This window comes from Jaculus jaculus, chromosome 9 (assembly GCF_020740685.1).
Source record: "Jaculus jaculus isolate mJacJac1 chromosome 9, mJacJac1.mat.Y.cur, whole genome shotgun sequence".
NCBI lineage: Eukaryota > Metazoa > Chordata > Mammalia > Rodentia > Dipodidae > Jaculus > Jaculus jaculus.
The window spans coordinates 134,975,404-135,119,582 of record NC_059110.1 but is presented as its reverse complement, the minus strand read 5'-3'; the positions used below and the strand labels follow the sequence as shown (position 1 = coordinate 135,119,582).

Genomic DNA, 144,179 nt, shown 5'->3' with positions numbered 1-144,179 from the left:
ATAATTTAAATTTCAAATGTAGGAAATTAAGCACAACTTCTTGAACATAATGGTAACAAATTATTCATTGAGCTTTTTTGTCATGCTGGAACTCAAAGCCAGTATCTCAGTCATACTGGGCATGCGCTCTGCCACTGATCCCCTAGCCCCACTGAATTTCTTACTAACCTAAAACTTCTTTGACAGAATCAATCAAATTTCCAAGTGTCCCCTTTCCATTATCTGTATTTAAAAAAAAAAAAAAAAAAAAAAAGAGGAGAGGGAGGGAAAGAGAGAGAGAACTGCCACTTGGTCATAACAATGAAAACAGACAAAAAATTAGGTAACTAAATTGAGAAGTAAAGACTAGACTGCTCAATAATATTAAGAATAAGTCTTAAGCCGGGCGTGGTGGTGCACGCCTTTAATCCCAGCACTCGGGAGGCAGAGATAGGAGGATCACCGTGAGTTCAAGGCCACCCTGAGACTACAGAGTTAATTCCAGGACAGCCTGGACCAGAGTGAGACCCTACCTCGAAAAACCAAAAAAAAAAAAAAAAGAATAAGTCTTATGTTAGGTAAGGAGCTTTTGTTCTTCAGGACAACAGATGGTTGACAGTGGAAGATGTTTATGTGCTCAGGCCACCTCTCTGTAAGCTTGGCTGTAGTGCCTGTGACACTCTTCAGCTCTTTATCAACCTTCAGCTCTAAAAAGTTATGTATTCCAGACAAGAGTCTATAGTGTGAAGAAATGATGCCATGTTTCTTAAGTTCCCGCTTGGACGTAATGACGCTTCTCTGTAGTTAAACTTTATCTGAGAACTGCCACACCCATAAATGTGTGCAAATAGGAAATATATGTCTATAAATTTCTATGGAACTGTTCATGTAGAAAATGAAGGATTTAAGAAACTTCTCACTCTTTTCTTTCTCGTTATCATCCATGTAAATGGATGGGATAGATAGGAGGATGGTATTTTTAATAATTTCTTGTTGCTCTTGGGAATATTTTCTTTTCTCTCCTTAAATTTTTCCGGTTTAAGGTGTTTATACTTTATGTCCTTCCCATGAAACATCCCCACAAGTATTCTTTTCCCCTAGATCTTCAGTCTAGTAGTAGATGCAATCATATTCTCAATATCGATATGTGACATTCCTGAAATGCAATTTTTTAAGTACTGAGAGGACTTAATTCTTAGCACATACTCTTCTAAGTAATACTACTGGTGCAAAATGAGTAATTTTAGGGATTCTTACACAGAAGCTCATGTTATCAGACTATCATGAGCAATCTAAATATACCTTCACTGCTTACCATCGACCTGTAGGTTTTGCTTAAGGTCATTAATTTGATTTTCTGTAAGATTTGCAAAACAGTGGCCATCGTATTAACATCAATAACTTCTACTATAGAAAAAGATAAAAGTGAGTACACCCTAAGTACTGTGTATAATTTGAGGGCATTATTTTCCTGGCACTGATGATGATCATAGCACACAAAAACAAAGGCCCAGGGCTGGGGCAATGGCCAATGAGTAAAATCATTTGCTATACAAACATGAGAACCTGAGTTGGATCCCCAGTATAGCCTAGCATGGCCACACATGCCTGTAAAAAAACTTCAGGGCTGGAAGGGCAGGAGGTAGTAAAGTCAAAAGAATTTCTGGAGTCATCTAGTCTGACCAAAATGATAATAATAATAATAACAACAACAACAAGTTCAATGAGGTCTATTCTAAGTGTAGCAGAGATATCAGCATAACAGCAAGGAGTATCTTCCTTTGATCTGGTTTTTGTTACCTGTCTAGGAATCTGTAAAGAGAAAACAAATCTAAGATTTTTGCACAAGAAGTAGGTTTGCCTTTATATTCTCAACTTCCAGGTTGTATGTATGAACTCTTATTAAAATGTATGCAATTTTTATTTTGCTTATTTACTTTTTAAATAGCCAACATAAATATCTATTCTTTCTAGCCAAAAATTGGAGAACCTAAAAGTACAGGATTACCTTCTACAATAGAACATATGAGACTTCTGCAAAAAATACATACAGATTTACAAAAGTATGCAGGGCATCAGAATATAGACAAGGATGGGTGAAACTACAATTTAATTTTAGAAAATTTCACAAATAAAAAATATGAAGATCTCTCATTCATCTGACTTTCTTTATGAATTTCACTAACCTTTAAGGTGTTCCACACTATCAGTCATTCTCTTCAGAGAGACTTTTCCTCCATCTGTAAGCAAAGTACAAATTATTTTGGAAGAGATTCAATAAGTCATTTTTTTCAAAAAAAGTATTCAGAATGACAAACTTATGATTTGTCATCAATAGTTCATGATAATGTAAGATAAACAAAATTATAGAGTGAAAAATAAAGGATTTCAGCATAATATACTCATGATATTAAGGATGAATGTAATGATAAATGTTAACTTAGTGCTTTGAATATCTCAGTATTGATGGGTTTAGGCAGTAATAGGTTTAAAATGTCAACTTATTGAATAATAGTTTTTGCTATTGTACAAATACTATGTGTTAAAGGGGATATGTTTTGCAAATTTTCAAATAAATGGACTGAATCATAATTTTTTTTAAAGCATCCTTTTATGGGGAGAGAATTGGTGCAACAGGGCCTCCAGCCACTGCAATAGAATCTGTGTGCCACTTTGTGTGCATGTGTAACCTTGTGCTCTTGTGTGTCTGGCTTATGTGGGACATGGAGAGTCGAACATGAGTCCTTAGGATTAGTGCCTTAACTGTTAAGCCATCTCTCCAGCCATGGAAAGCCTTTTATTTTTTTTAGCAAGAACAAGCGAGCATGCTCATGAGAGAGAGAAAATTGGCGCACTAGGGCCTCAGTCACTGAAATTGAACTCCAGACACTTGCACTACCTAGTGTGCATGTGCAACCTTGCACTTGCCTCACCTTTGTGTGTCTGGCTTATGTGGGATCTGGAGAGTCAAACATAGGTCTTTAGGCTTCACAGGCAAGCACCTTAACTGCTAAGCCATCTTTCCAATCCCTGAAAAGTATTTTTTAAAGACACTACCATTTATTGATTTATTTGTTTATTTATTTATTTATGAGTCACAGAGAGAGAGAGAGAGAATGGGAATGACAGGTCCTCTAACCACTGCAAACGAATTCCAGATGCATGCACACCTTGTGCATCTGGCTTACATGGGTAGTGGGGAATCAAACCTGAGTCCTTTGGCTTTTTAGTCAAGCACATGAACTGCTAAACCATCTCTCCATCCCTGAAAAGCATTTTTAATAGAGACTATGTACCTATTCACATGTCTTACCCTTCTTAATTTTTCCTTTCTTTTCTCTAATTTCTTTCTTTTTCCCTTTTAATTTACCTCCGTTCCATTTTTTTTCTCATCCCTTTGAGCTAAATCTTGTGAATGCTTTATCACAGGTTTCTAAAGAAAGAATAGACTTCTTTGATGGATGGCAAGATAAGTGATTGGCAAAGTAGAGTATTTATAAATATCTGTATAGAGCAGGTAGGCTTTCTTCTTAAAGTGAACTTTTAGAAATTTATTCTAAACTTTTGGAAACTATTATTATTGTCAAAGGTTATTTTATGTGAAAACAGGACAACTCTCACAATCATGTATAATTATATATTATTTTAAATGCCACAAGTTATTTGAAATGCTTACTATCAATGGGCAAATTGTTCACTAGCTTCAGGCTTATTTTTGGATGGCATTTTATGGCTAAGACACTTTACATCACTAACATCAACCCCCTCTCCTTTCAAAACCCAGAAAGATGAAAAACATATGGATGAGAGTTCTAGGAAAGTTCTAAAAACTCCAAATGCATATATTTGTGAGTGTATATATATATATATATATATATATATATATATATATATATATATATATATATATATACAAACTTTTATGCCTGCCCATTATTAGCTGCCATGTGAGTAACAGCATTAACAATAGCAGCATAAAGAGTCTATTCATTCATCTGTATCAGCAGCAATTATAGAAATGTGATTTGTTTTCAGATTTCTAGTAAAATATCATCATCACAATGGTAGAAATAAGCCATGCATACATATGTATATATGCAGACATGTACATGATAAAGTCTTACACAGGTCCAATTATTTCCTTTGCATAATGGGATATTCTATAATTTATATTTATTGACCATTTATTACTTTATCCCAGATTATACTCTTTTTTTGTTGTTTTGTTTTGTTTTTTGAGGTAGAGTCTCACTGTAGCCCAGGCTGACGTGGAATTCACTGTATAGTCTCAGGGTGGCCTTAAACTCAGCCATCCTCCTATCTCTTCCTCCCAAGTGCTGGGATTAAAGGCCTGCGCCACCACGCCTTGCTCTGGATGATACTTTTGTGGAGTTATGCACAAGGAAGGGCACCACTACTAAATCACCACAGAAGAAAGAAAATGCAATCATGATACTGTTCTACTGCTCAATGCAGATAATGCAGAGCCAAGCCTTAGAGTATTAGATATAACCGTCCACAATACAATGCTCAAGAGAATAATACAATGATAGGAATGACTCACTACATTAAAATTACGGTAAAGAATTGGATCTTCAATTTACAGAATTTTTTCACTAACCTGTTTCAGCATTCACTGCATCCATTATTTTATGGAGGTCAATCTTCTTTTCATCTACAAGAAAAGTCATATTTCAAAACTAGGCACTGACAAATATGTAAAACTTAAAGTCAATCATGGGACTATAATTTAAGTAAAGACATGAACATATATATATAATAAAGATATAGATCCAGGGGTGGAGAGATGGCTTAGCAGTTACGGAGCTTCCTTGTGAAGCCTAAGGACCCAGGTTTGACTCCCTAGTACCCATGTAAGCCAAATGCACAAAGTGGCACATGTGTCTAGAGTCTGTTTGCAGTGGCTAGAGGCTCTGATGCACCCATTCTCTTTTTCTCTGTCTCTCTCTCTCTGTGTCTCTCTCTGTGTGTCTGTCTTTCCCTCTCTCTCCCATTCTCTCTCCTGTCTCTCTCAAATAAATAAATAAAGTTAAACTAAAAATTAAAAGATATACAGCTGAACATTTTCATGATATGAGATAGGGAAGGTTTTGCTGACGAAAGTGGTAAGCAACAACAAACTCAAGATGAAATATTATTCTTCCCAAGATACTCTTGAGAATGTTTTTTTTAATACTTGCTTTTTGAGAGAGATAGAAAGTATGGGGGAGGTAGAGAGAGAGAATGGGCACACCAATGCCTCTAGCTACTGAAAAAAAAATCCAGATGCATGTGCCACTTTGTACATCTGGCTTATGTAGGTCCTGGGGAATTGAAACTGGGTCCTTTGACTTTTCAGGCAAGTGCCTTAACTGCTAAGCCATCTCTCCAGATCTCATTTTTTAAAATTTTTTATTTTTATTTGAGAATATTTTTAAATGAAAAGAAGGCTTTTATAGGAACAAATTCTTCCCTAAGATCTGAAAAATACTTTCTGTGCTGAAGAACACTATTTTAGAAGTTCACATACTAATGTGCACAGGGACAACTTTCTTCAAAGACAATCATTTCTATAATAGTCACCTTTCAGGTTTTCTGTCACCTTTTCTAGTTCCTCTTCTGACAGCTTAATCCCCATTTTCCCTAGAATGCCGTCCAAATTATCCACATTAATCCTTTCTCCTTAGGAAAGAAATGAGAATGTAAAGTGAGAAAAACAGAATGCTTCCAAAATGGTTAAAAACAATTTCTATTTTGTTCCTCTGTATTACTAACTTAATTAGAAGGTGCTATTGATGATATATCTATACATATATAAAATGAAATATATATTTCACATCTTTTATTATCATTTAACATTTTTTAATTTTCTGCATTTTTATGAGAGATATATATAGAGTGAATAGGCATGCCCAGGCCTCCAGCCACTGTAATCAAACTCCAGACATATATATCACTTTGTATGCATATGTGATCTTGCACATTTATGTAACCTTGTATGTCTAACTTAGGTGGGACCCGGAACAGGACTTTAACTTTTCTAATTATCCAGAAAAAAAATCAGTAAGAGGGTCAAACTAAAAATCACTTCCTTTTCTCTTATTTTGGAACATCCTGAGATAGCAAAATAGGACAGGGATAGTTTATGGTTTAGAGATTAAGGCACAGATTTTATGCTTCTAAACAAAACACAAACCTGTTCTCACTGCCTGAATCCCTTGAATTGTTTCTGAAGGGCAATTTCTAACCCTTGGCTTCAGTATCTACAGTTTATGCTTTAATTTGTTTTTTTTTAAAAAAAATATTTTATTGGGGGCTGAAGAGATGGCTTAGTGGTTAAACGCTTGCCTGTGAAGCCTAAGGACCCAAGTTTGAGGCTCCATTCCCCAGGACCCAAGTAAGCCAGATGCACAAGGTAGCACATGTATCTGGAGTTCGTTTGCAGTGGCTGGAGGCCCTGGTATACACACTCTCTCTTTCTCTTTCTCTCTCTCTCTCTCTCCTGCCTCTTTCTCTGTCTGTCTGTTGCTCTCAAAAAAATTAAATAAATAAGCAAAAAAATTAAAAAATATAGTTTATTGGGCTGGAGGGATGGCTTAGCAATTAAGGCCTTTGCCTGTAAAGCCAAAGGATCCCGGTTCTATTCTCCAGGACCCATGAAAGCCAGATGCACAAGGGGGCACATGCATCTGGAGTTTGTTTGCAGTGGATGGAGGCCCTAGTGTGCCCATGCGCTCCCTCTCTCTCTCTCTCTCTCTCTTTCTCATTCACTCTGCCCCTTTCTCTCTCCGCCTTTTTCTCTCAAATAAATAAAATATATTTCTTTAAAAGAAAAGGTGTGTGTCACCATGTCAGGCTTTAAAATATATTTTTTTTATTTATTTGAGAGAGAGAGAGATGGAGAGAGAGAGAAAGAGAGAAAGAATGGGCATACCAGGGCTTCTGACCACTGCAAACTCCAGATGCATGTACCTCCTTGTGCATCTGGCTTACATGGGTTCTGGGGAATTGAACTTGGGTTCTTAGGGCTTCATAGGCAAGGAACTTAACCTCTAAGCTATCTCTCCAGCCCTTGATTTTTTTCAATTTAATTTTTTCAACATATCTATATTAGCCTTATCTTCAATTTGGTTTCCCCTACCTCTTCTCTGGCCTGTGGTGTTTGAGAACTGATGGCTCAAAGTGAAGGAAGATGTTAATGAAATAAGCAACCAAGTTTTTAAGATAGCATTTATCTGTATCTAGGGGTGAGTTCTGTGAGAATTTTGTGTGTATTGTTAAAGTGACAAATTAGTAGCTTTATATATCCTTTTTGTGATTTCATAAGCTCAGATCTTCCTGAGTGGTTCATTTCTATATTAAATGCTTATTACAGAAGGTTGTGCTCAAATCTTTAAATAAATTTCCCATGAGATGTGAAAGCATGGTTGCCAGAATCATATCATTTACTTATATTAATTAGAAACTGAGAGGAATAAGATAAAAAATGAGTTACTCTTACATGACCCAGTTTTAGCACAAAGAACATGGCTAACTAAGCTCCATTCAAAAGCTTAAGAGATTCAACAAGAGACTAAAACTCCTCTTGAGGGCTGGGGAGATGGCTTAGCAGCTAAGGCAATGGCTTGCAAAGCCAAAGGACCCAGGTTCAATTCCCCAGGACCCAGGTAAGCCAGATGTACAATGTGGCTCAAATTAAAAGTAAGATGAAACCTGGGCATGGTGGCGCATGCCTTTAATCCCAGCACTTGGGAGGCAGAGGTAGGAGGATCACTGTGAGTTCAAGGCCATCCTGAGACTCCATAGTGAATTCCAGGTCAGCCTGGGCTAGAGTGAGACCCTACACCTCGAAAAGCCAAAAAAAAAAAAGTGAGATGACATAGTTGGTGTTTATTTTCAAGATAAAATAACAATGCATATTAAAAGGTCTTCTTAAGTTGGAAAGCATTCTTACACAGGAAATAGAATTGAGTTATAGGCATTCTCATAAATGAACATGCAAGTTTCTTCTTCTGACCATGATTTGATAGGTATTTTGTCATTTGGTGTTCTCACCATCAATTGGCATGCCTGTCTCCAACTCCAAGTGTCCGATACTTTCAGGTTCTACCTCTCTGCTTTCTGGAGCCTCTTTGCTTTCTGGAGCCTCTCTGCTTTCTGGAGCCTCTTTGCTTTCTGGAGCCTCTCTGCTTTCTGGAGACTCTTTGCTTTCTGGAGCCTCTTTGCTGTCATCAACATCAGCCACTCCTCCTTCAAAGGAAAAGAAATGAACTGTTATAAATATCTTATTTGCCCCATAGTTCCCATAAAATCCATACATACAATGCTACATTTAATAACTAAATGAACAGGCACTTGGCCATTGGACCATTGGGTTTTCAAACAGACATTCTCCTTATTCTACTATAATTTGTGAATTAAGGACAAAGCGAAAGGTTTATATGATTACAGGTGTAGTATATTTTTATCTCATACACTTTAGTAATATAATTCCACTTCTTTTTTTTAATGATTGTCTCCACTTCAAAATAAAGATTTTTATATTAGGAACAAATTCTTACCTCAGATCTGAAAAATACTTTTTGGTGCCAAGGACACTAGTTTTAGATTGCACGAGCACAACTCTTTTCAAAGACACAGTTATTGCTATAATTCTCACCTTGCAGGTATTCTGTCTGCTTTTCTAACTCTTGTTCTGAGAGTTTCATCCCCATTTTTCCCAGAATGCTATCCAAATTATCCACATTAATTCTTCCTCCTTAGAAAAGAAATGGGAATGGAAAGTAAAAAAGATGGAATGCTTTTAAGATATTTTAAAAATACATTCATTTTTGCATATTATTAACTTGATTGGCAAGTGTTACTGATATAAAAACATAATTCATGCCTTTATATTATCATTTAATATTTTATTTCATTATTTTCAAGGAGAGAGGGAGAGAGAGAGAGAGAAAGACAGGGCACCAGGGCCTCCAGCTGCTGCAAACAAAATACAGATGTAAGCCGGGCATGGTGGTGCACGCCTTTAATCCCAGTAATCGGGAGGCAGAGGTAGGAGGATCAAGGAAGGCCACCCTGAGATGACTGCATAGTGAATTCCAGGTCAGCCAGAGCTAGAGTGAGACACTACCTTGAAAAACCAAAAACAAACAAAATATAGATGCATGTACCATTCTGTGCATCCAGCTTAACTTGGGTACTAAGGAATTGGACCCATGTCGTTAGGCTTTGTAGGCAAGTATCTTAACAGTTGAGCCATCTCTCCAGCCCTTGTATAACATTTTATGGGCCTTTCATGACTTTATCTTTTCTAGTTGTTCAGAAAAAATTAGTAGGACAGATAACCAAACATTTCTTTTTGCTTTATTTTGGGGCTAAACTGAGATAGCAAAATACAACAAGAATAATTTATGGCCCATAAAACCAGCTTTTTTCTTGCTCTTTTTAGTTCCTTTAAGTCCATCTCTTGATTGGTCTTTAGATATTCTTCAATGAGTAAGATAATTAATACATAAAGGGAGATAGATAAAAATCCTTCATAATAAAATGAAAGACTATTTTATAAAGAACAGGAAGGGGCTAGGGAGATGGCTCAGTTGATAAAACGCCTTTTAGACACGTGTGAGTGCTTGACTTCAGATCCCGTGTCCATGTAAACATGGACGCGGTGATGTGCTACTGCAACCCCAGCCCTGGGGAGGGAGAGATGGGAGAAGAATCCCTGGGGCCTGCTGGTCAAATAGTCTAGCCAAATCAACGAGCTCCAGCGTCACTGAGAGTCCTGCTCAACAAAGGTGGAGAGCGACTGAGGAGAACACCAACAATGATCATTGGTCCCTACACACACATGCATATGCACACATGTGCATGTCCACCTGCACACATACACACAAAAATATGAATAAAGAGGGATGGAGAAGATGGCTTAGTGGTTAAGGTGTTTGCCTGCAAAGCCAAAGGACCCTGGTTCAATTCCCCAGAACTCAGGTAAGCCAGATACACAGGTGGCGCATGCATCTGGAGTTCATTTGCAGTGGCTGGAGGCCCTGGCACACCCATTCTTTCTCTGTCTCTTTCTCTCTCTCTCTCTCAAATAAATAAATAAGGAATATTTTTTAAAATATATAAAAAATATGAATAAAGAGATTTAAGTAATGCTAGCTAACTGAAAAGGACAGCATATTCCCTAGGGCTCACTGGCTAGCAATTTTAAGCATGGGAAAGGTCACATGTTTCTGTGAACTATTATGCCATTAATAAATCATTTTACATATGCATAAATACATGGTGTGTATGCATGTTTGTGTGTGGGGGGGTACATGTGTATATTTGGGCACCCATGCATGTGCACATGTGGCGACCAGAGGTCAACCTCAGGTGTCGACCTCAGCAATGCCATCCACCTCCTGTGAAGCAGGGTATCTCATTGGCCTGGAGCACAAAGCTAGACAGTGAGCTCCAGGGATCCACCTGTCTCTGCCATCCCCCACCCCCTGGGATTACAAACACACATAACAATGAGGTTTTCATGTGTATACTGAGGATTGTACTCCGACTCTCCTGTTTGCCGAGCAGCATGTTACCAACTGAGCTATCTCCTCAGCCCCTTCTATCTATGTTAATAGGGATACTGGCTTGTAAATTTCTTTCTTGTGATATCTTTTCTTGGTTTTGCATTAGAGTAAGCCTTGTAGAATGACTTAAAAAGTGTTTCCTTCTCTCTAATTGTGCTGGTTTGGGTGTAAAGTGTCCCCCATAGGCTAGTATGTTTGAACATTGGTTCCCAGATATTTGGAAAGTTATGGAACCCTTGGGAGTTGAAGCCTTGCTGAAGGAAATGGGTCACTGGGCCTTGAAGTGTCACTGGATGTTATCCTCTTTCCCCTCCCTGCTTACAGGACCATGTGGCTCTGGCTTCCTTGTCTGCCATGCTTTTCCAACCAGGATGGACTCCATCCTCTGGAACTGTAAGCTGAAACAAAGTCTGTATCCTAAATTGCTTCTAATCAGGTATTTTGTCTCAGCAATGAGAAGGTAGCTAACACAGAACATTTTTAGAAGGTTTTGATAAGATTAGCAACTGCTTTTTAAATGTTTGGTAGAATTCAGTCAGAATTTTGTAGAATTCTGGTCATAAACTTCTAAAAATGTGATTGAGTTTTTTAATTAGTGATTCAAGTTCCTTAAATGGTAGTTTAGTTAATTTGTACTTTTATTCATTTTGATTATTACATTGTTGGCATATAGTTGTTCACAGTGGCCCCTCATGATCCTTATTGTGCCAGTAAGTTGAGTAACAATGCCCCCACTTTCGTTTCTGATTTTAGTTATTTATACCTTTTCTCGTTTTTTCCTTATCAATCTAGGCTGTTTTGTTCTTTTTTTTAATCTTTCAACAAACTCAGTTCTGATTAATTGATTCTTTCTTTAAAGATGGATATTCTGGCATGCTGTTAAGTCTTACTGGTTTGTCGATTGTTGAACTACAGGCACATTCCTGGGTGGTTTGAAACATGCTGGTGGTGTCAGGAGTTGTTTCTTCTGGAGCAGAAGCACTACTCAACAAAAGATGAGTTGAAAATGTTGTTCTTTTATTTTCCTTGAAGTTCTTGAGCAAAATTATAATTGCTGCTTGAAGTTTTTCATGTATAAGACCAACATGTGAGCCATATTCTATTATGAATCTAATCTACTAATGAATAAGTTTTTATGATAATACATACTTTACTGCTTTTTTTTTTTTGCAAGGTAAGGTCTCTCTCTGGTCCAGACTATGTAGTCTCAGGGTGGCCTCAAACTCATGGAGATCCACTTACCTCTGCCAAGTGCTGGGATTAAAGGGGTGTGCCACCACACCTGGCTCTTTACTGCTTATTTTATCTAATAATATTTTTGTTGTTAATTCCAAAGGATGTTGTTATTAAATTTATCAGAAGACCTTCAATTTTTCCCCACTTCTTTGAAACAGTTATTTTTATTCTTGATGACTTTAAACTAATCTAGTCTATATTTTATTCTCACACTGTAATGATTGAAATAAAGAAATGGTGTCAAATAGACCTTTCTGTGGTGATGAAAATATCTTTGCACTAATACAAGTAGCCATTAGCCATAGTTATTAAATGTTCAGCAAAATTTTTTTGGATGAATGAATGGTGGAAAAAATAGAATGACCTCATATTACTATATTAAGAAAAATTATTCTTTAAATAAATGCCATCAGAAACATGATCCTCAAATTCTCTTGAGGGTACAATGCTACTAAGTCACTTACCATCAGTAACTGGTAAACTTGGGGTTAATTCATTAAGGTCCTCTGGTATAAGTTTGAATGTCATATTTTCAAGCATACTGTCAAGGTCATGGACACCAACTTGCAACCCTACCCAAGAGAAAGACATGAAGAAATTGAAATAAGTTCAAAGTATAATAAATGCTAAATCATATGCACCATTGCTATTGATTTCATCATAAAGGAGCCTAATGACCTTAACTATTTAAGGAGCTCCATTAATGAACTAAAACCAAGCTATTCACTTACCCAATATTAAAAATAACCTCATGTTGAAAGAGTTAAGAAACCACTGTAATTTATAGCAGCCAAATAGAAAATCTAACAATTTTAACACAAATATTTAAATGATTAGTAGGATTCATTTAGTCACTGAATTTCAAGTTATACTAGCTTCTTTCAACTTTTCTTTTGTACTACTCTCATTTTTAATGCAAGGCCTCATTTCAACCCAGGATGATCTGGAACTTACTTTGTAGCCCAGGTTGGTCTCAAATTCAAGGTGCTCCTCCTACCTCAGCCTCCCAAGTGCTGGTATTAAAGGTGTGTCCCACCACACCTGGCTGCTTCTCTGAAATGTTGATACTTACACCTATTTTATTATTTCCACTGTCAAAATTGAAATAAACCTAAGATAACTAGAACATCTTTTAAAAATAAAATACAGGGGCTGGAGGGATGGTTTAGCAGTTAAGACACTTGCCTGAAAAGCCAAAGGACCCAGGTTTGAATCCCCAGGACCCATGTAAGCCACATGCACAAAGTGGCACATGCATGCCAAGGTTGTTTGCAGTGCTGGAGGCCCTAGTGCACCCATTCTCTCTCCCTCCCTCTCTCCCTCTCTCTCTCTTTCTCTCTACCTCTTTCTCTCTAGAAAATAAGTAAATAAGTAAAAATAAAATACAGGCAACTACTTAGTCAACACAAACATATATGTATGGTTATGAATATCTACAGGAGATTGACAGGAAGTAAAATTTAATGAGAAGGAAATAACAAAGTCAAAACACAAGTCCCTCCATTACTCTGGTTTCTTGATTTGTATTCTGCTCACCTTGTATAGCTTTCACACAATTCTGCAACCTGTTCTTATATATTTTCCCATTAGCTGTAAGAAAATACATATTTTAAGTTATAGATAAAAGAGCTATTATGCTAATGAAAATAAAATGTCTTAAGGTCATAAGTGTAAACTGCAAAGTAATTTACTCCTAAAACATACCTACCTCTCAAAGAAAAACTATACAGGAAAAAATATTACCTTGGTGAATATGTCAGTTCTTTACCACCTGGGACAATTATTAAAACAAATTACACTAGAGCAAAAACAATTCCTTTCCTTGTATTTTTCTTCTACAACAATCTCTTTTCCTCCACTAGCATGCTTATACAATTCTCGTTCTACTCCCCATAGGTCTTGCACCTCAATGGAAAGAACTATAACCATCAGCATTTCTTATTTCTTATGAAAAGATTTATCACTATCAAGCTTGTGTGTATTTTATTGTCAATTTATATATTCCTAAATACTAAAATTGTTTATAACTGAGAATACATTTACTGTTATTTCTAATTTATAAAATATATATCTAATAAACATGGTATTGAATAATACAGAGTTTAAGAAAATAAGCATAACTCCTTCATGATTCCTTTCTTTGTAATACTGAATAACAACCCTTTGATGACTAAGCTAACTCTCTTGAAGGCAATACCAACTATTTTGGAAGCTAATTTAATATTTTAGATGTTCACCATTAATTGGAAGCATCTTCTCTAGCTGCAGTTTTTCACTAGATGTGAGCTTTATCCCCATATTGTCCATTACATTATCCAGGTCACTGAAGTCTAGTTCTCCTCCTTCAAAGTAAAAACAGAAAGAGGTGAAATTGTTTTTAAAATAATATAATTCCAAATTATGAAAGATGAATTAAGACATATTTGTGAAACAATAAGCAATCAGTTGCTTTCATGGGGAACTGATAATATTCCACTAATTATAGAAAAAGCTTTACACCATAATAATGGTTATGAAGTAAAATTGTACACAGTCAAATAAGGTTCATGTCATTTGCTATGTTTTATAAAGACAAAAATAGTTGGCACAAATAAATACACAATTTGAGGTATACAGCAAAGCTAGAAAGCAATAACAACAGATTATTAAGAAAATGCCCATATGTTGTTTGTTTTTTTTAAAAAAAAAGAGTGTGTTCTAGATAAACCCATGTCTCAAAAATAAGCATGTTTTAAGTGGAAGCTATAATATTCTGCTAATTTAGTGACAATGATAATATTACATGTTAAGGCTTTTGGAATAAAGATATGCTAGAAAAGATAAGACCAATAACATAGATTCTATCTTAAACAACATTAGAAAACTACAGCAAATTACCTACCAACCCACCCAAAAAGACATGAATAATGGCAAGCATGTCGGATTGACAAACTTCTGTAAAGGAAACAACAGTTAAGAAATGACCTACAAAATGAGAGAGAATATTTACAAACTATCTACCAAGGGATTAACATCTAAAATATACAAAAACTTCAAAGAATTGTTTAGCCACACCATCCCAAATAACCCACTTTGAAAATGGGCTGAAGATCTGAATATAAACTTCTCAATTTGAGAAATGTTCAATTTTGCAAATCATGGAACTATAAATCAAAACTACAATGAGATATCCCCTCAACCCAGTTAAAATGGCTATGATCAGAAGATTTAAACTAGCAAGTGCAGGTGAGGATGCAGATGTGGGGAAATCTTACAAATTCTAGTAGGAGTAAGCTTTAGTACATCCATTATGTAAATGAGAATATTCTTTTAAAAACTACAATAGAACTACTATATGATGTAAGAATTCCACTACCAACTATATATATATGTATGTATAAAAATATATCAGAAAAGAAATTAAACATCATATCACTAAACACAAACATAGCACTATTTCATAAAAGCCAACAAACATATGAAATGAACCTAGATAGATTGAGACCCTACTATGAAAAACCGAAACAATAAAATAAAGTAAAATTGTCTTTGGGCTGGAGGGATGGCTTAGTGGTTAAGGCATTTGCCTGCAAAGCCAAAGAACCCAGGTTCTATTCCCCAGGACCCACGTTGGCCAGATGCACAAGGGGGTACATGCGGCTGGAGTTCATTTGCAGCAGCTGGAGCCCCTGGCACACCCATTGTCTCTGTGTCTGTCAAATAAATAAATAAAAATGAAAAAAGAAGTTGGCTTGAATATAGACCAGTGATGACGACAGGTTAGGAAGCAGTGGGGAGGGAAAATAAAATAAAAAGAGGTTTAATCATACCAAAACATAGATAAAATTAATTAATTCCAGTGTTCCACAGTCCAGAAGGCTGACTAGTTCATAATAACCTATTGTGTATTTTATGAAGAACTGAAAGAGAGGCTGGAATGCTTCAAGTATAAAGAAATGTTAGAGATGGAAGTTTTAGTTAGCTCGATTTGATCAGTATGCTCTCTGCATAGTTATGTCAATAAAAAATATATAATTAGGTTTTTAAATTTTACTGAAAAAAACCTAAATGCCTAAGTCCTTTATATAAGATGGTGTAGCATTTTCACATAACCTATACATATCTTCCCTTATCCTTCAAAACATCTTTACATTATTTATAATACCTATCACAATGTAAGTGCTATATAGATAGTTGTTACAGTATGTTGTTAAAAGTCTGTACTTGTCCATCAGTGGTGCAATTTTTTCCAAACAGTTATAATCAAATAAAGTTGAACTTGTGAATGTGGAGACCATGGGTATGGAGAGACAACTGTAATCAGTTCTAAAGGGTAAAGGGCAAGTGACCATTGACATGATATCAGAGAATCTTCTAGATTGCTGGTAATTTACTTCATGATTCAAGTAGTAAATGAGGTGGAAATGTGCATATTGTTATTTTTCGATAGTTTTCACATGAGTTTATATAATATGATAATAACAATTCTTATCAGTAAAATACTTATCATGGAAACATATTGCTTAGTATAAAGAATTGAGATGTTAAATTTGCAGTAACTTCTTACTAACCTGTAATAACATGTACTGCATCCAACAATGAGCCCAGATCAGTCTTATCATTAGCTGTAAGATATACAATATGAAGAAAAATGCTTTCAATAGACCCAGAAACTAGCTAGTTTTAATCACTTTAAACATCATTGTTTAGGTTCACCTTAACTGAGTAATTCATTTTCAAGGATTGATTCTATATTGCTAAACTGGGCTTTGGCTAATGAAAAAGGGAAAAGCATGTTTTTTCTAGAACATGGCATTTCCTTGGAAACATAATATAAAATACCATCCATATAGCTGAATTCTCTGAAGACCTTCAAGTTTGGTAATTCCATCAGTCTTACAGAGTTCTTAGTGGAGAATAAAAAACAACCTTATGTTCATTTCTAGTCATGCCTGAAATAGACTTTGGTTTTCTTTGTCACTTAGAATTGCTGCAAATGAATAGTTATAATATCTCAGAAGTAAATATTAGTGCCCTGGCCATAAGAATGTGTTTATTTTCTCTAGGAATCATTTTTATAATATCTATCTCCTCCATCATTCATTTACTCAATCATTTGTCCATATCTTATTCAACATTTTTGAACTGTACAAATTATATGTCAGAAAATTTTCTAAGTACTAGAAATAGAACGATGGATAATATACCTTTCCCGAATCTAAGATATGAGAATGACAAGATAGGCAAACACACAATTACAATACAAATAAAAATCAAATACAATACAATGAGAAATAAATACACAATTATTGAAGAAATACAGAGAAAAGGTATCCAATATTGCTTGGGGTAGTAGCTAGAGGAAATATGGAAAAGGTGGGTCTAACCTCTGGTAAACATTGAGGAGATGAAAGAGGAGAAGAAACATCAATAACTAAGGTAGGAACTTATTTAAAGCATGGTGTAAAATAAGTGATTTTATTCCATCATGTTAAGTGGGATTAAAGCTCAGTATTCTCAGAGGACAAGATACTACATTGAATGGATTCATAGAGTGCAAGCCATGAAGGAATTTCATTGCTAAGACACTTAGGAAAAATTTCAGCACATGACTGAGAGCCATTAAATGGTTTTAAATTGAAGCATGATGTGCTCAGATTTGCACTTTGTATGGCTCATTCTGCTGGCTGTCTTCTAGAAGCCATTGCAGCCAAAACCTCAAGTGAAGGACTTGAGATGACAAGGATAGCAGGGGCAGGAACGCCCTGCAGATGCTTATTTAGAATGAAAAGAAAACATTTTACTTTGAAATTTTACAAACAGTAAAGTTGTAAAGGTTTCATAATGAACACCCTATGCCCATTACCTAGATTCTACTACTAACACTTTGCTCTTGCCATTTTTCTACCTATCCACCCACCCATCCACCCATTACATATGTGGTAATGTGAGATAGTACTGGCTTAGTGGATTAACCAGGTAGTTGGTGATGCAAAACATCAGGGAATCAAAAATGAATGTGATATTCTTAGCTTAGAGAATGGATAGTAACAGCCCAGATGTGACAGAGAATGGAGGACCAGGAGACTGGGCACGGAAATAACTGAGGTTTATTTTAAATATGTTCAAAAGTCCATCCAGTGGAATATCCAAATGAAAATGTCTAACAAGCATTTGGATATACCAGCCCGGAGTCTAGGACAGAGGTGTAGATAAGCAAAAGGGTGATTTGAAAGTTATCTGACTAGAGGCAATTGGTAAAATCAAAAATATCAATGAGATTTTTCTATAAAGAACATACAAATGAAAATCAGAAAAATGAAAAGGTTAAAATTAGGCTAAGGATACAGAAACCAAGGAAACAAAATTTCAATGTCAGAGTTATCACCAATGTCAAAGACAGGAGATATACCATCTAATGATATAGACAAATGGCCAGTTACTGGGGTTCTTGGAGAAAATTAGTCATATGACAGGGCTGAATCAGAATACATGAGTGTATGAGAATATGGAAAGGATGATCATTCTCTTCCTTTCATTTTCTTTCATCTTTTTTGGGGGGGCTAGGGTTTCACTCTAGTCCACATTGACCTGGAATTCACTATGTAGTCTTAGACTGGCCTTGAACCCATGGTGATCCTCCTACCTATGCCTCCCAAGTGCTGGGATTAAAGGGATGCACCACCACACATGGCATTCTTTTATCTTCTTATTTGGCTTCCTAAAGATGCACTGGCATAAAAGATGATCTTAGAATCAACTTCAACCAACATTTTATAGTCAATATGGATTGAAACTATGAAGATCAGCTGAACCTATACCTGAAGTTTTCTGAGATTATGCATTTTTATCATTACAAAAAATGGTTATAGAAATAATTTTATGTAAACCCTTAAGAAGCCTTGAAGGATTTTTTATATCTAAATTAGTTACCATTAACTGGTAGATATCTTCTCAGCTCTTCAAATTCTTCTTTGTTGAGTTCAATCCCCATATTTTTTAGTACATTGTCCAAGTCTCTTATATCTATGATCTCTCCTTAATAAGAAAGAAAGATGAAAATTCTTACTAGTACTAAAATATTACTTATTTCACATATGAATTATAGACTTTTGGCAAAAAGACAATATTTCAATATGGTTAGAATTAAACTTACTTCCCTCAATTCTTATTTGGGAAAAATAAACATACCACAAATTTCTAAGGGGAACAGAATTACTTTGCAGTGTATTATTCTTATGGTAAAAAACAGAAAGTGCTAGCAAGATGAAAACATTATTTTTGCTGGCATAAGAAGACATTGGTTTGAATATTTTTCTCTCGTATGCATTACTTAAGTAATATGGCTTCTTCATTTCCAGTTTTCTATTGTATGAACTGAAGATAACTCTACCTATTTAATGTAGTATCTGTGAGAATAAAATCACATGTGTAAAAAGCCCTATGGGCTGGAGAGATGGCTTAGCGGTTAAGCACTTGCCTGTGAAGCCTAAGGACCCTGGTTTGAGGCTCGGCTCCCCAGGTCCCACGTTAGCCAGATGCACAAGGGGGCGCACGCGTCTGGAGTTCATTTGCAGAGGCTGGAAGCCCTGGCGCGCCCATTCTCTCTCTCTCCCTCTATCTGTCTTTCTCTCTGTGTCTGTCGCTCTCAAATACATAAATAAAAAATTTTAAAAAAAAAAAGCCCTAGAACTTTGTCAGGTGGATAGCAGGTGCCTGGTGCAACTTATTAACTACTTCTGAGTCCAAATAAGGTGGACTTTCTTTCTTAACCAAAACTAGAGTTATTGCCTATATTAACACAAAAACTGATTATTTCTCTAGTTCTATGTTTCACAATTAACCTGCAACAAAAGCTTCTGTCTTTCTCTACAACAAATTATTAAAACACATCTTGGCATCACCAGTATAAGTAGATATCTAAATATGAGACATTCTGCTAAGATAAAATAATTTAAATCATATAATACCTATATATCATACAGCAGTAGTGTTCTTTACCAAGTTATTAGGAAATAAGAGGTAAATTGAGAATTATTTCCTAGTCACTATGTATTTATTTTTAAAAGCTTTCAAGCCAGATAAGATTTCATCTTCTGGAGCTGGAGAGATGGCTTAGTGGTTAAGGTGCTTGCCTGAGAAGCCTAAAGACCCATGTTTGACTCGCCAGGTCCAATGTAAGCCAGAAGCACAAAATAATGCAAGCTCCCAAGGTTGCACATACATGCGGAGTTCAACTGCAGTGGCTTGAAGACCTGGCATGCTGATTCTCTCTCTCTCTCTCTCTCTTTATATCTCTCATTTTAAAAAAGGCCAGTCTGCTGGGCTTGCCTCAAAAAAAAAAAAAAAAAAAGATTTCATTTTTGGGCTGGAGAGATGGCTTAGTGGTTTAGGCCTACAAAGCCAAAGGACTCAGGTTTGATTCCCCAGTACACATATAAAACCACATGGTACATGCATCTGGAATTTGTTTGCAGTGGCTAGAGGTCCTAGAATGCCCATTCTCTCTCTATTTGCCCCCTCTATATAATAAATAAATAAAATATCTTTAAAAAGATTTCATCTTCATTTCCATCTTCCTAATAGCTCAAGATAAAATAAAATTCAACCCAAGGAAAAAGAGTCATATAATTCACAAACAGCTTGGGTTTCATAAAGAGGATCTTTTCTAACTTGCCTTAGAACTAATGAAAAACAGGAAAGCCATATCAAATTCTTGTTGTTCTTGAAGAAATTTTGAGTGATACCCTATCATGCTGAAATATATTTGCTGTTACATTTTTTTCATTCTATTGATGATTTTTTTTCACATTTTATGTATTCTTTGAAATATTCCCTATTCAGCCATAGAATTTATATTACCTTAGAAGAAAAAAAATTTTTTTAGAGAGAGACAGAGACAGACAGAGAGAGAACTGGCACACCAGGGCCTTGGCCACTGATTTCAAACTCCAGATGCATGTGTGACCTTATGCTTGCCTTACCTTTGACCATCTGGCTTACATGGGATGTGGAGAATTGAATATGAGTCTGTAGGACTTTACAGGCAAGTGTCTTTACTGCTAAGCTATTTCTCCAGCCCCCCAAAAATATTTTTAATACTTAGAAGCTAAATCTTATGAAGCAAAACTTGAAGATCTCACATTTAGTTTTATGGTAAACTGGAAGGATAGGAAGCCAAACATCACAAAAGAAGTTCCTGTCCTCCTCCTTCATTGAACTTGATAAGAGGATGAAGGAAAAAGCCAACATTATGACTCAAGAAAGCATAACCTGGAAGATAAGTCTTACAGGCATCATTTCATCCATTTCTCAAGAAAAAGGTTTAAATTTTCTTGCTACCTGCTACTTACTCACCTCCCTTTTCCACCATTAGCGCCCATCCTCCTCAACAGAAGTAAGATAGAAGAAAAATCTACAGGTCTGCTGGCAGCATGGGGATCCTTAATCCCATGATAAGACTCAAGGACTTGTGCCATGCTTTCTATTTGAAATCTTGTGAAGCCATCACCTCACTGAATGTCCAGACATCAGCATGACATGCTGTATATACAAAATCTACATTGTGCCTTTGCGTGGAGACAAAGACCGAGTTAGAGCTAGAAATAGGCCACCCTTGAACTCCTATGGTTGTCATGCAATAAGGAAAAGACTGTTGTTCCCATGTACCCCAGTGAGGAAAGTGGAAAACATTTCAGACACACAGCCTAGCAGATCTGCCATAGGACACCAAGGAGAGGGACAATATGGTCCCCAATAGAGGCAATGGGATAGACAGCCAGCCTGGGGACTTCCAGGATAATTGAATGAATCTAAAGGGACCTCATCAACAGCGAGTTTAAGGCTACACATTAATGAAGGAAGGACAACAACTTTGCCATTTCTGAGAAAACAGACCAGAAGGTCTGAAACAGTAGAGTTCAGTAGACAAGATGAACAGGACCCCTGGCAACTGCTGGAGGCAGGAGAAATTGCCAAAAAGAATTCCAAGAGCCCCGATGACAGTACAAGATCTGCCCACCCTTTCAGCGACCAGAACACCCAAGCTTTTCCTCACACACATTGCTCTTCTTAAATTAATCAGTTAATTGTGTGTGTGTGTGTGTGTGTGTGTGTGTGTGTGTGTGTGTTTGTGCACGTGTGCCTGGGCCTCTGGCCACTATAAACATTTAGGTCACTTTATGAATCTGTCCTATTTGGATGGCTTGAGAATTGAACTTGGCCCAGTGGGCTTTGCAAGCAAGCGCCTTTAACTGCTAAGCCGTCTTCTCAGCTCTAAGAGGCTCCTCTTTTAAACCAAACAAAATGTGAATAACTTTCAATGGACCAAGTTGTGTCTTCAGCAGTATGTATATTCATAGCCAGAGTGATATGGAAGACTTGATAACTGAACTGAGAAGAAAATTAAAAAGAATATAGCATATTTATTGTGTTCCTTAGTCTGTAGAATGATAAATTTATTCATGCTCTCTACCCACATATCTAATGTTTCTCCTCTTCATCACAATTTCCTGACATTTCCTTCTGTTACCCTCTGGCTGAATTTCCTCTTTTCTATACTTAAGCTTTAGATCTATCAGTAATTCTATTACATATTCTTCTAGATATTAATTTTGATGGCCTCAATCATGACTGACTTGTTAGTAACAATTTACTAAATATTTTCTTCACACATAAACCTCACAGCCAAGCTCCCCTGAAGGGAAAATCAGCATTCAACATTTCCTTATCTGTGAATTTAATTGACATATTCCCTAGAAGATTTTGAACTTCATTGGAATCAGCTTTCTTTCATTTGAAAGGTTAGGAAAAAAGCCCAGAAAGACAGTTAAGGGTTATTTATCAGAGAGCAGAGCAAGAAGACAGCAGAATAACACTCTCCATCAATCATCTCCCTGCAGAATGACCAAGTTGAACAGTCATCCACACATGAAACTACCTGCACAAGAGCTGAGGAAGTGACGTGAGAGAAGACAGAAAGGAAGGAGTTGTCCACATCACCTCTTCCTTAACTCCAAGAAGCACAGCACGGAGAGAGACTCCTCATCCTTGGGAACTAAGTCCAGTCCAAAGACTTGGAATCTAGTACTAGGCGAAGCCTCACAGCTTAAGCCCCCAGGCCAGTGCTCATGGGCAGAACTTTGAACCTGCCCTAGCAAGGAAGCCCGGGGAATGCCTCTACCAATCCTTCCCAACCCTTTGGTATCATAGCCTGAAGAGAACCCATCTGCTGTGGTTAGGATAAGACAACAAGCAAAAGGACTTTGCTTTGGACTTCAATGCTGGGTCAGTAAAACCCAACACTTGGCAGACTCACCAGCCACTATCCCTGACCTGTGGATAAGCCTCTGAACTTGGCCCTGTGTCAGGCAGAAACCTATAGCTTCAGCAGGACAGACTTCTATTCTGCATAGCATCTTCTGGCTAGCTGTGGCAATTTCAGGTCATGCATGTACCAAAGCAGCAGGCAAGTGGTAACAGAACAGACCTTGGGATAGCTGACTCCCTGGCAGGAGATGAAACACCCCTCCCACATCAGCTGAGGCCCGGGCGAGACCACAGAGGAACTAGCAAGATGAGCAAGAGTGCCACTCAAAATGCACCAAAGCAGAAATCCAGAAACTGTTGTGAACTCACCACCAGGGTAGACTTAAAACACACCCAACCAAGGCTCAGGGAATTTTGTGGAGGAGGAGGCAGAAATAATGTCAGAGCCACTCAGGTCGGAGGAGAGGAGATACCCAGAGGCATTGCCGTGGGCACAGTGACTGACTGCTCTACACCGTCTAACTCACAACGCCATGGTGAATACAGCAACCCCACTAAGGAGTGAGGCCAGGGAGGAGGGGAATGATGCCGCCAACATATGATGTGTCCACGCAAAGTTTCTACTTAAAATTGACAAAAGTAGACCTTAGTCCCTCCTCTGTGGAGCTCTGCTGTGGCCCGGTGCCCGCCTCCTCCTCGCCCATCGTTAGACTGGACCATGCAGAGAGGCATCCTCTGCTTGGATAAGAATCGGGAGGGAGGTGTGACTTGCTGCTCCAGTGCCTAGAGCTGGACCCTCACCAGGAAGCCCAGAGCTTGGGGTGAGGGCTGGAATCTCTGGTATGCGAACACAAGCCAGTGGCTATATGTGAGGCATCTGGCCCTTCCTGGCCCCATGGAATGTGCTGAGCTTCTCCAGCCCACCTAGAAAAGCAATTTAACATTTGCGATAAGCAGACTTCGGTCACCCTCTAGTGCTGAAGTGGTGACAGCGCACCAAGTGGAACTGAAGGAATTTGGATTTAGGACGCAGCTGGCCCTGAAATGGAGGTCGTGGGCTCAGGGAAGACAAATAGCTTCCTCGAAGGTCGAGAAGGTCAGGCACAAAGTCAAGTAATGAAGATCTGAGTAAGCACACAATCTTCCAGTGTGCACATGTGTTGTATGCCAACAAGCATCAAGAACATACTTCCAGAAAATATATAATCGTGACTAATAGGTAAAATAAGGTGTCAAACACTGAGGGTAAAACAATGTAGGTACAATCTATTAGGGAATTTAAATCAACTGTTTTGAAGAAATTCAAATAAGTTTCAAGAAAATAGAGAATCAATTTCGAAAACTTGGCACTGATGAAATCATTTTTAAAAATTTTTTATATTTTTGGCTTTTTTGAGGTAGGTTCTCACTGTAGCTCAGGCTGACCTGGAATTCAGTATATAGTCTCAGGGTGGCCTTGAACTCATGGTAATCTTCCTACCTCGGCCTCCCAAGTGCTGGGATTAAAGTCATGAACAACCATGCCCAGCTTGAAATTATTTTTAAAACAAACAAATCCTGGCACTGGAAAACATGTTAAAATGAATTGAAGCATGCAACAAAATGAATGTGGAGGAAAACACATCATACAGAAAAATCCATAGGCTCAAAGACGGGATATTCTACAGCACACAGTTGAGGCCATCATAGTGGGCGCAGGCCTGTAATCCCAGGCCACTCAGAACACCAAGGCAGGAGGAGGACCATAGGTTCAAGGCTAGAATGGGCTATAAAGTGAATTCAAAGAGAGCCTGAGCAATTCAGTGAGACTGTTCTTCACAATGAAAACTAAAAAGAGGGCTAGAGCTACAGCTTGATGGTGGAGAGCTTGCCTAGCGAAGTCTGAGGTCCCAGGTTCAGTTTCTAATTTCTCTCATACAAATATGTTCTCTGTCTCTCTCTCTCTCTCTCTCTCTTACACACACATACACACACACACATACACACACACACACACACAGAGAGAGAGAGAGAGAGAGAGAGACAAATACACAGTTGGAGGAGATAAAATGAAAATTAATAAGAAACAGCTTATGAAACTGTGAAATGCCATTAAAAAGAAGAAATATTAAAGTTAGTGAGGTTCAAGAGGGACTTTATAGTGTCAAAAGAATAAAAAACTTATCCAAAGAAACAACATAAAACTGCCCAAATTTAGGAAAGAATATAAATATCCAAATACAGGAATGTCAAAAATCACCAGTTAGATTTAGTTCAAATAATTTTAGTGCAACACATATAACCAAACTCTTAATGGTTAAAAAAAACAAAAAAGAGGATTCTCAAGGTGGCAAGAGAAAACATACAAATAACACATAAAGGTATTCCATGTAAGAAAAACTTTATCAATAGGTACTGGGTCATAGCTAGAGAGCAGAAAAAGTTCTGATATTCTATTGCACAGTAGGGTGACTATAGATAAGTGAGATACTGTGTATTTCACAAAACTAGGAGATATGAAGGAAATGCTCTCTGGTGCACACTAAAAAGAAAAAGAAAAAAATCTTGGAGAAATGTTTTGTTAAAAGTCTTCATGGCAAAAATGGTAGATAATTGTATAGACTTGATTTCACTGCTAAGTTCTACTGAACATTTAAAGAACCAAATCAAATTCTTCCTAAATTATTTAAAATACAGAAGATGAGGAAAATCTCCAAAAAGCATTCTACAAGAACATATTACTAATATGAATCCATGTAATCTAAAATATTGATCTTATAGAAGTTGAAAGTAGAAGACCAATTACCAAAGGATGGAGAGCATCAGCACAGAGAACAGAGGGAAGGATGAGAACCGCAGATCAAGATGTACTAACGTAAGGTAAGAGAAGAGAAACAATTCTGGTATTTTATTGCACAGTAGGGAGACTATAGATAACAAAAAGGAATTGTGTGTTTTCCAAAAAACACCCAGAAGTATATTTAAATGTTTTCACCATGAAAAATTATAAACCTTTAAATAGACATTTAAACCTATAACTCTTTAAGTACCCAGAGTTGAATGTGAAACAAAGTGTCTGGGTACCGAGTCATCACAATTTTATGTGCGAAAGAACATGAAAACAAACTCTTAAGTAAGTAAACCTAAAATAGTTTACTGACCACTTGAAGTTACTTAACAACTTTAACATAATCAAAACATCACCAAATACCTATATCAGTCTCATCCAAATATAGAGAGCAAAGATATGAGACATTTTTGATCAATTATATAATCTAGTATCTCATTTTATAACCTTGTTATAAATTCAGCTCAGAAGTTACATATCTAAGACTTTTATGATCTACTGATGTAGCATAGTTATTTTCTCTTGAATTATGAGGCTGATTGTCCACAAATGGATGAAAGTATAGATTTTATCCTCTTGTTTATTCTGTAAGCCAATATTCCCTCACATATAAGATTATTATACTACTCACAGCATAGATATAATAGTAATGAATGAATTAATGTATGTAAAACATAGTACCTATCTTATACATAAAAAGTGCCCACCACAGAGTAGACAACATCATCATCATCATCATCATCTGACCTAGGTGTCCTTTTTTTTTTTTTTTTTTTTTTGGTTTTTTGAGGTAGGGTCTCACTCTAGCCCAGGCTGACCTGGAATTCATTATGGAGTCTCAGGGTGGCCTCGAACTCATGGTGATCCTCCTACCTCTGCCTCCTGAGTGCTGGGATTAAAGGCATGCACCACGATGCCCGGCAAGGTGTCCTATTTCTAAAGTGTGGACAGTGAAACATACTACTGAAAACCACAGAGGGCTTCTGTCAAGAAACAGGCATGCCATTTTATTTTCAAAACACTAAAGTTCAAAGTAACTCATTAGAAAAAATACATGTTGTTGTTAATAACATTACAGGATATACACATTGTTTGTTTGTAAGAGTCTTACTATGTAGCTGAGCCTGGCCTTGAATTCTCAATCCTCTAGTCTCTGCCTCCTAAGGACCACTATAACTGGACAAAAAATATTTTTAAAGCACTGTATTTCAGCTTCATATGAAGATCTTACCTGAAACATATATGGTTTCATATGATGGTGCTCTAAATTGCATTTGGCTGTCAACTGTAAGGCAAAGCACATGTTACAGAGACCACAATGAGATATCAGCAATACCATAATTCATTCATTCTTTATTTATTTATTTATTTATTTATTTGAGAGTGACAGACAGAGGGAGAAAGAGGCAGAGAGATAGAGAGAATGGGCATGCCAAGGCCTTCAGCCACTGTAAACGAACTCCAGATGCATGCGCCCCCTTGTGCATCGGGATAACATGGATCCTGGGGAATCAAGCCTCAAACCAGGGTTCTTAGGCTTCACTGGCAAGCGCTTAACCACTAAGCCATCTCTTCAGCCCTAATACCACAATTCTTAACTGTGAAACATAGCATAATAAGTCAGCATGATTTTCATGCTAGTCATATTTCTATGTTCCTTCCCATGCTAAGACATGAGACGTCTTAAAATGAGGTCTCTTAAAATAATGCACATATGCTTTTGGTTAAAGTACAACAATGTTAATGTCAATGACAGCATTAGAACAATAACAATTTAAGGGTTTCAAAGTATTCTCTTCCAAACCCATCATTTATACTAATCTGGTCTATTTCACTAAAAGAAGGAAAGAAAACTAAATGTAACAAATGTCTACCAAAGCCAGGTGTGGTGGCACATGCCTTTAATCCCAGCACTCGGGAGACAGAGGTAAGAGGATCACGGTGAGTTTGAGGCCACCCTGAGACTACATAGTGAATTCCAGGTTGGCCTGGGCTACATTGAGACCCTACCTTGAAAAAACAAAACAAAACAAAAAAGTCTACTAAACTGTTTATTTGTTAAATGCATGAGCAACAGAAACTATTTGGGGGGGGGGTTGAAACTACTTTTTAAAAAACATTTATTCATTTATTTATTAGAGAGAAAGATGGAGAGAGATAGAAAAAAAAATGGGTGTGCCAGACCCTCTAGCCACTGCAAACAAACTCCAGATGCATGTGCCACCTTGTGCATCTGGCTCATGTGGGCACTGGGGAATTGAACTTGGGTCCTAAGCCATCTCTACAGCCCCAGAAACTGCTATTTTTAACAAGGATTCAGTTCCAGAGGTGGGAAGATGGGCAGCTTCAGTGACTGGTGCTAAGGCCATGTGCTGAAATGGGAACTTTTGTACAATGTTATCTCAAACTTTTGTGAAGTTATAAATTTTAACATATAAACAAGTTGAACCTCAGGAAAGTTAAAACCTTTGCCTGAAATACCAAAGTTGGCAGAAGATTGGGAACTGTGCCTTTCAAATTCCTAAATCAGCACTTAGCTCTAATCCAGCAAATCAGTTGGGATTGTAGCACAGTGCTTAAAATCAGCCCCGTCATGCTCGCCAGTATCTTGAACTGACTCTGGCCACACTTGGTCCCAGTGAGCACCTTCACGAATCTGGTGCTCACCACACCACAGTCAGCTACACATGTTTTTCCTCTACGTTTACCCCTTATTCTAATGCATCTTTTAGGAAAAATACCCCTTGTTACACATCTTGTAATTATCTCCCCCAGAATGCAGCTTGGGCTTTTCTGTAGATTTTGTGTCTTTGATTTTGTTCAAGAAACTTGGATGACTCTAAAATACCATGAAAGTAAGGCTTATTTCAGTAAGATGAAATTCCTCACTTTTGGACCAGAATACCCTAAGATATGTTCAACTGTCACTGAGAAGTTAAAAACAATAAAGTTTTGAGAAATTTGAAGTTAGAAACCCATCATTCCAAGTTCCCCCTGAAGTGGCAGAGTGGTGTTTAAAATGCTCACAGTTACCTGGAACGGTGTCCAACAAACCTTCAGATTTCTTGTCAGAGAAATCCTTTCCCATTTTCTCCAGAATGGTGTCAATGTCATTGACATCAACCTTCTTCCCCTCTTAAAAAACAAAACAAAGGTATGAAAAATATATTATGATTCAACAACACATAAACAATATCTACATTTTATAGTTACTGTGTTCCAAGTCTATCCAAATTAAAACTATATTTAATATCAGAGTGAGAGAAAACTTTATTTTATTTCACTTATATTGAAAAGCCTACTCAGTGAATGTTCTAAAAGGAAGCAGGCTCCAAATCTCAGCTCAAACATGACTCTCTTCTGTGAGGTGTTCCCTACCATATCTGCTGTAATTCCGCCACTCGGCTGCTGTGGGTCAAATCATCTTCCTTTTCTTTAATAATCCTTACTGCTTTCTAAAATTGTCTCTTGCACCTACAGAAGTACTTACAAAAGAGCTCAGTAAATGTTAATTAACTGATTAGATGATTAACTGAAAGTAGGTAATCTAATACCAAAGCTTTAGAAAACAAAATAAGGTCTTATTTATTTATTTACTATCCAAGCTATCTGGAATGTGTCTCCCTTGATGATAAAAGTCTGAATTCTGTACTTCACTTGTCTCCTGTCAAAAGCCACAGGTTGATTTTTTTCCTCTTATTTATCAAATTGGATTGGTTGAAAATATCAGATCACTGGTGCTATAGAGGCTCCCATGCTCTCAACTTTGATGATTACATCCCCACGGCATAATTTAACATGATCCTTGAGCTCGTATATTTTCTATAAACTGATATTTAGTTAGAAAAGCTTGACATGATAGAATCAATCAACTTTTAGAAGAAATAACTAACCCCATGTTCTATATTTTCCTCAGAAACAAAATCTCTCATCTTTCTCTTCTCTCTCTCTCATTAGATTATCTGGAATTTTAACCTAATATTCAATTTCAGTCATCCCTTCTACATGTATTTCCCTTATTTAACTATTTGAGTACTATAAGTTATGTTCTGCATAGAGACTGCTTACTTATATCTCTTTGTTTAAAAGTTCAAAATAACTTGTTTCCCAGAATCATTCACTGATGACCATTACTATTTTGTTTATTGTTTCACTTTGGGGTGTCATTAAAAGTCATATGCTGGGCTGGAGAGATGGCTTAGCGGTTAAGCGCTTGCCTGTGAAGCCTAAGGACCCCGGTTCGAGGCTCGGTTCCCCAGGTCCCACGTTAGCCAGATGCACAAGGGGGCGCACGCGTCTGGAGTTCAGTTGCAGTGGCTGGAAGCCCTGGCGCGCCCATTCTCTCTCTCTCCCTCTACCTGTCTTTCTCTCTCTGTCTGTCGCTCTCAAATAAATAAATAAATAAAAATATTAAAAAAAAAAGTCATATGCTCAAGGATCAGTTTTAAATAGAAGTTCCCAAATTATCCTATCATTGTCCACAGGAGACCTTGTCAAGTCAGTTCCATATAGATTGGATTTCATTCTCAATTCCTGCTCCAAAGTTTAGTAGTGTCTTTCATTATTTATAAAGAGTCTCTTCAGACAGTACTTGGATTTATGCTAATGAGATGACTCATGGCAGGAAGTCCCTAGATAGCTTCAGGGGACTGGTTATCAAAAGATCCAACCATGTAATTAGAGAATTTGAACTTTTACCTCCCCATCCCAAAAACCATCCCTTGAAGAAGGGATAGAACCTAAAGACTGCATTTAATCAAATAACCAATGATTCAATCAATCATGAATACAATACAGGTTCAGTGAGAGATAATTTCACTGTAACAAGGCAGAAAAGTGAAGGAGGAGGACCTCCAATATCTTCTTTTCTGGCCTCCACTTCCATGCACATGAGGAGTTGTGTCTGTTCACACACATGCCATGCATATCTCTCTCTCTCTCTCTCTCTCTCTCTCTCTCACACACACACACACACACACACACACACACACACACACACAGAGAGAGAGAGACCACACATAACACACAAAATTAAAAATGCAATGAGCATTGTTTTACAAAATGTAAATGACCCCAAGGGCTGTGTGTTACATGTTAAATATTTCACTAATGAGACTTAAGATTTCACACTTACCTTGTTGTTTAATAATAGTAACTTCATCCAGAAATGTTTTTAGATCTACCTTTCCATTGGCTGTAATAAAATAATTTTGAAAACAAAATGCTGTATGTCACAAATCTATTATTACACTTTAAATATATAATATAAAGATTTCACTTAGAGTTAGAGAGCTGTAATGATACAACCATATCACACTAATGACACCTTCAGCCAGCCCCCATTTCTAGTCCAGAAACTACTGAAATTAATCGCATAATCCCTTTCTCACCCCTACATTTCTTGCTGTCTTATTTTTCAGGACTTCTCTTTCTTTCTATTCTGTTTATGGACTGATTTTTCTTTATCTGTTTTCTTTTCCTACACTAAGTCACTCTTAGCAGTCACTCTTAGATGCTGCTCAAACCTGCCAAACACATCAAAGAGTTATGAAATAATGTAATTTTAAATAAATTCATATCACATTTAACCTATATTTAAAAGAATGAAAATTAATAATTGAAACATAAAGTAACATTAATTCAAACAGAAATTTAAAAAGACTTTTAAAAATCTTTTTTTAATGTTTAATTTATTTACTTATTGGAGAGAAGATGAGAGAATTGAGAGAGACAGAATCGGCATGCCAGGGTCGCTAGCCACTGCAAACAAATTCCAGATGCATGCACCACCTTGTGCATCTGGCTTCACGTGGGTACTGGTGAATTGAACCTGGATCCTTTGGCTTTGCCAGCAAGCACCTTAACTGCTAAGCCATCTCTTCAGCTCCAAAAGATTTTTTAAAATATTTATTTACTTATTTGCAAGCAGAGAGACAGACAGTCAGAGAATGGGTACCCCAGCGCCTCCAGCCCCTGTAAATAAACTCCAGATGCATGAGCCACCTTGTGCATCTGGTTTACATGGGTACTGGGGAATCAAACAAGGGTCCTTAGACTTCACTGGCAAGTGCCTTAACTGATGAGCCATCCCTCCAACCCCAAACGATTTTTCAGGAATGTCTAGCTGGAATGGATGGTATTAAAGATGTACTTTGCCTACTGATGTGAATAGATCATTTGGCCTCAGATGGAGAACACAATATTTTGACATATTCAACACTTAACCCTTCTGAATACATCTCAAAGCTCCTACACAGCAAAATAATTGTAGTTTAATGAATCCTCATCCATAACCCTAACTTCCTTGGAAAAATATTAGTAACACGAGAAATGCTTACTGTCAGCTGGTAAATGTTCCTGTAGGTTCTGAAGTTTTTCACTTGTGAGTTCCACTCCCATCTTTTCCAAAGCATTTCTTAGCTTACTAATTTTGACCTTCCCTCCTTAGAAAGAAGAGACAGCTGCATTTTTATACAATACACAATGTGTTCATAATATACACACACAAATGTAATCTCTAGGGTACAGATGTTCTGTTTCTGCACAGTGTACTTCACAGTTTTGAAGTAAAAAAGCAATAACATTTATTTCAAAAATTCATATAAAATAAATAACAAAGTCAGAAATTGAATCAGATATTATTAATCTTTGTTCAAGGATACCTTGACAAGTAGTCTAAACAAAACTTGTAAAATTAGACATTGGCAATTATCTACCATTAAATTTCACCAAGAAGAAAATAATTCATTTGCTTTGGCTATTTTTTATTACCTATACCAGAAGTGATGTTTGTTCCCTTCTGACCTATTTGTCTATATTTACAATTAGTTATGCAGTCACTAAAATAACTTGATAATTTTAGATTTATAATATTACAGTTTCTAGGCAGGTCTAGAAAATTAAAGCTAGAATAGTAAGTTATATTATTTAGAAAGAAATATAGAATAAATCTTGGATGTTCAATGTCACATAGTATAGATTGTCTATGGGGAGAAACTCATTGTCAATGTATATAAATTATGTTAATCAATAAAATATGATTGTCATTTTATAACCCATGAATAAAACATAAAAAGTGAAGATAAAAAATTCAATGTAAAATATATATTAGAGGGGCTGGAGAGGGGCTCAGTGGTTAAAGGCACTTGCTTGCAAAGCCTGATGGCCTAGATTTGATTCCCCAGTATCCACATAAAGCCAGAAGCACAAAGTGGCACATGTGTCTGGGGCTCCTTTGCAGTGGCAGGAGGCTCTGGGGTGCCCATACCCACTCTCTCAGTCTCTCTATGTGACTCTGCCTCTCAAATAAATAAATAAATAAATTTAAATATATATCAAAGTAAAAGAAATATATTAAATTATGGAAATTGGTGTTTTTTGCCTTTGGCTATAACTTGGGTATTTTTCAGTTGTTTTTTAATGTTTCCCATGTATTCTCCAGTCTTGTATAGTATGAATAAGTATGTGCATAGTAACAGATAAGACAAAGACCCAAGACTAGTTTTATGCCTTATCACTTACCTTCAAGGGTCCTCATGGTATCCAGCAACTGAAGCCTGCTTATCTTCCCATCAGCTATGAAAAATAACACAGAGAGTCAAATAGTAGTAATGACATGTGAAATCAAAGAAACTGCTATAAATTATTAAAAAGTCTATAAAGTCTATAAAAAGTCTATAAAGTCTATTTAAAGTCTATAAAGTCTGGTTTGGTGGCTAACTTTAAAAGATGTATTTTATTTATTTGAAAGAGAGAGGGAAAGAGAGAGAGAAAGAGGCATATAGAGAAAAAGGGAGAATGGGAACACCAGGGCCTTCAACCACTGCAAATGAACTCCAGATACATGTGCCACCTTGTGCATCTGGCTTATGTGGGTCCTGGGGAATCAAACCTGGGCCCTTTGGCTTTGCAGGCAAGGACGTTAGCTATTAAGCCATCCCTCCAGCCTGTGGCTCACTTTTTAAATCCTAGCACTTGTGAGGCAGAGGTAGGAGGATCAGATCATGTGAGTTTAATGCCAGTTGGGTTTGCCAACTTTTGCTGCACTGGCTCTTAAAAAAATTACAAATAAAAACTACATCATCAAATTCATTTACCTATATCTGAAAGGAATCCATGTTTCTTGGACTTTTCCCACCCCCCATCATTCCACAAATATTGTGAGTTCCAGGTCAGACTGCACTAAAGTGACACCCTGCTTCAAAAACAATAATAAATAAGGCTGGAGAGATGGTTTAGTGGTTAAGGCGCTTGCCTGCAAAGCCTAAGGACCCATATTCACATGCCCACTATGTAGCACATGTCCACTAGGTGGCTCAAGTGTCTGGAGTTCAATAGCAGTGGCTGAGGCCCTGGTGCACTAATTCTATATCTCTTCTCTCTCTCTGGCTCTCTAAAAATAAACGAAAATTTAAGAACAATAACAAACAAAAAGCAAATCTTTTAAGTTTTAGTTTAGTTCTTTAATCAACAAAGAAAATATTTGTATATTTACAATGTGCTAAATGAATGTTAGATATATGCAGATGATTTAAGATGGCCAATTCAATCTGTTTAACCAACACATTGCCTCACATATGTATTTTTTATACTGTTGGCACTTACAATATGTACATATTCAAACACACCATACATGGTGGTTTGCTGTACTCACCATGATGTATCACATAGCTCCTGAATTTATTTCTCTTGCCTAATTAAAATGTCATATCCCAACTCTCCAGGCTCTGGTAAATACTGTTTTACTTTCTGAATTGGACTTTTTTAGATTCGACATATGTGTGAAATCAGGTGGCTTTTGTCTTTGTCTTTCAATGTCTGGCTTATTTCAGTTACCATATTGTCCTTCAGATTCATCTACTTGTAAATGACAGAACTTTCTTCTTTTCAAAGGTTAAAAATATTTTTATTCACTTACTATTGATACACTTAGGTATTTTTATCTTCTCTGCAAATGGAAGACAACAAAGCTAGCTTACAGTATTTAACAACGTCAAATATATGGGAACCATGGTTTAGAATGTAAAAGAGCTCTTAGATGCCAGCCTACAGCACTGGCCTAATGGCTGTGGGAGTGCACAGGAGATCTTCAGTGGCTCCTTGTCCACCATGACCCATAAGGCGCAGTGCAAACCCTCTGTGGCATAGCCTTGCCAACTTTTGCTGCACTGGCTCTTAAAAAATTTACAAATAAAACCTACATCATCAAATTCATTTACCTATATCTGAAAGGAATCATGTTCCTTGGACTTTTCCCACCCCCCATCATTCCACAAGTATTGTGCCACTTGGTACTTTTCTTCAGATATTTCCTTTCCTCCAAATAAATTATGAGTTACTTGATGGCAGGAACAGACTTATCCCATAGTTGTATTCCTTGAGCCTAGTATAGCTCCCAGAATATATGTGGAATAAATGAGCAAACTGAAAATAAACCACAGGGATTAGACCTAGTTCTTTCCAATTAAAAGGGAACTGAGAGCCAGCATTGGTGACATACATCTGAAGCCCTAGCGCTCAGAACCTTGAGGCAGTGGGTTTCTGCATTTCACACCAACTGGAACTACATAGCTAGATACTATCTCAAAAGAAAAAGAAAGGAAGAAGGAAGGAAAGCAGGCAGGAAGTGAGGGGGAGAGGGGAAGAAAAGGGGAGGAAGGGAGAAAGGGAGGAGAGGAATGAGGGAGGAAGAAATGGAAGAAACCCACAGCTATAAGAATCTACTGCTCTATTGAGAGCAGCAGCTCATTGGCTTTTTTGTACATTTTTGCTCTGACACTGATAAATCACATAAATGAGGAGAACTATTTATCTTACACTTTATGTTACTTTTTATTTTTGAATTATGAATTAGACTAATGTATAGTGGATTCTGTGTGAATGAATGTGATCTGTATTCCTATGACTATTTAATTTAAATAAATTTAAAAATGCATAGAAATTCTATAATATGTTGTTCTTAGTACTTGTAGACTAGAACTTATACTTCCTTTTTTCACCTTTCAGTTCCCATTTTCACTGTGCTATGTCTGTGTCCCTTTGTGCAATCTTCCTTTCTCTGTCTATGTTTGGGAATCCTAATGATCACAACCATGTATCTGAAGCTCTTTAACTTATCTGGTAACATTTAGGGTCCAATATTTTTCTACATCACAATCTTAAAAGTCTTAAAGGCCATATAAGCAATATACATACACAAACACATTCCCTCCTTTAGTATCAGATATTTCTGTATGCTTCCATAGTAATGAAATATTGAATGCAGTAAATATTAAATATAGCAAAACAACATCAATACTTCACATGATGAGATCTGAAAGCCTTATGTGAAAGACGTCAGAATAACTGGAATGCTCACCAGTGGCTGGGAGGCGGTTTACTAGGTCTTTATGTTCCTTATACGTAAGCTCGACACCCATATCATCCAGGAAGTTGCCCAGATTACTCATCTCAATCATTTCTTTCAAAACATAGAAAAGTAAAGGACAATAAATTGTGATTTTTATAATCCTTTTAAGGTATGAAAATACAATGCTTTACTGTCATTGAGAACAAAGAATGAGACTTAGTTCAAAAAGAAACTTTAAAAATCAATACAGTAGATCATAAGTAGGTAAGGACACATCGTGAGGTATTTTGAGGCCTCACCAGTAGCTGAGAGGTGATCTAGGAGAGGCTGCTTCTCTGCTTCAGTAAGTGATCTACTTGTCTTTTTCAGGACTGCATCAACAGTAGTGGCCTCAACCTTCCCTCCTGAGGAAAGAGGACACTATCAAATCATACAACAGTATAAAGTCCGTGAGTATTCTTTGAAATAAAGGGAGAAAACCACCTGTTGGTATTTATTGCACTACATAGTACAAGTCACTATAAAATTAAATAACTGGCTGGGGATACTGCTCTGTGGTATTGCTTGTCAGACATGAGTAAGCCCCTGGATTCAAGCTTCCTCATTGTGGAAAAAAAGTGATATTCAAAATCTAAAAAAAAGAAAAATCATAGATGGTATGTGACTTCAAAAGTGTAGCATATCTGGGGAGAGATGACTTTTGGTTCAGACATCTGCCTGCACAGCCAGAGGAGCCCAGCTTGACGCACAATTACCCACGTAAGCCACATGCACAAGGGAGAGCACGCATCTGGAGTTCATTTGCAGTGGCTGGAGGCCCTGGCATGCCCATTCTCTATCTGGTTCTTTCTCTCTCTCTCTCTCTCTCTCTCTCTCTCTCTCTCTCTCTCTCTCTCTATCTCTGTCTCTGCTTCTTTCTCTCTCTCAAATAAGTAAATAAATAAATGTATATTTTTAAAGTATAGTATATCTGTTTTTCAGATAATCATACAATATTAAATCACACAGAAAAGCAACCATTAAACTAGTATTTAAAAGAAAAAAATGGGTATTAAAAATAAACCTATTGTCTCTTTTTTCCCATCTAACATATTGTTTTAAAAACAGGTGAAACATATGTTACTTCAGCTAATATTGTATTTTTTAAATGGTCGATCTTTCTTATTCACCTCTCTAGCCCTTAACATAGTATCTAGCACAGTCTAACTGTTCAGCAATATTTAAATTAGTTAACAAACTTATTACTCACCTACAGATGCTCTTCTATCCTTCACCTCATCCTGTTCATATACTTTACTATCATCTGTAAGATAAGGAATTAGATCATAGAATCATGGTGTTAGTGAACTTTATAAAACCATTAATGCTAAGCACAGCAGTATTGAGTAGTGTGAAGTGACCCAAAATGACTCGTTTAGTTTCAATTAAGTATAATAAACTGGCTGGCTAAAAAGGATCATTAAGGAAGATTTTTGTTACTGAGAGATAATGAATCACTAACACTACAATGTCTTTTGAAATGATAAAGACCTCAACTATCCACATTAAGGTTTTTCAGGTGCTTTCATAACTTCCCAAGACATATAGAGAAAAGAAATATTATGTAGTTGGTATAAGAAAACTGGTATGTTATTTTTTCCTTATTGTCTAGCAGATATACAACTGTCAACTAGTCAATTTTAGTGAACTCTCACTTTGAATATCTATATACCAACCAAGAAACAGGCCTGTGTGTTCTAGCCCTTTAGTAGACCTGCATGGCAGCAGGATATACGAAACTTGTTTAAGAAACCACAGTAAGGGAAGCATAAAAAAGAAAATTGAGCAAAATAACCATAAAATTCATGTGGAAACACAAAAGCATCCAAAACAATCCTTAGCAAAATAAGCAATGCTGGAGATTTTTCAATATCTGACTTCAAGCTATACTATAGGGCAATGGTAACGGTAACAGAAAAACATAATACTGGCACAAAACAAACATGTTTGCCAAAGGAATAGAAGACCCCAAAATAGTCCAAGGAGCTACAGCCATCTGGCTCATAAGAAGGAAAAACATACACTGAAAAAGAACAGACTCCTTAGCAGAGGGAACTAGATCTCTGCCTGTATTCACTGAAATGAGATCCCTTCCTCTCATCTTTCACAAAAGTTGGTACAAAATGGATCAATGACTTTGACATAAGACCTGAAACTTTGAAATGCATTAAGATCTGGGCATAAGGAATGACTTACTGGATAGGACTCTAATAAATTAAGAAATAATAGAGGTTGCCAATGAAATTAAAAGGGTTTTGTAGAGCAAAAGAAACAGTCAAAAGAGTGAACAATGATGAAGAATGGAGCAAAATCTTTACTGACTATTCATGAGAAAGTGATTTGTATTCAGAATATATACAGACCTCCAAAAACCAAATACCAATGGAGCAAACAATGAATTAATGAAAAAAATGGACTAAGAAATACTTTTCAAATGTGGAAGTACAAATAGTCAATATTCATCAAAAAAAAAAAAAAAACCTGCTCAACATCTTAAAGCCATCAGAAAAATACAAACCAACAGTACAGTGAGATTAAGAAAACAAATATAGGTTGGTAAACTGTGGGGAAAATGGAACCCTATACAACATTTGTGGGAACATAAACTAGTCCTATTACCATTTAAATCAATATGGAGTATCCCACCAAAAAACCAAACATATAATTTCCCTAAAATCCAGCAATGTAAACCCTGGGCATAAATTCAAAAGAATCAAAGTCAATTTACTACACAGATACAGGAATGCATATGTTTATACTTGTTAGTATTCATAACAGCTAAGTTGTAAAATCAGCCACCAATGGAGATGAACAAACTGTGATACAAATGAACATACATATGTATGTATATATGAAGTTTGCTCAGCTATGAAGATGAATGAAGTTATATAATTTTCAAGAAAACAAATGGAACTAAAAGGTCATTATTTTCAGTGAAATAAGCCAGTCCTACAAGCAATCCTGCATGTTTTCTCATGGGTAGAATCTAGAGGGAGGAAGACATGAAAGTAAAGAAAGAGCTACTGCCAGTGTGGAAGGGGAAGGAAAAGAAAAAAGAGTAACAATAGAGGGTGAATGTGATCAACGTAAATCATATGAATTATGGAAATGGCCCAGCGAAACCTCTTACTCTGGACCAGCAGTTCACACTAATTGTTCAAAAGGGAAACACGGCCTAAGCAAGCAGAGGTCTCGGCAACCACCCTGTCAGGATGCCCACGCCAGCACTATGGTGGCCCACAGCCTTGGTGGTAACCAACAGCTTTCTGATTGACTACTCACTGGTCCACTCACTGGAAAGGAACCCATATCTGGAACTGGGAACCAGGTCAGAATCTTATGGAGGCAAAGATTACGCTCTCTCACGTCAAGCTCCCACTTGTCTTTGACTAAAAGAGGGGCTATATCCATCAAAGTCTCCCTAAGTTAATAATGTTCATCCCATTTAATCTACGCTGACATCACTCTCCATTGGAGAATCTGTTTTTCTTCTTCAGGAGGTAGTGAGGCGATAAACCACCCTTCCCACTTCAGCCAAGGCCCAGGTGAAACCACAGAGGAACTGGGGAGACAAGCAAGAGTGCTGCTTCCATGGTGAGCCTGACAATCAGCGCCAGGGTGAAGGAGACAGATGCCGAGGATACTCAACACATACCAAAGTAGAAATCCAGAGGCTCCAAAGACCTCATCACTAACATAGACTTAAAACACACCCACTACAGCTCAGGGAATTTTGGGAAAGGGGAACAGAAAGATTGTAAGAGCCACAGGTTGGGTTGTCATACCCAAAGGCTCTGCCCCCACCCCACAATAACTGACTGCCGCTTTCACAGGGTATAATCCACAGCCCCATAGGGAATACCGGCAACCCAACTGCGGAGGGCTCCCAGTGGAATGGGGCAGGGACGAGGGAGAAAATGGTGCCAACACATGACATATCCATACTAAGTATATCCTTAACAAAAAAATAATTGTGTGTTGCTCAATCTCACTTGTCTATTGGTAAAATTCAAATTAAAGCCACAGTCAAGTATCAAAACACACCTACTGAGGATACTTAGGAAAAAAGTCAGATATACCAGTAAAATTATAAAAGTAAAAATTTTAAATTAAATATAATAACCTTGATTCTACACTGTTGAGTGCAGTATGGCAATAGAGAAACCACACTAAGTACTCATAAGCAATAGAGAGGATGTTGCAGTTAAGGTTGGAGAGATGCCTTAGCAGTTAAGTCATTTGCCTGGGAAGCCTAAGGACCAATGTTCAATTCCCCAGGTCCCATATGAGCCAGATGTACAAGGTGATGCAATTCCAAGGTCGCACATGCATTTGGAGTTTTATTACAATGGCTGGAGGCCCTGGCGTGCCAATTCTCTCTCTCTCTCTCTCTTTCTCTCTCTCTTATAAGAAAAAAATCTTAAAAAAAGAATAATTGAAGTTAGATGATCTGATGTTACTTAAATTCACATTATAATCTTCACTAATTAAAATGAACAATTATCCAAGTATTATTTTTCATAAACACATATCATTGTGTCACTTCTATTCTACCAAGAAAATAACAAGGTCTAAAATATCACAACCAGCATGCTACTTCAAAAGCACAGTAGCAATATTTTTTAGATGTACTATAGCTAAAGGAAATTAAAAACAATAGTAAGGAATCAAACAATGACAAAATTACAAAGAAAATCAACCATTAAACTAATATATAAGGAATAAAATAGGAAGGCGGATTATCCATGGCAGGCAGCATGCCATCAGCTCATCCTGGTGCCCTTCCCAGACTGCATGCAGGCGCATGCTGAACTACTGTAGACTAGAGTGTGCAGGAGCTAAGTCCCTTCCCTGTACTCAGCCACTCCCACTCCAGTGTGTGGCCAGGGCCTCTCTCCCATTTGTTCCTAAACAAGGCAGACTACCCCAGGTCTCTGGTGTGAAGCATGCCATAGGCTCACCCTTATGCCCCATTCAGACATTTGTGGTTCCATCTGAAGGAGCACCATGAGTTCAAGGCAAACCTGAGACTACAAAGTGAATTCCAGATCATCCTGGGCTACAGTGAGACCCTACCTAAAAAAAAAAAAAACTTAAATGGTAAGTTTTTTTCAGAATAATACTATCACCATATTTTCAGATGTAGTTTAGCTAAAAGAAATGAAAGGTAATTAATAGCCATAATAAATATCAAAGAAAAAATGACATTTAAAAAACTATTAAAATGGAATTTAAGAAATAAAATAGTTACTTTACCTTCAACCTATTGTCTCTGTTTTGCCAAATTAAATACTGTTTCCAAAGTAAATGAAAAGTATGTTGTTGCAGATAGTATTGTACATATAAAAGTATAATTTGGAGCTGGGCATGGTGGCACACACCTTTAATCCCAACACTTGGGAGGCAGAGGTAAGAGGATCTCCATGAGTTCGACACCACCCTGAAACTACATAGTGAATTCCAGGTCAGCCTGGGCCACAGTGAGACCCTTCCTCAAAAGAAAATGGCTGACTCATACCTATAATCCTTACCATCATGTCTACTATGATTATTCAGAAATATTCAAATTAGGTAATTAGTAAATGTGATAGTTAAGGTGTTGTCAACTTGATCTGTTTAGTAATCCACAGGTTGCTTCTAGGAAGGCTCAACTAAAGGAAGAAGTCTTTCCCCCAGGGTGAGCCCTTCCCCCAGAGAGGGCGGCCCGCTCAGAGGGGGACTCCATATAAGGAAGCTCTGGCTAAAAAGAGTTCCTTCCTTCCTTCCTTCTTTCCTTCCTTCCTTCCTTCCTTCCTTCCTTCCTTCCTTCCTTCCTTCCTTCCTTCCTTCCTTCCTTCCTTCCTTCCTTCCTCTCTTCCACATGGCTGCCTGAGCTGCTGCTACCTTCCAGCATGGATTGAAGACCAGTGCGGACTGAAGACCAGCATCAACTGAAGCGTGGATCGAAACCCAGCGGCTCCCGCACCCAAGGCTTCCCGGCACCATCTGCAGTGCCGGTTGGGACTGCTGAGGCTTCTGGACACCAGGACTGAGCAGCTACCAGGTTCGGTGATTCTCGGGCCTGCAACTGCTATTGGACTACTGTAAGCTTATCCAATAAATCCCCTTCTTAAATAATTCATTCTAGCAGTTCTGTTCCTCTAGAGAACCCTGACTAACACAGTAAGCTTTTCACTCACCTGTAGACGCTCTCCTGTCTTTTATCTTGTCCTTCTTAACTTCTTTATGGTCATCTGTCAATTAAGGGATTAGGTCATAAAATCATCAATGTTAAACATCAATAATGACATGTATACTGACTCAAAATAGGACTTCGCAGGGCATAGTGGTGCACGCCTTTGATCTCAACACTTGGGAGGCAGAGGTAGGAGGATCGCTGTGAGTTCCAGGCTGCCTTGAGACTATATCGTGAATTACAGGTTAGCCTGGGCTAGAAGGCAAGACCTTACCTTGAAAGACCAATAATAAATAAGACTTCTTTTAATTTCATATAAATATAAAACATGAGCTAGCGCTAATGAATCATTAATGAAGATTTTTGTTCCTGAGAGATAATGAATCAATGGCACAATAAGGTCTTTTGAAATGCATAAAGACCTCAAATATGTGATTACACACTATGGATTCATTTCTATGTTGTTCTATAACAAGCAAAACTAATCAATGATTTTAAAATATGACAGAAATGTGATGTGGTGGTTGGAATAGAATAGATGGCCCCCAATATATTCAGTTGTTTGTTTGTAGTTTGCATCTATAGCACCTGGCTGGAGGCAGTATCACTGGGTGGATCACTGTGGTGGTGAGTTTCAGGTTTCAATCTAAAGATATGCAAAGTGTGTCTAGCAGATGTACAAAGTGATGCAATTCCAAGGTCGCACATGCATTTGGAGTTTTTTTTTTTTTCAGAAGAATAATAGCAATATTTTTTCAGATGTAGTTTAGCTAAAAGAAATAAAAGGTAATAAATAATCATACAAAGATAAAATTACATCTCAAAGAAACCATTAAGCTGGGATTTAACAAATAAAATGGTTATTTTAAATTCAACCTATTGTCTCTGTTTTGTCAAATTAAATGAAATGTAGATAGTCAAACTATCTGCAACAACATACATTTGACTGACTCACATCTATAATCCTTACCATCTTGTCTACTATGATTATACAGAAATATTCAAATTAGATAATTAGTAAACTTTTCACTCACCTGTAGATGCTCTCCTATCTTTTATATCATCCTTCTTATCTTCTTTATAGTCAGCTGTTAATTAAAAAATTAGGTTATAAAATCATTAATATTAAACATCAATAATGAGATGTATAGTGGCTCAAAATCTGACTTTGCTGGGCGTAGTGGTGCACGCCTTGGATCTCAGCACTTGGGAAGCAGAAGTCAGGGGATCACTGAGAACTAGAGACTACATAGTGAATTCCAGGTCAGCCTGGGCTTCAAGGCAAGACCTTATCTCAAAAAACCAAAAAACAAAACCCAAAATATTACTTCCTTTTTTCAAATAAATATAAAACACTGGTTTGCTCTCACACGTCATTAATGAAGATTTTTGTTCCTGAGAGATAATGAATCAATGACATAATAAGGTCTTTTGAAATGCACAGACCTCAAATATATGATTACACACTATGGATTCATTTCTATAAAGTTCTATAACAAGCAAGGTTACGCATGCATCTGGAGTTTGTTTGCAGTGGCTAGAGGCTCTGGCACACCCATTCTCTCTCTCTATCTGCCTCTCTCTCTCTCTCTCTCTCTCTCCAGTAAATAAGAGAAAAGAAAAAGGAAAAAAATCAAATCATTCCACAGTGTAAAGTCTGCAAGTCCTGTTTCAAATAAAGACAAGAAACTACCCGTTGCTCTCTTACGCTTTGTATCGAATCTCTCTAAACTAAACAGCTGGACGGGTTGTAGCTTATAGTACTGTGCGCCTAACATGAGTAACACACTAAATTCAGTCCCCAGCACTGTGAAAACAGAAGTGAAATGGTAAAAGGAAAACATGTAATTAAATACAGTATGTTAATTGTAGGGTTGCTGAATGCATTGTGGCAATAGAGAAAACAAACTAAGTAACTATTAAAATCAATTAACAATTAGAATATATGATGATTTTGTTGTTTTTGAAATTAACATACTAATCTTTATACATTTAAATAAACAACTGCTAAAGGTATTATCTTTTATTCACAACTATAATTTTGTTGTTCCTATCTTCAAAGGCAATTACAAGGTCTCAAAAAAATCATAACTGCTGTTACTTCAAAAGCATAATATCACCATTTTTTTCATGTATAGTATAGCTAAAAGAAATGAAATGCAATAAGAAAGAAACATACAATGATAAAATTACAGAGAAAATCAACTAATAAACTAGTTTAAAAAAGAAAATGGTATTTAAAAATAAAGCTATTGTCTTGTTTTCTAAATTTAGTACTGTTTTAAAATAAAGGAAAAGCATGTTGCTGCAGATAATTTTATACCTTTTAAAAGTTCAATTTTACTTACTGTAATCTCTAGTCTTATTAGACTCTAGCACAGCCAAATTATTTACTTACCTATAGATGCTTTCCTATCCTGTATCTTGTCCTTACTCACTTTTGTATCAGCTGTAAAATAAGTAATGAAATCATGAAGGTGAATCATGGACATAGTGAACTTCATAAAATTATTAATGTTAAATGTTTCTATATTGAGATGTACAGTGACCCAAATTTGTTTTCAAATAAATAGAAAATACAAGGAGCTCCCAAGAATTATTACTAAATAATTTTGGTTTCTAAGATACAACAAATCAATAAAACAATAAGGCCTTTTGGAATGTATAAAATCTCAAAAATCAATATGTAAATATTTCAAACTCTTTCATCACTTCCCGAGAAAATATTTGGAAATAACATAAAGAAGACTTATTACTTAGCTAATGTTAAAAAAAACAGGGATATTGTATCATTTTTCCTCATTACATGACAAGCATAAAACTGTCAAGAGTCAGCTTTAGGGAGCTCTCATTTCTAATATCCTATCCCAACCAAGAAAACAGGCACGTGTTTTCTAGTTTGTTAGGAACCCTGAATGGTAGAAAAATACACAAAACTTTATTGAGAAACCCAGCAAGGGGGGGGGTGCAAAAAAAAGAGGATGCACAGATATCTAAGAAGAAAGGCCTCTGATAGTCACCAAATATTCTGCAGCTTCACAATAGCATGCAGGATTCCAAAATTATTTGCTCTGTCATCGGAAAGGGGTAGAAATCAATAAGAGAAAAGTCAAAGGCCTCAGAATAGCCACAAAGTCAAGCTGAGGATAAAGCATCCAACATGAATGCACACAGCATGATAAACTGCCACATGAAAAACCAGGTCATTCAATTAGTGTCAGGGTGAAGGAACAATAAATACAGATCAAAACAGACATACTATTATAGATATGTCTGAAAATCAAGACCTCACTTTCTCCATTCCTTCCCTCCTAAGGCTCAACGTACACAGATGTAACCCTCTTGAGACAAGAAAGAAGATAAAAGCACAATTTGTTCCACTAGATAAGGTTGTGTTTTCTTCCACTCAGAAAACAAATTTCTGTGTGCAAAAACTACACTAACCCTCATTCCTGCACGTTAACACATAGGATGTCAAATTACCAATATGGAAATAATAAGATTCTATGCTTTAAAAGTCTCAGCAAGGGCTGTAGAGATTGCTTAGTTGCTAAGGGGCTTGCCTGCCAAAACTAAGGACCCATGTTTGATCTCTCTCTAGATTCCACATAAGCCAGACACACAAAAGTGAGGCAAGTGCAAGATCGCACATACCCACTAGGTAGACACACAAAAGGTGAGGCAAACGCAAGGTTGCACATGCCCACTAGGTGGCGCAACCATCTGCAATTTGATTCAGTGGCTGAGGTCCTAGCTACCAATTCTCTTTCCCTCTCTCTCTCTCTCTGTCTCTCTAAAAATTTTAAAACACAATATGGGCACAAAAATAGACATATAAATCAGTGAAACAGAACAGAAGACCCAGGAATAAGTCCAAGATGCTTCAGTCATCTGGTTTATAACAACAGTGTCAAAAACATACACCAAAAAAAGGGGGACTGCCATTACAAGTGGTGCAAGACAAACAGGATGTGCACATGTGGGCAAGGGGACTAGACTCCTGCCTCTCATCCTCCACAACAAGTGACTCCAAGTGGATCAATGACTCTAATCGAAGTTTTGGATGTTGGAAACATTGTCTATTTAGACATAAGGAGTGATTTGCTGAATGGGACTCCAGTGACTCAAAAAATTATGGAAGTGACAGATGAAACGGCATGAAATTCAAAAGCTTCTCTCTAGAAACAACCAAAAGAGTGGACACTCCCTTAAATTCTGTTTGAAACAAAGGAACAAAACCATCCCTGGCCCTTCATTGCACACTGTATCATGAGTGTCTATAAAATTAAGTGACTGATGTCAGGTGTGGTGGCACATGCCTTTAACCCCAGCACAAGGGAGTCTGAGGCAGGAGGATCACTGTGAGTCTGAGGCCACCCTGAGACTACATAGTGAATTCCAGGTCAGCGTGGGCTAAAGTGAGACCCTACCTTGAAAAACAAAAAGAAAAAAAATTAAGTGACTGGCTGAGAATGCAGCTCTGTGGTACTACTTGCCAGGCATTGAGCAAGGCCTTGATTCAATCCCCATCACTGTGAAAGCACATGTGAAATTACAAGAGGAAAAAGTTTTAATTAAATATAGCTATGGAATTCATTGTGGCAACATAAAAAGCAAACTAAATAGTTGCAGTCAACAGGGACATAGAATATTTGAGTTAAAATGACACAATTTTTCTTTTAATTCACATTTCATATGATCTCTTACTAGAATGAGTAATAATTCAAGGCACTATTTTTCATTAGCACCTATAATTTTGTCACTGCTATCTTGTCAAATCAAGTAAATGATCTCAAAAAATCATAAATGGTAGATTATTTCAAAAGTATCACTATTTTGTCATAGGTAGTATAGCTAAAATAAAGGCAGCAAGAATTAAGCACACAATGATAAAATTATGTAGAAAAGCAAAACTATTAAGCTAATATTTAAGAAACAAAATAGGTATTTTTAAATAAACCTGTTTTCTCTGTTTTTTTCAGTCAATATAGTTTTGAAAATAAAGGAGAGATGGCTCTCTCTCTGTATGTGTCTCCCTATGTCTGCTTCTTTGTCTCTGTCTCAGTGTCTGTTTCTCTCTCTTAAATAAATAAATAAGAATATACTGCTATAGATGGTACTGTATATTTAAAAAACGTAGTTTTGTTTCTTCATATCTTTAGCCCTTAACATAATGTCTAGCACAGCCTAATTATGCAGGAATATTTTACAGTTCATTAACACACTTTTCACTCACCTATAGATGCTCTCCTATGTTTTATCTCATCCTTTTTAATCATTCTATTATCAGCTGTAAAATAAGGAATTTGATCACAAAGTTAAATCATGGTTATAGTGAACTTGATGATATCATTAATATTAAACATAGCAATATGGAGATTTATAGTGACCCATAATACAATTTCATTTCATTTCAAATAAATATATAACATAGTGGCACTGCAAGAATTATTAATGAAGTTTTTTGTATTTGTGAGTAATGTTGATTAATAATATAAGGTCTTTTTTAAATTTTTTTTATTTTTATTTATTTGACAGCAACAGAGAGAAAGAGGCAGAGAGAGAGAGAATGGGTACACCAGAGCCTCCAGCCACTGCAAATGAACTCCAGATGCATGTACCACCTTGTGCATCTGGCTTATGTGGGTCCTGGAGAATCGAGCCTTAAACCAGGGTCCTTAGGCTTCACAAGCAAGTGCTTAACTGCTAAGCCATCTCTCCAGCCCTATAAGGTCTTTTTTTTTTTTAATTTTATTTATTTATTTATTTGAGAGCGACAGACACAGAGAGAAAGACAGATAGAGGGAGAGAGAGAGAATGGGTGCACCAGGGCTTCCTTCCAGCCTCTGCAAATGAACTCCAGACGCGTGCGCCCCCTTGTGCATCTGGCTAACATGGGACCTGGGGAACCGAGCCTCGAACTGGGGTCCTTAGGCTTCACAGGCAAGTGCTTAACCTCTAAGCCATCTCTCCAGCCCCCTATAAGGTCTTTTTAAATGCACAAAAACATCAAAAATCAACATACAAGTTTTTCAGAATCTTTCAATACTTGTCAAGCAGACATATGGCAAATAATGGAGGGAACAACTACTGGTTAGCTAATGTAAGAAAATAGGGACATTGGGCTGGAGAGATGGCTTAGCGGTTAAGCGCTTGCCTGTGAAGCCTAAGGACCCTGGTTCAAGGCTCGATTCCCTGGGAACCATGTTAGCCAGATGCACAAGGGGCACACGCATCTGGAGTTCGCTTGCAGTGGCTGGAGGCCCTGGCGTGCCCATTTTCTCTCTCTCTCTGCCTCTTTCTCTGTCTGTTGCTCTCAAATAAATAAATAAAATTAAAAAAAAAAAGAAAATAGGGACATTGTGTCAATTTTTCCTTATTACCTAACAAAAATAAAACTATAGGATATTTAATTTTAATGAACTCTCACTTCTAATATCTCTATGCCAACCAAGAAAATAGACCTGTGACTTCTAGTACATTAGGAACCTTGAATAGTAGCAGGATATACAAGACTTGTTTGAAAAACCACAGAAAGGGTTTGTCCTCTAGAAGTGGAGGCAGAGATCCATGCCAGAGCACCCTCCTGGGGGGGAACAAACAAGCAGAAGATGACAAAGAAAACAGGAGAACCAAGATCCATCAATAAGACAAGAAGATAGCTGATTGCTCACCATGAGACATGCCACCTCTACCACATCTTACAGAACCCAGAAGAAATTGCAAAGTGGTGGCATGAATACTGCTCTTACTACTAACCTGACAACCAGTCCCAGGGAAATGGTGACAGACATGGTAACCAATCAAAACCTTTCAAAGCTGAAATCCGGAGGCTACAGAGAACTCAACACTAAATGAGACTGTCAACAGACCTGCCACGCTCAGAGAACATTGCAGAGGAGGGGATAGAAAGATTGTAAGGACACAGAGTAGGTAGGAATACCATGAGGCATTTTTCCCACTACCCCGCAATGACTAGCAGACCTTCATAACCCCACGATGAGTACCACAACCCCGCTGAGGAGGGCCTCCAGGATAATGGGAGTTGGGTCAAGGGATAAAAAGGTATAACCTGTTATAATTTATATGAAATTCAAAAAAATGAAACTAAAAATAAGAAATGGATACAGAGTTATTTAAGAAGAAAGGTCTTTGGCAGACATCAAATATTCCACATTCCCAGGATGACATGTTGTGATACAGGAAGGGAGCAGATGTCAGTGAGAGAAAGTCAAAGGCCCCAGAGCAGCCACTAGGTCAAGCGTAAGGGCAAAGCAGCCAGGTGAATGCGCAGTGCAGGACAAAGTGCCTCATGGAAAGTCGGGTCTTGCGAGCGTCAGTGTGAGCAGCTCACAATAACCACACATGAAAGCAGACATGTTACCATAGAGATATCTGAGGATGAACCCTTCCCTTTCTCCATCCCTTCCCACACAAGGCTCCCAGAGCATAGATGCTACCCTCTGGAGAAAGGAAGAGAAAAGCAGGATTGATTCCACTAGTCAAGTTCTACCAACTGGATCAGATTTTCTGGTTGGGATGTGAGGGCGGTCTGGCTGAGACATCTGTCACCCCATTGATCGCCAGGGTTGATTCGGCTGATCTGGTTGCTTGGACGGGGGTCCCCTTCCTCCCTCGAGCTCCGCGTGCGCCCCTCCCCAAGCTGCGCGAGGAGGACGACCCCCCCCCACCCCCGACCTCCCCGCATAGAGGCGGCCCAGTCTTTGGTCAAGGGTACAGAGTAGCTGCGCCCCCCGCCCCAACCTCCAACATTTTCTGTTTGTAAAAACCACACTGCCCCTCATTCCACCACGTTAACACAGAAAAATGAGGACATTCAAGTTCTATTCGCCTGAGTTTACAGCTGACTGCCTGGCAGGAGATGAACCACCCTCCCACGTCAACTACGGCCCGGGTGAAACCCCGAGGCACCGCGCCAGGGTGCGCAAGAGCGCGCGCTCGTGGGGAGCTTCGCAGCGGGCGGCTGGGCGGTGGAGACGGACGCTGGGGAAGCAGGTCCGGCAGCTGCGGAGAGCTCCCCAGCGACCTGACGCGCGCCGCGGGGCTCGCGGAATGTTGCGGAGGAGGAGGCAGAAGGACTGTGGGAGCCACCGAGCGGGAGTGAGCGTCCAGAGGCATCGCCGCCCACTCCCCAGTGACTGACTGCTGCTCTCACAACTCGTAATCCCAACCCCACCGTGAGTACCAGCCACCCCAGGGAGGAGGGAAACGGTGCCAACACATGATGTGTCTACAGCAAGCTTCCACTTATTAAAAAAAAAAAAAGCCAGGGCCACACACCTTTAATCCCAGCCCTCGGGAGGCAGAGGTAGGAGGATGGCCGTGAGTTTGAGGCCACCCTGAGACTACATAGTGAATCCCAGGTCAGCCTGGGCTAGAGTGAGACCCTACCTCGAAAAACAAAACAAATAAAAATAAAAAAAAAGCTTGAGAATTCCTATGAAAATAAGAAGCTTTTGAGAGCTCAACACTATATGAGACTTCTCAGTTATGTCCTCCAAAACTCAGGGAACATTGTGGAAGAGGGCGAGAAAGAACTTAAGAGCCATAGGGTATGAAGGAGGACTTTGGGATACTGTTGTGAACCTCTTGGCATATAATTGTAGTCAAGACACTGGTGCCCAGAGTATACAGAAGAGATAATCAGCACTTCCTTGATAGCATGGTCTCCTTTAGGACTGCTAGTCATTAAACACGTATGCCACAAAGGCATGGAAAATTATACCAGTATTAAGTAAGCTTAAGACATCTGAAGAGTCCTAAAAACATGGCATTATCAATCTAAATTCAATTTAAAAATCTTACTTTCAGGTACAGATGGAAATTCTGAACTGACCAAATGACTTATAAGCTCTTCTAAATTCACTGTCCCATCCTCTGGAAGAAAAGAAAATGAATGTCATAGAATATAGAAAAAAAAAACTAAATGATCAGATGTAATAGATAACTATAATATAAAACGTCTCTATTAAAATACTTTATAAATTTGGCTTTGAAAATGAGATATACTCTGTCAGAAGGACAGATGCGTGCACAGCATGCATAAGCACACTCGAGCCCTTTAGACACTCTTCTGCATGGTGTGAGTGACTGAAGATAATTAGAAACCAGCTAACAACTAGAACCTCCACAGGCAGTAGACAAAAGTCTTAGAATATTCATGGAGGAAGCAAATCCTCCAAGGACTTAAAAAACTCAAACAGATTCAAGGTAGCTATGTTAACGGATATTCAGAAACATATTAGCTGCTCACCCCTGACAGCCATATCCTTCATTGCTCTTTCCATCAGTTCTTCGGTTAATGGAATTCCCAGTTTTTTCATCATGGAGACAAAGTCACCAGGATTAACTACATTTTTCCTAATAGAAGACAGAACCTTCAAGGGATCTTTCATTTCTGTGTGCAAAAAATATAAACAATACAGAATGCTTCCAAATCATTGAAATATCAATAGTAGGTCCTGCATGATACCATGTATTTTCCATTTCAGTTTGTTTTACATGTACCATCTCATTGCATCCCTGAAAACTGTGAAGTCACTATCAAATTTTCCCTTACTTAACAGATAAGAAAGAAAAAATAGCCTTGAACAAACTATTCTTTCTAAGAATGCACAGTTACTAATTGTGAAACCAAAATATTTAACCACTCTGATAACCAAGTCATTGTAGGTAAATTTGAGGACACGCATATGCATACACACACACACACACACACACACACAGGATGTAGGTAATGGAGTGGTGAGAGGAAGAGGAAGAGATGTTAAGGATGGGGAGACAAAAGAAGGTAAAAGATGACATGCAATGTGAAGTAGAAGCGGGGCTCTGGAGGACAAGGAGGGAGTCAGGGCAACAAAGGAGAGCAGTCACAGAAGAGGAGCCTCAAGACCAAACTTGCATGAAAATGCCACAAAGAAGTCCATTGTTTTGTATGCTAATTTTTAAAAGTGAATTAAAATTTTAAGAAAGTTAAAAATACCTATTTGGGGTTAGGAAGTGGCTTAATGGTTAAGGCACTTGCCTGCAAAGCCTAAGGACCCAGGTTCAATTCCCCAGTACCCAGGTAAAGGCAGGTGCACAAAGTGGCACATGCATCTGGAGTTCGTTTGCAGAGCTAGAGGCCCTGCAGTGCGTACTGTCATTCTCTCTCTCGTTCCTTCTCTCTCTGCTTTCTGCTTGCAAGTAAATAAATAAATACCTGGGGTTTTTTGTATTGCATAAATAGAAATCTCAGAACACCTATGGCACTCTTTTATATAGGAGTTTGTTTAAAATTTTGGCAACTAATTCTAGAAGTAATCCATTTGCCAAAAACTAGACAAGAGTCAGCATGACATAACTAATCTCAATTGATTTTTTTATGTCATTCAATGGGTCATATACATGTAGCAGTACCTACACAAAAAAATGTCCCCTAAATAATGGAAAGATTGCACTAATAAAGCAACATCAAAAATGTAATATTTACTTTTGAAACTATAATGCATGGCATTTCACATAAGAGAAAACTGTGTGTTGTGAACTATTGTCATAAATACTAGCCCTGCAAGAAGCTTATGAACCACATACACAGGGAAATCTTGTAGGCTCTATTTTGAAAAATTAAAGATAAAATATCTTTGACTTTTGAGCTGGGCATGGTGGCACACACCTTTAATCCCAGCACTTGGGAGACAGAGGTAGGAGGATCACCATGACTTCGAGGCAACCCTGAGACTCCATAGTGAATTCCAGGTGAGCCTGGGCTAGAGTGAGACCCTACCTCAAAAAACCAAATATATACATATATATCTTTGACTTTTTAAGGCATGTATTACTTTGAATATATCCTAAATACCTGGGATCTGAATAATCATTCTATTTTATAACTATCTAAATTGAGTCATTTTCATTGTAGTTCTGTCTCAAGTTTGGAAAAAATTAAGGAAATTAAACTACTTCAGTTTAGAAATGGGCTGCTCTAAGCAGACTCAAGTTGTCCAAAATGGTTGAGACAAGCCAGAAGTTCCATAGCCATCTCTTGAAAGTAGAGCCACTCATTAAGTACATGAAATCCAGATTACCCTCAATATCCTATGAGTAAGGTAGGACTCGTGAGAGGCTCCACACAGGGATAGTCTATACTTCAAGGTATGTCCGTGTGCTCTTTTGTTTTCCATAGTTAATGTTCTCCTGTAAAAATATCATGTGAATAAAGGGATAATAGGATGGAAAAGATGATGGAATAATGGCCTTATTTCCACAGAATTTCAGTAAAACAGCTGATGGCAGCCATTTGGATCACAAATTTGAATACAAGATGAAATAGCCAGATGGATTTTTTATATATTTACCCTTTCTGAGTGATGGGCAAATATATAATTCTAGAAAATGTAAGTCAATAAAATCTCGACTAGGATTGCTTATTGATTCCTCACCCAGAGAATATTTTGTTCCATGTGTCTTTATTTATAACATTATAAAACATCAAATGCATATAATGAAAACTATAATTATTGCACTTAAAATATCTATCTTAAAAAATTCTCACTTACTTGAACTATTAGTAAAATGTGGCATTTGCCTCATCTTACTCAAGTAATCTTTAAAGTTCACTTTACTCTCATCTGAAAATGAGACAAAATAATGGATTTTAGTCAAAATATATGTATATTTACTTAACTTTTAAAACTAAAGTTAGTTCTTTGTTCTTCTAACTCAATTTCTATAATACACAACTCAGAATAACTATGAACAGCAATGTGGTCATGATGGCTCTTGGAGTCTTTTGTTGTGGTACGGCCAATGAGCACTTTATATGGGTTTGACATGGACCTTAACCAATTATAACTATTGTTTTGCTACGCTTCCTCTATGATATTAGTCCCTTGACTTTTTTCAGCATTACAAGTCCTACTGTAATAACTTTCATGGAGAAAAGTTATACACTATAAAATAAGTACTATAAACCACTCAATCATAATATCTAAAGATGATATTTATAAGCAGGCTGGGAGACGGCTCCACAGTAACAGGTGCTTGGTGCAAAGCCTACAGGCCTAGATACAATTCACCAGTACCCACAGCGAGCCAGATGCACAAATTGGCACATGCATTGGGAGTTACATTTGCAGTGGCAAGAGGCCCCACACATCCATACTCACACTCTCTTTTTCTTTTTTCTTTCTTTTTTTTTTTTAAGTTTTTCGAGGTAGGGTGTCACTCTAGCTCAGGCTGACCTAGCATTCACTATGGAGTCTCAGGGTGGCCATGGACTTACAGCCATCCTCCTACCTCTGCCTCCCAAGTGCTGGGATTAAAGGCGTGTGCCACCATACCCAGTTCTCTCTTTCTTTTTCTCTATCTCTCCTCACAAATAAAAATACTTTTTAAAAGACTATATTAATATGCAAATGAATGTCAGTAAGAGAAGTAAATAGTCTTTTGATATGTATCAGTAATATACCTGGGAGTTTAGAAGAAAACACCACCACAAGGCTCTCCCTGTGAGCTAAGAACCATTGGTAGGATTCCAAAAACACCAAAATAGCTCTTTGAGGATTTTGAGAAAAATCAAACTGTTGTGTGTGCTACCACATTGAGGAATAGGCCTTTGTTTCATGGGTCTGAGGTAGCATCTGAACAATAAGAACCTGTTATTCAGGCTCAGCAGTTGAAAGCACTTGCTTGCAAAGCTTGGTAGCCTGGGTTCCATTTCCCAGTACCCACGTAAAGCAAGCTGCACAAAGTGGTGCATGTGCCTGGAATTTGTTTGCCGTGGCAAGAGACCCTGGTGCACCCACACTCACTATCTCTGGGTCTGCTTCCTTCTGTCTCTCTCAAATAAATAAACTATTTTTTAAAACCTGTTATTCAAACTCAAGAGGCAAAAAGATGGGAAGAGAAAGGAAAATTATATTTTCCTAGAATACTCAATATGAGCATAATTGAAAACAAGTTTTCACCGAGCCCTACACAGGAAAATCTAGTGTTGTTGAACTCATTAAAGTTGGCAATGATTAGTGGCTAACCACCCAGCTCTGTGGATTTTTGTGTGAGAATAAACACAGTTTTATGTGTAAGACATGGCCCAGCAAAGAAAATACTTACTATCAGCAGAAACAGATGAGGTTGCCTCCTGCAATACTTCCTCTGGAACACAAATCCCCAGGCCTTTCAGAATGCTTTTTAACTCATCAGCATTATTCGTTTTATTAGTGAGTTTGTTTAAGGCCTTTGCAAATCTATTAACCTCTATCAAAAGGAAATATTTTCAGTTTAGATATAATCAAATTCTAACTAACAAATGATAAATAATTCAAAAATTAAGCACTTTAAAAAATGTTTATTTTATTAGTTACATACTTTAATGCATAAGCAAATTATATGTTGGTCATATTCCCATCGGGTTATACTCATATCCCCTCTCCCCACCTCCATTCTGCTGAGGGCCCTCCTCAGTGGAGTTGTTAGTGTTCACTTTGGGGTCATGAAGGCATCAGTAGTCTGCCGGGGGCGGGGCCAGTGCCTCAGAGGGCTCCTTCCCGCCCTGTGGCTCTGCACACTCTTTCCACCTCTCTCTTCTGCAATGTTCTCTGGGCCTTGGCAGGTGAGTTGTAAGTCTCTTTTAGTATTAAGCTCTCGGCAACCTATAAATCTCTACTTTGATGGGTTTTGAGTGTCCTATTACCATCTCCTCAGAACAGGTTGTCAGGCCAGCAGTGAGAGCAGCGTGTATGTAGGTCACCACTTTCTCTCTAATGTCTCCAGGGCCTGGCAGATGTGATAAGAGATGATGCATCTTGTACTACGCAGTTGGCTACATATTTGTTTTCATATTGATGGATCTTGGTTCACCCCAGAATAAGGTATATAATGATCAAAAACTAATGTTAAGGGCTATATAGATGGCTCAGCAGTTAAGGTGCTTGCCTGCAAGGCCTAAGGACCTGGGTTTGATTCCCCAGTACCCATGTAGAGTCAGATGCACAAATTAGCACATGTGTCCACAGTTCATTTGCTGGAGGCCCTGGCACATTCATTCTCCCCCTTCCCCCTTCTCTCTCTCTCTCCCCCCTGCTTTCTATCAAATAAATAAATAAATAAATTTGTTAAACTATTGTTAGTATAGTGAGGAGTTTACTCAAACATGCTTGTTTCCTCTCTATTCAATAACAAATACTTTAATAGGGGCATAATATATATAATAATTTGGTACAAAATAATTTTTTCATAATCGAAATTTCAAATACTATAAAAGATGCTAGAGCACCTAACCAAAGAAATTTGGGGGAGGTGACAAGCTTCACATTACTTTACAGAAGTAATTATCTGTTTGGTCCTTGAGAAGCTCATATTCATCAGATAGTACATCCACTTCAGGTACCTGGGGATTTTTGATTTTGACTTTCCCCTAGCTATTACATCCTTCAGGTAATTATATAGTCAAATTACATTTCCAACTTTTCCAAATTCTTATTTTTTCTAATTTTTTATCTGAAGCATTATCATTGCTACATGCTTGAAATAGTTTCCAACTATATTTCCTTTTACACACACCTTTGTTGGAAATCCTAGTTGCCTTTTGGTCTAACCTCTATAACCTTGGTCAGTTTTTAGCAACTCCCTCATTCATTTTTTTCCTTACTGATTTCCTTGTCTCTGATGAGGTGCTTATCTACTCAGACCTAGATTATATCTAAAACCTTCTAAATGCTATCAATAATGCCACTCTTTCCAAGTTCCACACAGCAACGAAAATGACTTGAAACTTGAGGACGTCACTCAGGGCTAGAGACATGGCCTGCCTGCACAGCATACGGACCCAGATTCAACACTCCCAGAACTCACGCAAGCCAGACGTGCAAGGTGACCCATGCATACGGGCGGCACGTGTGTCTGGAGTTCGAATGCAGTGGCAAGAGACCCTGCCACACCAATTCTCTCCTTCCCCCACTCTTTTTCTCTCTCCCTCCCTCTCATAAAGAAATTAAAAAACAAAACACACACATTTCATTGACCTCCATTGAATGTGAATTACCTTCAAGGTCCATATCAGTCTGATCAATTCCTATCACTCCAACATGTTTTGCCACTCTCTCCTTTGTTCACTAGACTCTGGCCTTTCAGTTTCTTAAATAAATTGTTTCCTTCCTACCCTCTTCTTTCAGTCTGGAAAATTCTTTCTCCAATCCTTCCTGTAGCCAAGTTCTTATCAGGTCTTGGATTCTAGCCTCAATGTCACCTTCAGAGTGCTCCTCTAGCCACACTATTGGACTTGTCAGTGTTTCTGAATTTCCTGACTCTCTCTTCCACATTTTCTCCTTAGTATTTAATGTAATTTGCAGTTATTTTCTTGTTCATCTGTCCTTCCTCATAAAGTTCTCTGGATCAGAGACCATGTATTCACCTATCTTGTTTACTGGCAGAAGCATCATTCATTTGTTGGGTGAATAGATTAAGTAAACGGCTTGCTTCTTTCTAGTGCTTGTTTATGCAAGCCACTGTTGAAAGAGGCTTTAAAGGTAGCTTAGGGCTGGAGAGATCTCAGCAGTTAAAGGCACTCACTTGCAAAGCCTGAAAGCCTGGGTTCAATCCCCCAGTACCTATGTAGAGCCAGACATACAAGTGGAACAGGCATCTAGAGTTCATTTACAGGGGCAGGAAGCCCCTATCACGCCCATTCTCTCTCTCTCCCTATTTCTCTCTCTCATAACTAACTACCTAAATAAATAAATAATTTTAAAGGGTAGTTGCTCAAAACATTACTCTGGGCCTAACATTTAAGCCTAATATTCAATATGCCCTCCAATCTAGACCCACCAACATCTCTTATTGCTTAGCTTTTCAAATCCTGCCTATCCCTCTGATCTTTTCTTCCCTTTTAGTCCCTATGCCTCAGTATTTCTTGCCCTCTTCTGCTCATCTAAATGTGACCTTCATTTAAAACATGCCTCTCGCTTTTATCTGCACTCCTAAAGTAATGAGTGGACAGCACTCATTTTATTTTTATGTAAATAGATTATCTTTCCACCTAGGCTCCATGATTCTTGTGTTCTTACTCTATAACGTTTTTGTTTGTATTGAATGTTTGTGTTCAGATTGTGGTGACATTAGTATGAAAGTTCTAGAATAAAATAAAATCTGTGATTAATAAATACCTGCACAAAGAGTTTAGTGCTTGATAAATAGATGCAATCTACTTAACCTTCACATTTCTCATGTGTGATTATAAGATACCTAATGTCACAGTTTGGGTATACATCCCTCAGAAGGCTCATTGTTAAGGCTTGGTCCTAAATTAGGGGTGCTATTGGCAGATGAATACATTATGATAATTTCAGTGAGTATTTATTGATGAGTCCAAAGTGAGTAGGAGGTAAGACTTTGCTGAAAGAGTAAGTCTTTGCATGATATGCCTTGTCTCCTATCCCTCCCTCTATTGCTTTCTCTGCTTCCTCACGATCATGAGGTGAACAGTTTTGACTGTCACAAGCTCCCAGTACCATGATGTTTTGTCTCAGCACAGACCCATAGCAATGGCACCAACTGATCATGAGCTAAAACCTCCAAAACCAAGAGCCAAAATGAATCCTTCCTCCTTTAAGCTGTTTCTTTCAAGGCTTTGCCACAGCAGCAACCTCCTAAGTAGGATAGTCATAAAGAATATATTATGTGAAATAAGTAATACAATTGTGCTTGGTAGAAGCAATAAATGCTATATAAATGTATTATTGTCAACTAAATAAAATATTCTCTGAAATCAAACAAAGCAAAATGTGGTTTTTTTTCTTTCTTTTTCTCTTTCTTTCTTTCTTTTTTTTTTTTTTTTTTTTGAGGTTAAGTCTCACTGTAGCCCAGGCTGACCTGGAATTCATTATGGAGTCTCAGGGTGGCCTCAAACTCATGGCAATCCTCCTACCTCTGCCTCCCGAGTGCTGGGATTAAAGGCATGCACCACAATGCCCAACTCTCAAAATGTATTTTAGAGATTATTAAATAAAATTAAGGACAATTTCAACCAGAGAGTGCTTTTTTTATATTGAAAATAGAGCCAAAGATGTTTCAGTAAATCCACAAAATAGGCTATGCTCAAAATCACATTCAAAAGTTAGGGAAATATTTAATTAGGCATAACCATCACATAATGCACAAATTTTGGTTCAATAGTCAAAAATAAAATACCATATTGTATGTATTATTGATTTTAAGAATTTCAGAGATATTTATATCTCTTCTGTCTGCAACTACAAAAATAAGAAAACTATGTTTTATTATCAGTAAGTATCAAGAATATGTTGTTAAATTAAAAATCATGATTTGGGGGTGTTTAAAATACGTATTTAAACTTCATGGTCAAAAAAATCATTGAGCCAGGTATGGTGGCATACACCTTTAATCTCAGCCCTTGGGAGCAGAGGTAGAAGGATTGCTGTGAGTTTAAGGCCACCCTGAGATTCCACTTCAGACTGAGCTACAGTGAGACCCTACCTTGAAAAACCAAAACAAAAAATTAAAAAAAAACATTGATAGGGCTGCAAAGATTGCTTAGTGGTTAAGGTGCTTGCCTACAAAGCCAAAAGACCCTGCTTCTATTCCCTAGGACCCACATAAGCCAGATGCACAAGGTGACACATGCATCTGGAGTTTGTTTGCAGTGGCTAAAGGCCCTGGCGTGCCTATTCATCTCTCTCTTTCTCTCCCTCCCTCCCTCTCTCTTTCTCTCTCTCTCTCTCTTTCACTCTCAAATAATAAATAAATTAAAATAAAATATTTTTTAATCATGGATAATGAACAATATATACACTATACTTCCCACTTGTGCAAAAATATGTGGAAGGAAAATATATATCCATGATTTCAATGTTCATAAAATAATCTTCATACACTACTTATATAAGAAACTAAAGACAATTGTTAGTTATTGGGAGAAAGGAATGGGAACTGGCAATATTGATAGTTATGTCTGTATATAAGTGGACCATCAGTTTCAATAACGGTGGTTCTTAAAGTCTAAGTAAGTATAATGCTTGTTTTTCTCACCTCTGTAATCCTGAAAACGTTTATTGTTCTTCAATGCTAAAAGGGCAGCCTTTTGGGAAATCTCTCTCTTTTCTATAAAGAGAAAAGCAGTACAAAGATTAAGTTAATAGCTGCAAGAAACATGAAAGATATTACAATGAATTGGGTTGGTTGGCTTCCTGCCCTTTAAAGCATTTTAAAACTTTCTGCCCCTAGACTTTAACCTAGACTGCTATTCACTGTACACCTGTCCAAATCTGTTAACATCAAAACCAGTTTTAGTTTTCCCATAGGCCTTCTCTTGATCCTACATTCCCTTCCAACTCCTATCCTATCCCTTTTCTTTCCTTCTCAGCCTAATTTCTGGAAATAAATCACATTTCAAACTGATGCTGGCTGGCTTCCATTGCCACTCGATGTATTCTTAACAAATTTAGCTATTAATTAGTTTCTGCCAAGCTTTCTAATTTTTGTCTTAATACCTTGGTCCATAAAATTGACTTTCCTCTACTTGTTGGGACAGCTTTCTCTGTTTCTTCCCCACTATCCTGGTTAGTCCTTAAGGCCCTTTATAAACTATCTTTGGCTGCATGACTTAAGTGTGAGCGTGCACCCATGTTCCGATCTTGGCCCTCTCTTTATTCTCCATCAGTGTCATGTAGCTATACACGGTATAGGCACGACTCCCAAGTTTCCATTTCAAGCATACGGTACTGGTTACTGTGCAGTTTCGACTTTCTGCCCATGGCATCTCAAGCACAATAGTTTCTAAGGTAAATTTGCTCATATTCACCCCCCTCCCGTTACCCTTTCAGTCTCCCTCACACCTCTCCCACTGGTCCTTTTCTTATCCCATATAATCCCCTTCAACTCCAGAAATTACTAAAGAGCACACACAATAGCTTCTAATTTAGAATAACATATGAGTCTCTCTGAAAGCTTTGAGAATTCACACTCATGACATAAAGACCTCAAGCAGAAAAGATAAAGTCCTCCCTCTCTTCCTGTCTAACAGTTTCAAATCACCAGTCTTCTCAGAGAATTACTTTGCCTGCCTTGATGCACAAAACAATGTACCTTTATAGAATACATACAGGAAACTATGAAACTATAAAGTAAGGGCTTTAAAACATCATACTAACTTTATTTAAAGACATTCTATCATCTGAGTATGGGGACATACACTTGTAATATTAACACTCAACATGCTGAAGCAGGAGAACCAAAAGTTAAAGACCAGCCTGGGCTACATAGCATATTCTAGGCCACAATGGGCTACATAGGGAGATCCAGGCACCAAAAATCCACAAAAGAAGATGTCATATCAAGCTGCATAAATGATCTCATGCTGTATTAAATGGACTAACAGTGGTTATGCATACCATCAACATCAAGTATTTCCTCTAGCAGTTGATATTCTTCAGGCTCTAAAATGATGTTTAGGTCATCAAGAGCTTCTTTTAAGTTGCCAAGTGGAATTCTGTCAGAGTTCATCAAGTAGACAGCATTAAAAGCATTTTTTATATCTGAAAGCAAATGGAGATTCTCTAAGTCATTTAATAGTCATTATAGATATGTCTTCAATTTTCATCTGATAAATAATAATTAACACACCTACAACTTAGGCTTCTTGACAAACATATATCTCAATTAACATTATCCAATAATTCCAAAATTAATAAAAAGTAGTCATAAATTCCTTTCTTTGGGTAGAAGCACCCTGTAGGAGTGAAGAAATCTTTACCTTAAATCCATAGGCTGTTATTGGTAAATCCCAGGGCCAGAATTTAGGTAACCCTGCATTGTAATGTTAATTCAGAAATTGATAGACAATAGAAGAAGGAAAAAGGCTCCATTTAAAAGCACAATATTAGGCTGGAGAGATGGCTTGGCAGTTGAGGTGCTTGCCTGTGAAGCCCAAGGACTCAGGTTCAGTTCTCCAGGTCCCACATAAGCCAGACTCCCTACTACTCAGTAATCAATAACCCTTGACATAGTTATCCCCCATGAGCAGGAGCAGTAATCAATAACCCTTGACATAGCTACCCCCCGTGAGCAGGAGTAGTAATCAATAACCCTTGACATAGCTATCCCCGTGAGCAGGAGCAGTAATCCTGGGCTTTCAACACAAGACCAAAGCATCCTTAGCCCATCTTATCCCACAATGGATCCCAGTTCCCCTAATTCCTATACTTGTTATCTCTGGAGCTCGACTGCAGTGGCTGGAGGCCCTGGTGTGCCAATTTCTCTCCCTCTCTTTCTCTCCTTTGTACTCCCTTTCTCTCTCATAAAAAACACCTCATCACTGAAGCTGACCAAAACTGAACCCAACATGGCTCAGGGAAATTTTGTGGAAGAGGGGGCAGAAAGAATGACAGAGCCACATGTTGGGTCATGATACGCAGAGACATTTCTCCTACCCATAACTGTGAGCTAACTCCACAGCGCATGACTCGTATACCTCAACAAGGAGGGGCCAGGAGGAGGGGGTAGGACATGGATGAGCCTAACAATGTTACCAACTTCATGGTATTCACTGAGTACAAAACTAATTACTACTACTAATAATAATAAATTAAAAATAAAGAAAGAAAGAAAAGAAAGGCATTTTGTTGGACTTGCCTCAAAAAGCAAAAGCACAATACTGATCAACCATGTCATTTTCTAAATTGCCGAGTTATTACTAAGAACTCTTCATGCCTTCTAAAGATTTCTGTTTGTGCCCACTGATTAGTGCTGCTGAAAGCTTTGGCCAGAGAAATTTTGTTTTGCAATAAGCACCAATCACTGAGGAGAACTCAAACATATCAAAGTGCTGAGAATAAGTGGCTACTGAATTCCCAGCCCTAAGTGGGACATCTACATCAACCCCCCCGCAAGGCTCAGAGAAGCAGAAGAGGCAGAAAGAACGTAAAAGCCAGAGGAAGGGGGGGCTCCGTGGAATGCTATCTTGTGGGCATGACAAGGATTTTGCACACATGAACTCTCATCAGCTGTGGTAATCTGCACAATATTGGGCTCATTAATAGTCTGTCATGGATAATGGAAGGGTTCATGAGTCACCCGCCCCTCCCTGAGGAGTTATTGACAGATAATGGTTGTTGGGGGAGCAGAGGCATTTTCTTAGGTGCAGTAGCCGCTGGTAAATTGCCAATGCTATGATAAATAACCTTCCCACCCACGCTCATGAAAGCAGCCCTAGTTAACTTCAGTGGTTCACAAAAGGAAACATCAAGTCAGAAGCGGGGCTAGTTGGGAAGAAAGAGGAAGGTAACGAAGGAAATGGGGTGAATATGATAAAAACATACTAGGTAGATGATTGATAGATGATAGATAGATAGATAGATAGATAGATAGATAGATAGATAGATATAAAAAATAAATATCAAAACTCCAAAACCTGAAAACTTTTTACAGTGACACACTGGATGATCTGTGGAAATCAAACAATGCCATTTTTTCAATGTATGTAATAATACACATGCACTTTATAAAAACAGTTAAGACAAATAGTTAAATCAGAATGAAAACTGAACTGAAAAAAATGCTAGTTCAAAACAAAATTAATTTGATGATTTATGTCATGTACGTAGGTAACTGGTTCAATGTAATGAGTTTTCTACATTCATAAATCATTTGAATAGCTTATGCTAATCTCTGCAATCAAAAACGTGCATAGAAGACAAATATACCAAAATGTTAGAACTATTTTTAAATGACCTACTCAACTGATAACCAATATCAAATCCCAAGCTGTCAGGACTTTTAAGATCCTAAGATTTCAAGCATATATGAAAAATTTTAGGAAATGCAAACATAAATCTATAGTGCCAGAAAGGAGAGCCATGGCTGGGTACGGGTGAAAGGTAAGAAGAGGTATGAGAAGGTTCTAGGATCGAGGAATGTATTTATTGTTTTGATTGTGAACGTGGCACCGCGCATGTGTGCACAGACCAACGTGACCAAAACACCCACTTTAAATATGAAAATAGGGACTTGGGGCTCAGTGGGTCAAGTACTACCAGATCCTCAGCATCCATGTGAAAACTGGGAAGGTGGTGCATTCCTGTAATCAGTGCTGGGGAGACAGAGGTAGGGAATCCCCAGAGTTCACTAGCTAGCTAAGTCACTGAATCTGTGTCCAACAAGAGACTGTCTTGATGACTAGAAGTGGAGAATGATGAGAAAGATCCCCAATGTCTCTTGCCTTTACATGCACATGCACACCCATACAAACAAACATACAAATATGTACCACATACACATGAAATTTTAATTAACTAAATATAATATATATAGTCTTTGTAATATGCCTCATAGTGCTGCCTCAAAAATTATTACATGGGCTGGAGAGATGGCTTAGTGGTTAAGCACTTGCCTATGAAGCCCAAGGACCCCAGTTACAGGCTCGATTCCCCAGGACCCACGTTAGCCAGGTGCACAAGGGGGCGCACATGTCTGGAGTTCATTTGCAGTGGCTGGAGGCCCTGGCATGGCCATTCTCTCTCTCTGCCTCTTTCTTTCTCTGTCTGTCATTCTCAAATAAATAAATAAACAAATAAAGAGTTCTTGAATTAAAAAATATTACATAAAGCAGTGAAAACCATGACAAGTATCTGAAGTAAAACATTGAGTGGCCCACCTTCTAATACAGGATTTGGTTTGCTTGCTTTCAAATTCTCCAAGAGTTGTCCAAGGCTTACTTCATCATTTTCTAAAAAATAGAATATAAAGATTATGAGATGTTAAAGTATCCATGCTAATCATTAAGTAACTGTGACAAAGAATGGAGATTTGGCAAATTTTGTAATTTCTGCAAATGAACAGGATAAAAACCAATTAACTTGGGCTGGAGAAGTTGGCTTAGTGCTTAAGGCATTTGCCTGCAAAGCCAAAGAACCCTGGTTCAATTCCCCAGGTCCCATGTAAGCCAGATGTACAAGATGGCGCATGCATCTGGAGTTCATTTGCAGTGGCTGGAGGCCCTGATGTGCCCATTTTCTCCCTCTCTCCCTCAACTTATTTCTCTCTCTCAAATAAATAAATAAATATATTTTAAGGGCTGGAGAAATGGCTTAGTGGTTAAATGCTTGCCTGTGAAGCCTAAGGACCCCGGTTCGAGGCTTGATTCTCCAGGTCCCACGTTAGCCAGATACACAAGGGGCGCATGTGTCTGGATTTCGTTTGCAGTGGCTGGAAGCCCTGGCATGCCCATTCTCTCTCTCTCTCTATCTATCTCTACCTGCCTCTTTCTCTCTTTATCACTCTCAAATAAATAAATAAAAATGAACAAAAATATTTTTTAAAAAAAACAATTAACTTAAGATTTTACTAATAATCTCTTCCTTTTTAAAAAAGAAAAATACTGTAAACTATATTTTTATAACTTGGCCCAAAAATATCTAATATATATTTGATATATATGTATTTAAATATATATGTATAATAAATCTAGGGCTAGATAGATAGATGATATGTTGGTTAAAGGGAGAAAAAATTTAATTAGACATTAGGAAAAAGCTCTGGAAATTATTGCATAACAAAGTGAGTAAAATTAATACTAACATATTCTACTCTAAAACTGCTGAGAATAGATTTTAAATGACATCACAAAAAATTATAAGGATGTGGGCTGGAAGGATAGCTCAGCAGTTGAGGCACTTGCCTTCAAAACCTAATGACCTGAGTTTGATTTCTCCAGTACCCATGCAAAGCCAGATGCACAAAGTGGTACATGCATCTGGAGTTCATTTGCAATGGCTACAGACCCTTGTGTTCCCATTCTCTCTCTCTCTCTCAAATAGATAAATAAAAATATTGTAAAAATTATTAATGATGTGAGGTGAAAGATAGGTTTATGACATAGAATTAAATATTCTAGATATATATAAACACACTATCATCAGTATGTATAGATATAAGCTTTAGCTTACCAATTATAAAATTAACATGTTAATTGATAGAAAATGTATATATGGGGCCGGGGAGGGGAGATGGTTTAGTGATTAAAGGCACTGTCTTGCAAAAATATATTTATGTATACATATCCAACAGATATCCCAAGTATGCATAAACTAGGACTTTATTATGTTCAACCTAGATTACAGTTTCACGAAAGATTTACCTTCAATAGATGCTTGCCTCATGAGCTCCTGCAATGTCTTATAGCTTACTGGAACTCCAGAAGACAGAAGTTTGGAGCTCAGTTCACTTGCAGGCATCTTATTTTTCCTAATATTCTCAAGAGTTGTAACCTCTTTAAATAAATCTGAAAATACAGGCAGAAAAGAGAACAGATGTTGAGGAAGCAAATTCCTTTTTAAGCCCCAACACCCACAGCCCACAGAGAGGAAGGAGATACATATCTTAAAAAGGAATTAAGATTTAAAGGGACCTGAAAACATATCAGTGGATTTTGTCTTTAGAAGTCAAACAATAAGCAAAATTTAACAGACTCTAGGTGAAAGTTACATTTCTGTACAATTTCTAGAAAAGTTCATGTTTATTCATTAACTATTTCTTCGTAGGGAAATTTCTACAACTCCATTCTATCACAGAGTGCAGGGCTTTTCAACAGCTGGGTGGTAGTTCTGAGAAGGATGTCAGAAGCAGAAACAGGAGCCAAGCAGTTTGGGAAAAGGAAAATACCAGAACCTAGAAATAAGACATGGACTAAGGAATATTTGTCACGTGCTGTCCCAGAGTTAGGAAGCCTTATGTTCTTTAGCATGTTTTGTAAATGATAAAAATAAGCATGTAGACATTAATAAAAGCAAGAAAAAATGCACTCGAGTAATGGAAGAATGTGTACTTTTACATTATAGCCTCTATGAAGACAAATGATGTGCATTAAGGAATAATATTCTACATACATAATTCTAAAACTCATTATACTTAAAGCATAGATTAAATATTTACAGAATATAAAAAGAGGAAACATTTCAAATAAGGCCAAGAAAGGTTAAGCAAAATGCTGAAAATACAGAGGAAACAATTTACATTTTAGAAAAGGTCAAAAACCATACGATAATGTTAGAAATTTGTTTTCAATTTTACTATTTTACTATACTTACTGTGGAATGGTGTTGATAGACTAGGTGAACTAATGAGATCATCAACTATAGCTTTTAAGGCCATGTTTTTTTCTGCAAAGTTAAGAAAGTAGAGGTTAAATAGAGCCAATTTAAAACATATTGAGGCAGGAGTTTTGTATTGCTTTAATATTATTCTATTCAGCTTTCAAATTTCTGCAATTACAATACAACCATTATATTATGTGCATGCACATACACATATAAACCAGAAATACAACTTACATAAAACAATACTTACTTTTATCATCAGTAGTGAACTCTGATATCTCTAGTGAATTTTAAATTATTCCATTTTATTTTTTTAATTTTTAAATATTTATTTATTGAGAGAGAGAATGGGTATGCTAAAGCCTCTTACTGCTGAAAACTAACTCTAGACACATGTGCCACATTGCGCATCTGGCTTATCATGTGGGCACAGAGGAATCAAACCCAGACTGGCAGACATTGCAAGAAACATCTTTAACCACTGATCCATCTCCACAACCCAAATTATTTTTTTAAATACTATTCAGAACCTAACAAATTTATTTCACAACTTACCATGTGATTCATGGTTTCAAAACCCTGTACAAAGGTATATATGTTTTTTTTTTCACTAAGCTACATATAGATACCTGTAAAGTGCATGAGAAAATGTATAGCACCACTCTCCACAATGATGGCTTTTATCCCAAAGACAGGAATTTTTTTTTAAATCTGGTAACAAAGAGGACACTCTACCACTGGTACTGCCCACTATGAAAACAAACAAAACAATGCACAAAAGCAAATGTATAGGGTTAATAATGCAGATCAGTGGTAGAGTGCTAACCGAGCATGTGACCCTAAATTCAATCCCTGGAATGACACTGAAGTGGGGGCAAAGCTACAAAAACAAATGCAGGGCTAAGGAGACAGCTCAGTGGTTACATGTGCTTGCCAGCAAAGCCTGCTGATCCTGATTCTCTCCCCAGCAGGACCATGCAGGCAGGCCAGATGCACAAAGGGGTGTATTACATCTGGAGTTCCTCTGCAGTGTCAGGAGGCCCTGGTGTGCCCATTCTCTCTCTCTCTTCTCTTTCTCTCTCTCTCCCCTCTATCAAATAAATAAAATGTTTAAAAAAAAAAGTATAAAGGTCAGGAATCTTTTATCCAATAGGTGAAAAATCCATAGGAAATCTAATTTCAATCACTTCTGAATTATCTATAGCATCACATATAACTATTTATTATTCTGCGGGTGTCAGGGTTCAAGACATGTTACCTCCAAGTATGGCTGAGCCACACTGATTACTTTAAGCTAAGGAAGTTGAGGATGAGATGCATGGCAAGAACACCTGAATGGCCCTTCTCTCCCCTGAAGTTGGTCATAGTACTCTCATGTGAGAGCCGTCCTACCCATATGGATGCAGGATCCTCGTTTCCAAAAATGGAGAGATGCTAAGAGAAACAAAGTAGAAAGAGTCTTTTTTAGCTCTTTCTCTATGCTCCATCCCTATCTCCCACACTATGGCATGACCCTGGACTGGCAGATGATTCTAATAACAAACCACTTAGCTCTGAGAGCAAGATTTAATTTAACTAAATGAAAATAAATGAAATAAAGTTTCTGGTACTGCCTTGAATAACCCTCTAAAAAGTACTAAAATTGCGAAATATTAAGTCCCCAACACATGAACTTGCTGCTCAGGAAAATAAGAAATTTCCAACTATCTCCCTGTCAAAGTGATGGAAAGCTCTAACCCAGATGCACAGCAGCTACTTAAGCAAAAACTAAACAAAAACAGACAACTTTAGTTTGAGTTTCTCAAGGGTCAAAATGTCGATTTTCCTTCCAAAGTGGGAGATCTTCCCTTCTTCAACAACTTACAAAACTGTTTTTTATGATTTCAATACCTAGAAAAAAATGTCAAGAATCGGGAAATATACGTCCTTTGCAAGTAGTTAATTTGATGTTCCTATTGATGTACATTTAAGGTTTTCTATTTTGTATGCTACAGTTTCATTCTGATATAACTTTGTATGCATTTCTTTTTCCCCGGAAATTCATTGGACTTCATGAATTAATAGTTTCAGGTCTTTCTCAGTTCTGGAAAACCGTCAGTCATAACCCTCAACTATTGTCTCTGCAACCACCCATCTCTCTTCTCTCCTGTATGTCACACTTTTCTGTCTTCCATGGTTTGTTTTTGGCTTTTTTTGTTTGCTTGTTTGTTTTGTTTTCCAAGGTCGGGTATTACTCTAGCTCTGACTGACATGGAGTTCACCATGTAGTCTCAGGATGGCCCCAACTCATGACAATCCTCCTACCTCTGCCTCCCAAGTGCTGGGATTAAGGTGTGCACCACCACGCCCAGCAATCTTACATGGTTTGTAACTTTTCCTTTGTTGCACATCTTTGTATTTATTGCTTGCATTCTGTAAAAAGCCCTCAAATTAGTTTACAGTTTATATTTATCTCTTCATTTATATTTAATAAGCTTGTATCCACTGACTAATTTTGATAATCACATCTTTAGTTTCTAGTTTTGTTTCTTTTCTCTAAATCTATTCATTTTTATTGTTGAAGCTTTATTTACATATTATCAATATTTTCTTTGCTTTGTAAAATACAAAAGACTAATAGTACAGAATGAGCAGATTTAAAGGAATGGAAAATAAGTACACCACAGAAATATAATGTGAAGCTATACTGTCATAAGACAAAATAAATTTTAAGGTAAAGAGCTTGGATTGGGCTGGAGAGATGGCTTAGTGGTTAAGTGCTTGCCTGTAAAGCCTAAGGACCCTGGTTCAAGGCTCAATTCCCCAGGACCCACGTTAGCCAGATGCACAGGGGGCGCATGCATCTGGAGTTTGTTTGTAGTGGCTGGAGGCCCTGACACACCCATTCTCTCTATATGTCTGCCTCTTTCTTTGTCTGTTGCTCTTAAATAAATAAAATAAAATAAAATAAAATAAATTTTAAAAAGAAAACTTTAATTGACCACAACCAATTCATAATGGGGAGACTGACGATTCATTTTACATTCTAATGTAGACTATGGAAATGCTAATAAGGAACCTTTAAACAAAAAGACAAACAAATCATTATGGGTGATCAATTTCAGGGTGGAAAGAGCTCTCAGAGGCCTGTGGAATATAGGAATGGACTCTAAAGCTGTAGACATAACGTTTGCTAGTGTTACGCGTCAGAACATAGAAGCTTACTCCCAGGAAGGTGACAAAAAGCTACCTAAGCCTTCTTCATTTTGATGGACAAGTTATGTATTATCCACTCTCCTTATATAGCAAACACGGACCACAAAAAGAAAAGCTTGATACATTGAAATGATGATGCAACGTCTCCTACTTAGGAATTTTAGGTATTTGCTATTGAAATAAATCAGCATTGTATCTCTGAAAATATGGCTTACTTGTAAACCCTACAACTTATAATCATTTTCATTTCCCCAAGTGCTTTACATATACATTGTAAAATGAGTTTTTATGAAGTTATAATTCATATATTTTCTGAACTTTTGCCTTTTATTTTGCAAGTTATTTTACATTAAATGGCTGCACAGTTGTCTTGAGCTTCTGTAATTATTGAGTATCTATAAGTTGTCCTCATCTTTTCTTAACACCTTCATGTAAATCTGTGCACATATCTTTACTCTTTAGAGGGAGCGTTTCATTATAGTCCAAGGTGACGTAGAACTCACTCTGTAGTCCCAGGCTGGGCTCGGATTCACCGTGATCCTACTGCTTTCTGCCTGCTGAGTATTAGGGTTAAAGGCATGTAGTACTCCCAGCTATTCGTGTGTGTGTGTGTGTGTGTGTGTGTGTGTGTGTGTTTCCGAGGAAGGGTCTCACTCTACCCCAGGCTGACCTGGAATTCAATATGCAGTCTCAGGGTGGCCTCGAACTCACAGCAATCCTCCTACCTCTGCCTCCTGAGTGCTGAGATTAAAGACGTGCGCCACCACGCCTGGCTCCAGCTATTCTTTATATTAATATTATCATATATATTTTTAAATTATACGATGAAATTTAATAGATCACTGTATTCAAAATGTCTTCTATAATGGAATGAAGGCAATGTTAGCAAATAGTGACACACTCTGTATGCTTTATCCTATACTAGTGATTAATATTAACTGAAACTCAGGATGCTAGTTAATGAAATCATACATTAGAATGTACTAGTCAGATAAATACATGTAAGAAAGCAAAAGATAACCCAAAGGTCCCACACTGTAAAAACATAATGCAGGGCTGGAGAGATGGCTTAGTGGTTAAGCGCTTGCCTGTGAAGCCTGAGGACCCCGGTTCGAGGCTCAATTCCCCAGGACCCACGTTAGCCAGATGCACAAGGGGGCGCACGTGTCTGGAGTTCGTTTGCAGTGGCTGGAGGCCCTGGCACGCCCATTCTCCCTCTCTCTCTATCTGCCTCTTTCTCTCTCTGTCTGTTGCTCTCAAATAAATAAATAAAAATAAACAACAAAAAAAAGAATTTAAAAAAAAAAACATGATGCAATTCAAGGGTTCAAATATTAGATTCATATATCTAAAACTTTTCTGTTGAGCAAATAATAACAGATTGATTTGGTTAATATGAAGTAGAATCAGGAAATTACAAAACTGAACAACAAAGGTTTCTCATATAAAACAATGGGGAAATGAACAAATAATTGATTGCAGCCCTCTCCTTTCAATAGCTAAGGCAAGCATCTAAACAAGTACTCTTTCTACCCATGTATGAAGTAAAGATATGTATATGCAAGCTATGTACCATCACATAATTTTTTGTCAAAGCAGAAGGACCATGCAGTGATACCTTCTGATGACTCTAAAAGTCACATACATCTTATCTTTGAATACTCCCCATAATCTAAAAATTATATGAATATGATCACCTTGAAATGAATAAAGTTATATTCTACATGAAAGGAACCCAAAAGCCTGTGGACTGCTGTCTTTATGAATAATCTCATCTCTAGAATACAAGGTTGAAGAAATAGGAGGATAGCATGTCTGTTATGGGGAAAACCAACCGCTCTCTAATTGGACTAGAGGCCTACTCCATGGGAAGGAATACATGCCTGATTCTGAAAACCTATGACAGGGGAAGTCAGGAGCCCTAGGGGTGTAACACCTGCTGGTTCTTGCTGAATGTATATACTATGCTCACCAAACTGCCTGGTAAGCACTTCTCTTAATTTTCATACCCAAATATTAATGATACTCTCACTTTTGGTTAAAGAACCTTCTCTTCAGATGGCAGTGACCTTGGGATGAAGGTACCATAGTGCTGAGAAGTGACAGAGGAGTGCTCAGTCCTGAAACATCTCTATCACACTTTCCAAGGCTCAGGGTCCATTACAGAAGAGATGGTGGATAGAATGTAAGAGCCAGAAGAAGGGTAGGGCTCCTTAAAATGCACTCTTTCAGACATAAAATGGCCTGGATATCCATGACCTCATAGTGCTTGACATTATTTACACAAGACCCTCATAATAGGAGGAAAAGATGATGACATCAAAATAAAAAAAAAAAAAAGACTGATTGAGAGGGGGAGGGGATATAATGGAGAGTGAAGTTGCAAAGGGGAAAGTGGAGGGGGAAGAAATAACCACGGTTTATTGTCTATAATTATGGAAGGTGTCTATAAAATTATAAAAAAGAAAAAAGAAATAAGAGAGTAGGGTTCTACCATGGTTCTTGTTTTAACCATTACATTTGAAAAATGAGCATCAGTTTTATTTTTATGTGAGAGAGAGAGAGAAAGAAGGGGTATGCAAGGGCCTCTAGCCACTGCAGACGAGCTTCACACACATGCGCCACCTTGTACATCTGGCTCACGTGGGTCCTGGGAAATTGAACCTCAGTCCTTAGGCTTCACAGGCAAATGCCTTAACTGCTAAGCCATCTCTCCAGCCCCAGAGCATCAGTTTTTAAAATATTAATAATAAGTTTACTTGTATTAGTCCTGGCCAAACAAAACTTATTTATTTATTGTCCACAAGGCCTAATAGATGAACTTTTCAGTTCTATAATAAACTCCCTAGTAGTTATCATACTTTAAAACCAGCCATGTGAAGAAGGCTCCTCTGAAGAGGAGGCCTGGGAGGTGCTTCACTACTCACCATCCATGGCAGACCCCGCAGGCTGGTCTTCTTCACTTATAATCTCCTTCAGGCACTCCAAAATAGATAACAGGTCTTTGACATCAATTTTTCCATCAGCGATACAATTGACAACATTCCATGTATCTTCGATTCCTGTTTTGATGGCAAAATGTAAAAGCACTCGTACGGTTAGTATATCCAGATCATCGCATAGCAACCTGATTTGAGTGAAATATATTCATTTTCTAGAATACTAAATCTTTTCTATCAAAGTATCTCTCAGCTGAAATATACACAAAATGTATAGCTTTTGACGTTCAGATTAGGAAATAAGAAACTATTTTCCCAAGTTGTTCAAGACACGAAGCTAAACAATAAAATAGCAAAATGGTTAAGTAAGTAATGCCAGGAGCTGGGGATATAGCTCAGCTGGTTCAGTGTTTGCCAAGCAGGAACAAGACCCTGATGTCAATCTCCAGCACTACATGAACCAGGCCTGGGGGCAAAAACCTGTATTCCCGACACTTCGAAGGATCAATAATTCTGGATTATCCTCTGCTACATAGGAAGTTTGAGGCCTTCCTGAGCTGTTTACGACTTTTTTTTTTCCTTTTGGTTTTTTGAGGAAGGGTCTCACTTTAGCCCAGGCTGACCTGGAATTCACTATGGAGTCTCAGGGTGGCCTTGAAGTCACGGCAATCCTCCTACCTCTGCCTCCCGAGTGCTGGGATTAAAGGTGTGCGCCACCACGCCCGGACAAGACTCTTTCTTAAAAACAAAATCAAAGGGCTAAGGAGACGGCTTAGTGGTTGAGGGGTGCTTGCTTGCTTGCTTGAAGGCCTGATGGCCTGGGTTTGATTCCCCAGAATCCATATGAAGCCAGATGCACAGGGGGAGGCATGTGTCTAGAGTTTTTTGTTTTGGGGTTTTGTTTTCTTTTTTGCAGTGGGTAGAGGCCTTGGTATGCCCAGTCTCTTTCTCTCTTTCTCTCTCTCATGTACTCTCTCTCTCCTCACAAATAAATAAAATATTTTTAAAACTAAGACTGCAGCTAAAACTTACACATATGTACATTCCTTCATATTTTAACTGACAAGCATCAAGTCTTGCTGTTTTTCAAATTTCATACTTACTTTGACACTCATTAAATTCATCAGTGTTGGCCAATTCTTGGATAAATTGCTTAAACTGAACCACTTCATCTTTAAAGGAAAAAAATGATAGACAGCTTAGATATTCTTATTTTTAAAAGTGATTTGAGGTTATAAAACCAGAATTATAAAACATAAAGTAGAAGAATGACAATAATCTCACAATGTGTATGATATGCTGAGATGTAAAATAAAGCCTGCCACAGGTATTACTTTGAAAATGAATTTATTCAATACAAATCCATCTATTTAAGAGGTAGGAAAATAGTTCTAATTTTGAGAGAGAATGAACGTGAGTGAGAAAAGGAAGAAACATAAGGGGAAGGAAAAAAGATGAAGACACTTTGTTAGTTTAAAGAAGTAAAATAGTTACCATCAGGATTAGTATTGTCCAAAAACTTCTGTATTTCATCATCTCTTAGGTGGATTCCTATAGCATTTAATCTCTGCTGAATGTCAGGAATAGCTTTAAGATCATTTCTGTTAATGTCCGCATTATAAAACTTTTCTCCTAGAAAGAAATAATCATTTCAGTTAGAAAACCAGAGAAAATTAAGAATAGTAAGCATTTTACTTAGTCTGAAAAAAGTGGATGAAAACTCTAGAGTTAACATCATGTTTAAAGTGAAGCATGGGCTGAGTTCCCTATAAGATCACAAGCACAGTAGAGGGATGTTTGCCACTTCTGTCCAGCACTGTACCAGAGATGCAGCCAGTGCAACAAGGGCACTAAAAGGAAATAAATGGCACCCAGATTGCAAAATTAGAAAATTTACCATTTTTCCACATATGAGATTATGAAAGATACTATGACATTTGAAATATCTACTAAAACTATAATTTAGGAAGGTTATAGGACACAAAGTCATAAAACTGTATTCCTATACAGAAGCAAACAAAAACTGGATAATGCAATTTTATGAGCAGATACCATTTACATAGCAAAAGAGAAAATCAAACATCTGAGACAAACCTAAGGAAAGGCGTCAATACTGAAAGCTAAAGGTCATGACTACAAGAAAATAAAGGAGCTGGGCATGGTGGCACATGCCTTTAATCCCAGAACTCGGGAGGCAGAGGTAGGTGAATCGCCATGAGTTCAAGGCCACCTGAGAATACATGGTGAATTCCAGGTCAGCCTGGACTAGAGTGAAACTCTACCTCAAAAAGCAAAAACAAAAAAAGAAAGTAACAGATACCTAAGTGAAAGGGATATGTGACATGAATATGTCAATTCACATTAAATTTATTTACAGTTTTATTTATATATTTATTTACTTATATTATAAATAATAAATTTATTCATAAATAAATTATTTTTATATAACATTAGCTTACATTAGCATTTTCTTGGAAAATTAACAAGTTCATACTAAAACTAACATGGGACTGCAAAGAATCTGGAATTTTTTAAAGCCCTTCAACATAAAAGATTAATTTAAGGATATAATTTGCCACATAACAATAATCATGAGATAGTTTAAGTAAATGGAAAAAAGCACCTGAAAAAAAAATCAAAATCTCAAAGTAATAGAAACTAACACTACCTGATTTCAAAGCCTATTATAAAGCTATAATAATCAAGACAGAATTGGATTGATGTCAAGGAAGATAAACAGATCAATTAAACCAAAACAGTCCGTAAATAGGCCCACATAATACTGGCATAAGAACACATATATGAATCAAAGCAATCAAACTGAAAGTACCAAAATAAGCTATAACACATTCTATTAGTTTTTACCAAAGCAATCAAAGGGGGAAAATAGTTTGTTTCAAAAATTGGGTCAGGGACAACTGAATAACCCCATGTGAAAGGATGAAAGAAAACTGCTTACAACACAAAAGTTACTGCATTCAAAGGCCACCTCACAGTCAATTTGTTATAGGAACTGATGGGATTGCTCGGAAATCTGTAAGGGATGCCTGGGGAGATGGCTCGGCAGGGAAGAGCACTTGCTGCACAAGCATGAAGACTGAGCTCAATCCCCACCAGTGACATACAAAGTCAGGCGTGATCACGCGTGTCTGCAACCCCAGCACAGATGGTGGTGGAGACAGGAGGGTTGGTGCGGCTTCCCAGTCTAAACAAAAATCAGGGAACTTGGCTGGAAAGATAGCTTAGCGGTTAAGGCAGTTGCCTGCAAAGCCAAAGGATCCCAGTTCAAGTCTCTAGGACCCACATAAGCCAGATGCACAAGGACATATGCATCTGGAATTCGTTTGCAGCAGCTGGTTGCCCTGGCACACCCATTCTCCCCCCCCACCTCTCCCTCTCTCTCTCTCTCTCTCTCTCTCTCTCTCTCTCTCTCTCTTTCAAATAAATAAATAAAATATTTTTTTAAAAAAATCAGGGAGCTGGGTGTGGTGGTGCACACCTTTAATCCCAGCACTCGGGAGGCAGAGGTAGGAGGATCACAGTGAGTTCGAGGCCACCCTGAGACCTCATAGTGAATTCCAGGTCAGCCTGGGCTAGAGTGAGACCCTATCTTGAAAAACAAAAACAAAAACAAACAAACAAAAATCAGGGAGCTCCACTCAGGGAGAGACTGTCTCAGGGAAGTAATGCAGAAGAGCACTAGAGAAGGACCCGACATCGCTCAGCCCTCCACATATGTGCACATACAGCATGCACAGCTGCACAACACGGGCATATACCACAAATGCACATGGATATACATACTGCAAGCACATACAAAAATATGCATGAAAACATACAAGTTAGAAAGTAATTAAAAACTAGAAGACCCACAATAATTTTGAAAAGGAATGATATTGAAAAATTAAAGCTACCTAATTTCAGGACTTTCTAAACAGCTAGATTAATAAAGACCACAAATATTAATGATAAATAGAGCCACAGGCATGGGGACATAGCTCAGTGATACTTCCTAATATCTTGTCTAATACATGAAAGACCCAAGTTTGATCTACCAGCATCACAAGAAAAAAATAACAGTAGAGCCGGGCGTGGTGGCGCACGCCTTTAATCCCAGCACTCGGGAGGCAGAGGTAGGAGGATTGCCATGAGTTCAAGGTCACCCTGAGATGACAGAGTTAATTCCAGGTCAGCCTGGACCAGAGTGAGACCCTACCTCGAAAAAAAAATAAATAAATAACAGTAGACCCATAGATCAATGAAACATAATAGAAAATGCAGAAATGCATGGTCAATTGACTTTTTGATAAAGATACAGAAGCAATTCAATGGGAGAAGGATTACTCTCTCTAACAAATGATGATGCTGTAATAAACATATAGTTGCAAAAAAAAATTAACCTCCATCAGTAACTTGCACTTTACACCAAAATTCACTTACACTGGGTAACAGATCTAAATTTAAAAACTAAAACTACAAAACTTCTAGGAAAAAAAAGATATATAGGAGAAAATGTTTATAGCTCAGATTAAGCAAAGATTTCTTAGGTCATATGCAAACATACAGAAAAATATTGATAAACCAGACTATATCACAATTAAAAACTACTATTATTTGGAAGACAATATTAAGAAAAGTACAATATAAGAAACAGACTGGGAAAATATCTGCAAAAACAATTCAGACATGCTGGTGAACACCTGTAATCCCAGCACTTGGGAAGCAGAGACAGAAGGATCATGTATTTGAGGCCAAACTAGGCTAGATAGCAAGTACCAGGCCAGCCTGGGCTACAGTGTTAGATCCTATCTCAGGAAAGCAAAAAAAAAAAAAAGTAAAACACCCATATAATAAACAACTTTATCCAGATTATCAGAACATATACAGAACTCTCATAACTCAATAAGAAGAAAATAACTCAATTTGGTTTTAAATGGCAAAATATTGGACATATTGAATATGAAGAGACAACAAAAAACACATGAGAAACACATTATTAGTCATAAGGAAATGTAAACTAAAATTATAATGTAACACCACTACATAGTCAAATAAAACATATACATAATCTACCCTTGTTTTAATCTTCATATTGCTTCTTATCTGGCTTTAACTACCAGAGTCTATACTGATTAAACTTGTAAACCACTGTGTGTTTTCCACATGTAGACATTAAATACATATTTAGCAAAACTCACTTGTAACCTCCGGAGGTGCCAATACATCACAGAATTTAGTCATTAGTTCCTGAATTGTAACCTTGCCATATTCTGTAATGTAAAACAAAGATTCACTAAAGAAAATACTGTTTCTCAATTAATTGATTAATTGATTTTAGCCATATGATTAATTCAAAAAATTGATGAAGTAATGAATATTACCAAACTTATTCATGAAACAAAGCTAAAACTTGACAATGTTCAGCATTAAACTAGGGAGTTCTCACTACAAATAAACCCACCTCTGTGCCTTCAGTAACCCTTTTATTTTTTAAAGAATGAACTTTTAGAGCTGGAGAAATTCCTTAGTAGTTAAGGTGCTTGCCTGCAAGCCAAAGGACCCAGGTTCAATTCCCTAGGACCCCATATAAGCTAGATTCACAAGATGGCAAATGCATCTGAAGTTTGTTTGCAGCAGTTAAAGGTCCTGGCATGCCCATTCTCTCTCTCCTTCTCTCGCTCCCTCCCTCCCTCTCTCTCTCTCTCTTTCTCTCCTTTCAAATAAATAAATAAACAAATAAATAAGAATGGACTTTAAAATATATTTTTTAACTTTATTTATTTGAAAAAAACACAGAGAGTATGCACACACCAGGGCCTCTGGCCACTGCAAACAAACTCCAGCTGCGCCTCACTGTGCACCTGGCTTACGTGGTACTGGGTGGGAAGCAATCTGGGCTGGCAGGCTTGGCCAGCAAGCACCATTGAGCCGCCCAGCCCTCATTGTTTTCTTTTTAATGTGATAATATTGTTATCTGTGTATTTCTAAAATCTTCATGAATAAAGTCAAGCATCTTTTTATGTTATAATCAACTGGATTTGTTGTCCATTTGTTTTACATATCCTAAGTGGCAATTATATCCCTATACTAGACAGTCATTTTCTTTTGCCCGTTTTCCTAATGGAATGCATCTGTTCTTATCAACTAGATATAATTCATTGTACTTAATCATGATCTTCTATGAGTTGTATGACTAAATATTTTCTCAGGGTTATAACTTACCTCTTCATCTTCTTAAAGGCCTCTCTCAAATAATTAGTAAGGCAAGCATGATGGTATATGCTTATAATCCTAAGGTAAGGCAGGAGGATTCCCACTTTGAGGCTAGCTTGGGCTACCAAGGGAGACCCTACCTCAATTAAAAACATATAACAAAATATCATTTTAATTCAATTAAATTTATAAACCTTCATTAATAGCTAATGTTTTGGGGGGTTGTTAAAAAAATTCCCTGCCCAAAGGAATTCATCTATGTTTTCCAGTAAGAACTTTCAAATTTTGTTTTGGACCCTTATATCCACACACCAATAGGGTAGCCCTTGTCCACCAGTCATCCCACTGGAGCTCCGAAGGATGCCCTCCTTCCAGAGTGTTCCACCCATCTATCTTCCACCTCCAACCTGTAAAGAATGGCCCCTACACAGCACATGCATCAGAAGTACAAACCATGCTCAGGTACATTTTTCAACACTTCAGTCAGTATGGAATTAGCTGTCTGAAAGCCATCATTCAGTAATAACGTCTTGAGTTCAGAAACATCAACTATATCATTCTGGACAGTTTGGGCTGTAGCTAAGAGTAGCTGAGTAGCTGCAAAAAGAAAAAGAGTAAATGCAAATGTTTCAAGATCAGAACTATAATATTCACCAGTTAATGGCTTCAGGTTGCATAAAATAATTGAATAGTACTTGTAACTACTACTATACTTTTTAAATATGTATTTTATTTACTGATTTGAGAGAGAGAGAGAGAGAATGGGCACACCAGGGCCTCTAGCCACTGAAAACAAACTCAAGATGCATGTCACTTTGTGTATCTGGCTTATGTAGGTACTAGAGAATTGAACCTGGGTCCTTAGGCTTCACAGGAAAGTGCCTTAACCTCTAAGCCATCTCTCTAGCACACTATTACTATCGTTTTACAAACAAGAGTGTATTATAATAGCTAATAGTCATTAGGAAATTACTAAGTGCTAGACATTGTCTTAAGTACTTTTACTTGACCTGTTTAATTTCATAATAATCTCAAGCTACTCATTACCACCATTTTTCAGATGAAGAAACTGAGATTAGCAAGATTAAGTGAGTTGCTGAGGAATGCATTGGTAACTAAGTTGCAGGCTCAGTCACCACAGTTCAAAGCACAAGCTCCTGCCCACTGTGCCTTTCAGGAAGACACATACAAGTAGTCAAGTTTTATCCCATAAGCTGTTTAACCACTCCACATATGGTTCCTGAGATTATTGTAAATTATTTCACGTAAACTTTAAATCAGTTACATTGCAAATTCACCTTGAAGTTGTGTTGCAGAGACAAAATAGACATTACAATATTATTAAGCTGGAGAACAAAATGTAAGGATATAATAATTTGGTTCTAAGTAATTAACTGAATATCATTACTTTCAGAAATAACTGTCAGATCTTTGTTGACATATGTAGCTTCTTCCTCCAGCTCTTGTCTATGGTGGCCACAGTTGAGAATATAAATATAATATAGACCAATACATGCCCAGCTAGGTTGCAGGAGGGCAAGCTGTTGCAATGTGCTCCAGCAACAGTACTTACAGAACAAGTACTAAATGGTAAGAACTCTGGTCAAAGTCACCATTAATACCCAGCTGTGATGGCTAATCTTGATTGTCAGGATGACAGGATTTAGAATCACCAAGGAAACACACCTCTGGGTGTAAATATGAAGGTGTTTATAAAAATATTTAACTGAAAAGAGAAGAGCCACCCTGAATGTGGGCTGCAGCATCCCATGGACTAGGATGCAAGAATGTATGTGTGAATATGAAGGAGAAACAAGTTTAGCACCCATATCCATCTATCTCTGCTTCCTGACCACAGACACAAAATGACCAGCTGCCCCATGCTTCTGACACCATGCCTTCCTGACCATGATGGACTATACTTTCAAACTGTGGGCCAAAGAAATCCCTTCGGGCATTTTTGTTAGCTATTCTGTCACAACAATAAGAAAACAAATAATATGCCAGCCAAAACAATCAAAGATGATAAAGGAAAAAGGACATTTGCAAGCAAGCATTCAAAGATAAAAAAAATTCTGCCTCTTGCATGTCTTTTCTTTGGAACTTCACAGAAAGTGGGCAATCAACAAAATAAGTAGTAAATCATAACAAGGAAAAGTACAGATTCGGAAAGCAAGTTAGCCGCAGAATACAAGTAAAGATGAACCCCAAGGTAATCACTGACTCTGTACCATATATTTTCAAATACTAACAGGTTGTTAAAATTGTTATATACAGGCCTGTAGGAAAATATACACATTTTAAAACAAAATAAGATGGGCATGGTAGTGCATGCCTATAGTTCCAGCTACTGGGAATTTGAGTTGAAGGTATTCTGAGCTTACAAGTTAAAGGTCAACCTGAAAAGCATAGGGAAACCCAGAGAACTCCAGATGCATGCACCACCTTGTGTATCTGGTTTTATATGGGTCTTGGGCAATCAGACCTGAATCCTTTGGCTTTGCAGACAAGCACCTCAACAGCTAAGCCATCTCTCTAGCCTGAGGAAATCTTTAAATTGTAGAGAAAATGAGATTGCTAGGGATAGCTAGGTACCAAAGATGGATGGTAGTGAGCATACAGGGATTGATACCGCAGAGATTTAGGAGGATCAGTTAACTGAATCAGGATTTCTAAAACTAAAACACACAGGCTTGTCTAGTTAGATATACCTGGAAACTCCAGGGTTCTGACTTGAGATAGCACAACAAAAAGTGATGGTCCTTCACACAATTCTAGAGCTGATTTAACTCATGGATCTAGCACTCCTGGGATGAAGGTAAATTGATGTTTGAGAAAGGTCTTTGTAATAGTGGTAGATAAAATATTTTTACTGTAACTTACCTTTCCCATTCCCTATAACTTTGCTTCATTTGCCTCACTTTTATTTTCTTATAGTATTTATATTTTATAATCTGCTTAAAATTGTTTTTAAAAGAGTACAAGTTAAAGATGGAAACCCATGCTCTCATTGCTAGCCTGACAATGAGCTGTGGGAAGGCAGCAATGGGCACTGTGGTCATTCAAACTTCATCAAAACAGAGATTCAGAGGCTACAGAGAAGAATATTAAATCAGATCTCTAACATGCCCACCAAGGCTCAGGGAACATTGCAGAAGAGGCAAAAAGATTGTAAGAGCCCAGGGTGGGGGGATTAGCCTGAGATACCTTCTCCCCCAACCCCCACACAGAGACTTATAAGTGTATAACATTTTAATTTTAAAAAAATCAATAAATAAGGCTGGAGAGATGGCTTAGTAGTTAAGGTGCTTGCCTGTGAAGCCAACGGACCAAGGTTCCATTCCCCAGGACCCACGTAAGCCAGATGCACAAGGGGGCGCATGCATCTGGAGTTCATTTACAGGGGCTGAAGGACCTTGCACACCCATATTCTCTCTCTCTCTCTCTCTCTCTCTCTCTCTCTCTCCATATATATATATATCTGCCTTTCTCTCTCAAATAAATAAAAATCAATATTTTAAACATCAATAAATAAATTTAAAGACAGAAATATATGTGGTGATTTTTTAATGTCATTTCATAAAATACTTTTCAGTCATTTTCTTGAAGTAGAAGTACTCACTTACCTTTGGACTGTTGAAATTGTGGAGTTTCTTTCATTTCCATTAAGAAATCTTTTAAATCTACCTCCATTTTATCTGAAAGGTAAAAATCAAACCTGGCATTAAAATTACAACTAATTTATAATAATCTAAAATTTCATCCTAGTTCACTTTTCTTTCTCAAATAATTGAAACTATTTTAGTAAAACTTCTAACAGTTTTATGAATTACCCATTTGCTATCAATATGGATAAATAACATTTTTAGTCCCTTACATATGCTAGCCAACCTTTTATGGCAATATATATATATATGTATATACATATATATATTCTATAATCTTCATAAAAATTATATGACATTGAATACAATTAATAGTTCTACTTTTAAAAGATGAAACCAAAAAGAAGTTAAGTTATTCAGATGATAAAGCCAGGAAGTTACAGAGGTGTATTTGAACTAATTCAGCCTAAGTTCAGAGATGACAAAGTTAAATATTAGTAGTAATAGTGAGAGTCGCAAGACAGTCACAAGTGAAGTACAATGCAATCATGTTACCATGGTAGAACATCCAGGGTTACAACTATGTTAAGGAGACTTTGAGTTATCATAAAATGGCAAAATGGATTGCACAGAAACCATCCGATTTCAAAACCCAGGAGAAATTGTATAAAATGTAGCATTTTACAAACCTATGACAAGTTATATATGAATGAAACTAAGAAATGATGTAGAGATTAGTAAGCAATAGTTAGTAAGCAATAATACCAACACTATAGCTACCTTGGAAAGATATTTGATACCCACAAATGGTGATGCATTCAAGGCTCAGAGATGGTGAGATACTTGATTCAAATGCTAATGCAGAATCATAAAAAGGATTTATGCCCATTCTAAATACAGCTATGTCAGGTAAAACTGAGATGCCTAAGGATTTCCTTCAATCTCCATAGAGGAAAGATGGACATCTACTGACTCAGATAAACAGAGGCCTAAATCACTCTATTCTAAGAGGCCATGGGGAGAAAAAAATTCCTGTAAGTCTAGCCTATATTTTATATGAATTTGGAGTCTAAATCATTCTGCTATGGGAAAAATCAAAGGCAAAATATAAGTATTAATATAGGTGAATAATAATCTGGAGAAGTTGACAAAATCAATAGCCAAACTGTGCTAAGGAGGCTCTTCCAAACCTAGGACTTACAGGATTCTCAAGGAAAAGAGCAAGTTGATAAGAGAACCCCAAAATAAAAAGTGACCTAAAACCAAAGACACTCAACATCAAAGATCGCCAGATGATTTTACTTCCTGATATATAATATCCCTGTATATTGCTTATGTCCTCACACATGGATGAGTGGAAGGGAATCAAACAGAAGGGTAATCTGTGATAGAAAGGACAGCTAAATGTAGGTCCACTGGAAATAATAACTAAAGCTAAACAATTGCTCTTTTGAAATGTAATAAGCCTTTAGATATTTTATTTGGTTAAAATTCAAAATGTGAGCTAGAGAGATGGCTTAGCAGATGTGTGCGTTCCGTGTAATCATGAGGACCCAAGAGAGTCCGAGACCTCCCATGTTTAACGCTCTTGGACCCATGCAAACAGCTGGGCATGGCCACATACATGCTGAGCCCCAGTCTGGTGGTGATCAGCGAGCAGAGAATCTCTGGTCTCATGAACAGCAAGGTCGGGACTCAGTAAGATAAGAAACTCCATCATGGGGGGGGGGCAGGTGAGCGCTAGAGGGGGGGACGGACACCGTGTTGTCCCCTGCTGCACCAGGTGCGCCTGCAAGATGCTACACACAAGTACATGGGGGGCAGCGTCAGCACACACACCACACACATACCACACACTATGCACGTGTGCACACACACACACACACACATGCAGAGTCAAAACCAAAATGTGACAAGCACTATGAAAGGACAGATGAATCTGGATCTTTTCCAAAACAATTACATACTGAAATGTCACATGTCAAGATGTTTTACATCTTTTACCTATATTCTATCACATATTGTATGGTATTACCCACTCACGCTTATAAGTAATGAATCATAAATATCTAAATAACATACATCACATTCAGATTAGTGTGAATGGTCCACTATATCTACAAATTAGCAGATTATTCTGGCTCATTTGTATCAACCTAAGCTTCTAGTAGGATGACTCCTTTTCTCATCTTCAATTATATACACACATATATATATACATGTATGTGTATGTATATACAAACACCTTATTTCTCATGAGCAGGAAAAAAAATGAAGAGAATCTCAGGGAAAATGCTTACCATTGATGTCACAAGATTTAAGGATGTCAGATAAGTCCTTCTCAGTTACATTAACATTCAAACATTTCAGGGCATGTTCCAAGTCAGATATAGCAATTTTACCATTATCAGTATGAGTCAAAATTTCAGCAGCTTCTTTAATTTCTAGAAAGATAACCATACACAATATATCATTTTTTTAAAAAAAAAAAGTACATACAAAGCAATTTATCTAAAATCTGCTCTAGACAACCCCACAGGTTACATATTTATCTAATTCAAAATAAAACAGAAGTAAAATATTTTCTATTAGTTACTGATGACTATCTTATTTCAAAGAGTATTTAAACAAAAAAAAGCATGGAAAAGAGGTTATGATGGATGAATATATATTGCAATAAGATTATGTCTATAGTTATTCATTTAATAAAAATGGAAGTGTATGGGCTGGAGAGATGGCTTAGTAGTTAAGGCATTTGCCTGGGAAGCCAAAGGACCCAGGTTCGATTTCCCAGGATCCAAGAAAGCCAGATGCACAAGGGGCATATGTGTCTGGAGTTCATTTGTAGTAGCTAGAGGCCCTGGCACGCCCATTCTCTCTCTCTCTCTCTTTTCTCTTCTCTCTCTCTCTCTGTCTCTGCTTGCAAATAAATAAATATTTTTTTAATGAAGTGTGTGATGATGAGCCTGTCTGTAGAATCTGATGTAGGATCTGAAGATTCTCAGCTGATAAGGGAATGAAGGCTAGAATTTGCAACTGAAGCTCTTCCCAAGGGCCTCTGCTAATCCATATTTTATTTTTACTTGAGTTACAAAAAGGTACCCCCTGAGGCTGGAGAAGATTGCTTAGTGGTTAAGGTGCTTGCATGTGAAGCCTATGGACCCAAGTTCAATTCCCTAGAACCCACATAAAGGTAGATGCACATGGTGGTGCATGCATCTGGAGTTTGTTTGCAGTGGCTAGAGGCTCTGGTGCACCCATTCTCTCTCTGCCTCTCTCTATCAAATCAATAAATAAAAATAAAATAAAATGTGCTCCTTTGCATGTGCATCAATTAAAAAGGGGGACCTCCTGCTAGGCAGCTATAATCTACCACAGGGATCCAAGGCCTGGAAAATGTAATGGAATACATGTCTTTCAGTCTCCCTAGGTTCTCTCTTAGCCAGACTCCTTTATTCAAGACACAACTCCTACAGTCAAATGAAACAGACCTGTTGATATCACGCCAATTTAAAACATAAAACATAATATTTTTAAACATTAGAAGCTTTTTCCTTTTCATCTATACCATTTCTAGTTCAGTCTCAAAATAAAGTTGTATATGCCTCCATAGTCTTAAAATTGCTGCATTACACAACAAGATTCAAGCCTTCATTAAGGTTACTTGGAAAGAACACCATGTCATCTTCAGACCTAGATTCCTTCTCCTAACAGTTATTTTACAAATACTAAAGAGCAACATTGAAAACTTTAATCCCTCTTATCAAAGAGTTTCCTGTAAATTCCTTCATGAATCATCTTTTAGAAACAAAATTAATATATTACATAGATGGTGGTAAGACAAAAGAATGCACAAATTAGCTTTCTCACTTCATTAACAGGGGATGAACTTCAATTAAAGTTTTATGAACCAAGATATGACATTTAAGCTGAGCCTGGAGGAAAAGGAATGAGTTGGTCCACCAGCAAATGTGTACAAAGTGAGTAGCACATGCAGAGACCTGGGTTCTAGAACAAACGGAGCTGATTTAAAGTACGAGGAGCGGTTAGGGCTGCATGATAAATACAAACGTAGAGGTGATCAATGATAAGGCTAACAAGGCAGTCAAGATAGATCAGTCATTCATCAAATATTTAAAATTATGAGTTACAAAAGATGTGGAATGATACCTAGCATAATAAATTTAAGGTATTAGCTATTCTTAGGAGTAAGATGATGGCCAGGATTATCCTACATTTCAGAGACAAAGTAGTCCCAAGACCAGTGAGATTTCCAGGCAAATGGAAGAAAGTAACATTAATGAAATAACCTAAACCCCGAATTATTTATAATATGAAACAAGTGCTATGAAGCAGAAATGAACTCCTAAGACCATACAACAAAGGAAACTGACCTACGCCGGCAGACAATAATGGACTTCCTTGAGGAACCAGACGCTCACAGCAAACACAAAGCTACCAAAGAGGGCCAGGAAGGAGTATTCCAAGCAGTGGAATATGCAAGCGTCTGGAAGGACATGGAAAGAAAGTGTGGTGTTGGGGGAGCAGTGTGGGTGAAGTACAGACAGCAAGGCTAGTGTTGCAAGATAAGGGCACGTGATCAGAGCAGGCGCACCACGGAGGTCAGCATGGGAGTTTCACCAGAGCTAAGGCAGAACTCCCATAGGAGCAGCTGGTCCACTCCTGAATGTGTCCGCAGACTTAAGGTGTCACCAGTGCGATTCTTGCGCATCCATAGGTACTGCTAAACTAACCACAATAGTAAGAAGTGGAAGCCTACATGTCCACAGACAGATAAGTGGGCAAAATAAAACATATGGTCTGTAGGTAGACACAGTGGAATTTTATTCAGCCACAAAGAAAAATGAAATCATGGCATATACAGAAAACTGGGAACTTATGTGCTCTTATACTAGATTTTAATTTCTGTATATGTGTTTATGAAAGGACGAAAAGGACTAGAAAGAGGGAGGAAGGGAGACAAAGAAAGGGAGGAAGGGAGAAGGTTCAACAACAAGAAAGTCTGTGTAAAAATACCTAATGAATCTCATGCCTTTGTATACTAATGTTAAAAACTTTTACAGAAAAAGAGTGTTAGAATATGCAAGATTTTTGTCTTTAATCTGATAACGATGGGAAATTTTTAAAGAATCACGGAGGGAGTAACATGACCCGATTACTATTTTGCAAAAAAAATAATCTGAGTAGAGCGTTCAAGATAGATTAGAAATACATTAGCACTTGGAAATAACCTGATAAAAAAAAATGGCTCTTGCTGTATGGAAGTTTTTCTGATATAATTACTCACCATTTACCTCTGGTAATTTCAGGTTTGTAGATATAGCCTCGTTTCTAAATTCTGCAAATTTAGAGAGATAATAAAATGAGAAAAGGTATCTTGGCCTTACCTAGTTTGAAAGGAAACCAGTGAGTAAAGGAAGAGCTTCTTTTCTAATATTTATTCCTGATAAACGACTTCCTTCTCAAAGATCCTCCCCGGCTCTCCCCTCAGGTTATCCTGCTCTCCTGCTTCTTCCATGTCTCCTCTGCGTCCTCACCCTCCCAACTCCTTAAACCGGGCAGTTTTAAGCCTTTTGTATTGCTGTTTGTGGAGGCAGAGTCTCCTCCAGTTCAGACTTACCCATAACTCACCCTGTAGCCCAGGCTGGCCTTGAATTTATGGCACTCATCCTACCTCAGCCTGCAGTGCTAGGATTAAAGACATGAAGAGCCACCATGCCTGGCTAAGCGTGGAAGTTTCTAATGTCACGGGTTCTTCCTAGCGTTCTGTTCAAGAAGGCATTAATTATGAAGCTAAGGCCTCTCTCAACCCTCTCTCCCTTCCCCTCTCTCCTACTACTATCTAATCCGGAAGCTTTCCCCTAAGGACAGATCATTCTCATTTATCCCACAGGCTTCCTACACAGATGTGAACTAGCACAAAGATCTATTGAAGGGATAAGTAACATAAATAAAATAAAGTCAGTCAGTTTGTATTAATAAGTTCTACTATAATTGTAAAACATTTCAGAATAACTAACAATGAGACTAGGTGTTGGTTTGAAACAAAGGAAAGTCAAAAATATAGATAAAGGGGCTGGAGAGATGGCTTAGCGGTTAAGCGCTTGCCTGTGAAGCCTAAGGACCCTGGTTCGAGGCTCGGTTCCCCAGGTCCCACGTTAGCCAGATGCACAAGGGGGCGCACGTGTCTGGAGTTCGTTTGCAGAGGCTGGAAGCCCTGGCGCGCCCATTCTCTCTCTCTCTCCCTCTATCTGTCTTTCTCTCTGTGTCTGTCGCTCTCAAATAAATAAATAAAAAAAGAAAAAACAAGTTGAATCTCTGTCGGGATGCCAACTCCATCTTCATGATGAGCAAATAAAGCAAAATTTAAAAAAAATATATATATATAGATAAACTATATCTTAATTTGGTTTTGAAAAACACTCCCAAAATAGTAGGTTTGGACAGTTTTAAAGATAACAATAGAGAAAGGTTTGTGGAGCTAGAGAGATAGCTTAGCGGTTAAGGCTCTTGCCTGCAAAGCCTAAGAACACATGTTCAAATCTCCAGGTCCCATGTAGTCAGATGATGCACAGTGGCATAAGCACACAATGTTGCCCATGAGCCACAAAGAGGCGCATGCATCTGGAATTCACAGCAGGCTGAAGCTCCTGTGCACCCATTCTTTCTCTCTCTCTCTCCCTCTTTCTCTCTCTCTCTCCCTCTCTCACAGAAATAATTTTTTAAAATAAATACTTAAAAAGAAAAAGGTTGAGAACCTCGGCATTTCTAACATTTTGATCCAGATTTGAGTGTGGCGATGCTATTATGTACACTGTAGTCAGCTGTAAGATGCTCAGCTGAAGCAGTCCTTCCTATCAGTTCTAAGAACCAAATCTCCATATAATTCATATATTTCCTCAGAAACACTTTGAATATACCTTTCTGATCAAAGTAAATTTAAAGACAGGAGCTGGAGGAATGGCTTAGCAGTTAAAACATTTGCCTGCAAAGCCAAAAGACCCAGATTGGATTCCCCATGACCCACTTAAACCAGATGTACAAGGTGGCAAATGCGTCTGGAGTTTGTTTACAGTGGCTGGAGGCTCTGCACACCCATTGTCTCTGCCTCCCACCCCCGACCCCTTCCCCTTTCTGCCTCTTTCTCTCCTTCGCTCAAATAAATTGACATTTTTTTTTTAAGTTTTTAAAAAACTTAAGGCAGAAAATACTTTTCTAACTATAGTTAAGATGTATTTGGGTACATCTGAGGTAAGAATGTAAATAGATCAGGTAAATTCTTTGAAAGTAAACAAAGAACTCAACACATATAATTGTCTATAAAAACAAATATATTCAAAATTACTTATCCAGCAATCTTTTCTCAAAAGGCCTTTTGCAATAAGAACAGGGAGAAGACTACATTATTAAAGCCATCTAAAATATATAATAGGAAACAGACTGACACTGAAATGAAATTACTCTAAAAACAACCATCAGCTTGAAGACACAATATCTAGAAGTACTCTGAAAGCAAGTTTACAATTCAGACCATGAGGCCATCCAGGCATTTAACTGGATATAAGGTATAGTCCAAAATCTAATCTATAGGAAAGAAAGTTTATAACATTATTTAGGAATTATTAATAATTGATATTTGATAAAGTAGTTTGAAATTCTTTAACAAAAATTTAGAAAAATAATATAGACAAAAACATTTTAAAAGTAGTAATATCAAACATTGAACTAGAACTCCAATGCTCTTTTTAAAAATTAAGTTTCTTTCATTAAAAAAAAAACAGACATAAATGTTTAGTACAAGCTGCTCATTATCTGCTTAATCAACTCACCCTGAATAAATGAGTCAGGCATGACTTCTTGAAGAATTCCATCAGTAAAATAAAATCTGTCCAGTCTTCCATAATGTGTGTCTTTATGAGGACTTTTTTGCATGGAATCCAACATATTGACAGCCTCATTCAATGCTACAGATACAGAGAATGTACATAACATATAATTCAGGTCATGGATCTAAATTTTTAAGCATAGCAATGAAAATTATAATCTGTTAGGTCTGCACTATCTCATATAACACTCACTAGCCAAATTCTCCACTCTGGTAGTTTTCTTTGCACACAAGGGGGCGCAAAGTCTGGAGTTCTATTGCAGTGGCTGGAGGCCCTGGCATACCAATTCTCTCCCTAAAAAATAAAAGATTTATATCTAAAAAAGTGCTTTAATTTATTAATTTGTATGCAGAGATAGTGAGAAAGAAGTGAGACAGAGAAAGAATGGGCACACCAGTGCCTCCGGCTACTGCCAAAAAAAAAAGAAAGAAAAAAGAAAAACTCCAGATGCATGAAGCTACTTTGTGTATCTGGCTTTCCATGGGTATGGGAGAATCGAACTTGAGTCTTTAGCCTTTGCAGGCAAGTGCTTTAACCACTGAGCAATCTCTCCAGACCCCACTCTGATAGTTTTCTTTAAGCCCATTTCAACAATTTTCTCCACTCCAATAATTTTCCCTTTACGACCTTTGTTAAAAAATAAAATCTGGGCTGGAGAGATGGCTTAGCGGTTAAGCGCTTGCCTGTGAAGCCTAAGGACCCCGGTTCGAGGCTCGGTTCCCCAGGTCCCACGTTAGCCAGATGCACAAGGGGGCGCATGTGTCTGGAGTTCGTTTGCAGAGGCTGGAAGCCCTGGCGCGCCCATTCTCTCTCTCTCCCTCTATCTGTCTTTCTCTCTGTGTCTGTCGCTCTCAAATAAATAAATAAATAAATAAATAATTTTTTAAAAAATAAATAAATAAAATCCAGGGCTGAAGAGATGGCTTAGCGGTTAAGGCATTTCCCTGCAAAGCCAAAGGATCAAAGTTTCATTTTCCAGGACCCACGTAAGCCAGACACACAAGGGGGCACATGCATCTGGAGTTTGTTTGCAATGGCTGAAGGCCCTGGCATGCCTATTTTCTCCTCTCCCTCTCTCTCTGCCTCTTTCTCTCTCTCAAATAACTAAATAAATAAATTTTTAAAAAATAAAAATAAAACCCACCCCTTGTTTTGTGAGTTCTGGTTATTTTGTTTGTTCAGGTAGGGTCTCACTATAAAGCCCAGATTGGGCTCCCACTTACAATTTCTTTTTTTGTTGTTTTGTTTTTCGAGGTAGGGTCTCACTCTGGCTCAGGCTGACCTGGAATTCACTATGGAGTCTCAGGGTGGCCTTGAACTCTCGGCGATCCTCCTACCTCTGCCTCCCAAGTGCTGGGATTAAAGGTGTGCGCCACCACGCCCGGCTTCCCACTTAAAATTTTCCTGCCTCAGCTTTCCAGGTGCTGAAGATGGCAGGCATACACCATGCCCAACACAAGTTTCAAGGAGGCCAAACCATACTCAACACATAATAGGTACTATAAAGACTTAAGCAGCAAATATAGTATTTAATTAAATAAGTTTGGATAGATCCTGCATAGTTATTGCCTGTTTAAAATATTATTTATCTATTTATTTATTTATTCATTTGAGACATAAAGAGGAGAGAGAGTGTGAAAGAGAGAAAGAGAAAAGAGAGAGAGAGGGAGAGAGAGAGAGAGAGAGAGAGAGAGAGAGAGAGAGAGAGAGAGTGTGTGTGTGTGTGTGTGTGTGTGTGTGTGTGTGTGTGTGTACAGGTGCACCTGAGCCTCTTGCCACTGCACATGAACTCCAGATGCATATGACACTTAGTGCATCTGGCTTTACTTGGGAACTGGGGGATCAAACCCAGACTGCAGGCTTTGCAAGCAAGCACCTGTAACTGCTAAACCATCTCTCAGTTCATGCTTTATTACTTTCTAATAGTTTTACCATAAAACTCTCACCAATAAAGTTGGAAAATTTCTGGGTGTCCCTCAAAGCCTTCACACAGTCGTTAACATTCATCACGTTGTCTTCTAGAAGAAAGGGGAAATATAAAATAAGAACTCCTGGACAGGTACTTTTTGAAAAGCTAATATAAAAATAAACATTGAGAGCCGGGCGTGGTGGCACACGCCTTTAGTCCCAGCACTCGGGAGGCAGAGGTAGGAGGATCGCCGAGAGTTCGAGGCCACCCTGAGACTCCATAGTGAATTCCAGGTCAGCCTGAGCCAGAGTGAGACCCTACCTTGAAAAACCAAAAAAAAAAAAATTGAAATTTTATATTTTTCTTATTTATGTTTTATGGTGTGGTAGATTTGACTGCAAGTTTCAAAGGAAGATAGTCATTAAATTTTTTTTGGTATTTTAAAAACTAATCTAAAATGCAAATATGCTCAAGAAAAGCTCTGTAGTTAATACACAATGTATTATAACATCTTACTCTAATTTTTTAAACATATTACATTTTTAACAATGTCTTTATGCATAAATTATCTCTTTTCATTGGTTTCTCAAGGTAGGGTTTCCCTCTAGCCTAGACTGACCTGGAATTCACTACATAGTCTCAGGGCAGCCTCGAACTCACAGGGATCCTCTTACCTCTTACCTCTGCCTATCTATAGTCTTAACACTCACAAGTATTCCTAACAACAACAAAAAAAAAAAAAAAATGAGAGTAATAATCAAAATACTTACCAGAAACAATATCTGACTGGAGAATTTTCTCTACTTCTTCTTTAGGTAGCTTAATCCCTATATTTCTTAGAAAATTTTCCAAGTTCTTTCCTTCTATCTTGTTACCTCCAAGAGAGTCAAGAGCTAAGGCAATCTGATGCAACCCTAGACATAGAACAAAAGATATTTGATAATTCAACTGACTTCTGGTTTTAAAAGCAAACCGAAGCCATCACTAAAGACTTTTGTCAGTGGCAACCCATGTTTTCTTATTAAATCCTGAATTCAAAAGTAAAAAAATAAAGGGGAAAGTGGGGGGGGGGGGGGTAGGGAGGGTATTACCATGGGATATTTTTTATAATCATGGAAAATGTTAATAAAATTTGTGAAAATAAAATAAATATCAGAGACTCCCAGGCATGATGGCTCCATGCATGTAATTCCAGCACTTGGGAGGCAGAAGAAGCAAGAGAATTGTCATGAGTTTGAGGCCAGCCTGGACTACGGAATAAGACACACTATCAAAAGATATAGAAAAGGGGGCCAGAGAGAAGGCTCAGAAGGTATTTGCCTGTAAAGCCTAAAAACCCAGGTTCAATTCCCAGTACTTATGTAAAGCCAGAAGTACAAGGTGGTACATGTATCTGGAGCTTATTTGTAGTGACTAGAGGCCCTGGTACACCTCTCCTCTCTATCTTCCTCTTTCTCTCTCTCATAAATAAATAAATAAAATATTTTTAAGAGAGAGAAAAGGGCTGGAGAGATGGCTTAGAGGTTAAGGCACTTGTCTGCAAAGCCTGAGGACCCATGTTCAACTCTGCAGATCCCACGTAAGCCAGATGCACAAGTGCACATGCATACAAGCTGGCACAGTGTTGGGAGTTCAATTACAGTGGCTGGAGGCCCTGGCACACCAATCCTCCCTCTCTCTCTCTTTCTCATAAAAAAAAAGGGGGGGGGAGAAGTCTGCTGGGCTTGCCTCAAAAAAAAAAAAAAAAAAAACAAGAGAGAGACAGGAGAGCAAGGAGGGAAAGGGAAGGGAGAAGTAAGGAAATAAGCCTCAGAGACTAATTCAATCTTCAGAGAATTCTATGACCAGCAGTACAATGTGAAATTAGTTCATTTTTTTCTCTGGTACTAATATAAAATTGACATAATAGAAATGAGTCCTACGTATCTGCATTTCTGTTATTATAAAATATCTCATAAATCTGCTTCCTGTAGAAGACATTTCTCTTAACCTTTCTTGGGTTCTTGGTAGTTTTTTTTCTATAGTATCTGTCCTCCAATTTTATTTCTTCAACTTCAAAATGAAGAAGCTAATAACATGGTTTTCTTAGAGTTATTAGAATCAAATGAAGTGACACATGTACAACATTTAGCAGTATTGGGAACATGTTGTGTGTTTGGTAAGTGGTAGTTCTAATTTTTTATCTAATTTTGAAATTAGAGGTCAGGGCTCAGAAAGCCTGATGTTCAGGATAGGTAGCTTTTTATAAGGAAGAAAAGGACATACAATAAAGCCATGAAGAGCTAATACCAGTTGGGCACGTGAATCTGGGAGAAGACCGTAAGAGATCAGGGTGATGACATTGCTAAGACCATTGCAGAAGACCAGTATCTTCCAGGAAGAGTTACAAAAGTCCAGCTGAGAAAGAAACACTTAATGTAGTAGAGCTGAGGTTGCTGTCCTTGAAAGAGCCTGCTTGCAGGTTTGGCATGGAAGAACTACCAACAGATAAAGTTGGCTTACTATTCCAGATTACTTGGAGATTTTGGGAGAATGAAGAGAGTATGTATATGTGTGTATATATATATTGACTATGTGGCTCTGGCCTTTTGGAGCTGATTTTCTAGAGGAATGTGGAAGGATTTGAAACCTTGGCCTAAGATATGCCTTGTAGTGCTGTAAGTACAGCTTGATGGATTCTGGTCAGAGTTGAAAGGCTTGAATGCAGTAAGAACTATATAGACTGTGAGGTTTGGCTTATGAGAGTGAGAAAGAGCTTTGTTTGGACTGGGCTAGCAGTTTGTGTGAGAGGCTTGCTGATATACCCATGTCCTGAAATCTTGTACAGAAATGAACTGGTGTGAGAAATAGGGATAAGACACATAAAGAAAAATCTTTGGATGAACTGCTGCTGGTTCAACTGCAATTGAGAGATTATAACCTTTGAGATTGGGCCATCTGACCTGCACTGAGGCAACAGGAAGAATGTGGACTCTTTTGAAGGGGTCTGAGTGCTCAAGGAGTGTCCTGTTCTTCAAAGTCTGCTTTGTCCTCCCCCCCACCCATATTAACAAGTTGGCACCCTACCTGGTGTTGTGGAGTATAAGAAATGCTGGAAAGAGAGTCATTAAGTTTGCAACATGGTCTTGTATTTTGGAAATGGCCATGGGCAGTGTGAAGCGGGTTTGCTGGTTGCCTGCATGGAGACCCCATGGGGCCATGAGGATGAACCATGGATTGCAGTGGAGACCCAGTGGAGATCCAGGACCACAAGATGGCTGCTAAAGAGAGCTGCTGGTCCCAGATGAAGTTTTCCAGGACTGTGAGTAGCTTAGCTGGAGGTGCAGGATTGGAAGTCCAGAAACTTGTTGCTGGTTAGAATTATCAGACTTGGAGAATTGTCAATGGCTAGAGTTGTTGGACTTAAAGCTACAGAGTTTGATATTTGCCCTGGTTATTTTAAATCTTGTATTGGTTGAATATTTCTTTGCTATGCCCAGTGCCATCTTTTACAGTGTGAATGTTTATTCTGTGCCATTATGGGTTTTGGGGGGATTTTTGATATTATGGCTCAGTTAAAAGATCTTGGACTAGGGAGATGTATGAACATCATTGGAATTGATAAAAACTATGGGGAACTTTAAAGTTGGATGAATGCATTGCATTTTATATCATGTATGGTTATCTGTTTATGGGGGCCAGGGGTGGAATGTGGTGGTTTGATTCAGGTGTCCCCCATAAACTTAGGTGTTCTGGAAGTTAGGTTCCCTAGCTGATAGCAATTGGAAATTAAAGCCTCCTGGAGGTGGTGTATTTTGGGGGGGCGGGTTTATGGATGTTATAGACAGTTTCTCCACACCAGTGTTTGGCACACTCTCCTGTTGCTACTGTCCACCTTATTTTGGCCAAGGAGTGATGTCCACTCTCGGCTCCTGTCATCATGGAGCTTCCCCTCAAGCCTTTGAGCAAAAATAAACCTCTTTTTCCCACAAGCTGCTCTTGGTTGGGTGATTTCTACCAGCAATGCGAACCTGACTGCCCCAGTCCCCATTTGAGAAAGTTATTAGGTCTTAGGAAGAGGAAGACTTTCTGAAGTAGATGTGTCCTGGGAGCAGTCTTTGGAATAATAGAACCCAACTCCAAAACCAGTACTCAGACTACTTCCTACCTGCTGATGTGAAGATGTGACTTGAGCCTCCAGCTCAGACCCTTCATGTTTTCTCCACCGTAATGAAACTTACCCTTGAAATTGTAAGCTGAAATAAACCCTCTCCTCCTATGAGCAGGTTCTGGTCAGATGCTTTGTCCCAGCAATAAAAAAGTAACTGCTACAAGGGCTAACCATTTTAATTTCTTTAACAAAATTGTATATTTATTTATTTATTTATCTATTTGAGAAAGAGGAAGAGGCAGAGAGGGGGGTGAGAGAATGGGCATTCCTGGGCCTTTGGCCACTGCAAATGAACTCCAGATACATGTGCCACCTTGTGCATCTGGCTTATGTCCTGGGGAATTGATCTGGGTTCTTTGGCTTTGCAGGCAAGTGCCTTAACTGCTAAGCCATCTCTCCAGCCCCCCTTTTTTATTTCTTAACCACTTTTGCAGATTGAGCTCAGGGCCTCAACACATGCTAAGCAACTTGTATATTGCATGAAGCTAAATACCCCTGTCCCTCAGTACTTACCCTCCAATCTGGAGGTGTCATGCAGATTCTTTACAATCTTTGCAAATTCTCCAAATTGTACTTTGTCATCTTTTAAGAGAAACATTTTAATATATTACTGTAAGCAAAAGTTAGATCCACTGAAAATCTGTAATAATGCAAATCACTTGGTATACTCATATGAATCACATTTACTTTTCATATTTTCAATAACTAAAAGTTTGATTTTATGGAATGAGTCAAAAAATTACAGAATTTAAGCTTAGTTCCTAATTTCCATCAATCAATAAAAGCTGCACAATCCATAGATTTAAACTGTAAAATGAATAAAGTCCTAGATAGGAATAATACAATAGATCTTACTTTAAGATAGTTTAGAATTTCAACTGAAGATAAAAATTCTGTTCTAGATAAGCTGAAAGAATTCTGTGTCCCAATCACCTACTTTATGTTGTTCACTATTAACATACTTTGTAACTTGGAGATATTTGATGCATATCTGATCAACTGAAGATAATAAATGTGATATTAATATTTTTATAAAGAAAGCCAAACAATTTGATCTTTTTTTGATATTTCCTGAGTGCACAATATTGGCCTTTCAACTGTCAGGATGCTCTATCTCATTGAGACCCAAATCTACAAAACTACTGGGAGAAAAAGTTTGTGACATCTGGTCTAGGCAGGGATTTCTTGGATATAGATCCAAAAGTGCAACCAACCTAGGAAAAAGGTAGACAAATGGGATTGCATCAAAATAAAATGCTTCTTCAAAACAACACCAAGAAAACAAGTAAGACTGAGGAGATAGGCCCCCTGAATTGAGAGAAGATATGCACAAATCATATATTGAACAAGAGACTACTATGTAAAATTCACAAATAACTCAAAATATTGAATAGCAAGAAACATATAACCTTATTTTTAAAATGGACCAAAGTCTTGAATAGAGTTCTCCCAAAACAAAGTATACAAACAGCTAACTGATATATGAAAAAATACTTACAATCTATAATCATGAATAAATGCAAATTTAACCCACAATACTCCTTCACACTTGTGTGACTCATTATGATCAAAAACAAAACATAAGTTTATATGTTTATATACCTCTTTAGTATTTCAGATACCCACCATCAACAGTTGCCAATTTCAGTGCATCTAGGAATTCATCTTTTTTTAAATTGTTATTCATATTAGAGAGAGTATTCCACAGGTCAGAAACATCCACCTGCTCCTTGCTGAAAGTGTTGAGGTTCTCAATAGCATCAAGCAATTCTAAATGGTGGGTTAAAACACAAGCTTTGTAATACACTTACTCAAATGTTCAAACAGTAACTATTATTTGGGATAGTCAGCAATTAAGGATATTTATTAAGACAAATATCAATATAGCATAAATTAAAAAATACTTTTTCAAGTATCAATATAGCATAAATTAAAAAATACTTTTTCAAGTATTAAAATACAATAGGATCCAGGCATGGTGGCACACTCCTTTAATCCCAGAATTTGGGAGGCAGTCCAATAATAGTCTCATCTGACACAGATAAGAAGCAAGAGAGAGCCGGGCATGGTGGCGCACGCCTTTAATCCCATCACTCGGGAGGCAGAGATAGGAGGATTGCCATGAGTTCGAGGCCACCCTGAAACTCCATAGTGAATTCCCAGTCAGCCTGTGCTAGAGTGAGACCCTACCTCGAAAAAGAAAAAAAAAATACAATAGGAGGTAGCTCAGCAGTTAAAGGTACTTGCTTGCAAAACCTGGTGACCCAGGTTCAGTTCCCCAGTACCCACATAAAGCCAGATACACAAAGTGGTGCATATATCTGGAGTTTGTGCCCATTCTAGTTCATTCGTTTATTCATTCTCTCTCTCCCCTTGCAAATAAATAAATTAGTTAATTAAAACACAATAAAATATTTAACATAAACCTAAATTAAATGTCTTAGAGGCTTTTGAAATATTTCAAGAACTTGTACAGCTCTCACCTCTAGACAATCATAAAGAAGAGAATATAGATCCATGATGAACTGCTGCCCTTGGCAGACCCAAGGGTCTGAGTTCAATCCCCAACACTGCAAAAACTAGTAATGATAACAATGATTTTACTGAAACTTTAGATTTGTAAAAATCTTAATTCACAAACATTTCCAAGTTTTAAAAATGAATTAAATAGCTTTTGCTTTATGTCTTTCTCAGAATTCATCTTCAATCTAGACAATGGATAGAAGTTTTGGTTTTGGTAGAATTTCAATAGAAAAAATTTTGGAGAGGCTAGAGAGACGGCTTAGTGATTAAGGCACTTGCCTGCAAAGCCTTAGGACCCAGGTTTGATTCTCCAGGTCCCACATAAGCCAGATGGATATGGTGGCACACGCATCTGGAGTTCATTTGCAGTGGCTAGAGGCCCTGGCATGTCCATTCTCTCTCTCTCTCTCTCTCTCTCTCTCTCTCTCTCTGTCCTTCTCTCTGTCATAAATAAATAAATAAATAAATAAATAAATAAATAAATAAATAAAGTCTGCCTTTGCTTGTTTAAAAAAATTTTTTGGAGTGTTCTAAACAGGAGAGTGAACTTGTCTTATTACGTATTTATTAAAAAATGGTAGCTTCCAGCCGGGCATGGTGGCACACTCCTTTAATCCCAGCACTTGAGATGCAGAGGTAGAATCACCATGAGTTCGAGGCCACCCTGAGAATACATGGTGAATTCCAGGTCAGCCTGAGCTAAGGTGAGACCCTACCTCAAAAAAACAAAAACAAGGTAGCTTCCGTAATGGTTATCCGTAGTGGTTATCACACTCGCCTCACACATATTTATAAAAGACTCCTCTTCTGCTATGTAAATGTAGAATGGACTCTGGAAGATCAGACAGGAAGAGACTATATAATGGCACAGAGAAAAAGATGACGGTGGCTGTGACAAGATTGACGGTAATGGAGATCATGATAAATTGAACAAGTTAAAGTTGCATTTTTAAAGTGAAGCAGATAGTAGTTGGGCGTGGTGGCACACGCCTTTAATTCCCACACTCGGGAGGCAAAGGTAGGAGGACCACCATGAGCTTGAGGCCACCCTGAGAATACAGAGTGAATTCCAGGTCAGCCTGAGCTAGAGTGAGACCCTACCTCGAAAAAAAAAAATGCCAAACCCATAAATTCTATATATTAATATTCAAACTCTAAATAGCATCAAAATATTTTAAACCTTCCCCCAAAATAAACCTGACACATATGATTCTAGCTCTCTACATTAACTAGGAGATAAAACTAAGAACTAATTCACTGTCACATGGAATTCTAGCCCTAGAGATAAATAATGAAAAGATTAAAGCCAAACATAGCAGCACACAGTTAGGCATATACTATCTAATGATCTATCAGATGACCAGCTCTTTTGTTTTATAATCTAAAAATCTGTCAAACTATTTGGTCCACAGAAAGCAAAAGATAGGATGCTTATACATACGTAATTTTTCAGAGAAGCATTCCGTGTTGTTCATCATGGTATTGACAAATTCTTTAAAATTTACCTTATTTGTCTCTAAAGGGGAAATAAATGTTTAATTATGTTAAATGCTGAATTATGTAAAGTTATGCATTCAAGAAGGCAGAATTATACTCCCCACATAATACTAACCACTAAAATTGAGTGCTTAGGGAGAAAAAAAAGCAACTCAGTTTAGAAGCAAAAAGCAAACACTTTTTATGTTTTTATTATTAATAACAACAACATATTTTTATGGATACATCATATGGTGCTACCCTCTTTTCCCTCATCTCGTCCCCATTCCGCCAGGGACACTCCTCAGTGGGGTTGCAGGTACTCCCCTTGGGGTTGTGGGTTATGAGTTGTGGGAGCTGCAGTCAGTTATTTTTGTGGGGAGCGAATGCCTCTGGGCATGATGTCTCAGCCTGTGACTCTTGCCATCTTTCCGCCACCCCCTCTTCCACAAAATTCCCTGAGCCCTGTAAGTCTACTTCACTAATGAGCTCTAAGAGAATTGTTCAAGATGCTTTTAATCCCTTAGTAGTGTACATTATTTTTAATATTTAATATACATTATTTAGTATCTTGTTATGTCTTTCCATGGTGTATGGGCATGTTGGACATTTTCTACCTTGTTCTATGCTCAATTTCTTCTTGCCTGTACCAGTCGTATACACTATTGTAATCACCGAAAGTTTTTAAGGCAAGTTGGTAGTTACGAAAACTAGTTCCCACCAACACAACATATATACCTCTGCTCACGTGCTCAAAGGGTTTTCTCACTAGGCTTGGACTTAGCTTATTCACAAAAATATTAGAAATGGCTCATTAAAAAAACAGAATTTTATTGGAATTGCTTTGGATAGATGAATTGGTGAATTAATACTCTCAGTCTATGGCCTTATCACCCTCAACATGCCCAGCTGTCAGCTCATCTCAGAAGTTAAGTAAAATTAGACATGGTTAGGAACATGGAACAGCTAGCCATTTTCAGTCCCTAAATCTACAGATACAGCATATATTCCCTTGCATCTTGTCATCCTTAATATCTTAAGAAAGTCATATTTTCTCTACACAGGTTTTATACAACTTGTTTTTTGCTTATTTCTTTTTTATTTTTTGTTATAGGGATTTTTAACATATACAACATAGAAAGAATATTGTAATTAATTTTTACATATTATCCTTAAAATCAACAAATACCAACCCAGCCATTCTTCTTCCATCTGCAACCCTTGCCAAACACTGTATTATCTTTCCCTTTAGGAAAGTTGCTGCTCAGCTATATGGGCAACAACAACCAGAATTGGTCAACCTTTAGGGTGAACCTCCAGGGCCTTGAGTTCTGACTTCTACATTCTCAGTAAGGATCACAAAACTCTTCTTTCTTTTAGTTTGCATTTTTGACAAGAAAAAGTATCTGAAAAGACTATTAAGACTGACTCTCCCTGGATAATAAGATTTTGAGCATTTAGTTGTACTTTTGAGTATTTGGTACTTTTCTTTATTGACTTAAAATTAATAGATTTTTTTCTAACAGAAACAATGAAGTCATTATTCTGAGAAAAACAGTTTGCCTGAAAAATGCATAACTTACCATCATCAACTTTCATCAAGTCCATGATGTTCCGAAATTCAGGCTTAGAAAGGTAAACTCCAAAATTTTGAATACAAGACTTGAGATCTTCATAATTAACACTGTCATCTTGAATTTTATCAAGACCTTTAATTACATCAGTTAGCACTAAAAATAAAACAATATTCTAGTAGTAGTATTAAATGCAATTTAAAAAGAAAATACAAGTAATATTAGTTCTAACACTAAATAATTATAAATCACTTCAGAAATGTTATAAGCTAAAAGCACAACCAGAATGTTGATATGAACAGAATGTTTAATACTGAAAATCAGTAACTACCAAAACCAGTCTAAAATATTATACTTATTTATATTATTTTTACACCTAAGAAATGCCAAGTTAATTACATGGATAATATCATCACTAAAATATATAGAGAAACAAAAATATTATGAAAAGTTCCCACTGAGTTTAAGAAGTTATAATTCCCTAGCTTCATTCTCTTTAGCAGAAACCCTTCAATTCTGAGTGAAAAGTTGAGATATAATTTTGTGAGAATATGATGTTTACTTCCTGGTCCAGCACTCAGACATCTCTACCACACCTTTCAAGGCTCAGGGTCCATTGCAGAAGAGGTGGCAGAAAGAATGTAAGAGCCAAAGGAAGGGTAGGACTCCTTACAACATGCTCCTCCAGACACAAAATGGCCTGGATATCCATGGCCTTGCAGTGCCTTCACTATGTACACAAGACCATCATAATAGGAGGAAAAGATGGTGACATCAAAATAAAAGAGAGACTGTTTGAGAGGGGTAGGGGATATGATGGAGAGTGGAATTGCAAAGGGGAAAGTTGGGGGGGAATTACCATGGGTTATTGTCTATAATTATGGAAGTTGTCAATAAAAAAGTTATAAAAATAAGCTTTAAAGCTGGGTGTAATGGTACATGCCTTTAATCCCAGCACTAGGCAGACAGAGGTTGGAGGGCTGCCATGAGTTTGAGGCCACTCTGAGACTACATAGTGAATTGCAGATCAGCCTGGGATATAGCAAGACCCTACCTTGAAAAACATTTGATAGATAGATAGATACATAGATAGATACATAGATACATCGATATTCACTATTTCCTAAGAATAGCAATGGAGTTGTGACTGATCTATGGAATAAATGATTTCATGGACAAACATGCAATGGTGAAGTAGATTTGCTGGTAGCATCTTCAAGAAATCCCAACACTTAAGCACTTACATCCATCATGTTTGGTTGGATTCAGGTGTCCCCCATAAACTTAGGTGTTCTGAATACTAGGTTCCCAGCTGATGGAGATTTTGGAATTAATGCCTCCTGGAGGGAGTGTATTGCTGGGGGCAGGCTTATACGTGTTATAGCCAGTTTCCCCTTGCCAGTGTTTAGCACACTCTCCTGTTGCTATGTTCCCTCTTATGTTGGCCAGGGGTGATGTCCACCCTCTGCTCATGACACTGTTTTCCCTGCCATCATGGCTTCCCCTTCAAGCCTGTAAGCCAAAGTGAACCTTTCTCCCACAAGCTGCTCTTGGTTGGGTGATTTCTACCAGCAATGCAAACCTGACTGAACACATCACAAATAAAAACTGGTCCTGTAGCTTTTATCACTGGGCTCTGTCTACATAAAAGGAAGTCAGTCTCCTCCTTTGGATTAACTTTTTCCTATCTGGGAAATCTTTAAGGGAGAAACTCGTCTTTTATTTTTACCATATAAATGAATAAAGAATATTAAACAATGTTTTTATTTCTTTTTTTTTTAAAGTATAGAGGCCCTGGCATGCCCATTCATTCTCTCTCTCTCTCTCTCTCTCTCTTTCTCTCTCATAAATAAATAAGATTTATTTTAAAAAAGTGTGTGTGTGTGCATGTATGTGTACAAATGCGTGTGCCTCATGTGCACACATGCGGAGGCCAGAGGAGCGATGCTGGCTGTCCTCCTCGATTGTCTTAGCGCTTTGAGACAGGGTGCCTGACTAAGCCGGAGCTCAGCTGTGTTTCCGATCACTGGCTGGCCAGCAGCCCCGGCTGTCTTCCCACCTCTGCCTTCCTAGGGCTGCAGGCTTATGTGGCCATACGCAGCATTGTACCAGGGTGCTGGGGATTGAACTCAGGCCCCCAGGCTTGTATCATGAGAGCTCTTATCAACTAAGCCATCTCTATAGCTCCCAACATTCCCCATTTTAGTCTTCCTGAAACTATTTGTATAACCAAATAAAATCATTGCATGAAGAAAACCTGATTGTGGTAGAAGTTGCACAAGTCTATAAATTTACTAACAGTCAGTGACTGGGGGGCTGGCTGGGGAGACGGTTCAGTGGATCAAGTGATCCCACTCAAGCCTGAGTACCTGAGTTGACCTGCTCGCCACACTCCCTGTGAAAAGCAGCCCAGCTAAAAGGTCAGAAGCCAAGGCAGGCTTCTGTAATCCTCGCACTCTGATAGCAAGATGGTAGGTACGGGGCTGGAGGGATGGCTTAGCAATTAAGGTGTTTGCCTGCAAAGCCAAAGGACCCAGGTTCGATGCTCCAGGACCAACATTAGCCAGATACACAAAGGGGCACATGCATTTGAAGTTCATTTGCAGTGGCTGGAGGTCCTGGCATGCCCATTCTCTCTCTCTCTCTTTTTCTCCCTCTCTCTCTCTCCCCACCCTCCTCTGTAAAGTAAATAAATAAATAAAAATAAAATACTGAAAATTTAAAAAAGATGGTTAGTAGATAGTTGAATTTCCCAAAAGTTCTCAGGGAGCACAAGAATGGCAAAGCAAAACCCAGAGAAACCCTGCCTCAAATGAGGTGGAATGGTGAGGACAGACCTGAAAGTTGTCATTTACCTCCACACACATGCCATGGCATGTGTACACCTACATTCACACACAAACACACACATTCAAATTCACACACACAAATAATTTAAATTTCAAAATCAGTGAATGGTCAATATTACATATGTAAATTATACCTCAACAAGAGTACTTTACAAGGATAACCCATAACAGTAGTTCATTCTAACAAATTTAAAAATAAAAGATTAAAAAATCAAGTAATCCATCAATTCCTAATTCATGAGACTAGTTACCTCTTTGATCTCCTCTTTTTTCGTAGCATTACTGAGCACTTTTTGGTTTATGAAATTCAGATGACAAGTCCATGAGAAAGGCCGGTTAGCTACTATTACTCCAAGAAAGCAAGTTTAAAAAATAAATGATAATTAACTTGCCTAAAAGTTGCATTGGCATTAAGTATCTATCCCCATAGCAAGTTCAGTTCCTTTTTCGGTTTGGTTGGGTTTTCTTTTCCCAACTCATTTTAAAGCTACTTTGCCACCCTACCTTCATATTCAGGAAAACTTTGTTCCTTGGAGACAGCCATAATAAAGTCATCTAAATTCACCATTCCATTTTCTGTAAAATAAAGAGCTTACATTACACATTCTGCTGTATGTTTGCACCTGAAGTGAAAAAAATTAACCGAGAAAAAATTTATTTGACCTTTTATTTCCTCATCCTATTTATCCTTCATATACTGTCTCCTAAATTGAGTCTTTCTAAATTTGGTTATTTCACATTATTTCAGTAATTACAGAGGGCACATTAATGCCACAAACTATGCTCACTACCAAGGACACAAAAATAAGTAAGAGGCAATTCCTGCTTTTTCTATATGTCGCATGCAAAGGACTGCGCTAGGTGCGGATTTTGATGGGTTGGAGTCAGGAGAGGTGGCCATGTAGCTGGACTACAAGGAAGGCGCAGCATGTGCTCCACAGCGCATGACAGCCCAGTCAAGGGGCTCCCCATTAAGGCGCCCTGACGGTCCTGAGCCGCTAATGCCAACCCAAGCATCCCACCCTACTTTCAGTACACAAGGGGTCCAGTCAGCTTTATATGCAGTTCTCCCAACAGCGATCACACCAACTCTGATAAGCATCAGAAAGGGTTCAACAGCCTTATTAACACCAACTCCATGCCCATCTTCTTCCCTATTTGCCTTAGTTAATTGTGCCCAAACACAGAAAATTCACATTTAATGTGATTCCCAAGCCATTCTTTACCCAAAACATTGCTTTTTCTCTCCCCTCAATGAACTTCTTCTATGTTCCTCACTTAGTGATAAAAACAACTTCCCTAATACAAAAGCCTTCTCAAAAAAAAAAAAAAAACTCCCTAGAAATTTAAGCTGTGTCTTGAACCTATACTGATAACTGAGATACACCCCTTTTTTCTAGGTGCTTACCACTGCTATTAGAGATTTTTATAACCCTAGCTTCCCTTCTCAAACTTCTCATGATCTGCATCAAGCTTCCCTACCGCCCATCCCTCGCAGAAGACACAGCCAGGGAGAGAACTAAAGTGCCTCAGTGAAACAGTTTTGCTCTATAAAAGGCCTAACTCCCCCCACACACACCACACCATTAGGTCAGATTCACAGGAAACTGTTTTTACTGTTTTCCATTTTCATATATATATATATATAATAATATATATAATAAATATAAATAAATAAAAAATTATATATATATATATATATATATATATATATATATATATATATATATATATATATATATATTATTGTTTTTTTAAGGCAGGGTCTGACTCTTGCTCCCAATGAACTAGAGCTCATTCTATAGCTCAGGTAGGTCTTGAACAACCATCCTTTTATCAAAGACTTGTAAATGATGGGATTAAAGGTGTGCACCACTACACCCAGCTTTATCTGTTCCTTCCTAATCTGTTTCAGGGTGGCCCATTCCAATCCATTCCTAAGAGAAAGTCCTCTACTATTCAATGCCATTCCATAACAATATCCAATGTTCCCAAAGGTTCAGTGTTACAGTCTCTCACCGTTTTGAGGAGTGTCTGACACAATCTTCTGGAACACTGTATCTGATAAAGTAATCCCTAATGATGGCAAAACAGACTTAAGTTCTTCTGGAGAAATGTAATCTTCTTGGAGTTTACTGATAGCTTCAAAGACATTTTCTAAATATACAAAATGTAGAGAACTGTTAGGCAGCAGAATTTATAGAGCTAAGGCAGTAATTGGTACCTAAAAGCTTTCTTCTGTTAGTTTTGTTTTGTGGGGGGGTGGGTTTTTTGTTTTGCTTTGGTTTTGGTTTTGATTTTGTTTTGTATTTTTTTCAGACAGGTTCTCACTAAGCATCCTAGACTGGCCTGAAACTCTATATAGCTCAGCCTGGCCTTGAATTCATATCTGTTTCAGCTTCTTGCATGAAATTACAAGTATGTACCACCATGCACATCTTGTACCTAAACTCTTTGGTAATCAGAAAATGAGTTTTGTCTATTCAATATTCAAATAACAGAAGGGCTGCTGTCTCTATACCTGTTGTCTTGTACTACATTTTCTCTTTCAGATAAAGCACAAAACCATCTTAAAATTCCACACTACTCCTGATTAATATGTAATTAGAGAGTACAGGATATCAAAACATCAATGTGTTTTATTTAAATTCCAGAACTCCAAGCAAAATTAAGAGTTCTTTCCCTTCCCATAAATTTATTCTACCATACTTTAAGAATACAACTTTCAAACAATTCTGAAGGTATTCATGGAAAATATCATGTCTATAATGTTCTGATAAAAATATATAATTTGGGGCTGGAGAGGTGGCTTAGCGGTTAAGCGCTTGCCTGTGAAGCCTAAGGACCCCGGTTCGAGGCTCGCTTCCCCAGGTCCCACGTTAGCCAGATGCACAAGGGGACGCACATGTCTGGAGTTCGTTTGCAGAGGCTGGAAGCCCTGGCGTGCCCATTCTCTCTCTCTCCCTCTATCTGTCTTTCTCTCTGTGTCTGTCTCTCTCAAATAAATAAATAAATAAAAATTAATATATATATATATATATATATATATATATATAATTTGAATTTATTCGTAAAGAAATATAAGGAGGGCCAGACAGATGACTTAGTGGCACTGTTGCACAGTCTGGCAGCCTGGATTCAATTCCCTAGTACCCACATAAAAAGCCAGATGCACAAAGCAGCACATGTGTCTGAACTTTGTTTACAGTGGCAGGAGGCCCTGGCATGCCTATATTTGTTCTCTCTCTCTCTTTCTCCCTTCTTCCCTCTCTTCCTCACTGTCTTTTAAATAAATAAAATAGGGCTGGAGAGATGGCTTGGTGGTTAAAGTGCTTACCTGCAAAGCCTAAGGACCCATGTTTGACCCTCCAGATCCATATAAGCCAGACACACAAGGTGATTCAACACACAAGGTCACACATGCGAACAAGGTGTTGTACACGTCTGGAGTTCAATTACAGTGGCTGGAGGACCTGGCATCCCTTTATCAGATTCCAGTGGCTTCCACTGTGTGTCCTCCCTCAGACAGGTGTGTTTCCTGCTCATTTTCTTTCTTTTTTTTGTGGGGTTTTTTGCTTATTTGATTTTTTGAGGTAGGGTCTCACTCTAGCTCAGGCCAACCTGGAATTCACTATGCACTATGTAGTCTCAGGGTGGCCTCGAACTCACTGCGATCCTCCTACCTCTGCCTCCTGAGTGCTGGGACTAAAGGCGTGCACTACCACGCCCAGCCTCCATCATTCATTTTTGAGGAAAGCCATGAAGGTTTAGAAACCAAGTAGTGTTAATTACATTCTTTTGACATTTTCCATTAGTAATAAATAATACCTGAAGTGCTATTAATGTTATATATTTGTTTACATTGTATTACTCTAATTGATTTCACACTTCTCTACTTTCAAAGAATTTGAGTGAGCCAATTAACCACTAAACAAGTTTCTCCAACAAAGTTAAGCTCCTCAAGAGTGCACCTGGAAAGAAACTGCCATCAAAACCACAGGACTAGCCGGGCATGGTGGCACACACCTTTAATCCCAGCACTCCGGAGGCAGAGGTAGCAGGATCGCTGTGAGTTCGAGGCCACCCTGAGACCCCATAGTGACTTCCAGGTCAGCCTGGGCTAGAGTGAGATCCTACCTCGAAAAAAGAAAAACAAAACAAACAACAACAGCAAAACAAAAAAGATAACAGGACTATATCCATTAACTTATGCATGAAGAGTGGTGGTTACACAGAGAGTTGAAAACTGAAAGGTTAACAACTATCCAGTGATACATTCATTAGGCTTATTCCTGCAAAGGCCCAAGAATTCCAGAATCTATATCCCGATTTATGCATGTGGTACTGACCCAGGGTATTCACTGGAGCTCTTTCCTTAGATGAAACTGGTTTTAGGATGGTAGAACGCCTTCTCACAGCCGGCTTCTGAGATTCTGGGATATTATAAATATCACTTTTATCCAGAAACTTACTGAGGCTTGTAGTACTTTTCAAGCTATGTGGTTTAGATTTGGAGTCATGAATTTCAGCTTTCTCTGAAAGTTTTTTAGCATTTATGTCATACTTTGAATATGGTTCCTGCAATCCCACATACTTGCTTTCAGTCACACTTGACAACTTTCTTACTGGCGAAGTTTTTGACTGTTTAGGTTCAAGGTCATCATTTTCTTTCAAAATTTTACTTTGATATTCAGGAGGGACTATATTTAACCTTTTTGATAGTGAATGGTCAAATGATCTGGAAAGTAAACTGGATTTCTTCCTATATGGTTCATATTGTCCTGATATAGTTGATACTCTTCTACTTAAAGTATCTTCATCCACAACTGAGCCATCTGTAATTGCTAAGCAAGAGAAATTTATTTAATTATTTCATTATTTGTACAATTTGTGTTATATGATCAAGTCCTCAAAGTATCCATTAAAGAATTATCAATTGCTTAAATACATAAAATACTGAAGACTGAAAAGCTGATACTCAAAACATTAAGTTATTAACCTCTATAAATACAATCTGATAGTTTATTATATTTAAATGTTTCTTTTAAAACTATTTAAAGTTACAATAAAATGAAATTAAGGGCTAGAGAGATGGCTTAGCAGTTAAGCCCTTGCCTGTGAAGCCTAAGGACCGGATTCGAGGCTCGATTCCCCAGGACCCACGTTAGCCAGATGCACAAGGGGTACACACAACTGGAATTAGTTTACAGTGGCTGGAGGCCCTGGCATGCCCATTCTCTCTCTCTTTCTCTCTCTCTCTCTATCTATCTATCTATCTATCTGCCTCTTTCTCTCTGTCTATCACTCTCAAATAAATAAATAAAAATAAACAAAAAATTTTTAAAAAAACTAAATAACCTTTTCATTCTATACTCCATCCTAATTTAGAAAGATGATAGGCTATTGAGTTAATAGAAATACCCTCATTAAAGAATACAGAGCTATGAAGAAGTTGTAGAGGGGAAATCTATCCATAAAGCTAGAATCCAAATAATTAATCTCATAAAGACTCTCAGTATTTGTTGGGAGAAAATAACTTTATATATAAAGTTACACCATTAGGAAAAGCTAATGCAATGTCCCATGTTGCCATTTCCTTTACAAAATTCATATGATGGTTTCAAATGATGCCTTATGTATGATAACACTCTTTAAAGTATTTCAAGTGTGATACATGTGATCCTCAAAACAACTATATAAGATTGTCAGATGCCCATAAATTAAAGAAAGTATAACAACTTGACAGAGTAGCCATACTATCTTAACTATATAGATATTTTATACAAAAAAAGAAACATTTCAGAGTTCATTATAAAAACAAAATGGAAAAAAATGGATTCTAAAATTTTACAAATCTTTAAGGACTATAGTTTAAATTGCTAATTATTATCTAACAAAGATAAATATGCTTTATAAATTGATTTTTAAAACTCAGTATTTCAAGCCGGGCATGGTGGCGCACGCCTTTAATCCTAGCACTCGAGAGGCAGAAGTAGGAGGATCTCTGTGAGTTCAAGGCCACCCTGAGACTCCATAGTGAATTCCAGGTCAGCCTGGGCTAAAGTGAGACCCTATCTCAAAAAATCAAAAAAAAAAAAAAAACCCAAAAAAACCTCAGTATTTCTACTTTGGAGACATAGACCATGTGTAATGTCCTGCTCAGAACCTCCAGATAAGCTGACCCTCATCTCTGTAGGACTTTTCCAGAAAGAACCAGTATGCAAAAATTTGAGTAAGTCCTTATTTTTTCAGATGTGCAGGTAGTATAAAGCAACAAGAAACATGAAAAACTGAGGTAATATTATGCCAGCACCAGAAGACAATAACTTATCATTAGCTGACCCTAAAAAAATGGAAAGATATAAACTGACTGACAAAGAAACTCAAAAAGAGGCTATTTGAAAATATATAATCATAGGAGTAAAAAACAAAAGTCAAGCTCCAGGACCAGTAAGAGACTCAGGCTTCAATGAGAACTGGCAGCAGAGTAATGGACAGGGCCACTCACCGCCTCTCCACTGCAGGCACCACAGGTGAGCACACCCCACAGCAGACAACACAGGGGGAGTCCCATGGGCATGAGCACACACAACCCACACCACACACACAAATACCACATTAGACACACAAAAGCAAAAAATAAAATAACAGATAATTATTAACTCAAAGAGGGAGTTAAAAGTTGCACAGAAAAAGAAAGCAAACATAAAGACACTGTATGGCTCAACTGTGAATATTGTTTTCATATATTTATTAGTATTACTCTTGAATTAAAAATTAACCAAATTGGCGGGCATGGTGGTGCACACCTTTAATCCTAGTACTTGGGAGGCAGAGGTAAGGAGGATTGCTGTGAGTTTGAGACTACATAGTTAATTCCAGGTCAGCCCGGACCAGAGTGAGACCCTACCTCGAAATACCAAAAGAAAATAATTAACCAAATTGTTAGATTGGAAAGATGAATAGTTATGGGAAGAGTGAGAATTTTGGAGGCACAGAAAATATGATAAAGCTATGTCTCTATTTTCCAGGCTGGAGAGATTGCTTGGTGATAAGGAACCATGTTCAACTCCCCAGATCCTACGTAAGCCAGACACACAAGGTGATGAGTGCACAAGACTGTACATGCATACAAGGCGGTGCATATGTCCAGAGTTCAACTGCAATGGCTAGAGGCCATGGCATGCCAATTCTCTCTCTCTCATTCTCTCTCTCTCTCTCTCTCTCTCTCTCTCTCTCTCTCTCTCTCACACACACACACACACACACACACACACACACACACACACAAAATACATATATATATGGATATTAAGTTGGGCATGGTGGCACATGCCTTTAATCCCAGCACTCGGGAGGCAGAGGTAGGAGGATCGCTGTGAGTTCAAGTCCACCCTGAGACTACATAGTGAATTCCAGGTCAGCCTGGGCTAGAGTGAGACCCTACCTCAAAAAAAAAAAAAAAAATTAAATCAGAAATCCAGAAGTTGCTGAGAACATAACACTAAAGTACACTTATAACACACCTACCAAGGTTCAGGGAACATTGCGGAAGAGGGAGAGGACAGATTGTGACAGCCACGGGGGGAGGAGTACCCCACGGGTGTTGCTCCCCCTGCCCCCCCCCCACACACACACAATGACTGGCTGCTGCTCTCACAACTCATAACCCATAGCTCCATGGTGAATACCAGGAACCCCACTGAGGAGGGTCCTCAGTGAAATGGGGGCAGGAAGGAGGAGAATAGGACCAACACATGATTCCGTCTATGCAACAAAGTTTCTAATTAATAAAAAATAAAATTAAAAAGGGGTCAGAGAATGCTTTCAATATTCATTAAAAGATAAAACCTATAGCTGAATTCAGTTTAAAGACAATTTCTTTAGAAACAAAATGTGCTACAGGATAGGCATGGTGGCACATACCTTTAATCCCAACAACTCAAGAGGCAGAGGTAGGAGGATCACTGTGTGCTCGGAGCCAGTCTGGAACTACAGAGTGAATTCCAGGTCAGCCTGGGCTAGAGTAAAACCCTACCTTGAAAAAAAGAAGCTAAAGTGCTATCGTAATGAGAGCTGTCTTACCAATATCTTCATACTGTTGTTGTAGATCATCCAACCGAAATACAACATCTCCAATATCCACCATGTTATTACCTGCAATAGAAAGAATAAATTCAAATACTGCATGTACTTCTGAAAACAGATACAGCTGCCATCCTTTTCTAAAAGAATACAGAAACATATGGAGGTAGGATCAGAAGACCAGTTATTATGATTTTGAATAACACTTAAAAACATTTAGCCAGTAATTCTACAAAATAAAGCATAAAATTAAGACTATAGCTTTTCTCTGTTTTTAAAAAAATAATTATTTATTTATTTAATTACTTAAGAGAGATAGAGAGCAAGTCAAGGATTCCTACCTCTGCAAATGAACTGCAGACACATGCACCAACTTGTGCATGTGGCTTTACGTGGGTTCTAGGGAATTGAACCTAGGTCATTAGGCTTTGTAAGCCAGTGCCTTTAACTGCTAAGCCATCTCTCCAGCACCCATAGTTTTTGTCCTTAATAAAAGAGTTTCCCATCAAAAGAAAGTCACTTTTAAACTTCCATGCTCTATAATCTGGACAACGTTTTATAAAAAATTTTGAGGGCTGGGGAAATGGCTCAGTGATAAAGTGCTTGCCATGCAAGCATAAGTACCTGAGTTCAGTCCTCAGAACCCATGCGAGAAAGCCAGATGCTATTGTCAGTGAGTCTGTAATTCCGGCATACCCAGAGCAAGCAGGGAAGCAGACAGGGCAATTCCCAGAGGCTCTCAGGCGAGCAAGCCTGAGGAATTCAGCCATGAACAAGACGCCCTGCCTCAGACAAGGTGGGAAATGAGAGCCTCCCACCCAAGTTGTCCTCCTGACCTCCACATGTGCACCTGCGCTCGCAGACGTGAAGGCGCACACACCCCCCGAAAGTTTTGAGAACTTACCATAGTTTTTACTTTTAATCTCAATTTCTAGGTTGTGAACTCAAAGACAGGGAATATGTCTTTCACTTTTGTTTCCTCAATGCCTAGCAAAACGTCTATATCCTATCACTTAAAAACGATTCTGGAGCCGGGCATGGTGGCGCACGCCTTTAATCCCAGCACTTTGGAGGCAGAGGTAGGAGGATTGCCATGAGTTCAAGGCCACCCTGAGATGACAGAGTTAATTCCAGGTCAGCCTGGACCAGAGTGAGACCCTACCTTGAAAAACAAAAAAACAAACAAACAAACAAAAAAAGATTCTGGGGATAGAAAAATGGCTCCACAGTTAGACACTTGCCTGCAAAGCCTAAGAACCTAGATTAAATTCCCCAATACCCAAGTAAAGTGGCACATGTGTCTGGATTTTGTTCATTTGCAGTGGCTAGAGACCCTGGTGCACCCACCTTTCTCTCTCTCTCTCTCTCTCTCTCTCTTTCTTCCTCTCTCTGAAGTAAGTAAATAACAACCATTAAAAATGATTCTGGCCAGGTGTGGTGGCTTACGCCTTTAATCCCAGCACTCGGGAGGGAGGAGAAGTAGAAGGATTACCGTGAGTTTGGGGCCACCCTGAGACTACATAGTTAATTCCAGGTCGGCCTGGGCTAGAGTGAGACTCTACCTCGAAAAACCAAAAACAATAAAAAAGATTCTGAGTGAATAAAATACACTGAAGGCTGTGAAGAACAGTACAGTTAGATGTGCCGACTATTAATTACAGTGTACGCCTTCTTTTGGCAGGATACCTGAGTTATGATCTTCCTTACTTCAACATTCTTTTTTTATTTTTATATTTGAGACAGAGAGAGAGAGAGCATACCAGAGCCTCTAGTCACTGCAGACAAACTCCAGATGTATGCACTACTTTGAGCATCTGGCTTTATATGGGTACTAGGGAATCGAAGCCAGGTCATTAGGCTTTGCAGACAAGTGCCTTAAGTGCTGAGCCATCTCTCCATCCCTTAATTCAAAATTCTATTTTAGAAAAAAAAAAAAAACTGTGTCCTGTGAAGTCATTGTCTCTTTTAAGTAAGGCAACTCAGACCATGCTGTGTACTAATATAAGTGTAAATACCTATCTAAAATATGAGGATTCCTTAGTAGTTCATATTCTTGCAGTTGACTTTTATTTCCTACTCCCATAGATTTTTAAAATATTTTATTATTTATTTATTTATTCATTTATTTATTTATTTGATAGAGAAAAAGGGAGAGAGAGAATGGGTGCGCCAGGGCCTCCAGCCACTGCAAACAAACTCCAGATGTGTGCGCCCCCGTGTGCATCTGGCTAACATAGGCCCTGGGGAATCAAACCAGGGTCCTTTGGCTTTGCAGGCAAATGCCTTAACCACTAAGCCATCCCTCCAGCCATCCCATAGATTAAAAAATATATATATAGTATCTCAGCTAGGCAGGGTGGCACATGTATTTAATCCCAGCATTAAGGAGGCAGAGGTAGGAAGATCGCTCAGAGTTCAAGGCCACCCTGAAACTATGTAGTAAATTCCAGGTCAGCCTGGGATAGAGCGAGAACCTACCTTGGAAAAAAAAAAAACAAAAAACTCATAGGCTCTCACAATTTAGCACAGACTGGCCCGAAACCCACCGTGAGAGATGAGAGCCCAAGCTAGCCTCAAACGCACAGCAAGCCTCCTCCCTCAGCCAGCCCGCTGGGGTTACAAGCACGCGTCACCACACCAAGCTCTCACAGAGTATTGGCCTCACATTAGTACCTGCTGAGATGCTACCTTCTCTCCACCCTAAGGAGATCCAGCCCAGAACTTACAACTCTTTGTCTCTTAACAAACTTTTACTGACAATTTGCAATTAATGAGTGTAAGAGACTTCTGAAAAGCACAGAAAAATATTATACTATACTCTGAAAAGAAGTTTTTTTGTTTTGTTTTTTGAGGCAAGCCAAAATAAAACCGTTTCTTCCATGAACTCTTTCTGATTGGGTGTTTTGTCCCAGCAATAAGAAGGATAACTGCTATGCCACCTTGAAAGTATTTTTTTAATCCCAAGACCTATTATTGAACTTTATGCTTTAAAAAGATTTGTATGGGGCTGGAGAGACAGCTTAGCAGTTAAGGCATTTGCCTGCAAAGCCAAAGGACCCAGGTTCGATTCCCCAGGACCCATGTAAGGCAGCTGCACAAGGGGCACATGTGTCCGGAGTTTGTTTGCAGTGGCTACAGGCCCTGGCATGCCAATTCTCTATCTGTCTCTCTTCTCTCTTTCTCTCTCTGCTTGCAAATAAATAAATAATTTTTTTTAATTTTTTTTTTTGTTGTTCATTTATTATTTATTTATTTGAGAGCGACAGACACAGAGAGAAAGACAGATAGAGGGAGAGAGAGAGAATGGGCACGCCAGGGCTTCCAGCCTCTGCAAACGAACTCCAGACGCGTGCGCCCCCTTGTGCATCTGGCTAACGTGGGACCTGGGGAACCAAGCCTCGAACCGGGGTCCTTCGGCTTCACAGGCAAGCGCTTAACCGCTAAGCCATCTCTCCAGCCCAATAAATAATTTTTTAAAAACGTTTGTATGCAGTGTAAAAGGATAAAGGTGACATGGGTACACTTGCAAGGTTGAACTGCAGTGGTCCCAAGGAGAAGATTATATTAAAGTGGAGTGGCAGAAATAGAGTTCAGAGGGTTGGAGAGATGAGTCAGTGGCTAAAGGCACTGGCTTATAAAACCTAACAGCTTGAGTTTGATTCCCCAGTACCCACGTAAAGCCAGATGCACAAAGTGGCATGTGCATCAGTGTTCATTTGAAGTGGCAGGAGGTCCTGGAAGGCCCATTCTCATTCTCTCTTTCCTTCCTTTCTTCTTTGCTTACAAATAAATTAAAAATAAAATATTTTTTAAAAGAAATAGAGTTCAGAGATAACTAGGATTTTGAAGTAAGAGAACTTTATAATGGTGGAGAGAGAACTGGAGTTCTCAGGAACGACTCAGGTTTCTGCATCACCTTTCTTGAGTATATTCATGGTGTGAAGCACTATCACATAGTTGTATCTAATTCCTTCAACAATCCTATAAATTAGCATCATTTTTCCAATCTACCTCTCCAAATTAAGTGAGAGGAGACTTGGAGGCCCAGACCAGAATCTATAAGCCAATAAGCAAGGTTCTGCTACAGGTTCATACATAATTTCTGTTATTTCTGGCAAGACATACCTTAAAGACAACATAACATGGCTTCAGATTCATCTTTAAAATCTCCACTTTATGGGAAAATGGTTCACTAGTTAAAGGAGCTTACTTGAAAGCCCATTGGTCTGAGTTTAGTTCCCTAGCACCCATGTTAAGCCACATGCACAAAGTGCACATGTGTCTCGGGTTAATTTTTTGTGCAAGAAGCCCACCCCTTTTCTTTCTCCCTCTCTCTCTCTCTCTCTCTCTCTCTCTCTCTCACACACACACACACACACACACACACACACATACTACTAAAAATATTATAAGGCTTGACAATAAAGAAAATCTCTATTTTACAAATATCTTCATACTCTAGTAGATCCCTCCATTCATATCTAACATTCCAAAGTCAACCATAAAACAACCAACAGAGCTAGGAGGCTGAAGCAGGAGGGCTACCATGAGTTTGAGGCAAGCCTGGTCGTCTACAGAATTCATTTCAGGCCAGAGTGAAATCCTGCTCAAAAAAAACCCAAAAAACCAAACACGGGCTGGGAAGATGGCTCAGCAGAGCATTTGCCACCCAAATCTGAGTACCTGAGTTAAGATCCCAGAACCACATAAAGCCAGACACTGTAGCACAAGAATCTGTAGTGATGGGACACCTGCAGAGATAAGGGAAGTAGAGGCAGGAGAATCTCCCAGAAGCCCACAGGCCAGCTAGCCTGGCAAATGCAGTGGTGAACAATGACACACCCCTCCTCAAACTAGGTGAAAAGTGAAGACCGGCCCTCAAAGCTGCCCTCTCTCCCCCACACTCATGCCACTGCGTGCACACGCCTGCACTAACACACATACGTGCACACAAATGCAGCCCAAAGCTAAAAAGTAAGAACCTAATAGAACTCTACACAGCCTGGTCCTGCCTCCAGCCACCACTAACAGATCATTACATAAAGCTCACTGAAGAGGTCTCCATGGCTGTTTTTGGTTCCTACCACATTTATACAAATTGTTGCCTCATCTGAAATTGTCTTTCTCATCCTTTACCTTCATCCAATTAAACCCTACTGATCCTTCACGATTTAGCAAAGAAATCACCTCCTCTGGTAACCTGCTCTGTGCTCTAGGTATGCAGCCTGTGGACACTCCATTACAGAACACGTCACAGAGCGCTACAAGTTTCGCAGTCTGCTTGATTCTTTCCACACTCTCACTATGTTTGATTCATCCTTATTCCACCTAGCATTGGCCCAGGCACAGTATATAACAAATGACTATAATAAAAGACTCTGATAATCAGTCACTAACCAATCCATTATTGTAGGACATCCCTTGGTCAAATGTAAACATCTACTACAAAACAACTGCTAAATATATAGTATTTTAAAGGAAACTACATTGTACAGAGAATACTGAACAGCATAGCAAGGAATTTTAATCAAAACTATATAACAAAATTGAAAATTTGGACTGGAGAGATGGCTTAGCAGTTAAGGCAATTCCTGTAAAGCCAAAGGACCCAGGTTAGATTCCCCAGGACCTACGAAAGCCAGATGTACAAGGTGGTACATGCATGTGGAGTTTTTCTGCAGTGGCTGGAGGCCCAGGTGTACCCATTCTCTCTCTCTCTCTCTCTCAAGTAAATAAATAAAATTTTAATTGAAAAATTAAGAAATCAGTCTCCTAAATTTGTGAAACCAATGCCCTTCCTTGATATTATAAGAAACTACCTCTCTACAATGACAAAAAATGACTACTGAAAGAAGAGTGAATTTTTTAAATATTTTTGTTTATTTTTATTTATTTATTTATTTGAAAGTAAAAGACAGAGAAAGAGGCAGATAGAGAGAAAGAGAGAGAGAATGGGCACACCAGGGCCTCCAGCTACTGCAAACAAACTCCAGATGCATGCGTCCACTTGTGCATCTGGCTAACGTGGGACCTGGGGAATCGAGCCTCGAACCAGGGTCCTTAGGCTTCACAGGCAAGCACTTAACAGCTTAGCCATCTCTCCAGCCCAACTGAATATTTTTTGCATGTATATGTGTACTATGTGTGGTGCGGGGTGTGTGTTTGGTGTATGCACATGTGTGTGCATACCCATGTAGAGGCCAGAGAAGAATATCCAAAGTCTTCCTCTACAGCTCATCTGGTTGTTTCCTTGAGGTAGAATCTTACTAAAACTGGGCTGCCATTTTTCATCAAGATGGCTGACCAGCAAGCCACAAAGATTCTCCAGTCTCTATTCCCCACCAGACTGAGGCTATAGACATGCATGGCAGATGTTTATGCAGATGCTGAGGATTGAACTCATGTACTTTTAGGCCCTCATGCTTTGCACAGCAAGTGCTCTTACCTGCTGAGCCACCTCCCCAGCCCAAAGCTGAATTTAAAAAAAGAAAAAATATATTTTACTCTTAGACTTTTGGCAAACATGCTAAAATAAAATTCTAGAAGTCTCTCATTTAAATTGTCTACACTATCTTTTACTGTGGATACCAGTAAGCAGTGTCAGTGGGAAAAAGGTCAAATGAAGAGGAAAGATTTGGGTGCAAAGGATGAATAACAAAATTGATACCAAATTTCAAATAACTTACTGTCAACATAAGTATATCTTAAAATTTCCTCAAATACTTCAGGACTTATAGAGACATCCATGCTTTCCAAAACATCAGCCACTTCAGCAGTGGCAACTCTACCACCTTGTATCCTATGAAAAGTCTTCAAGGCGTCCTGGAATGCTGGGGGGGAAAGACAGTGACAAAAATTATCATAGAATGAGAATAACTTTTTCTGGAGAAAGAACTGATTTTTCATAGATATCCTAATGAGAAAAACACCTTAAAAGGGCAGAGAATTTTCTAATATTTACCTATAACAAGTAGTCATTTGCCCAATTCTGGCCACATTTCTAATAAGAGTTCTAATTTTTTGACTATTATTACTATTACTGTAATGAAAACAATTGCTGGTATTTATTGAAAACTTACTATGCTAGGTGCTGTACTAACTGCTATGGTTACCTCATCCAATAATCACAAAAGTACTCTAAGGCAAAGGTCATGGGTGGATATGATCAAACTCTACAATATGTCTAGATGAAAATACCAGAATGAAGCTCGTCATTCTGCATAATGAATATACGCTAAGTAATAAATAATTTATGTGTAGAACCAAAGGACTGTGAAGTATAAATTATTTGCCCTATTTAGAGTTAGATAAACTTAGTCTTAGAAAGTCCTCTCTAATTTGCACGGCTAGTAACTAGAAAAGACAGAACTCTTAATATAAAACTGTCTTAATCCACAATGCTTGCCTTTAATCATTATACTATACTTACCTCACTGATAAATTTTTTAAGTATGACAATGCTTAGCAGTGGTATATTAATTCATAGTAGTAAAGCAGCTTAATAAAAAATCTAAGGAAGTTATCAATTGCTTAAAAAATAAAATTTAGAGCCGGGCGTGGAGGCGCACGCCTTTAATCCCAGCACTTGGGAGGCAGAGGTAGAGGATCGCCAAGAGTTCGAGGCCACCCTGAGACTACATAGTTAATTCCAGGTCAGCCTGTACCAGAGTGATACCCTACCTCGAAAAAAAAAAATTTTAAAAACATAATGTAAAAGAAGATCAGTAAGGACAGAAATTTCTTTATAGTAAAGCAACTTAATACAAAGTCTAAGGAAGCTATCAACTGCTTAAAAATTGTCATTTAGGAGCTGGAGAGATAGCTTGGCAGTAAAAGCATTTGTCTACAAAGCCAAAAGACCCGTGTTTGATTATCCAGACCCCTCATAAGTCAGACACGCAGGGTGACGAAAGCACGGGTCGCATATGTGCAGAGGTGGCACATGTGTCTGGAGTTCAATTACAGTGGGTGGGGGTCCTGGCATGCAAATTCTCTCTCTCATAAAAAAAGTTAAAAATACTCTTTCTCAAATAAATAAATAATAAAAATAAGGGGCTAAGGAGATGGCTTAGCTGTTAAGGCACTTGCCTGCAAAACCTAAGGACCCAGGTTCAGTTCCCCAGGACCCAGGTAAGCCAGCTGCACAAGGTGGCACATGCATCTGGAGCTTTTTTTGCAGTGGCCAGAGGCCCTGATGTGCCCATTCTCTCTCCCTAACTATCTATCTATCTGTCTCTCAAATAAATAATTTTTAAATAAAATAAAATTTTATAAATAAATAAATTGAAATTTAGAAAACATAAGATACAAGAAGATTGGCAAAGACTGAAATTTCTTTTCATGTTTAACATGCCACCTTCCACTTGGGAAATTGTTTAACCACTACTATAAAGTTGTGTTTTTGTTTTCTCCATGAGAATTGTATACCCTTATGCTAACAGTTCTTAGCATTAAGGTCAAGTTGAAAACATGACTACAAAGAAAATATTCATATTAAAAGAACTTTTCACAGAGAAGTCTTCCTTAAAACTTCAACAAATTGGGGCTGGAGAGATGACCTAACCATTAAGGTGCTTGCCTGCAAAGCCAAAAGGCCCAGGTTTGATTCCCCAGGACCCATGTAAGCCAGATTCACAAGGTGGCATATGAATCTGGAGTTTGTTTGCAGTGGCTGGAGGCCCTGGCACAACACACTCTCTCTCTCTCTCTCTCCCCCCTCTCTCTCTCTGCCTCTTTCTCTGTCATTCTCAAATACATAAATAAAAATGAACTAAAAAATTTAAAAAAAAGAAACATTCCTTATGAGAGGAGACCAAACGGAGTCAGAGCCCTCTAGTTTTTGTAATTAGCTTTTATGATATTTAGGTCTTCTGATTCTCCTTTGCATGAAAATTGATAACTCATTTTGCCTTGACAGAACACTTATGTACACATGCATGTTTAGTATGAATGTGTATGTATATACTATGATGTATAAAAAAATCTTCTAGCTGAGCATGGTGTTCGATGCCTATAAGCTCAGTACTCGGGAAATAGAGGCAAGAGGATCAAACATTCACAACTAGCCTCTGTGACATAGAGAGCTCCATGCCAATTTGGGCTACAGAAGATTGTGGCTCCAAAAAAAAAAAAATTGTTTTGCCAGGCATGGTGGTGCACACCTTTAATCCCAGTATTCAGGAGGCAGAGGTAGTAAAATAGCCATGAGTTTGAAGCCACTCTAAGACGGCACAATGAATTCCAGGTCAGCCTGGGCTAGAGACCCTACCTCAAAAAACAAAAAACAAAAAACCTTAAGGTCAATATTAAACTTACAACAGGTTAGGAGAGATTGACAATGTTTTGTAGATTTATACACTTATATTTACAAAAATACTATATGATCATGTATATCATTTTAAATGGAGAAAAGGAAACTTGCAGGTTTTTGATTATTCTCAAGACATTTGACCACAGTAAATAAACTCAATACCAAAAACCAGGATGTGAAAATTCAAGTAATATGAAGTTATAAAAAACAAGGATTTTAATCAATGCTTTAACAAGTATGCAGTACTTGGGAACCTACATATTAGTAGGAATTAAGAGCAAGTCAAATATTGTATATACATTGTATGCTGCTGCATGTGATGGGCATTTAATAATATTATTACATCAATAAATTAAAAAACAAAGATTTAGCCAGGCGTGGTGGCACACGCCTTTAATCCCAGCACTCGGGAGGCAGAGGTAGGAGGATCGCCGTGAGTTCGAGGCCACCCTGAGACTACATAGTGAATTCCAGCTCAGCCTGAGCTAGAGTGAAACCCTACCTTGAAAAGCCACAAAAAAAAAAAGTATGATCAACTAGAGTAAGAGGATTCTTGCCTAGAAAAGATTCTTTGAAGAAATGAGGAATGACAACCAAGATTGTAAAGAAGTTAAAAAACTAGGCATAAGAATTTAGACTAGGACTGGAGAGATGGCTTAGCAGTTAAGGTGCTTGCTGCAAAGCCAAAGGACCCAGGTTCAATTCCCCAGTAACCATGTAAGCTAGATGCACAAGGTGGTACATGCATCTGTAGTTTGTTTACAGCAGCTAAAGGCCCTGGTATGTCCATTCTCCCCCACCCAATAAAACAAAAATAAAGAACTTAGACTAGATGCACTGGGTAATAGGAAAAACATCTAAATTCTTAAGCAAGAAAATGGCATGACAAAAATTAGTATTTAAAAGAATTAGCCAGAGACTAGTAAGAGCTCGACACTGGAGAGCATAATCTTTGTCTCCAAAGGAGTCTGACCTAGTTCCCAATTCCAGATATGGGGTTTTTTACACTGAGTGGATCTCTTAGCCCATCAGAAAGCTATTGGTCACCCACCAAGGCTGTGTGCCACTATTGCACTGGGGTGTACATCCTGTCAGGGTGTTTGCTTCTGAGTAGCTTAGACCCCTAGTTGTTCAGACTGTTCTTGGCCACTTTCTCCCAGCAGCTTGGTGCTTTCCAGCACTAGACAGGCTGTCTGGAAACTGACTTTCTTCCGTATTCCAGCCAGTCTCTCCATGCTCTGTGTCAGTAACATATGGTGTCTTCAGCCATAGGGTCTTACCTTTTGCCTCAGGAGGGTAATCAAATGCTTTTAAAGAAAGCTGTTTTGATGTGGGGACCTCATAGGTGCCTTGAACCAACAGCTCAATGTGTGTAGCAACCAATCTCTGGTACTGGGAGTTACAGGCCAGAGACAGAAAAAATTTTTCTTGTAATCTTAGGCTTCATTCCACCCTTTCCAGGGCCCTACTTTTCAGGTGCTCCCCCCTTACTCCTTTTGAGAGTTATATGTTTTAGGCTGTTTCCAAGGATAAAAGTTTCTGTGATATCATCTCATTTGGGATATAGTTTTGTGTTTGGTTGCCCCCTTTCTCCTCGCCTCTCCCTAAGCCCTTCCATCCCCATTACCTGGGCTTTGAGCTGCCTATCACATATGACAGCAACTCCAGCAGGTTCAGGTATTGCTCTCTGGGCTGGAGAGATGGCTCAGCAGCTAAAGGCACTTGTTTACAAAGCCTGAAGGCCCTAGATCAATTCCCCAGCACCCACATAAAGCCAGATGCAGAGCGGCACGTGCATTTAGAGTTCGTGTGCAGTGCCAGGAGGCTCTAGTGTGCCCCTTCTCCTTCTCATTCCTTTCATCCTTCCCTCCTTCCTTACCCTCTCTTTGCAAATAAATAAATAAAAATAAAAAATATTTTTTATTTATTTGTATTTGTATTTACTTATTTATTAGAGACAGAGATGGAAAGAGAGAGAATGTGTGAGAATGGGTGTGCTAGGGCCTCCAGCCACTGCAAACAAACTCCAGACACATATGTCATCATGTGCTTCTGTCTTATGTGGGATCTGGAGAGTTGAACCAGGGTCCTTAGGTTTCACAGGCAAGTACCTTAACTGCTAAACCATCTCTCCAGTCCAGTGAAAATATTTTTAAAATAATTATTCTAGCAGTTATATCTAGAGAAACCTAGAGATTGGAAATAGAAATTTAGAATTCTGTGGCAGTGATTCAGATTTTTTAATGTCTTTTCGGAAAAAAAAAAAAAAACTATGTTTCATTTTCCCAACCTAGACTACTGGGGGCGGGGGCCGGGGAGAATACAGAGATCCTGAAAGGAGCTCACTGTAAGAGCGTGCACCCAAACGTCCCTGAAATCCGTTACTACCAAAATCATTAGTATTTTTTTTTCTATTTTACAATTCTGAGGAGTATTCTTACCAGGATCCTGAAAGGAACTCACTGTAAGAGCGTGCACCCAAACGTCCCTGAAATCCGTTACTACCAAAATCATTAGTATTTTTTTTCTATTTTACAATTCTGAGGAGTATTCTTACCAGGATCCTGAAAGGAACTCACTGTAAGAGCGTGCACCCAAACGTCCCTGAAATCAGTTACTACCAAAATCATTAGTATTTTTTTTCTATTTTACAATTCTGAGGAGTATTCTTACCAGGATCCTGAAAGGAACTCACTGTAAGAGCGTGCACCCAAACGTCCCTGAAATCAGTTACTACCAAAATCATTAGTATTTTTTTTCTATTTTACAATTCTGAGGAGTATTCTTACCAGGATCCTGAAAGGAACTCACTGTAAGAGCGCGCACCCAAACGTCCCTGAAATCAGTTACTACCAAAATCATTAGTATTTTTTTTCTATTTTACAATTCTGAGGAGTATTCTTACCAGGATCCTGAAAGGAACTCACTGTAAGAGCGTGCACCCAAACGTCCCTGAAATCCGTTACTACCAAAATCATTAGTATTTTTTTTTCTATTTTACAATTCTGAGGAGTATTCTTACCAGGATCCTGAAAGGAACTCACTGTAAGAGCGTGCACCCAAACGTCCCTGAAATCCGTTACTACCAAAATCATTAGTATTTTTTTTTCTATTTTACAATTCTGAGGAGTATTCTTACCAGGATCCTGAAAGGAGCTCACTGTAAGAGCGTGCACCCAAACGTCCCTGAAATCCGTTACTACCAAAATCATTGGTATTTTTTTTTTCTATTTTACAATTCTGAGGAGTATTCTTACCAGGATCCTGAAAGGAGCTCACTGTAAGAGCATGCACCCAAACGTCCCTGAAATCCGTTACTACCAAAATCATTAGTATTTTTTTTTCTATTTTACAATTCTGAGGAGTATTCTTACCAGGATCCTGAAAGGAGCTCACTGTAAGAGCGTGCACCCAAACGTCCCTGAAATCCGTTACTACCAAAATCATTAGTATTTTTTTTTCTATTTTACAATTCTGAGGAGTATTCTTACCAGGATCCTGAAAGGAACTCACTGTAAGAGCGTGCACCCAAACGTCCCTGAAATCCGTTACTACCAAAATCATTAGTATTTTTTTTCTATTTTACAATTCTGAGGAGTATTCTTACCAGGATCCTGAAAGGAACTCACTGTAAGAGCGTGCACCCAAACGTCCCTGAAATCAGTTACTACCAAAATCATTAGTATTTTTTTTCTATTTTACAATTCTGAGGAGTATTCTTACCAGGATCCTGAAAGGAACTCACTGTAAGAGCGTGCACCCATACGTCCCTGAAATCAGTTACTACCAAAATCATTAGTATTTTTTTTCTATTTTACAATTCTGAGGAGTATTCTTACCAGGATCCTGAAAGGAACTCACTGTAAGAGCGTGCACCCATACGTCCCTGAAATCAGTTACTACCAAAATCATTAGTATTTTTTTTCTTTTTTACAATTCTGAAGACTATTCTTACCAGGATCCTGAAAGGAACTCACTGTAAGAGCGTGCACCCATACGTCCCTGAAATCAGTTACTACCAAAATCATTAGTATTTTTTTTCTATTTTACAATTCTGAGGAGTATTCTTACCAGGATCCTGAAAGGAACTCACTGTAAGAGCGTGCACCCATACGTCCCTGAAATCAGTTACTACCAAAATCATTAGTATTTTTTTTCTATTTTACAATTCTGAGGAGTATTCTTACCAGGATCCTGAAAGGAACTCACTGTAAGAGCGTGTGCCCATACGTCCCTGAAATCAGTTACTACCAAAATCATTAGTATTTTTTTTTCTTTTTTACAATTCTGAGGAGTATTCTTACCAGGATCCTGAGAGGCCAAATAAGAAGCATGATTCCCAGCCTTAAGGAAATCAGACAAATCCAGCATGCCATTAACTGCAAAATGTTTCCAAAACAAAAGGAAAACAAACTTCATCAGCAAACATTAGTAATAAACTCATTCCACTTAATTAACTGATTAGATTATCTGTGCTTGTACACAAAAGCGGCCAACATAAACACTATGTAAAGAATGTAAGAAAGAAAGCTTACCAGAAAAAATACACATGTGATGTTAATAAGCAAACAGTGTTCCAGGAATATTAAGAAGGATGTGCACCAAGATTGTTGATACTGACATACTTTTTACTCAAGTTTTATATTTGTAATGAGGCACAAAAAAAAAATTCATGCCACAAGCCAATTTCCTACACTAAGTGCTCATGCACACTGGACTTTATTTTTAGAAGACAAAACTGATTTTACTGTGTTGTAGAAACATCTTACCTGTGATTCTAAATCTTTTTTTAAAGGGGGTGCTCAGGCTGGAGAGATGGCTTAGTAGTTAAGGCGTTTGCCTACAAAGCCAAAGGATCCCAGTTCAATTCTCCAGGCCCCACGTAAGCCAGATGCACAAGGGGGCGCACGCGTCTGGAGTTCGTTTGCAGTGGCTGGAAGCCCTGGCGCACTCATTCTCTCTCTCTCAATCTCTCAATCTCTCTCTCTCTGCCTCCTTCTCTCTCTGTCTGTCGCTCCCACATAAATAAATAAAAATAAACCAAAAAAATTTAAAGGGGGTGCTTATGAATCCACTTCAGATTCTAATAAAAGATACCTCATGTCATTATTCTACTACTCAATGGTCTCTCCTCCTTCCTCTTTCCTTTGTCTTTCTTATACCAGCTTTATTTATAATAACAAAAACTGGAAATAAACCAAATGTCTATGAATTCATGAGTAGATAAATTATTGGGTATCCATGTAAATATTTATATAACAAAACAATATTCTGCAACAAAAAGAAATAAATTATTGATACACAAAAAATCATGAATAATTTTCTACATAAGTTGAGTGAAAGAAATCAGACAAAAATAAATGAATATTGCATAGTCCATTTCCATAAGATTATGACAAGTACAAATTAACCTATAGTGAGAGAGAAAGAATGGGGTTTGCCTAGGGATAGAGGAGAGGCTGTAGAGGGAAATAAAAGTTTAAAATGGGTATAAAGAAATGGGGAGGTAGAAAAGAGTGATAGATATGCTCAATAAGGATTACATATCTCAAAATTAATCGAATTAAATTTTAAGTAGGTGCAACTTATTGTATGTCAATTATGCCTTATGGAAACTATATACAAACTACTTATGATTTAGCATAACAGGAAATTTCATAATATTTTTCTTCAATTTCTTGACAAAAAAAATCTTGAAAAGACAGTGATTCAAGGCCCTGATATAAAGAAGACAACTTTGGGCTGGAGAGATGGCTTAGCGGTTAAGCGCTTGCCTGTGAAGCCTAAGGACCCCGGTTCGAGGCTCGGTTCCCTAGGTCCCACATTAGCCAGATGCACAAGGGGGCGCACGCGTCTGGAGTTCGTTTGCAGAGGCTGGAAGCCCTGGCGCGCCCATTCTCTCTCTCTCTCCCTCTATCTGTCTTTCTCTGTGTGTCTGTCGCTCTCAAATAAATAAATAAAAATAAAAAAAATAAAATAAAAATAAAGAAGACAACTTTAACAGCTGTTTTGTTCCAGGATTTTTTGAAAAAATTAGTATTAGTGTAAAGCAATAAGCTACAGCATGTGAAGATTATTTCTTTACCAAAGGATAGAATGAGCTGCTTATGAAGCATAACAAAATAGCTAAGTTTTCTTCCTAATAAAGCCTTTGTTCTTTAAAATACTTTCCCCCATTCTGAAGATGTTACCAAGCTATGACATAGCTTACAAACAGGAAGTCTTACTTGTAGTGCTTCCTCTGCATTCACAGCAGCACAATAGTCAAAAAGTGAGAACTAGAGGAACCAGTAGAAACCAACCAATAGGTTTCTCTAAGCGCATAGCAAGGAAAATAAAGAAATTTTCCCCCTTAAATGTTTCTTTTACTGTCAAGAGTTATGGGGTGCATTGAAATATTTTACATATAATTAGTTTCAATTTTATTTTTTTTTTGTCCAAGCCAAATATCTTATAGAATATTTAAAGATAAGAATTTTATTTAGGAATTCTCATTCCCAACATTAGCTCAGAAGTTAAAAGCACTTGCTTTCAAAGCCTGCCAGCCCAGGTTAAGTTCCCCAGCACCCACATGATGTCAAATGCAAAAACTGGGACAAGCATCTAGTGTTCATTTGCAGTAGCAAGAAGTGTGTGTGCATGCACACAAATAAAGACAAACAAAAAAAATGAAATCGCATTCCCTTAAAAATTCAGGATAATGACACACATAAAACAAAAAGGTCCATTCCTGGTAATTAATTCCTTCTCATAATGAATGAAAAAGACATTTGATGGGGCTATAGAGATGCTTAGTGGTTAAGGCACTTGTCTGAAAAGCCTAAGGACCCAGGTTTAATTCCCAGTATCCATGTACAGCCAGGCACAAGGTGGCACATGCCTCTGGAATTGTTTGCAGTGGCTGGAGGCCATGGCACACCTACTCTCTATCTGCTTCTTCCTCTCTTTCTCCCTCTCTCTCTCTCAAATAAATAAATAAAGACCTTTTCAGCTTCTACTTTGTACTTTCATTGCCAATAAATGACTTTTTGGTTTTGTTTTTTTTTTTTTCAAGGTAGGGTTTCACTCTAGCCCAGGCTGACCTGGAATTCACTGCATAGTCTCAGAGTGGCCTTGAACTCATGGCAATCCTCCTACCTCTGCCTCCCGAGTGCTGGGCACATGCCACCATGCCCAGCAAGAAAGGACTTTTTTTTTAAAGCACTCGAGCTTCTGTACCACACTATATTCAGAAATGAGAGTAAGCCCAAAGGATCCATTGGCTTTTTCTCTCACTTGTTTGTTTGCTTGTTTTGGTCTTTTGATATGGGGTCTAATGTAGCCTGGGCCGGTCAGGAACTCTCACTATGCAGCCATAAATTGTGGTAAACTTTTTGTTAAAGTTTAAAAATAGCTAAAATTTTAACTATTCTACAAAATACATATCCATTAAAATAAAGCTCTTAAGAAAGAAAGGGGGAGGGTATTACCATGGGATTTTTCTTATAATCATGGAAAATGTTAATAAAAATTAAATAAAAATAAATAAAGTTAAAAAAAGAAAGAAAGAAAGAAAGAAAGGGCACAGACCAGCTGACAGAAAGCTGAGAAAAGCAGTTCCATGGAAGAGAGAGAAATCTCTAGTGGAGATAAACCACAGTGGACACTGCAAGCTAGCCAATGGGTGCGATAGTGGCATATCTGTGACGGGGGAAACCAACTATTCTCTAATTAGACTAGAGGCCCAGTCCATGGGAAGAAATACATACCTGATACTGAAAACCTATGGCACAGGAAGTGATGAGCCCTAGGGGTGTAATGTCTGCTGCTGTCTGGCTAAATGTATATACTATGCTCACCAAACTGCCCAGTAAGCACTTCTCCTTAATGTTCATGCCCTCAGGTTAATGCTACTCTCACTTTGGACATGGAACCTTCTCTTTTCAGATGGCAGTGACCTTGGGATGACTCAGAAGGTACCATGGTGCTGAGAAGAAGTGACAGAAGAGTGCTCACCACTGAAATATCTCAATCACACCTTCCATGGCTCAGGGTCCATTGCGGAAGAGGTGGCGGAAAGAATGTAAGAGCCAAAGGAAGGGTAGGACTCCTTACAACATGCTCCTTCAGACACAAAATGCCCTGGATATCCATGACCTCATAGTGCCTGATACTACCTACACAAGACCATCATAAGAGGAGGAAAAGATGATAACAAAAGTAAAAGAGAGACTGAGATGGGGAGGGGTATGATGGAGAGTGGAGCAGCAAAGGGAAAAGTGGGGAGGAGGATTACCATAGTTTATTGTCTATAATTATGGAAGTTGCCAATAAAAACAATAATATTTTTTTAAAAAGGGAGCCAGGCATGGTGGTGCATGCCTTTAATCCCAGTGTAAGAAGGAGAAGAAGGAGAAGAAGAAGAAGAAGAGGAGGAGGAGGAGGAAGAACAAGAACAAGAACAAGAACAAGAACAAGAACAAGAACAAGAACAAGAACAAGAACAAGAACAAGAACAAAAACAAGAACAAGAACAAGAACAAGAACAAGAACGAGTCACTGTAAGTTTGAAAGCCAGCCTGAGACTACACAGTGAGTCTAGATCAGCCTAGGCTAGAGTAAAATCCTATCTCAAAAAAAAAAAAAAAAGGAACAGAGGGAGGGAGAAAGGATAGAGGGAAGGACAGAGGGGAGGGAAAGATGGGAGGAAGGAGGAAGAGGGAGGAAAGAATGGGATGATACGCATGCAGACTCAGGACATTACTAACTTCTAATTGGAAAGACAGAAAATAGGTTGTTTCATGAACTTTAGAAAGAGCTGTAAATCATTGTCAAAGTCCTAGTTTTCATTTGAGGTGGTTGCATCATATATTTAAAATAACATTATTATTAAAATGTAATGAATGAAATGTAAAAAACTAAATGAAAGTATGCTATATATGGTCCAATTGTGAGAATATATCCTAATCCAATCTAGAAATGTTCACTTGAAGCCCAACTTTGTAGTATTATTGTAAATAGCATGCTTTTGAACATGATCAAAATTATATTTAGAATTTTGCTTTCCTATCATTATAATGAATCTGATAAACAAACATAGCTTATATTCATGCTTACAAAACCCTTGCATTGATATTAAAAGCAAAACTTACCATCAATATCAACAGTCTTTAGTATTTGCCGCATTTCTGAATCACTCATAGAAATCTTCAAGGTATGAAGGACCATTGGCAAATCATTCACATAAATCTTACCACTTCGAACTTTACTAAAAATTTTGCAGGCTCTAGCAAGGCCTGCAAGTGCACAATAAAACATTTAGTTAATTCAAAAGAAATATCTACCCTTATTTACTCCCTGATCTCACATGATAAAATATCTTGTAATTTGTTTACATATATCTGGAGCCAGGGAGAAACTGAAAAATCATGTAAGGTTCACACAGGAAAATGCTTCTCCAACTTTCCCTGAGAATATTAAGTCCTTCCTCTGTGCCGCCATAGCACTCAGTATGCATCTCAGACAAAGCTTGATACTGTGATTGCTTCTAGGCAGGATTTTTCACTTTTCTTCTTTCTAGTGCTACTTTACAATAGATTCTACTTTCCTCCTCACTTCAAAATTAATACTCTGTATTTGGTCTAGTTCAATGAATACTAAATAAATAAATACATCTATGTAACAGCCAGGTATAGTGGCACATGCCTGGAAATTCAACACTTGGGTACTGAGGTAGGATGATCTTGAGTTCCAAAGCTACATAGTGATGACTCTGTCTCAAGAAGGAAAGAGAGAAAAAAGAAGGAAGAAAGGGAGGAAGACAGGGAGGAAGGAAAAAGTCAGGGAGAAGGAGGGAGGAAAGGATACAACAAATCATAGGGCTAAATACAAAATAAAGACTGAAAAATTGATAATAGCAGCATTAATAATAAGAGGTATGGTGTAGTATTGGAGAGAGAAACCAGATTTAGTGAGATAAGAAAGAAAAGATGGAATAACTAATGACTATTAACTCTTTTAAAGCTTTTTTGAAACAATTCAGACTATAAAATTTGCAAAGCATAGTCCCTGTGGAAGCAGAGGTAATTTAATACAAATGAGAAATGAAGTGATTACAGCCTGCTGAAAGGAAAACATTTACAATGAGAGAAAAGGGGGAAATGGAGAAGGTGAAGTTCACAGGTGGGAAAAACAAGTATTTTGCAAGGTTCTTATCACCAGCCTTTATTAACTCTCCATTAAGAAAACAAATCTTATGATCCAGCAATCCTACTTTGGTGTTTTTAATCCAAAAAAAAATGTAGTCAAGATCTCAAAAAGATCATAATACTTCCATGTTCATGGTCACCCTATTTATAATAGCCAAGATATTGAAACTGTATGAATATCCATCAAAAATGAATGCATTTTTGATGGATATTCAGACTGATTGAGAGGGGGAGGTGATAGGATGGAGAGTGGAGTTTCAAAGGGGAAAGTAGGGGGAGGGAGGGAATTACCATGGGTTATTGTCTACAATTATGGAAGTTGTCAATTAAAAAAAATAAATTCTAAAAAATGAATGCAGTCTTAAAATATGATATATGTGTGTATTAGATTGTTACTCAGCTTTTTAAGTGATGGAGATCTAAGCTGGGCATGATGGTGCACACCTTTAATCCCAGCATTCAGGAGGCAGAGGTAGGAGGATTACTGTGAGTTCAAGGCCACCTTGACCCTACATACTGAATTCCAGGTCAGCCTGGGCTAGAGCAAGACCTTTCTTTAAAAAAAAAATAAAAGAAAGAAAATTTAAAAAAATAAAATGATGGAGTTATGTAATATGTGATAACATGGACAAGCCTAAAAGATGTTATGCTAAGTGAAATAATCCAGTCACAGAAGGACAAATAATTCCACTTGTATTATATATCTTAAATAACCAGAGTCATGAAACAAAGAATCGAGTGTGGTTACCAGGAGTTGGAAGGAGGAACTTTCTAATCTAGTGAGTATAGAATCTTAGTTGCCCATAGTGAATTCTTGTGGTCTCCTGCACAATCCTACGACTACAGATAACAATATTACATCATGTACTTTTGAAATCTGTTAAGAAGTTAGTTCTCATATTAAATATTCCTGCCATATGACATTTTTTAAAGAAATGGTAAAGTTTTTACTTTCATAAATTTCAGAGAAGCAAATTTTAATTAAATAGTTTTATATTTTAATATTGTAAATGAACAGGTGATAGGGTTGAGAATTTGAAGAGAGTATTAAAAGTTTGGGATAGATCCCCAAAGGAAACACAAAAGAAACCTGACCAAAACCGAAAGGGAATGCCAACTATGTTAGGAGAATGCCAAGTTGGAGTCCAACCTGTTCTACATAGCAAGACCCTGTCAGAAAGAAAGGGAGGGAGGGAGAAGAAATTCTAGAACCTCTTATTACCACTTAGTTCTTGGAATTGTAAGTATGCTTCAGGTACTGCTTCATATAATGTCAGGGAGAGGTTAGAAGGTGTTTCCTTCTTCCTGTCAAAGAAACAGCCCTGTTAGAAAGCAGCAGAGGAAACTTATAAAGCCCATTCATGTATATTAGTAAACCTATCAGTAGCCTCAGGTTCTAAGAACCTTATTTTTGTTTGTTTGTTTGTTCAGTGTTTTATGAGACAGGGTTTCACTGAGTTGTCTTGGCTTGCCTCCAATACACTGTGTGGCCCAAGTCACCCTCAAACTCTCCATGATCCCCCTCCCTCAGGATCCTAAGTGCTGGGATTACAGGCGCATGCACCGTGCCCCACTATAAGAACTGTTCCTTAAGACCTTCAAGGGGTAAGGAGCTGGTACTCTTCACCCTAGTATCCCGACCTTGTGTCTTCCTAACAAGATACCGCTATGGAACAGAATCTATTCTAGTTAGTAAATAGGACCCAAGACCACTGTTATCCTTTGTTTCTGGACCAATGTTCCCTACCCAGTACAAGGGACATTCTTAGAAAATGCAATTATATTGCTCCTTGGCCTTTTCGTTAAGATCAAGTGTGGAGAATGTGATTATAAGACAAACAAGAGCAGCCGGGCATGGTGGTGCACGCCTTTAATCCCAGCACTCGGGAGGCAGAGGTAGGAGGATTGCCATGAGTTCAAGGCCACCCTGAGATGACAGAGTTAATTCCAGGTCAGCCTGGACCAGAGTGAGACCCTACCTCGAAAAACAAAAACAAAACAAAACAAAAAAGACAAACAAGAATATCTTTAAGCAGTCAAAGAATGATAGATGTATCACCTATCAGTAAAAATGTCTGGAAGGAGCTGAAAAGATGGCTCAGTGGCTAAAGGTGCTTGTTTGCATAGCTTGTTGGCCTGTGGTTCAATACCTCAGCAACCCATTTAAAACTGGATGCAAAAGAAAAAAAAGGTGGTACAAGCATTTGGTGTTATTTGCAGTGAGTGATAAGATGTTCTGTTCTGGCATACACATACACACACATGCCAATCATGAAATCTTTAAATAACGTCTGAAAAAATGATTCATTAATTTTATATTACAAATTAATTGTAAATAACCAAAATCATAGAATGTTAGTGCTAAAAGAAACCTTAACAGTCCATGTAATACAAGATCCTTGTGAAAAAGTGGAAAGTGGGGCCTAAGATGTAACATAAATTTTACGAGTGTCTAAGATAGAACGTGAGGTTAAGTAGGACACAGTTTGAGCCATCCAATCTCACATGCATTGCTCTTGTTTCTGCCTGATCCTTCCTAAGAGAATAGTTCTCTTCACTTGGCTAGCATTCTGTACAGAAAAAGAGTAGAAACCCCAAGTTTTTCCCAAATTCAAAGAGCAGAATTCAACAGTAAATACCGAGCAACTGAAGAAGGTGTACTAAGAGGTACTGAAGTCTTGCGGGCACCAGACTGCTTTGTCAGCTTGCTCGGAGCGAGGCCTTTCCCAGCCACCTTTTCCTTTGACGGCTTCACAGAGGGAGAGGCAGCCTAGAGCCAAGGGCAGGCATGTTGGGGCCTGAAATCACACTTGTAGTCCACCTTAGACAGTAAGCCTCTAAAAAGATAGCCATGCCTGCCTCCTACTTAGCCATGCTTCTGATGTAAAACTGTTTCTTGTAATTAGAGTAAATTTTATATTACTAAAATCTTAAACTATACCATGCTCTTTGGCAAAGCCATATTTTTTCTTAAGTTTCCAACTAATTACCTCTTAATTGACACAGTTAATTTATAGTAATAATTTTTACAGAGCTCAGAAAACCTATGGTACACTGAGAACATAACTCAGTCGCCAGATTAGGTGTGGTGGCTTGGTAAGAGGATCATTGTGGGTTCGAGGCCACCCTGGGACTACATAGTGAATTCCAAGTCAGCCTGGGCTAGAGTGAGACCCTATCTAGGGGAAAAGAAAAAAAAAAGAATTGGAGAGAGGAAGAAAGAAAAGAAGGCAGAAAGCAGAAGAGAAGAGGAAGAAGGAGAAAGAAAGAAGATAGTAACATTTCAACATTTAGATGAAGACGCATTTGAAAGTGAAGGGCAACATTTGAAGCAAGAAGAGAAACTTGTAAATCTTGATTTACCTCAGTTCTTTTACTGTGCAGCTGTATCTGTAAATTTCTCTTTCTCTGGACTTTTTTTTCTCGTGAAAACTCATAATATTTTTCTTCTTTAGACAGGAATAATGACGTTTCATACCTAAATGACATGGGAATTAGGTTAACTCCTGAATTGTTTTGCTGGCTGTTTCATTTTTTCAACGTTTAACTCTGGAAATTTTTGAAAATATGCAAAAGCAGACAGAATAATAATGATAATCTTTCCACATGCCCATCACCCAGCTTCAAAATCAGCTAATCCCATTTTATCTATACTTTAATCTTTACTTTCATCCTTTAAAATTCTAAAATAAGTTCTGGTATCAGATTATTTCATCTAAAACAACTTTAGCAACAATTTTAGTATGCATCTCTATAATGAATTTTTAAAATATTTTTATTTATTCGCAAGCAGGGAGAGATACAAGAGAGACAGAGAAAATGTGTATATCAGGGCCTCCAACCACTGCAATTGCATTTTCTTTTTAAAACATCATTATGGCACCTAAAAAAAAAAAAAAACAAGTATTTCTTTTTTTTAATACCTTTATTTATTTGCAAGCAGAGAGAGATAGAAGAGAGACAGAGAAGGGCACACCAAGGCCTCTAGCCACTGCAAATGGACTCCAGACGTATGCACTACTTTGTGCATCTAGCTTTACATGGGTACTGTGCAACTGAACCTGGGTCATTAGGTTTTGAAGGCAAGCGCCTTAACGGCTAAGCAATCTCTCCACCCTTCAGTATTTCTTAATATCACCAAATGTAGAAGCAGCCTTCAAGGTTCTACTTAAGTAGTCTTCTACATATCATGAAATATTTCAATACTCTGCACCAGGATTCAGTAAGCTCCCCAGGCCATGGTTGCTTGATATGTATTTTAAGTTTCTTTTCGTCTCTATAATTTCTTGTTACTACTGGTAGCAGTGGTACTGCGGCTGCGGCTGCCACCACTGCCACTTCCACCACCACCACAACTACCACTTCACTTGTCCTGTAGATTTTCCACTTGGAATTTGCCAGTAGCTTTACCATGGTGGATGGGTTATCAAGGTTTATTCATATTAACATTTACTTACTTGAGGGCAGGGAGAAGGGGAGTGCAAAATTACTGCCTTGTGATGATGGTTTTCCATGAAGAAGCACTTAATATCCAACTGGTAACTGGTTCTCAGTGTCACGTGAATTATAAACTTATTTCATGTAGTACAATTTTCTGCAACTATTGCTGCTACTGATACTCTAATTTTTTCTCATCTTGGTGCCAACATAGGAACCTCATCCAGTAGGTTCTTGATTCTTTCTGGCTGCAACCCTAGTAACAGTCTTTGTTAGTTTTCCTGTCCCTGGAATTCAAGATGTTCCAGGCTTCTCTTATTTCTGCTTAACCTGCAATCACTTAACTCTTCAAAAATATTTCTTTGGTGGGGTAGAGGGGGAGGTTGAGATAGGGTCTTGCTCTAGTCCAAGCTGACCTTGAATTCACTATGTAGTCTCAGGGTAGCCTCGAATTCATAGTGATCCTCCTACCTCTGCCTCCCTAGTGCTGGAATTAAAGGCATGCACCACCATGCCCAACCCTAAAGAACATTTTTTTTAATTTTTTTATTTATTTGCAAGCAGAGAGAGAGATAGAAGAGAGACAGACAGAGAGAGAATGGGCATGCCAGGGCCTCTAGCCACTGCAAACTAACTCCAGTTGTGTGTACCCCTTGTGCATCTGGCTTACATGGATACTGAGGAATCAAACCTGGGTCCTTTGGCTTCACTGGCAAATGCCTTAACCACTTAGCTATTTCTCCATTTGTCCCCCTAAAGGACATTTTAGTAAGACTTCATATTTTAGTAAGTCTGAAGCCAGGTATGGTGGTGCACATCTTTAATTCCAGCACCCAGGAGGGTAGAATGGGAGGATTGCCATAGTGTGAGGACAGCCTGGGCTACAGAGTGAGTCTGCGCTAGAATGAGACTGTGCTTTAAACAAACCAGGAAGTAAGTATGGAACTTAGTGTGATGGTGCACACGAAGGCAAGAAAATTGTCAGAAGATCAAGGCCAGAAAGATCTACATAGCAAGTTCTAGGACACACAGGACTATATAACAAGAGCCTCCCTCAAAGAAAGAAAGAAAAAAAGTTGGGCATTAGATTTTTAATGACTATTACTTAGTAGTCTTATTTCTTGTTTCTTTTTCTTATTGGACTGGAAAGGATTTTTGAAACACACACATCTCATAAACTATACAACAACGAGCCTGAATCAAATTGGAAAAAAGAAGACACATACCCTTAAAAACTGTAGACTCCATTCAAATAATCCAGGATAGACCTGAACTTAAGGACAGCTCTAAAATTATACTTGTACCCCTGAAACTCTATACACTAGGAATGATTCAGGAATAAACTAGGTCCCAAACTTGCTTTAATATTAGAATCACCTAGGATGCCTCAAAAATACTAATATCTATGTCCTGTTCCCATACACTGTAGCTTAATTGGCCTGATATTTAGAGTTTTGGGTGTTTTGTTTTGTTTGTCTGCTTAAGACTCCATAGGTAATTCTAACATGAAGACAAACTGGGAACCTGGAAATCACAATGACTGATCTCACAAGTTTGTTCCCATTCAGGACTCACATCAGCTGGGCTGTAACTTATAGTTTAGAGTAATACTTTTCTTACATAAAAAATGATGAGTGCTTTTTTTTTTCTTCAAGGTAGGGTCTCACTCTGGCCTAGGCTGACCTGGAATTCACTATGCTGTCTCAGGGAGGCCTCGAACTCGCGATGATCCTCCTACCTCTGCCTCCCAAGTGCTGGGATGAAAGGCGTGCGCCACCATGCCCGGCTAAGTTCTTTTAGCAGAATCGGATCCCCACATTCAGAGCAATTTTCTTCCTTTAAATTTATTTATTTATTTATTTATTTATTTATTTATTTATTTATTTATTTCAGAGAGAAAGAGAGAGTGTGCATGTGCTATAGCCTCTGGCTGCTACAAATGAACTCCAGATGCATGTACCACTTTGTACATCCGGCTTTATGTGGGTACTGTGGAATTGAACCTGGGCCAGCAGGTTTTGCAAGCAAGCACCTTTAACCATTGAGCTATCTGCTCACCCTAGAGCAATTTTCTATGCAAAGGCTGCTTAGGTAATACAGAAGATAATAACTAACTAGACAGTATCTATAATAGCTGTAGGTAAATTTAACCCCTAAGCCAAATTGTGAAATAAGAGAGATTTTTATCATATATTCTACTTCCCTTCCCTTGTAAAACAGGTTTTCATAGTATATCTCCATGAAATCCACCACCCCCATTCCTACCCTCAGATCTCATTATTTTTCTCTTAACCCCACCAAGGCTGATCTATGATTAGTATCCTTTATAGTCCTCCAAAGTCAAAAGAAATGACTTTCAACTATTGTGGCTGTACCTCACCGTATAAGATATGTTTTTAATTGGAAAACAGAAAGAGGCAGAGACAGAGAGTGAATATATGGTAAAAGAAACTATTTTGAGTGCACAGTTAGGTAAAAAAAAAAAAAAACACTTGTCAATTCTGTCGTAACCTATTTCCTTACGAGAGAAAATCAGCAGTGCTCTTCCAAACTGATTCAACCCATTAGTGGGCGACTGCTTCCACTCCTCCACACATCCCCCTGGTGAAACTGAGTCTTCCTGTGTCATGTTTACCCATGGCTTCCACTCAACTACATGATTGTTGATTTTTGATCAGTTATCTTTTTTGAAGTATTATTTAAATTACAAATTTCCCCCAACAGATTATGAAATATGAATCATCTGATACAAATATGAATTAATAAAAGCATTTGCTGTGTATCCCATTCCTTTGGGGCATGTTTCCCAAGGTACTAATCTATTTTGAGCAATGCTTATAGAAGAAAGTAAAGGAACATTCTCACTACCTTCTACGTCCTCCTAGACAACTTTTACTGTGGTATTCTAAAAATAATGCCCTTGCTTTTGTCATCTAACAAACTAAAACAATGGAGAAAATGTTAGATTAAATAAAATGGAAAAAACTTATTGTAAGTCAAGATTTTGGTTTAAACACCTCTCCAATTACAAAATGTAACGTATTTTCCAACTTTATTAATACGTAAGACTAGAACTTAGCTGCGGGGGGAGGACAAAGTGAAAAGTTTTCCTTCCAATAAGTATTTTTTCAATCTTTTGCAAATATTAAGATAAAGATTAAATATTTGCACAAGATATATGTGAAAGGTTACAATCTCTTTTATGACTAGCAAAAGGTATCAAAGGTAATACAACACACCGCACATACACATGCACTCAGACCCCACATACACACATACAAATGCCACAGTATTCAAATGGCCTAATTTCATAGTCACCACAAACCCTATCCTATATGAAATTGATAATTGTCCTAAATCTCCTCAAGACAATCAATAACTGGAATTCCGTAATAGCTTTTAGGCTGCCATGTGGCTAGAACAGAAGTGAAAAGATTGAGAATGACTATGTGGGCTGGGGAGATGAACCAGCAGTTAAATGTGCTTGCTTGCAAAGCCTGTTGGCCTGGGTTTCATTCAATTGCCACTATTCACATAAAGCCAGACACAAAGCGATGTATGTGCGTGGAGTTCACTTGCAACAGCAAGAGAGTATGGTGCCTGCACTCTCATCTTTCTCCCGCACTTTCTCTGTCTCTTAAACACACACACAAATAATATATAAATAAATATACTTTTTATGAAAAGTATCTTTTTAAATTATTTTTTGTTCATTTTTATTTATTTGTTTGAGAGTGAAAGAGAGAGAGAGATAGAGAGAGGCAGATAGAGAGAGAGAATGGGCGTGCCAGGGCTTCCAGCCACTGCAAATGAACTCCAGATGCGTGCACCCCCTTGTGCATCTGGCTAACGTGGGTCCTGGGGAATTGAGCCTTGAACCAGGGTCCTTAGGCTTCATAGGCAAGCGCTTAACTGCTAAGCCATCTCTCCAGCCCTAAATAAATATTCTTAATAAGAATGACTATGTGACATACAAAATTATGATACCAGAAAACCACAAATATGAAGTATCCTGTATGTAGTATACATTGTTGAAAGACATAAGCTGCATTTTTAGAACGTTTAAATTTATAAAAGAATAATTTAAGGATGTAAGTTTGTAGTATTTTACTTACGTTTTCTTATGTTCTGTGTCCCTAATTTCAGGTGAATTTTTCTTCCTTACTGTTTTAGAAATATTAATGTATTTCTTCTTTTCAATATTTATAGTTGGCAAGTTTGTTGTCAAAGAATCAGAGCCACTACACATTAAATCAATATTTTCTTCTTCCTGGGAATAATCAAAGGTCATAATTGTCTAAGTTGTCTCCACACAAACATTTGTAACTTTTCGAGTCAAACAATTCATTTTAGATCAATCATCTTTTTCAAATAGTGGAACCAAGGGAAATTTTGTTTAAAATGATTTTATTTATTAGTGTATTGTTATTCTAAGTTCATACATACTCTACTACCAGTTCTCCTCTTAAGCAACTGTAAAATGCAGAGCATTCATGGATATATGGAATACCTGAATTTAAACTTTAAAACATTAGTCTGGGTGTGGCAGAAAGAATATAAAAGCCAAATGAAAGAGAGGACTGTTTACAATGCAATCGTCCAGACACAAAATGGCCTGAATATCGCAATGCCTGGTACTACACAGACACTTGTAATAGGAGGGAAAAGATGGTAACATCAAAATAAAAGACAGACTAATTGAGAGGAGAAGGGCATATGATCGAAACTGGATTTGTGAAAGGGAAAGTGGAGGGATGGAATTAGCATGGTTTGTTGTGTACAAGTGTGAAAGTTGTCAATAAAAAAGTTAAAAGAGTTGATATTGTATATATGTAAGTACAATGATTGAGATGGGGAGGTAATATGATGGAGAATGGAATTTCAAAGGGGAAAGTGTGGGGGGAGGAGGGAATTACCATGGGATTTTTTTTTATAATCATGGAAAATGCTAATAATCATTTTTTTTTAAAGTTAAAAAGAGAGCTGGAGAGATGGCTTAGTGGTGAAGCACTTGCCTGTGAAGCCTAAGGACCCCAGTTCGAGGCTTGATTCCCCAGGACCCACATTAGCCAGATGCATAAGAGGCCATACGCATCTAGAGTTCATTTGCAGTGACTGGAGGCCCTTGCCCACCCATTCTCTCTCTCTCCCCCCTTTCTCTCTCTCTCTCTCTCTCTCTCTCTCTCTCTGTCGCTCTCAAATAAATAAATTAAAATAAAAAATATTTTTAAAAAGTTAAATAATTTTAAAAATTAACCTACTAAATGCATATGCATTATGTGTATATGTAATGATGTCTATTATAAAATTATATATATAAGAGAATATGTATGTGCATATATATATATATATATATTCTCTTTTGATATAGTACTAAATGAGTTGCTGAATGACATTCCAACATATGTCTACTAAAAAAGCTCAAAAGTGATGTGCTACTAGGTAAGTTTACTAGAAATTTATTACTCACTAAACTTGTTTAATGATCATGGATATATGCTGTAACCTAATAAAATAGAAAGAATTTTTTAAAACTTCCAGGAGTAAATACCTCATAAAGTAAATGTCTTTTGTTCTCCATTTTTCTATTTGGAAGTAAATTCTATCCTTCAGGACTCAAATGCCTTGATGAGCAAATATGAGAGAACAATAGTGCAAACGGATTTTCTGTCAAAAAGGAAAAATACAAAGAAAAAACTCATATGCCTGCTTATAAGATGTAATAAATATATGTACCTCCTTGAGGCAGCCTCTTCAAACGAACACTCACTCAGAACACAATACCTAATAAATGGTATCATCTTCTAGCACAAATGTTAGAAAGGGCCGTTAGCTATGATAAATCACAAGAGATCATCCTATCCTTACGTTTAACTTTTATAATATAAAGGGAAATGGAGAAATGCATCTCAAATGGCATGAAAGGCAGAAAACCCCATTAGAGTTATTCAAGTAACTCCTTAGAACCAGAAGTGGTGAAACAATTACCATGTAATTGAATCTTTAGTATGTGCTTGGCATTATGATAAACTTGTTTGTTTGTTTGTTTGTTTGTTTGTTTTTCAAGGTAGGATTTCAATCTAGTCCAGGCTGACCTGGAATTCACTATGAAGTCTCAGGGTGGCCTTGAACCCACAGTGATCCTCCTACCTCTTCCTCCCGAGTGCTAGGATTAAAGGTGTGTGCCACCACACCTGGCATGACACATTTTTTAAAAGAAAAAATTTTACTTTTTTATTTATAAACAGAAAAAGAAACATTTTGACATGAACTGTTTACATACTCCTCA

The 144,179-nt window shown here is 38.0% G+C and overlaps 1 protein-coding gene and 1 long non-coding RNA gene across 2 annotated transcripts; both read right to left on the bottom strand.

Annotated features, from left to right (window-relative positions):
* Positions 1-37,459: 37,459 nt before the first annotated feature.
* LOC123463348 lies at positions 37,460-44,875 on the bottom strand. Its single transcript, XR_006638896.1, has 4 exons — positions 44,824-44,875; positions 43,460-43,513; positions 42,430-42,483; positions 37,460-37,514 (listed from the first exon to the last, which is right to left on the bottom strand). It is a non-coding gene; the product is annotated as an uncharacterized LOC123463348 (long non-coding RNA).
* Positions 44,876-51,222: 6,347 nt separating this feature from the next.
* Positions 51,223-142,181, bottom strand: Efcab13 (EF-hand calcium binding domain 13). The gene is made up of 31 exons (XM_045159574.1): positions 142,006-142,181; positions 136,817-136,931; positions 134,676-134,775; positions 132,398-132,541; positions 120,643-120,786; positions 113,957-114,028; positions 110,221-110,715; positions 107,891-108,028; positions 106,376-106,447; positions 103,032-103,178; positions 101,414-101,488; positions 99,076-99,219; positions 97,963-98,031; positions 94,070-94,213; positions 93,337-93,408; positions 88,792-88,842; positions 85,784-85,927; positions 83,505-83,576; positions 80,332-80,475; positions 78,864-78,935; positions 75,160-75,297; positions 74,769-74,837; positions 73,654-73,788; positions 67,523-67,594; positions 66,574-66,717; positions 65,092-65,163; positions 61,832-61,975; positions 60,471-60,542; positions 53,984-54,055; positions 51,700-51,843; positions 51,223-51,323 (listed from the first exon to the last, which is right to left on the bottom strand). Exons 1-31 carry the CDS (start codon positions 142,179-142,181, stop codon positions 51,223-51,225), a joined length of 3,753 nt encoding a protein of 1,250 aa, XP_045015509.1.
* Between the last annotated feature and the right edge of the window lie 1,998 nt (positions 142,182-144,179).

Coding starts and splice junctions, on each gene's coding strand:
- Efcab13 (XM_045159574.1), bottom strand. CDS start 142,181: ATGACCTTTGATTATTCCCAGGAAGAAGAAAATATTGATTTAATGTGT. Junction 120,787..132,397: donor AAAGACTGTTGATATTGATG/GTAAGTTTTGCT, acceptor TTTCCCCCCCAG/CATTCCAGGACGCCTTGAAG. Junction 94,214..97,962: donor TGACACCTCCAGATTGGAGG/GTAAGTACTGAG, acceptor TTCTATGTCTAG/GGTTGCATCAGATTGCCTTA.